The sequence below is a fragment of the Bos grunniens genome, chromosome 7, assembly GCF_055505025.1.
Source record: "Bos grunniens cultivar Pamir isolate PY7600 chromosome 7, Bosgru_T2T1.0, whole genome shotgun sequence".
NCBI lineage: Eukaryota > Metazoa > Chordata > Mammalia > Artiodactyla > Bovidae > Bos > Bos grunniens.
Genome location: NC_141171.1, coordinates 43,705,238 through 43,838,961, shown reverse-complemented (window position 1 = coordinate 43,838,961; position 133,724 = coordinate 43,705,238). Strand labels below are relative to the sequence as shown.

Sequence of the window (133,724 nt, the reverse complement as noted above, 5' to 3'; positions counted from 1 at the left end):
GCACCTGGCCCCTTGCCATACCAGAAGGTAGGCGCAAAGATGGTGGGGAGAGTGGGGAAGGACCTAGGACCCTAGAGAGACCCGTGCACATCCCTGGAATGAATGATTCCTTCCATGATGAGACACTAAATAAGCACCTACTGTGTGCATCATGACAGTAAACAACCAATAATAATAATTTTTACATTTTCCTTCTCCATACCAGGCTCTGTGCCTCCCATTTTTCTCACCTAATCTGACGGAGCCCTTAAAACTTTCCTATTAGGTGGGCTGTATTATGACTTCATTTTTCAGAGATGAGAAGGGAAATTCAGAGAGGTTGAGTTACTATCTGAAATCACACAGCCAGTCGGGACAGAGCTGGGGTTCAACCCCTGGCTTGCTGGCACCCCCACTGCCGTGCACCCTCTGCCCCCCTAGACCCCGCTCCCTCTGGAACCTCTTGCTCCTGCTGTGGACCTTCCTGAATTGTGGTTTGGGGGGCAACGCTCAGGTAAAAGGGGACATAGGCCCGGGGGCAGCAGGGATGGGGACCTGGCTGCGGCATGGGGTTAGCCAGCCTCCCCTCCAGGCTGACTGTGACTCTCTCTCCCCAAGTAGGGTCCGGGTGAGTGGACGCCATGGGGTTCCTGGAGTCGCTGTTCCAGCTCTTGCGGGCGAGGGCTCTCAGTGCGCAGCCGGAGATGTATCCGGTGAGGAGGCTGCCCAGTAGAATGGGAGGGGGTCCCTGCCCCTCCTCTCCTGCCAGCCCAGCCCAGCCCCTGGCCGCACCCTTGGCCTGCCCACACATGCTGTGACTTTTAATCCCACTGATCCAGCTGGAATGTGGGTGGGGTTGGCAAGGGTAGACTGATGGGCAGGCTGATTTTGGGGAAGGGGTTCCCAGAGGTGCTGACAACAGTCTGGCCCCCTTGCTCCTCATAGGTTTCCAAGGGAAGAGCTGTGCTGGGGGGACACCCATGAGTACCGCCTCTGCCAGCAGCCCGTATGTTCTACCCCACCCATCTCTTAAACTCAGTTCTCCCAGAAGCCCTCCTGCTTCCCTGCTCAAGCCCCCAAATATGCTTAGCACCATACCAGGTGCTCTTGGGGCTGTCCCAGCCTCTGCTGCACCCATCTCTGTCCCCAGGACTGTCCTCCAGGGGCCATGCCCTTTCGAGACCTCCAATGTGCCCTCTACAATGGCCACCCTGTCCTAGGCACCCAGAAGACCTACCAGTGGGTGCCCTTCTATGGTGGTGAGTAGCCCAGCCTCCTGTTAGTCCAGAGGGAACAACTCAAAACTGGCCAGGAAAAGTTGGCTTCTAAAAAGGAAGAGGAACTTGGAGGGTTGCAAGAAGGGGGCATTAGCACTGGGGCTTTGAAGGATATGTAGGAGTTGGTGAAGTGAAGCAGAGAAAGCATGTGGAGTTGTGAAGCAGGGGCAGGAGGAGGAAGAGTCTATCCTGCATAGGGTTGAACACCAAGCTGAGGATTTACTGGGAGTTGTATCCAGAGGCCAAGAGTTCTCAAACTTATACCAGTAGCAGGAAATGTTGTTGAGCTGAAAATAGCGAGTTATATAACTGTGTGCCCAGGGCAGCGTGCCTCCAGATTTAAGGGAAACAGGCAGCTTCAGACGCCACGGTGGGGGTAGACACAGATAAGAAAATCCTGGAATGGAGAAAGTTCCAACCGTCAACTCATGTTTTTTTTTTTTTTTTTCCTTCACCCTAAGAATTGGAGGAAATTTGCCATGATCTCACTCCCACAGAGGCCCGCCAGGGCCAGCTTAGGCTCTATTCCAGCAGGGTCTGCCAGCCAGCCTCAGGAAGTTGGGAGATGGAGGGAGTTTGAGCGGGGGTGGGGTGAGGGAGCAGGAATCAGGGCTGTGAGCCTGTGGGTGTGATCAGACTATCCATTGTGCCCCGCTGCCAGGCAGAGGGGGAAACAGAGTCCCAAGGAGGGACAGCAACATATTCAGGATATGCAGGGCTCAGCACTTAACAAATACTTTTTATTGAGCACCTGCCGGGTGTAGGGTCCAACTGCTGAGTAAGTTCTGCCCACCACTCTACCCAGAGCCTAGAACATTGTCTGGGAAATGTGCTTGATGACTGTTTGTGGAATGAACATATGAAAGAATGAGTGAAGAATAGGTAATGACGTTAATATTGTGTGTGCATGCTCAGTCGTGTCCAACTCTTTGCAACTCCATGGACTGTAGCCCGCCAGGCTCCTCTGTCCATGGAATTTTCCAGGCAAGAATACTGGAGTGGGTTGCCATTTCCTTCTCCGGATGACGTTAATAATGGGTCCCTAGTATTAAGACTTAACATGAATGAATGAATGAACGAACGAATGAATACATTCTGGCCCAGTATACGAGTCTGGGACAATCCCAGGGAACGGGAAGCAGAAATGCCTAAGGTCCAGTCCATGCTCTGCCTCAGCCTCCATGTGTGGCTTTGGCTGAATCTCTGAGCCTCATATGCCCAAGGGAATGGCTGCCTGGGGAAGACTGGCAAGGAGGGAGCTGGAATTCAAATATAAATCCCCCCACATTCCACCGACTTCTCCCATCCCCAGCACCCAACCACTGCGACCTCAACTGCCTAGCGGTGGGGCACGACTTCTATCACAGCTTCGGTCGCGTACTGGACGGTACCCCCTGCAGTCCGGGCGCCCAAGATCTCTGTGTGGCTGGCCGCTGCCTTGTGAGGATTCCAGGCCCCGCCCCGCCCCCTAAACTCCACCCCGCCTCTTCCCTCCATACCTCGCCCCCAAACCCCATTTATTTAGTTCCTGGTCCTGCTCTCTTCCCTAGGCCGCGCCCCTTATCAAGTCCACTCCCTCCCCTGTCCCATCTATCACTAGACTCCATCCCCAGCCTCCTCCCACGAGGACCTGCCCCCAAGGTTGCATCCTTTTAGGTCTTGATTCGGCCCTCTTCCAGGGTCCCGCCCCTTCGTTGGCCTAGGCGGGCGGGGACCGTCTGACGGCGCGCGTGTCCACCCCACCCCTTTAGAGTGCCGGCTGTGACGGTTTGCTGGGCTCCGACGCCCGCGAAGACCGCTGCGGCCGCTGCGGCGGCGCCAACGACTCGTGCCTCTTCGTGCAGCGCGTGTTCCGCGACGCCGGTGACCGTCTGCCCCGTCCTCGAGTTCTCCCAGAGCCCTTTAAGATGTCCGCGCTGATTGGACAGTCTCCGGGCCAGCCCCCCCCCCCGTCATTCTGATTGGTCTTTGCCAGATTATCCCGCCCTTCCCTGAACAGACGTGGGTTTAACTCTTTTGCTGCCTCACTTAAAAGGTGGTAATAATCGTTAACTCCAATCCATCGATCAGTACTGGTCTTCGGAGGACCAGAGCCTTGGCTAATCTCCTTACCGCAGCATCTCACTTAATCCTCAAACCAGCCTTCAAATACACCCTAGCTGCTCCCCAACACCTTCCTTCCCTCCCGCCCAGGTGCCTTCGCTGGGTACTGGAACGTGACCCTGATCCCCGAGGGCGCCAGACACATCCGCGCCGCCCACCGGAGCCGGAACCACCTGGGTATCGCAGGGTCCGAGGGAGGAGGCGCCCCGCTGGCCGCCTGAATCCCCCGGGGAGGGAGATGGCAGGGTCGGGGAGATGGGCAAGGCCATTTCCAGGGAGCCCGGGCTGACCCTTCCCTTGCAGCGCTGATGGGGGGCGACGGGCGCTACGTGCTCAACGGGAACTGGGCGGTCAGCCCGGCCGGGACCTACGAGGCAGCGGGCACCCGCGTGGTCTACACCCGCGCCACAGGGCCGGAGGAGACGCTGCGCGCCGCCGGTCCCACCTCCCAAGATCTGCTCTTGCAGGTGGGGGCGGGCCTGAGAGGGTAGCTGGGCGTTGGGGTGGGGTCAAAGAATCTGGGAGGGGAGCAGGGGTCAGAGGGGGAAGGCTGGGGACTACCGGTCAGAGGGAGGAGGCAGGGTAGAGTGTGCGTGGCGGGGAGTGGCCGGCCACTCCCCGGTCCGAGGCAGTGCCCTAGTGTGTAACACTCTCCCCGCCCCGCCTCCGCCCCAGGTCCTCCTGCAGGAGCCCAACCCAGGCATTGAATTCGAGTTCTGGCTCCCTCGGGAGCGCTATGGCCCCTTCCAGGCGCAGGCTCAGGTCTTGGGCTGGTCCCCGCGGCAGCCTCAGCCTCGAGAGGTAGAACCTCAGCCCCTTGAGTCCCCCACTGTCATCCCTCCACGGACCCCGATACCCACTCCAGGTGAGCTGGGGACAGCCTGGGTGGGGGGCCAGCAGGGGCAAGGCCCGCACCCCTGACCGCACTGCCCCTGCAGAGCCCTGTCCACCCTGCCCTGACACCCGCGGTCGTGCCCACCGTTTACTCCACTATTGCGGCAGTGACTTCGGTGAGAGGTCCCTGACCCCATCCCTCACCTGGCCCCCAATTGACCTGAACTTGACCCCTGTCTTGCTGACCTGTAACTCTGGTCCAACTTTACCCTTCACTCCTTGACCTGACTACAACTTGACCCGTTGTGACCCTAATTTTGACTCCCTGATCTGATCCTTTGCCCTAATCTGACTCCTGACCCCTCATTGATCCCTAAGCTGATCTTGACCCCAGGCCACAGCTGACCACAGTCCCCAAGAGCCTCCATTGCCCCACCTGACCCCCAGTTCTGTCGTCTTGCAATGGGTGCATGGTTGGGACCCAGACCCTGTCCAGCAGGGCTCAGCATGGTCCCACCCACAGTGTTCCGGGCCCGTGTGCTGGGCCGCGTCCGCCAGGCTCAGGAGACTCGCTATGAGGTGCGTGTGCAGCTCATCTACAAGAATCGCTCTCCACTGCGGGCCCTGGAGTACGTGTGGGCGCCAAGCCGCTGCCCTTGCCCCCCGCTGGCCCTCCATCGGGACTACCTGCTGGCTGCGCGGCGCCTCATCAGCCCTGATGGCACCCAGGACCGGCTGCTGCTCCCCCATGCTGGCTACGCTCGGCTCTGGAGCCCTGCCGAGGACAGCCGAGTGCGCCTGGCTGCCCGGCACTGCCCTCTCTGAGCCCCCGGACTAGACCTTGGCCACACGTGGGTGACTAGTCTTAAAGTCAGCATATGTCTCCTCTTGCCATAGTTTCCAGGGAGCTAGGCACTGTTTGTCTTCCACCTGCAGCTCTATGACTCTCCCATCATCACACTCAGACACCTCTACATTCAGAGCCGCTCTCACCAGCAGGCCCACACGGGTGGGGACTCACTGAACAGACTTTTAATTCTGGTTTCCTCTCTCACCTTGGCTGCCAGGAAACCCATAGCTGTTCTACACTCAGAGACTTTGTGTCTGCTTTCATTCCCCTTGCTTCACACTCATGTGCTCAGAGACATTGTCACACACAAGCCTGGTCCCAGGAAAACATGCCTAAAGAGATGTTGTAATGGTTTTCCCTCTTGTCCTGCCTACCAGAAAGTTCATCACTGTTTAACCCCCGACACTCTCTCCTTTCACACTGCTACTTACACATGTACTCTCACATTTTCAGAGACACTATCACAAACAGGCATGACCCCCAGAAAACATGCCTACCCAGGCACTGTAACATACCAATGTCCCCTTTTGCCCTTGCCACCAGGAAGTTCACAGATAATCTTAACAGCTTCAGCAATTTGAGGGTGGGGTGGGCTTTCCTCCAGGCAACCCTGCTGTTCATCCCTTTTTTATTACTATTTAATTTTTACAAGAGCTGTTTAAAAAAAACCAAAAAACAAAAAACAAGCCCAATTACACACACTTGGCCGCAGACACTTTGGAATGCGCTGGTAATGAGATCCACAGTCATGCTCCCTGCTCACCCCCACACCCCCCCCACCAACCCCCGTGTGCACATGTGATCATGTGCCCTTTGTCCTTCCTCCTGGTCCAGCCTCCAACTCTCTCCAGCATGACTGATCCTGGGAGCATTGTGATGACAGGAAATAGATGATATGGGAAGGTGGGGGTTTCTTAGGTCCCAACCCCATCCCCATGCCCCTTGGGGCCACGCATTCATCTCAGGCCATTTCGAGGGGGGGACCCCTCCAGCAGAGTAGGCAGGTCAGTGCCCCACCTTCAGCCTGTGCCCTGTCCTGGTGTTCTGGATGTGGTCTCCTCATAGCTTCTAGAGCCAGGAGGGTAGGCCTAGGTCATGTGGATTGGAAGTGTCTGCGGGGTACCAGCAAACCTCTCCTTCTGCCTCTCCACCCTGAGTGGGGTGGCTCATGCCATCATTTGAGACAACCTGCTCATCTGTACTGTCTGTGGTTGTTTTCCTCTGGGCCGCAGGATGGTGGGAGTGTGCAAGGGGTGCAGGACATGCAGGTCTCAGTGGACTCAACCCTTGACCTTGTGGGTGACTCCGGTCAAGCCCTGCAGCTCTCTGGGCCTCAGTTTCCCCATCTGTGAGTACTCTTTCAGCCCCACTCAGCCCTGACCATGGGAAGCACACCCTTCGGGACTCCTGCCCTACCCCTTCGGTTCACTCGTGCGTTCCTCCAAAGACTATTTATTGAGCGCCTACTGTACGCCTGGGACCAGCAGCGCCTGGGGCAGCCCAGGCCTGGCCCAGTCTTCTGCAAAAAGTGATGAAGCCGGAGGATCTCAGGACCGCCCCCTCCCGCGAGGCCGAGCTGGTCGCAGCTCTGGAGGGAGGCGTGTGGCCCGCGCGCCCCCTGGTGGCAGGACGGGGAAGAAGGGATTCCGCGCTCCGGGTGTTACCTGCAGTCCCCAAGGGACCCCGAAAGGCCCAGATGGGCCCCTCTGCCTCACTACAGTGCGGGGATGGATCGGGGAAGTTGAGTCTCCGGCTTCCTCCGCCCCGGAGCTTTGTGGAGTAGCGCTGCCATCTACTCACCAGCTATCTGGACCGGTTGGCCAGGGCAAGGCGCCTGCCCCGGGGTGGATTGGGGGTGGGGGGAGAAAGACGCCAGTGCGGGGTTCACTATCAGACAGCATGGCCTGTGACCCCACCAGCCGCGACTTCCAGCAGCCGCTCCTTCAGGCGGCAACATTGTTTCCGGAAACGACCATGTAACCAGGGATCGATGGAGCCATTTAAAGACAGAACACATTGCAATTTTAGATACTCGAATTCAGCAACGTAGTTGAGGTCCAAACTAGCATTAGCACTTGCCCAGCAAAAGTTCCACACCGCTTTGACACTTTCTTTTTAAACATGAATAAAAAGGCCAGGTGGTTACATGCAACAAAGGAAATGAGTGACTCAGGATCTGTTTCTTTGTGTATTTACCATCCTCGGGTTTATTAATGACTGTCCACTTGGGTTAGCCACTGGATCGCTGCCCGGAGGGACCGCAGGTGATTACAGACGGAAACTCCCTCTCCAGGGAGGCATGCACAACTGAGTCCACTCAAGCCTCCCGCCCTGGGAATTCTTCAAATGGACTTCCTGCAGGAGGCAATGTTTATTAAAGGATGAAAACTGGAGAAGGAAATGACAACCCACTCCAGTATTCTTGCCTGGGAAATCCCAGGGACAGAGGAGCTGGGCGGGCTACAGTGCAAGGGGTCACAGTCAGACACGACTTAATGACTAAACAATAACAACTCCTTGGTCTTTGGTTCTGTGTAACTTAAAGCTAAGTTCTTGGGACTTCAACTTCCTAGAAATATTTTGAGGTTAATATTGGAGCCAGCTGGACTTCATCTAGCAGATTTGAGATAAATAAGGAGCTATGACAGGGCTTCCCAGGTGGTGCTAATGGTAAAGAATCTGCCTGCAAATGCAGGAGACTTAAGAGATGCAGGTTCTATCCCTGGGTTGGGAAGACCCGCTGGAGAAGGAAATGGCACCGCACCCCAGTATTCTTGCCTGAAAAATTCCATGAGCAGAGGAGCCTGGTGGGTTACAGTTCAGAGGGCCACAAAGAGTTGGACACGACTGAGCACACAAAGAATGGAAACAGGAAGTTTGGAACTTGCGTTCCTGTTAAAACTGTAGTAATCACAACAGCTAATTCATCCTCCCCACAAAAGATTGTATTCAGCAGTCTTGCAGCATGCCAGCTGTGGGGAGCCGGGTGAGATGCTTTTCTTACTGTTTTGAATTCTCTGCAGAGATCACCCCTCTGTTGGCTGAGCTTCTCTCTCACTGACCCTGTACCATCTGGCTGGCCCACAGGAGAACACATATCCAGTTGAGGGGCTGCCCCAAACCCCCGAACTGTCTCACACCCAGAGGGTTAGTCGAGGGCATGGGGGTTAGGATGGTATGACCACCTGGGTAAACAGTTTGGCTGTTTCTGCTATAGTTGAAGTAATGCTCGTGTACAAAGTTGAATTATCATGTTCGTGTCCTACCCTCTAGCATCTGTGAACAGGACCTTTGGGGAAAGGGTCTTTGCAATGTAATTGAGGGTCTCAAAGGAGTACCTGGGTGAAGCCTAAATCCAATGACCAAGCACCTTGAGGAGGCCCAGAAAGAGAAGATACGCATGTGAAGACAGTGGCAGAGATCCGAGGGAGGTGGCCACAAGCCCAGGGATGCCTGGGGACTCCCAGAAGCTGGAAGAGGGAGGAAGGATCCTCTGCTGGGGCATCCAGAGGGAGCACAGGCCAGTGACACCTTGATCTTGGACTTCCAGCCTCCAGATGGTGAAAGGGAGAATTCTGGTTGTCCCAAGCTGCCTCACTTGTGGTAATTGGTGGCAGCAGCCCCTGAGACTCAGAAGTTCACCCCACACCCTGCAGTCTCTGACAGATAAGAGAGTCGCTAGCTCCACTCACCAAAGGCTGCTTCTAGAATGTTCTGAGCAGCTGTCGTCGCAATAGCCCGGACTGGAAACAACTCTAATGCCCATCAGCAGGGGACCAGATCATTCTCTGGCCTTCCTGCAAAATGACATGCTCTCCTCTCCAATGACAAAGAATGACACCCAAGTCACTTCCGCAGCAGCGGGGTGAGTCCGAGTCAGACAGGAGGGGACAGAAGATATCATGGACATGATGCAAGTGACCTTCAATGACAGAGGGGACCAAGGCAGGGTGGGGGCTCCCTGGGTGGGAAGTGACTGGGTGGGGCTGGTCCTGTTGTGTTATTTGCCCCCAAGTTGCTGGTTACACTTTTCCGTACATTTAAATTAAAAACAAGTCTGAAGAGCTAAATAAATATCAGTGCTTCCACCTGGGAGACAGGTGTGTGTATCCGCTCACCTGTACTCCCAGATGAGCTAATGGGTGGTGGCGGAGGCAAGGCCCAGAGACAAACTTCAAGGGGCACGGGGGGCAGGGCAAGGCCAGGTGCAGACTGAGCCAAGGCCCTGTCTCCTGCCCCAGACCCAGGCCACACCACCAACATCAAACACCTGGGCCAGTGATAAGCAGATGATAAGATCCGCAACCCTAGAGCCAACATGGACTTCTCAGTAGGGTGGGGGATTCATTAATAATTAGCCTTCATCCCTTCCTCCCAACAAATCCAACACCCTCTAGTAAAAGCCAAAGTCCTCACCCACACCTTCCAGGGACCTGCATGGCCCCCCTGCCAGACCCACTTCCTGTCTTGCCCTGGCACTTGCGGTTCCAGGCACATGGGTCTCTCTGCTCTCCCTCTAACCTGCCAGGCATGGTCCTACCTCAGGGCCTTTGCACACCCCCCGTGCCTGGCCCAGTCCCGCCACCCTGTTCATAAAACTTATGCCCTCACTTTCTTCATGTCTCTACTCAAAAGTCACTTCCAGGGACTTCTCTGATGGTCCAGTGGTGAAGACTCTGCGCTTCCACTGCAGGGGGCACAGGTTCAATCCCTGGTCAGGGAACTAAGCTCCCACATGCTGCATTGCATGGCCATACACACACACACACACACACACACAAAATCACTGCCATAGAGAGGCATTTTTCCAACGCTTCCAGCTCCTGCCCTCAGCCCCCTAGCTCCTCACTGCATATTCTCCCATGACACTCTTCTCTTTCTGACCTGTTATGCATTTATCCTGTCAACTGTGACCTCCCCAAATTCTCAGGAGCAGGGGTTTTAGTTTCTCTGGGTCGTTAATCTATCCTAGGCTCCTGGAGCAAGGCCGGGCGTACAGTAGGTGTTCAGTGTTTGCTGACAGGTTGACTGAATGAAATGGACCTACCGCTCACTGGCGGCACTCATGCAGTACCTCCTCCTCCTGCCTTGCTGGAGTTCTCAAGGATGAGGACTCAGGGCTGCCCGGTTGGGGGCTGTGCAGAACTGCCTCATTTTCGTGAAAACTGCCTGTGGTGGAGAAGCTACCACCAGCTGGAGGCAGACTGGGCCGACAAGGGGGAAGAGGGAGGATGTGTCCCGGGATTGCAGGGAACTTCCTTGGCGGTGTATCAGTTAGAGAAAACCAGAACACCCTCCCTCTCCCAGCCATTCAAGTTCAGGTCCTTGGAAGCACAGCCTGAATCAGAAGGTGGGGGGTGGGGGAAGCTGAGCGATGTGGTGGTTTCAGGGGAGCCCCTGAAGCAGGTACCCCACCTTGAATCAACCCCACCAGGAGCCCAGGGGCCCATGTTTTGTGCCCCCACAGCTGTTGGTCACTGACTCCAGCCCACTCCCAAGAAGGGGGCTGTAACCTCGAGGGCATCTCCAGGGAGATACCTGCTGTCATCCAAAGACAAATCTACTGCCAAGGGGGCAGGTTTCATCCCTGGTCGGGGAACTGAGATCCCACAAGCCTTGCAGCATGGCCAAACAAATATCTCCAGACATGGCCCAATGGCCCCGGGACAGGAACATCCCCAGTTGGGAACCACTGAGCTGCTCCTGGAGCCACCGCCCTATTGGGGTCCCTGGTTTCTCCTCCTAAACCTCCTCTTGCACCAGAAGTGTGACCGACCAGAATCAGGGGTGCGCAGAGCTCTAGTGAGGGGCAGACTGTGATGGACACCATGGTCCTTCCAGCTGTGGCTGCAGCCGCCTTGTGGGAGATCACCAGGGAAGCCCCTTGCAATCCCGGGACACATCATCCCTCTCCCACCTTATAGGCCCAGTCTGTCCCCAGCTGGTTGTGGCTTGTCCATCACAGACAGTTTTCATGAAAAGGAGACAATATCTGCTCCAGGGGCTCCCCTGAGGCCACTGCCTCACTCAGCTCCCCTCACCTCCTACCTTCCGACTTAGGCTGTGCTTCCAGGAAATGTGAACTTTAACAAGTGGGAGAGGGAGGGTGTCCTGGCTTTCTCTCTTATTGGATTGGATTTGCTACTTTTTGCTCATATGTTTTTGCACCTATATCCACACGACAGGCAGGCACATCACCTTCCTTACCTGTCCTGTCTCTGCCTGTTTTTATGACCAGGGTGGTGCTGGCCTCACAGAGGAAACCAAAGGCAGGTTGTAGGAGGTCCTGTCCCTGCTTACCCAGCTCCTGCCCCCCAATTTCCTAGGAGGCCAGGCGGACATCCACGGCCAGGCTCCCGGCCTCTCTGGTGAAGGTCGCCTGGTGGCAGCTGGTCCCATCACTTCATGGCAAATAGAAGAGGAAAAAGTGGAATCACTGACAAATTTTATTTTCTTGGGCTCCAAAATCACTGCGGATGGTGGCTGCAGCCATGATATTAAAAGATGCTTGCTCCTTAGAAGGAAACCCACGATAAAACTAGACAGTATATTAAAAAGTAGACATCACTTTGCCAGCAAAGGTCTATACAGTCAAAGCTATGGTTTTCCCAGTAGTCATGTACGGATGTGAGAGTTGGACCATAAAGAAGGTTGAGCGCCAAAAAATGGATGCTTTCACAATTGTGGTGCTGCAGACTATTGAGTCCCTTGGACTGCAAGAAGATCCAACCAGTCATTTCTAAAGGAAATCAACCCGAATATTCATTGGAAAAACTGATGCTGAAGCTACAATACTTTGGCCGCCTGATGCAAAGAGCTGACTCACTGGAAAAGACCCTGATGCTGGGGAAGATTGAAGGCAGGAGGAGAAGGGGGCATCAGAGGAAGAGATGATTAGACAGCATCACTGACTCAATGGACGAGTTTGAGCAAACTCCAGGAGATGGTGAAGGACAGGGAAGCCTTATATGCTGCAGTCCATGGGGTCACAAAGAGTTGGACACAACTTAGTCACTGAACAGGGCTTCCCTGGTGGCTCAGATGGTAAAGAATCCAACTGCAGTGTGGGGAGACCTGGGTTCAGTCCCTGGATTGGGAAGATCCCCTGGAGAAGGGAATGGCTACCCACTTCAGTATACTGTCCTAGAGAATTCCATGGACAGAGGAGCCTGGCAGGCTACAGTCCATGGGGGTCACAAAGAGTTGGACATGACTAAGCCATTTTCACTTCACTAGCCACTGAACAACTGCACGCCTGGCCCTACTGCAGAGGTGCCTGCAAGGGGCGCTGGCTGGAGTGAATGGCCACTACTTCCCCAGTGACCAGCAGGGTGGTGGATCCTACCCAGCTCTCTTAGCTCCTGGGCAAGAAAAATCTCAGGTGTGCTTTCAACAGGGGACAGAGCGCCAGGTGCCAGCAGATGTGCTGGGTTTAGCCACCCCTGCCTTCTCAGCCTCTTTCTCCTCCTACTTTGATCTCTTTCTATAGGCTCCTCCTGGGTTCCCTCCCAAATAAAGAGCTTGAACTCAGATTCTTGTGAGGTGGGACTTTGCTTTTAGCTGGCTCCTCTGGAAGAGTTTTCAAAGAAGGGGGCTTCCTTGGCTTCCACTGCAGGGAGCATGGGTTCAATTCCTGGTTAGGGAACAAAGATCCCCCATGCTGCCTGATGTGGCCAAAAAAGAAGGGGATTGTGGTGAACAGGCCTGAGAGCTCCTGAAGAAGGGGAGAGAGAAAGCTTAAGGACATGGGCTCAGAGTCCATCTCGGCCACTTGGTGAGACCTCCATTCTGAGCCTTGGTCTTCTCATCTGTAAAGTGGGGCTGGCCCAGCACCCGCCCCCAGGAAGCCCCTCCCCAGAGCCAGAAGACAGACAGGGGAGATGAGGCTGGTCCAGAGAGCTTTACTGAGCCCTCCCTAGCAGGCCAGGTGCTTCATCCGCCAGCAGTGCTGCAGGCAGCGGAGCCTGTGTCTGTAGTCAGGCCAGCTGTAGGTGACCTCGGTGGTGCACTCTGAGCTGTACTCTGGGGAGGACTCAGGCTGGCAGGAAGCAGGGAGCTCTGGCACCGAGGTGCTGCTGGTGGCCTTTGTCGTGGGCCGTTTCTGGTGCCGTCTGCTGGACTTGGGGGCGGAGGCATCCAGCCCATTGGGCGTATTGTTGGGGGGCTGCGTGGGGGTGGTGGTGCCACTGGGAGACTGCCCGAGGGCGGGGCCCTGGCTGGAGGTGGTGCTGGGCCGATGTGTGGGGCCCGAGGGCCCCTGGGAAGGGCCTGAGGAAGTGGTAGAGGGCCGGGCACGCTGCTGCCCGGGGGCCTGGGGCTGGCTGGAAGAGTTGGCTCGAGATCGGAGCCCACCCCGGGGCTTGCCAGGCAGCTGCGTGCTGGCAGCCGTGGTGGCAGCCACGGCCTGAGGCTGGGCTTGGCCCAGGCTGGTAGAACTCCTGAGGACGGACTTGGCAGGGATCGAGGGGCTGGTGGTGGGCTCTGCTGGTGAGTCAGTGGAGGACTGCGCAGACGACTTGTGCTGTGGCACATCCTCTGTCTCACGGTCCGGTGTGTCTGCGTTCGGGCTGGCTGGGGGCTTTACTTGGCCTTCTGAAGCTGGTTCACGCTTACTTTCCCTGCTGTGGAGAGAGCACGCCAGGGGTAAGTGAGGTGGGTCTGCCTATGCTGAGAGCCCAAGGGCCCGGAGGCCATGCTCAGTCAGTAATACCTGAGCTCAGGCCACTGACGACCAGCATGCGGCCCACCTGAGGGACCGGCAGCCAGCCCTGGCTGGGATAGAGGCAGATGCAGGCACTCACACACATGCATGTGCACTCACACACGTCTAGGACGCCCCCCTTCCAGGGGTGGGTGCTTACATACAGTCGACTCCGAGGGCAGTGAGGGGCCCACTGCTGTGGCTGCCGGGGTGATGAGAGCCCGGCTGCGGGCCAAGGCCTGCAGGACTGGTTCCCGAGAGCATGGGAGAGAGAGGCGGACAGTGAGATGGGGAGGAGGAGTGCTCGTCAGAGGCAGCAGGGATGCCAGATGGAGGCCAGTCAGAGTCAGGAGGACAGGAGGCAGGAGTGAAGTTGAGTGGGGCGGGGGAAGCCAGGAGACTGAGATCAGACATATGGACACCACTCGCCCTGCATGCACGCACCGTCCTTCGTCATTCCGGCTGCCACGTCCAGGGCCCGCCCGCTGATGTCGCTCACGATGCTGTCCACGGCCTCGTGATGCTTTAGAAACAGAGGACGTATGATGCGATGGTACAGCATATGAGCTCCGTTCCAGGGGCCGGGAGCCATGCAGAACAACAGGAAGGCGCACTATAGGCAGAGGTCAGGAGTCACACTGGGCCTCCTCCATCAGACACCCTTAGGGATGGGCCTGGCCTCCCCCATCAGACACTCTTAGTGATGGACCTGGCTTCCCCCATCAGACACCCCTTTGGGTACCCGCTCCCAAGATAGAGTGGTGTTTCCCGGGTGGTACCAACCTTGCCCGCGTAGTAGAAAGGGAACCAGGACAGGAGTAGATCGCTGAAGAATTCGGCTAGCCCGAACAGGCCGTACACCACCCAGTATGTGAGCCACACAGTGTCGTCCTCTTTGCTTGGGCTCTCGATAGCTTTGATCCTGGGAGAGGCATGGCAGGGTCAGAGGCTGCCCAGAGAGTGCCTCGGCGCGCCACACCCCGCCCCCAGCCCTGCCCCAGCAGGCACTCACGAAGCATATGCGGGGTATGCAAAGCCGATGAGACTGCACAGCAGAGGAGCCCCGTACCCGAACAGAAGATACAGGCTTAGCAGAGTGGCGGCTCCTGCAGACAGAAGGCGGTAGGCGTGGGCTTCGCCTGCTGAGCCTTGACCCCAGCGTCCCCTGGGCCTGGCCCATGCACCCTGCACCATCTCTCCTCCTAGAAGCCTCACAGCCCCTGTAGCACCTGGGTACCCCCATCATGGCTCTGAACCCTGACTCTTGTGTCTGTAATACCCTAATATGTCCATCTCCCCCACAGGACTGCCAGCTCGCCAAGGGCAGGTGGGCACCTCAGGATTGGTCTGTACCAAGTACCTGCCCAGTGTTTATTGAATGAATATGGGATCTCTGCAATTGTAACTATCTCACTCCAGGCCCTATAGGAGTGGCTGAGCCGAAGGGGCTAGAATTTGAATAGAAGTCATGGGAGAAGACAGATTCTTTATCCTGAGTCACCAAGGAATTCTATGGATAGAGGAGCCTGGTGGGTTACAGTCCAGGGGGTTGCAGAGTTAGACAGGACTAAGCGACTAACACTTTCTACTCTCAGTGGGAGAAGAGGCTTCCCAGGTGGCGCAGGTGATAAAGAACCCACCTGACAATGCATATGTAAGAGACATGGGTTTGATCCTTGGGTCAATAGGAACCCACTCCAGTATTCTTGCTTGGGAAATCCCATGGACAGAGCAGCATGGTGGGCTACAGTCCATGGGGTCACAAAGACTGAGACACGACTAAGCAATTAAACAAAAATAACAATGGGAGAAGAACCTGAAAATGAGGCCATTTTGTTGTTAATACTTGATTCCTGGAGAGCGGAGAAAGGCAACAGAGTTTGTAACTTTGATCTTAGTCAAGGGTCTCTTCCCCTTGCTACTGCTGACTCCTGGGGGATCTTGGGCACTGTGGGGCTGGGAGAAGCATCCTTGCCCCCGCTGCTTGATGGTAGGAGCACCCCGAGTCGTGACCACCCGATGTCCCCAGATACTGTCCAGTGTCCCTGGGGGGCAACAGGACCCCCCCCCCCCATGAGAGCCTTTGTCTTCGTGGCAGGATGCAAAGCATCATTCAGAGTCCCTCAGATGGAGAACTCTCACCCACTATGAGACCCCTAGTGAGTGTCTCTTGCTTGGAGCCTCAGTTTCCCCATCTGTCAATGGGGCAGTAGTGGCCCAGTTTCTGAGGGTTGGTGTGGGGGTAACTAAATAAGATAGAAGAGGGGACCCCTCCCTACACAGTGAGCCCCTATGGTGGTCCAAACACACTCCGAGCAATGAGGGTTCAGAGGACATAGCGGGGCGGGGGGTGGGAACCACAAGTGTTAGCCACTCTGAAATCAGAATGGTTGCTGTTGCATTTATTAAGCTCTTGTATGCAGGGCTCTACCCTCCCCCTGTTCTATCTCATTCAACAGCCAGGATGAAACAGAAGCTGGCGGGCGGAGGGTGGGGCGGTGGGGGTGAGGCTCACACTAGGTCACTTGGGGAGCCTCTGATTTCTGGGAGCACTTACAACCCCTCCCCCACCTCCAGGCTGTTATCTGCAGAGAGAAACAGAGGCCACCAGTGGACCAGAGGGCAGAGTTCCCTTCCCCCTCCCCCCCCCACCTGTGTTAGCCTTTATCCCTGGGGTCTGGCGTCAGGAGAGGAATGGAGGAATCCCTGGCTGGCCCGAGGCAGCCTGCTCACTGCTTCCTCTGGGTTTCCTCCTCTGGTAGCTGGGAGGGGAGGAGGGTTTAGACAATCTCAGGCAAGTGGGGCCTGAGGGTTTCTACATCTGGGAAAGGGGGTTGGGGAGTGGCACTCCTTCCCTGGAGATTGCTAGTTGGGGAGCAGTAGCTCTCCCAGGGCCCCCCTTCCCTCAATCCGGATTTCTGCAGCCTCAGCAACAGGAAGATGACCTGGGGCATGGGCGGGGGTGATCCCCGAGATCAGCAGCAGATGGAGTGGGGGGGTGCTCCAGACAGGGCAGATTGCAGGGGCAGCCTCCCATGCAGCCCCTACTGCTCTGGGCCGTTTTTCTGCCCTGTGACCCCCAGACTCCTCAGCAGGCCTCTCCCAACGGGCCCCTCCCCAGTGCTCTATGACCTAAATTCCCCACCCACTGGTGACAGGGATGTGGAAAGCCAGGCAGGGGATAAAGGGCTTGCTCCCAGGGGAGGTCCCTGGCTGACCGGACACGGGTTGGGCACCAGCAACCTGGAGGGACAGGTTTGGATTCTTCCTTGGGCTGCCTGGCATTACAATCCCCCAGCTGATGCGGAAACAGGAGGAAAGCAGACTCTCGGGATCTGTACACAGGTTCTTAAAACACATTGGCACGTCCTCACCCAGAGCCGCACCCCAGTGTCCGAACTAACTGTCCCGAGACTCATTCTAGGCGGGCTTCTTGGAAGAGGTGGCAGAAGGGGGTTGGGTCAGAAGCACCAAAAAATAGGGGCGGTACTTAAAGGGACTGGACAGTTTCAGAGAATGGCAGAGGCCACCCAAGGTCACTGAGGAGGAAAGGCAGGGGAGGGACTGGAATGGAAGTGACAATCAGGGGTGACTGGACCCTCTCCATGGGCCCCAGCCAACGTTTCTGCAAGCCCACCGCAGCAGTCAAACAATCCAGCTCAGGGTAGGGCAGAGTGAGAGGGCAGGCCAAGGGGTAGAGCTTGGGGTGGGGTGATTCTAGCAGGAAAACCTCGGGAGGGGAGGTGGGAGTGACGCTTCCCCTCCTGGTCTGGAGCATCCCCTGGGAAAACGGGAAGATCTCTACACTTGCTTCCAGGCTACAGTCCATCTGGGAAGAGGGTGGCGAGACTGGCAGGGCATTGCTACCTACCTGCCCTCTCCTCCCCCGGGACCAGAAGAACAACCGGAAGAACCGGACTTCTGCCTGGAGGGCACCCAGGGCCAGGAGGGAGGAGGGGGCAAAGGACGGCTGCAGGGCCAAGAGGGGGTTGGTCCTCGACTGAGGTCGCACGGCGGGGTCGAGAAGAGACTGCGGCCAGAACCAAGGTCCTGGTCCACGACCCCTCCCCAGGATCTCGGTCTCCTCGCTGGTCTGTGGGAGCGCCCCGCCGCCTGAGTTGGAACCCGCAGCAGGGGCGGCAGGAAGGGAGAGGTCCGAGGCCCCGATAGCCCAGGGCTTCACTGTGCCTGTCGGCAAAATGGGCGGCACTCCCAAGCGCTGCCCTCGACGGCTCACCCGTGGCCAAGTACCGCTTGTCGACACCTGTCTTGGCTTCGAGTGCCCCTAGCGCTTCGGTGGCCAAATTCCTCTGTTCCAGAAAGCGCTCGAAGCGCTGGCGCAGGCCGTCCATGGCACTTGGGCGCCCGGGACTGGCAGCTTGAACTCGACCGTCTCCCCGCGCACCGGCTAGACTGCTTGCGCGCCGCCTTCCTTCGGCGCGAACCGCACCGCTCAACTCCCGGACGGGTCTCCGCCCCCGGGCTGGTTTCCGCCTCCTGCCCTCCGCTCTGGCCAATGGGAGGGCAGGGCGGACAAAGGAGGTGGGGCCTGCCCCGTCTCCTCCGCCGCATTGCCCTCTGGAGGGCCGCGGCAGCCGCAGCCGCGACTTTGGAGGAAGGGGGCGGGGCACGGTGACTGAGGACACCGATTGGCTGAGCGGGAGGGGGACGTAGCTGATTGGAGGGGCGGGGTCATGGCCGGGGGATTATTGGCTGAGCGGTTGTGGGTGGAGCTGGGGCGGAGAGAAGAGTGCTGGGGAGGCGGAGCTGGTGGGCGGGGCTGGAGAAAGTTCAGAGCTGACTGGAGAAACAAGAAGATATTTATTAGGGAAAACAGAGGGGAAGTGGGGCCGAACATAAAGGAGGAGGGACAGAATCGGAAAAGCGGTGCTTCAGTTCAGTTCAGTCGCTCAGTCGTGTCCGACTCTGCGACCCCATGGACTGCAGCACGCCAGGCCTCCTTGTCCATCACCAACTCCCGGAGCTTACTCAAACTCATGTCCATCGAGTCGGTGATGCCATCCAACCATCTCATCCTCTGTCATGCCCTTCTCCTGCCTTCAATCTTTTCCAGCATCAGGGTCTTTTCCAATAAGCCAGTTCTTTGCATCAGGTGGCCAAAGTATTGGAGTTTCAGCTTCAACATCAGTCCTTTCAATGAATACTCAGGTCTGATTTCCTTTAGGATTGACTGGTTTGATCTCCTTGAAGTCTAAGGGAGTCTTCTCCAACACCACAGTTCAAAAGCATCAATTCTTTGGCGCTCAGCTTTCTTTATAGTCCAACTCTCACATCCACACATGACTACTGGAAAAACCATAGCTTTGACTAGATGGACCTTTGTCAGCAAAGTAATGTCTCTTTTTTAATATGCTGTCTAGGTTGGTCATAGCTTTTCTTCCAAGGAGGAAGCGTCTTTTAATTTCATGATTGCAGTCACCATCTGCACTGATTTTGGAGCCCAAGAACACGGGGCTAAATATAGGAGGCGGGGTTTATTCAAAAGCGCAATTCTGGTTGGATTAGGAAGGAGGCAAGGCTTATTCTAGGGGTAGGGGTGTATATGAAGTGGGCGGGGCCAATATGGGGCGGGGTCAATTATAGCAACAGTGAACTCGCTCCTCTAGGTCAGAAGAATTGCGGGTCTTTGTACAAATGGGGAGACTGAAGCTCCAGAGGGTTTGAGTCTACAGAAGACCGGTCTGAGCATGTGTTTCCCCCACACTTCTATTAGAGCTTTGCGCCCTTCCAGTGGGGGAGCCGCAAGGCTCCCTGGGAGTTGAAGCTTTTCAGGGGTTGCTATGGCGCCGGGGGCTGGGCGGGCGCTTGGGCCGTCTTGGCGGTTTGGCCAGGAGGAGGGGCTTTCTGAGGCCCCGCCCCGGCCCCGCCCCCGCCGCCATGCGGCCCGCCCGTACTGCGCTCTGTCTGCGCCTGACCTTGGCCCTGGGCCTGGCGCTCGTTGGCCCCATGGCTGTGGGGTGGGCCTCGGCCCGGGTCCCCATCTATGTCAGCAGCTGGGCAGTGCGGGTGTCCCAGGGTTACCAGGAGGTCGATCGCCTGGCGCGCAAATTCGGCTTCGTCAACTTTGGGCAGGTGGGCGGGACCCAGATTGACGGGAGGAGGCGGGAAGATGTAAGAAGGGGACCCAGATCTCTGCAGATGGGAGGGGGGCCCCTTGTTCCCCATATATCAAGGACCCCCAGCTCACCCCTGCCTTGTCTAACTTCAGATTCTGGGGCCCCCAGAGGCCACCTGGTTGGGGGAAGATGTAAGAAGGGGACTGGCCCCGGCCTGAGAAGAGCTCCATCAGGGGAACCAGGTCTCAGCCATGCTCCCCTTCATTCCCAGATTTTCCCTGACGGGCAGTATTTCCATCTGCGGCACCGGGGCGTGGTCCAGCAGTCCCTGACCCCGCACTGGGGCCACCGCCTGCGCCTAAAGAAAGACCCTAAGGTGAGCCTGGCCTTCCCTCAAAGTTTTCTGCCACCTCCTATTATCCTTGTAATTGTAATGAGTGGCTGTGTGACCTTGGGCAAGTCACCAGCTCTCTCTGAGTCTTGGTATCGATTTGGCTCCCTAGTCTACAGTGGGGAGCCAGATGGGGAAGATCTGTGGAGAGCAACAGATAACGTGTGAGTGCAGCACTCATCCCAGGGCCTGGTGCCCTGTCAGCATTTCTTGTCACCCCCCTTCTCTCCTGCATCTCACCCAGAAAGATCAAGGTCCCCAGGTATAAAGAGGCCGGCCTAGGGGACTGATTCACAAGAGTCAGCCTGAAACCCGCCAGGAGCACTGGTACCAAGAGAAGAGGCTGGTTGGAGATGTGGTCTTGATAGAGGCCAGGTCTGGCTGATGGGTTGGGTGTGGGGGGCAGAGAAAAATTCAGGGGCAGCTTCCATGTCTGGAGCTAAGCAAATGGGCAGAAGATGGACCTGATTGCTGAGATAGAGGTGGGAGGGGGAACATGAGCCAGTTTGGGCAGAGGTTGGGAGTAGAACAAGGAAAAGGGGGAAAGGGTAAAGGTCTGAAGAAGAGTGGCCCGAGGCAGGCAGAAGGGCATGTGCAAAGGCCCTGGGTGCAGCAGCCACTGTGGTTGCAGCAGAGGAAGGCTGGTGGGGGCCAGACAGGCAGGGGGCCTCTTGGGCTTCAGAGAGGGTGGGGCAGGAGGGCTCATAGACAGTGATGCTGCAGAATGCCTAGAATGAGTTGCAGAGAGGTGGCGGGGATGGGGCAGCTAGATGACCAGGCAGGAGGTGGGTATGGCCATACAGGTGTGTCCTGCACCTGGAAGAGTGTGGTCGAGAGAAGTGGACGCTGCAAGGGGAGATGGACGTGTCTTGGGGAGAGGGATTCTAGAATGTGGACAGAGGCAGAGTGAGCCACAGTGGCCCTGGGCAGCAGCTACCACATGTGTGGGGGTCCCTTGGGGATGGGTGCTCTGAGGATTTCAGCGTCCTCCCAAGGCAGAGCCTCAGGCACATGGGAACCTCCTAGAGCAGCCCCAGCAAATACAGGGTCCCTGGCTCCATCCTGTATCACATGGGTCCCTGGACAAGTAGGTGACAGCCCAGATACACAGCCTCCTAACCCTCAGCCCCCACACACGTCTGTCCCCCCACCCCGGCAGACCCAGTAAGAGGCCCGCCCAGACCCTGGAATCAGATTTTGGCCTCTTGGCCAAGAATCTGCAGAAGCGCTAAGAGGCAGGGCCCTCTAAAGCATCCTGGTGTGAGGACAGGAAGGTGGGAGTTGGGCAGGCTGCTCGCAGGTCCAGCCCCTCTCACAGTGTGGTCTCCTCTGCCCCCCACCCACCACCAGGTGCAGTGGTTCCAACAGCAGACAGTGCAGAGGCGGGTGAAGCGCTCCCTGGTGGTGCCCACAGACCCCTGGTTCTCCAAGCAGTGGTACATGGTGAGCTGGCTGGGCCGGGCAGCGGGGCCTGGCCATCTCAGAGCCCTCCTGACCCTGGCCCCCGCCTTGCACAGAACAATGAGATGCAGTCAGACCTGAACATCCTGCAGGTCTGGAGCCAGGGGCTGTCGGGCCAGGGTGTCGTGGTCTCTGTCCTGGATGACGGCATCGAGAAAGACCACCCAGACCTCTGGGCCAACTACGTGAGCCTGCAGGGATGGGGTGGGGGCTGCCTCAGGTCTTCCAGCTGGTGGCAGCCCCCTCATGTCTCCACCTACCTCCCCCAGGATCCCCTGGCCAGCTATGACTTCAATGACTACGACCCAGACCCCCAGCCTCGATACACACCCAGTGATGAGAACCGGTAAGCCTGGCATCCCCAGGGGTGTGGGGGCAGCCCCTGGTTCCCTACGAGGAGCCAGGAGGATGTGATGGGCTCCTGTCTCTGCCCTGGTGCCAGGCACGGGACCCGCTGTGCCGGGGAAGTGGCGGCAATGGCAAACAACAGGTTCTGTGGTGCGGGCGTCGCCTACAACACCCGCATTGGAGGTACTCAGACTAGGGGTGGGGAGCCTCCCAGCCTCACGCCCTTGCTGCTGAACGGTGGTGCCAGGGTGCCAGGCCCAGGGTGGAGGAGAACTGAGCACCCCCCATCGTTGACGCCTTCACCCCCAGGCGGGGAGAGCACGGGGCACAGGCAGGGTGTCCAGCGAGGCTGCAGCTGCTGCCCATGCAGGTGTGCGCATGCTGGATGGCACCATCACCGACGTGATTGAGGCCCAGTCGCTGAGCCTGCAGCCACAGCACATCCACATCTACAGCGCCAGCTGGGGCCCCGAGGATGATGGCCGCACGGTGGACGGCCCAGGCATCCTCACCCGAGAAGCCTTCAGGCGTGGAGTGACCAAGGTGAGTGGGTACAAGTCATGGCGGGTCTGGGGCCTACATGTGAGGCTCCCGCCCCACCCCAACTCCCACTTCTGTGCTGGTCCCTCCTGCAGGGCCGAGGCGGGCTGGGCACCCTTTTCATCTGGGCATCAGGCAATGGCGGCCTGCACTATGACAACTGTAACTGCGACGGCTACACCAACAGCATCCACACGCTCTCAGTGGGCAGCACCACCCAGCAGGGCCATGTGCCCTGGTACAGTGAGGCCTGCGCCTCCACACTCACCACCACCTACAGCAGCGGTGTAGCCACGGACCCCCAGATCGTGAGTGCTCCCCCGCCCCCTGCACCCTCCCACGGCCAGACTCCCAAGGCCTCCTGCCTCTGCCTGCCCCACCCAGCCGCCTGTCTCTCACCTTCCCTCCTGTCCCCCAACTGGCCTCCTCCCAGGGCTGCCCCGTTGGCACTTGACACAGAGTGGGGTCCCAGACCATGGGTTGGCACCCCTTCAGGCACCCTCCTGTCTACTCAGTGCCCCAGCCCTGCTGTTGTGCTCTGTGGTGCCTCTTTCTTGAAGCCCTTGGGGCTTTTGAAGCAGGGTGGGGTTTCTACGGGCACTGGTCCCAAACCCTTGTCTGTGACCCCCAGGTCACCACAGACCTGCACCACCAGTGCACGGACAAGCACACGGGGACCTCGGCCTCTGCCCCGCTGGCTGCGGGCATGATCGCTCTGGCTCTGGAGGCCAAGTAGGTGACGGTGGGGTCCCACCAGCCACCTGCGCCCCACAGCGTGGCCCTGGCTCACCCACCCTCGCCCACTCGCAGCCCGCTCTTGACATGGAGGGACATGCAGCATTTGGTGGTCCGGGCGTCCAGGCCCGCGCAGCTGCAGGCGGAGGACTGGAGGACAAACGGCGCTGGGCGCCGAGGTGCGGCAGGGCCGGGCGGGGGGCGGGGCCGCCGCAAGCACAGGGCCGTGACCGCCGGCCCCTCCCCCTGCAGTGAGCCACCACTATGGCTACGGGCTGCTGGACGCTGCGCTGCTGGTGGGCCTGGCTCGCTCCTGGCTGCCCACGCAGCCCCAGAAGAAATGTGTCATTCATATCGTGCACACCCGCACGTGAGCGCGCCCCTCTGCCCGCAGGACGCCTGCATCCAACTCAGCCCTTATGCCCACCTCCCCACAGCTCTTCTCCCTCCTGCCATCTTGCCTATCCCTCCCTCCCCCTACCTGCCACCTCCCCCAGCCCTCCTCCACCTGCTTCTGTACCTGCCTTCTCCCTCCACCTCCCATTGCTACCTGGGGAGTGGACACAGGGAGGCTTGCCCTGAGGTCTCAGTTTACCCATCTGAACAAGGAAAAGGTAGGCTTCAGGATCTGAGCCCAAACTCTGCCTGGCCCCCCACCAGCAGGCCAGCAGGAGAGGCCCTGGCCCCCATCCCCATCCTGCCGGTCATGCACGTGAGGAAGAATGTGTCGGCCTGCGCCGGCCACGCCAACTCCATCCGTTCGCTGGAGCACGTGCAGGTGCAGCTGTCCCTGTCCTACAGCCGCCGTGGGGACCTGGAGATCTCCCTCACCAGCCCCATGGGCACCCGCTCCACCCTCGTGGCCATCAGGTGCAGGGGCAGAGGCCAGCCCTAGGTGCAAACTCTCCCTCCTTCCTGGGTGCCCCTATGGGGAGGAGCCTGAGCACCCCCAGGTCAGGCAGGCTGGACCCCAGCCCTGTCCACATTGGCCATGCTGGTCAGGACTCTGGTTATGAACCCCTCTCACCTGTCTGTCTCAGACCCTTTGACGTCAGCAGCCAAGGCTACAACAACTGGATCTTCATGTCCACCCACTTCTGGGACGAAGACCCTCGGGGCTTGTGGATCCTGGGCCTGGAGAACAAGGGCTACTATTTCAACACAGGTGAGGTCCGGCCGGGTGCTGGCTGGGGCTCCACCCCTACCCACCTTGCAGACTGGAGCCCAGGGCCTCTTTAGCTGCCCCCCCCCCCACCTTACAGGGCTCCCACTGGTCTCCTGGGAGAGACTGAGCAGGCAGAACTGGCACTCAGTAGGTGCTCACTTACCAGCATACACCAGGTGTCTGGTTCCCAGCCCACAGAGGGTATTGGGCAACTCTGCACTGTCTGTGTCCAGGATGGGATGTGGGTGGCAGGGCGGGGGGCCCGGAATGGCATGACCAGGCTGCTGACAGCCTCTCCCGCTCCGCCCCGTACCCACCACGACCCCTGCCCAGGGACGCTGTACCGCTACACGCTGCTGCTCTACGGGACGGCTGAGGACATGACAGCGCGGCCCTCGGGCCCCCAGGTGACCAGCAACGCGTGTGTGCAGAGGGACACAGAGGGGCTGTGCCAGGGTGAGTGCCCGGCGTGGCATGGCCCATTTGCAGGGAGGTGGCAGCAGGGGCAGTGTGCGTGTGCGGCCTGGGGTGGAGGGGCGGGCAGGCCGGGGTGGCAGGTCTCAGCCTCACAGCCCCATGGACGTGTCTGTCCCTCATGCAGAGTGCCACAGCCCCGCCTACATCCTGGGCCACCTTTGCCTCGCCTACTGCCCGCCAAGGTACTTCAACCACACCCAGCAGGCGGTGACCGCTGGACCCGGGCACTCAGCTGTGCCTGCCATGCGGGTCTGCTCCAGCTGCCACTCATCCTGTTACACCTGCCGAGGCAGCTCCCCGCTGGACTGCACTGCCTGCCCTCCACAGTCCATGCTGGACGAGCAGCAGGGCTCCTGCTCGGGCCTCCACCCCGCTGAGGGCCATTCCCACTCCACGGCGACTGCCTGTCCCTACCCCCATGGCCCAGCCCAGGCCGTGGTACTGTCCCTGCTGGCCATGGCATTTGGGACACCCCCTCCTCTGCCATGTTCTCCTCACGGGCTGCCTGCTGCCATGGATGGGACCCCCTAGGACAGGGGGCCACTCCAGTTGCCACTCCAGAGCCCACAGCAGGCTGGAACCCAGAGCCAGCTGACAAGGACAGCCAGCATGCACCTTGCTCAAGCCCTGGTGGGCACCCCCATCCTCCTGTCCAGACTGGCGCCCCATAGGAACCTGCCCCGGGAAGGTCCTGGCAGCCTCGGAGGCACAGGCCAGGGGTGGCCACGTGGGATCCTGCACCCCGGACTTGGCAAGTCAAGGTCAAAGAGAGAGAGAGAAGTCTCATTGCATAGTTTGGGTGGTGTGGGTTGGGGGGGCGGGAACCAGGCGGGGGGCCGATACCCCGATATCCCTTCCCTGTCCCAGAGTGGAGGGAGGGAGAGGTGGAGCAGACGACACGGTCCAGAGTCTCCTCTCGGGCACCTCATCCTCTGACTGTGCAGAATTTGCAAATAAAGGTTGAATAGAAGGTGGAAGTCTGTGGGGTCCTTAGAGCACCACTCTCTTCCCCACGGTGCGATTGCTGTTGGGGGTGGGGGTGTCCCATGCATACCATGTCTATCCCTGGAGAAAGGGTCGGGGTCAGTGGAGTCCAGAGCCCATGTCCTGGGGGGTGGGGGCTGGTGGGCTCCTGAATGACAGCTGTGGCAAAGCCTCTGAGTGCCCTGAAGTGTCCTGGCCTGCTCTTACTGCTCTCCCATCCTTTTTTAATTTAATTTTGGCTGCACTGGGTCTTCATTGCTCCACACAGGCATTCTCTAGTTGCAGTGCGTGGGCTTCTCGTTGTGGTGGCTTCTCTTGCTGTGGAGCACAGGCTTTAGGTGCTCAGGCTTCAGTAGTTGTGGCACATGGGGTTAGTTGCTCCATGGCATGTGTGATCTTCCCGGACCAGGGATTGAACCTGTGTCCCCTGCACTGCAAAGCGGACTCTTAACCACTGGACCACCAGGGAAGTCCCACCTTTGCCACCCTTATGCATGAGTTTCTCTTTAAGGCCGAGAACTAACAAGTGTTATCCACAAATGACAATTGCAGATCTACCCACATGGCCTGTCTACTGGCTTCCAATAATTGCACTTTTCTCTGTTTTTCTGAGGTCCTTGGGAGGCTGAGGGAATCATGAACTGGAGATACAATGCTCTCACTCCCCCAGGCTTCCACTTCCCCATCTGGAAAGTGGGTTCTCCACTTCTCTGGAACTGAAGGAGGATCCCAAAGTGCAGGGAGGGTGGGGCTGGGGTAGGGAGGGCATGGATGGAGCTATTGAGAGTCCTTCCTCTGTCCTCACACACATCTATGGGGTGGGGACACATTCCTCATTGCTTCTGATTTTCAGAGCTGGGAGGCAGTTTCTACAAGGAAGTGGAGGCTGTCCTGGTTGGTTGTGCCTTGACCACAGGCTTCACTTGAACTCCATGGAGTCAGTCCTGGTTTGTTGCAGGAGCCCCAGAGATACTCCTCCCCAGGGACCCTGGGCACCTGCTGAGCCACTAGGCTCAGGTTGGGCAGCCTCAAGCTGGAAAGTAATGGGAATGAGGTCAAGGGCTGAAGCTGGACCCACTGGAAGCAAGAGCAGCAGCCAGCTGCCCTCCGAGTGCAGTCCCAGCCACGCCCCTAGAGTCCCACCCAGTTCAGCCCCTGCTTCCAGAGTTAGCTCCAGGCTGTGAATCCAGAGCCATTCTGGCCTCCCTCTCAGAGCCTCAGTGACCACACTTGTGCAACAGCATTAAACCTGGCACCTACCTCACCAAATACTCTCCAGGATCCAAAGAAGTAGTTTTCTGGCCTGACACATGGTAAGTGCCCAAATCATGCCAGTTTGGGGCAGCCACTTTGGGAAATAGTTCCACAGACAAACATGGAGTTACTGAAGAATTCAGCGATTCCACTCCTAGGCACATGCCCAAGAAAACTAAAGACACATTCACACAAACAACTATGCTAGGAAGTTCACAGCAGTATGATTCACAGCAGTCAAAATGCGGAAGCAGCCTGAATGTCCACTAACGTGGGTGAATGAATAAATGCAGGGTGGTCTCTCCACACCCGGGAGCGTCACACAGCCATGAAAAGGAGAGGAGCACTGACACTCCCAACAACTGCAGATGAACTTCAAGAACACAATGCTCAGTGAGAGAAGCAGCACATAAAAGAACACAGGGTGTGTGATCCTGCTGATGTGAACCGTCCACTGTCTATATATTCCCAAAACAATGACTTGTACACTTTAAACAGACTTTATGGTATTGTAGGCTTCCCTGGTGGCTCAGATGGTAAAGAATCTGGTCACAATGAGGGAGACCCGGGTTCAATCCCTGGGTCCAGAAGATCCCCTTGAATAGGAAATGGCAACCCACTCCAGTATCCTTGCCTGGAGAATTCCGTGGACAGAGGAGCCTGGTAGGCTACAGTCCATGGGACCGCAGAGTCTGATAGACTGAGTGACTAATACTACTACTTGTGGTATGTAAATTGCTTTTTTTTTTTTTTTGACTGTGCCAGGGCAGCTTGTGGGATGTAGGATCTTAGTTCCCCACCTTGGACTGAATCCAAACCCTCGGTAGTGAGAACAAGGAATCCTAACCACTGGTAGGTGGTGGTGGTGGTTTAGCCGTTAAGTCTTCTCCAACTCTTTGAGACCCCAAGGACAGTAGCCCACCAAACTCCTCTGTCCATGGGATTTCCCAGGCAAGAATACTGGAGTTCCTTGCTATTTCCTTCTCCAGGGGATCTTCCTGACCCAAGGATCGAACCTGAGTCTCTTGCACTTCTGGTGGTCTCCTGCATTGCTGGCAGATTCTTTACCACTGAGCCACCAGGGAAGCCCTAACTTACTTTCTATAAAGTTGCTTAAACAGAGAAAAACCTCCCTGGTCTGAGCAGGTCTTCCCACCCTACTTAAGAGGGGTGAAGCCAAAGATCAGTCCCCTCCTAAGGGGAGGGGGTTTTAGAGACTGGAGAGGCAACCATGAGGTGGATTTGGGAGAGCCCAGATGCGAATGCTACACCCCTGGTTACCTCAGTGGGACTGGCACAACTGGCATTTACTGAGTGCTCCCTGTGTGCCCGTCACCTGGTGTGTTCCCATGACAGCCACGTGGGTTGGAGGTCATGTCCCCATTTTGCAGAAAACTTGGCCTCAAATGCCTTGTTCAGTCCAGTTCAGTCGCTCAGTCCTGTCCAAGTCTTTGTGACCCCATGGACTACAGCACACCAGGCTTCCCTGTCCATCACCGACTTCTGGCACTTGCTCAAATTCATGTCCATCAAGTCAGTGATGCCATCCTATCATCTCATCTTCTGTCATCCCCTTCTCCTACTTTCAATCTTTTTCAGCATCAGGGGCTTTTCCAGTGAGTCAGTTTGTTGCATCAGGTGGCCAAAGTATTGGAGTTTCAGCTTCAGCATCTGCCCTTCCAATGAATATTAAGGACTGATTTCCTTTAGGATTGACTGGTTTGACCTCCTTGAAGTCCAAGGGACTCTCAGGAGTCTTCTCCAACACCACAGTTCAAAAACATCAATTCTTTGGTGCTCAGCTTTCTTTATAGTCCAACTCTCACATCCACACATGACTACTGGAAAAACCATAGCTTTGACTAGATGGACCTTTGTCAGCAAAGTAATGTCTCTGCTTTTTAATATGCTGTCTACGTTGGTCATAGTTTTACTTCGAAGGAGCAAGTGTCTTTTAATTTCATGGCTGCAGTCACCATCTGCAGTGATTTTGGAGCCCCCAAAATAAAGTCTCTCACTGTTTACATTGTTTCCTCCATCTATTTGCCATGAATTGATGGGACCAGATGTCATGATCTTCATTTTCTGAATGTTGAGTTTTAAGCCAACTTTTTCACTCTTCTCTTTCACTTTCATCAAGAGGCTCTTTTGTTCTTTGCTTTCTGCCATAAAGGTGGTTTCATCTGTGTATCTGAGGTTATTGATATTTCTCCTGGCAATCTTGATCCCAGCTTGTGCTTCATCCAGCTTGGCATTTAGTATGATGTACTCTGCTGCATATAGGTTAAATAAGCAGTGTGACAATATACAGCCTTGACGTACTCCTTTCCCAATTTGGAACCAGCCTGTTGTTCCATGACTGATTCTAACTGTTACTTCTTGACCTGCATACAGATTTCTCATGAGGTAGGTAAGGTGGTCTGGTATTTCCATCTCTGTAAGAATGTTCCACAGTTTGTTGTAATCCACACAAAGGCTTTGGCGTAGTCAATAAAGCAGAAGTAGATGTTTTTCTGGAAGTCACTTGCTTTTTTGATGATCCAACGGACGTTGGCAATTTGATCTCTAGTTCCTCTGCCTTTTCTATATCCAGCTTGAACATCTGGAAGTTCACGGTTTATGTACTGTTAACCTGTACTGTTGAAGACTGGCTTGGAGGATGCTTTGTTAGGCAGTGAGAGAAGCCAGCATTGGACCAGATGCCCACCCTTTGTGCTTCTAGGCCCTGCGCGAAGAGGCTGATGTCGCTTCCTTCCTCATTATTTAACTTATATGCAGAGTACATCATGAGAAATGCTGGGCTGGAAGAAGCACAAGCTGGAATCAAGACTGCCAGGAGAAATATCAATAACCTCAAACATGCAGATGACACCACCCTTATGGCAGAAAGTGAAGAGGAACTCAAAAGCCTCTTGATGAAAGTGAAAGAGGAGAGTGAAAAAGTTGGCTTAAAGCTCAACATTCAGAAAACTAAGATCATGGCATCTGGTCCCGTCACTTCATGAGAAATACATGGGGAAACAGTGGAAACTGTCAGATTTTATTTTGGGGGGCTCCAAAATCACTGCAGATGGTGACTGCAGCCATGAAATTAAAAGATGCTTACTCTTTGGAAGGAAAGTTATGACCAACCTAGATAGCATATTCAAAAGCAGAGAAATTACTTTGCCAACAAAGGTCCATCTAGTCAAGGCTATGGTTTTTCCAGTGGTCATGTATGGATGTGAGTTGGACTGTGAAGAAAGCTGAGCACTGAAGAATTGATGCTTTTGAACTGTGGTGTTGGAGAAGACTCTTGAGAGTCACTTGGAGTGCAAGGAGATCCGACCAGTCCATTCTAAAGGAAATCGGTCCTGAATATTCATTGGAAGGGCAGATGCTGAAGCTGAAACTCCAATATTTTGGCCACCTCATTAGAAGAGTTGACTCATTGGAAAAGACTCTGATGCTGGGAGGGATTGGGGGCAGGAGGAGAAGGGGACGACAGAGGATGAGATGGCTGAATGGCATCACCGACTCGATGGACATGAGTTTGGGTGAACTCCGGGAGTTGGTGGACAGGGAGGCCTGGCGTGCTGCAATTCATGGGGTCGCAAAGAGTCGGACACGACTGAGCGACTGAACTGAACTGAACCCCACTTCAACTAGCTCAGTCTTGTCCAACTCTTTACGACCTAATGGACTATACAGTCCATGGAATTCTTAATACTGGAGTATTAAGATCCCTTCGCCAGGGGATCTTCCCAACCCAGGGATCAAACCCAGGTTTCCTGCATTGCAGGTGGATTCTTTACCAGCTGAGCCACAAGGGAAGCCCAAGAATACTGGAGTGGGTAGCCTATCCCTTCTCCAGGGGATCTTCCCGACCCAGGAATAGAACTGGGGTCTTCAGCATTACAGCTGGATTCTTTACCAACTGAGCTATCAGAGAAGCCCCACACATTCTGGTCCAGTGGTACCGAAACTCTCTCGGGCGTGGCCCCTTTAAAGGGGGGTTGGCTTCGCGGCGGGCGGGAACCCGAGAAGGCCGGAAGTGCGCATCACGTGCCTATAGGGCGGGCCCGCAGGCGGACCGGAAGCGGAAGTGGCCTCTCGGCAGCTGTGGCGGCCGAGTACCCGCGGCCAGGTGGATCTTCTGCTGGAAACTTATCTTGAGTGGAGCCGGACACTGAAGGCCCAGACCGCGTGCTGTTCCGCCTTGGGAGGATCGAGGCAGGGCCGGCTTCCCCGGGAGCGGGGCTCCGGAGCGTGTGTGGGAGTTTGCCGGGCGGCAGGAACTGCGCGGTCAACGCTCTTTTCTGCAGCCTGCAGGAATGGGCTCCAAGGCCAAGAAGCGCGTGGTGCTGCCCACCCGCCCGGCGCCCCCCACGGTAGAGCAGATCCTGGAGGACGTGCGGGGGGCGCCCGCCGAGGACCCCGTCTTCACTGCACTGGCCCGGGAAGGTAGGGGAAGCCCAGGTCGTGCAGGGGAGGGGCGCTCCGGAGACCCCAGCGAGAAGGGAAGCACCTGGCTGCTTTTGAGACGAACTGGCAGAGTTAAATGGTCAGGACAGAGACTGTCTGGCCCTACAGTACCCAAAATACTTAGGTCTGGCCTTTTGCAGAGAAAGAGTGTCCACCCTTTGCTCAGAAGATAAACGGAGAACATTGACTGCAGGGTCCGACATACAGTTGTAGTCTGAATATTGTGTTCTCTATGAGTTTCGTTTATTCGTTCAACTTTATTGAGAACCTCTTATGGGCCAGGTTCTATTCTAATCACTGAGGTGGTGAGGTAGATCTGAACGTTGAAAGTCCCTGAGACTTCCCTGTCCGTCCAATGCTTAGGACTCTGCGATTCCACTTCAGGGGGCATGGGTTCAATCCCCGGTCGGGGAACTAAGATCTACATACCACGTGGCACAGCCAAGAAAAGGGGGGAAAAAAAAAGATGAAAGTGCCTGTCCTCAGGCCATTCTAATGGGTAGAAAGGATCAGTATAAGGCTTGTGGGATGTCAGAAGGTGAGAAACACGTTGGGACTTTTTTGGGGGGTTCGTCTTTGTGTCTTTTTGTTTTTTTTTTTAAATTAAAGTATAGTTGGTTTACAGTGTTAATTTCTGTTTTATAGCAGAGTTACTCAGTTACACATACTCATTCTTTTCCATTATAGTTTATCACAGGATATTGAAAATCCTGTGCTATACAGCAGGACCTTGTTGTTTATCCATCCTGTATATAATAGTTTGCATATGGTTATCCAAAACTCCCAGTCATTCTTTCCACCATCCCGCTTCCCCTTTGTGTTTGTTGTTCAGCCGCTCAGTCGTGTCTTTGTGACCTCATGGACTGCAGAATGCCAAGCTTCCCTGTCCTTCACCATCTCCTGTCCTTCACCATCTCCCGGAGTTTGCTTAAACTCATGTCCATTGAGTTTCTAATGCCATCCAACCATCTGATCCTCTGTTGCCCCTTTCTCCTCTTGCCCAAAATCTTGCCCAGCATCAGAGTCTTTTCCAGTGAGTCAGCTCTTTGCCTCAGGTGACCAAAGTGTTGGAGGTTCAGCATCAGTCCTTCCAGTGTATATTCAGGGTTGATTTCCTTGCTGTCCCTCCCCCTTGGCAACCACAAGTCTTTTCTCTATGTCCGACCCTGTTTCTGTTTCATAGATAAGTTCATTTGCATTATATTTTAGATTCCACAGATAAGTGATATCATACAGTATTTGTCTTTTTCTGACTTCATTTAGTATGGTAATCTCTAGTTGCATCCATGTTGCTGCAAGTGACAATATTTTTGTGCTTTTTCACTGCTGAGTAGTAATCCATTGTGTATATATACACCATATCCTTTTCTTTTCTTACCGTACCTTTTTTATTCCTCTTTATCCATTTATCTGTCGATGGACATTTAGCTTGCTTCCATATCTTGGCTGTTGTAACTAGTGCTGCCTTGAACATTGGGGTGCATGTGTTTTTTTGAATTATGGTTTCATCTGGATATATTTGCACAGGAGTGAGATTGCTGAATCATATGGTACCTCTGTTTTTAGTTTTTTGAAGAACTTCTGTGCTGTTTTCACAGTGGCTGCAATAGCTTATATTCCCACCAACAGTGTAGGAGTGTTCACTGTTCTCTACACTCTCTCCAGCATTTGTTATTTGTAGAGTTTTTTTTTTGTTTTAATATTTATTTATTTGGCTGTGCCAGGTCTTTGTTGTGTCATGCAAACTCTTAATTGCAGCATGTGGGATCTAGTTCCCTGACCAGGGTTTGAACCTTGGCCTCCTGCATTAGGAGCATGGCGTTTTAGCCAGTGGACTACCAGGGAAGTCCTTATTTGTACGGTTTTTAATGATGGCCATACTGACCTGTAGGAGGTGGTACCTCACTGTAGTTTTGATTTGCTTTTCTCTGATAATTAGCAATGCTGAGCATTTTTTCATGTGATTCTTGACCATCTGTATGTCTTCTCTGGAGAAATGTCTATGTAGATCTTTGGCCCATTTTTCAACCGGGTTTTGTTTGTTGATATTGTGTTGTATGAGCTGTTTGCATATTTTGGAAATCAAGCCCTGGTCAGTCACATCATTTGCAGTTATTTTCTCCCAGTCTATAGGCTGTTGGTTTCCTTTGCTGGGCAAAAGCTTGTGAGTTTGATTAGGTCCTATTTGTTTATTTTTGCTTCTATTTCTGTTGCCTTGGGAGACTGACCTAAGAAAGCATAGGTAAGATCCCATGTCCCAGGATGTTACACCTATGGTCTCCTCTAGTTTTATGGTGTCATGTCTTATATTTAAGCCTTTAAGCCATTCTGGGTTTATTTTTGTGTAGGGTATGAGAGAGTGTTCTAATTTCATTGACTTACATGTGGCTGTGGGACAATTTGTTTTTAAATTAAGTAACAGTAAAAATTCTGTTCTTTGCTGCACATGGCCACATTTTACAGGCTCAGGAGACCCTTGTTGCTGCTGCGCTGAGGGGCTCAGCTGGGGACGTTTCTGTTGCCTAGAACGTTGTGTTGGATGGGGCCGCCTGAGGAACCACAGCACCTATTTATCCATAGCCTGCAGCTGGGTCTTTGGCGGCTGCTTGAGCCCCAGCTTAAGGGTCACAGGCCTAGGTCCCCAGCACTTGCAGGTTGGGGCCATGAGGCATGGCCAGTCCTGGGGCCATTCAGGGAGCAGGGAGCTGCCCCTGCCGGCCTGTGTCTGCCTCTGTGTGCACCTGCACTGTCTGGCCTTTCCCACCTTGGTGTCAGGCAGGTGATAAAGTGATCTGTAATCAAATGCAGAGCTTCTGGCCAGTTTGTGGACAAGGGGACCAGGCAGAGCAAGGAGGACCTTGATGTGTGTCCATGTGACCCTGGAGCCTGTGCCTTTTCCGCCCTGACTCCCCTCTTCTCCTGTACCCTTTAGGAAGTGTGGTCACTGGGAAGTGTGCATCCTGGCCTCTTCCCACCCCACTGAGTGCTCAGAGTGCTGGTGAGAGCCATTCTGCTCCGTGATCAGGGTCAGAGTTCTTTCCAGGAGCCAGGGCCCACCCTTTGGAGGGACTGTGGTTCAGTGGAGTCCAGCCTTTCCTGTGACCTGTCCCCTCCAGTCCATTGTTTTCTCTGGAGGGTAAACTGAGTCCTCTGGTTAACGGGCAGTGATGCTGCCGTGTCCTATCCATAGACCCCCTGGGCCCCTCTGGGAGAACCGAGGACGCCGAAGCCCAGCGAGAGCAGCTCTACTTCCAGAGCCGGATCTATGTGGCTATGAACCAGCGGCTGCAGCAGGCGGGTGCCCAGTTGGAGCAGAAGCGTGCAGACCTGCAGCAGGCGGGCGAGGAACTGGAGCGGGACATCAGCCAGGTGGGCCACGTGGCTCTGCCCAGCACGGCAGCCGCCTCCTTGGGATAACCTGGCCCACTGGAACCTCGGGTCCTCCACTCAGCATCTGGCCTGGCACACCTCACCTGACATCTGGCCCCTGGGTCCCAGAAGCAGATTTCTGGCTCTCTGTTCTGCGGCCTAGGCAAGCCCTGGCACCCAGAGACTCCAGGGCGCACAGCTTGTCCAGTCAATGTGGGGCCTCACTGTGCATAGACCCCTCCCTGAGGATGGGATCTGGGTTGTGCACAGGCCCCTTGCCCTGAGGAGCACAGACTGGACTTCCTTCGAGGCTCGGGGGCCCAGGGCCGTCAATCCGTCCTCCCCTCCCTTCCTCTGGCAACCCTGTTTCACTGACCAATCAGACTGAGCTGGTGGGACCCACCCTTCTGGTTCTGCCATCTCCATGTGAATTGGTGGGGGCCCAGAGGTTCCAGAAGAGTGTGTGTGTTCAGTGTCCTCCCCAGCCCATGGTGGCTCTGGTTGTGTGAGGAGCAGTGGCCCTCAGGGTGAGTGCCACCTCTCTGGGCCCCTGGCACCCCATCTTGGGCCTGGGCGCTCCCCCAGGGCAGGCTCTCGTCTGTCTGTCACCTGTGGGATGCAGTCACATGGGGGTACCGTGAGAGGAGTGGCAGGCAGTCCCTGCCCCAGCTCTCACCCAGTGTCCTCCCTCCTTCCACCTTCACCTGCAGACAGGTGGGTAGTGGGCCAGGTGAGGACCGTGAAAAGGGCTCTCACCCTAAAAAACCAGTCCCGTGAAGACCAGAGCAGCAGAGGTGATGAGGCCACTGAGTACCTTCGACGACAGTCCCCCCATGGGCCCCTCCTTTTCAGGGTCCCAAAAGTTCAGGGCAGCGCTGGGACCCCGCACAGCAGACAAAGGAGACCTCACATATCCCAGGAGAAAAAGGTGTCTGCTTCACGCCTAGAGACCCTAAAACTGGAAACTTGGGGGCCCAGGTGTTGAGAAAGTGTGGATGCGGCGCCAGAAGAAGCAGTGGACACTGAGCAGCCTCCTCATCCAAGGGAGGGCACTCTTGCACACAACAAACCCTGTGTCAACCTCGAGTACACTTGGTTTTGGGGAGCGAGGCTATGCAGGCAGCACATGGACTCGGATGGAAGGTCTGCAAAGCCCCCTCCTGACCCCCACCCTGCCTCACCCCTCTGGAGACTAAGGTGCAGCCAGTTGGAGCGCGATTCAACAGCTGTTTATTAAAGGTGCAGTGAGACGCCTGGCTCTGCGGCCTCCTTCCGCCAGGTGATGGCTTTACAGGTGGGGGCTTTACAGGTGGGGGCTGTACGTATTTACAGGTGTCCTGTGGCACCTGGGATGGAGACGGCGGGGAGGGAACAAGCCAAGACAACCAGGCTCAGGCTGCGGCAGCGTGGTGAGGTAGTGCCCCAAAGTCAGCACCCAGCTCGCAGTGTCCATCTGCTCCGGGCCGAGGTCTGGCCTGGGTGCCCTGTGTCTCTCGGGTCAGGGCTTCACAGGAGTGTTTGCGGTCCTTGGACTTTGTTCCTCCAAGCTCCGGCCTCAGGCTGATTGTCCAGCGGTGGCCAGCACTGCCTCCTCCAGGAAGCCACTCTAATCAGGACCTCGGGCTCCCACCAGCCCAGCGGCTGCGTGGACCGCTGCTGTGATAGATGGAGGTGGCAGGGTGGGCGCTGGATAGGATGGGATGGCTCGGGCCCTGCCCCTGCCTGTGGAGAGAATGGCAAGGGGCAGCCAACCGGGAGGGTCCTCTGCCCCGTCATGGCAGCCGACCTGCTGAACCCAGAGGTAGCTCCCCACGGCCCACGTGGGGACGCAGGCACACAGCTGCCAGAGCACAGCCTGGGACTCAGTACGGGGGCTTCCACTCCAGGCCCCCACAGCTTGGCAAGCTGGCAGCATTTCTCCATTTCCAGGGGTGGCTCGCCTGTGATGATGGGGTGCAACATTCTGCAGCCCCCACATTTGAGAAGGAGCTCAGAAGGCCACTCCCCCCTTCTGGCTGCTGATAGGATGGGAGCAGCCGTTTGCAGAGGTGTCTTATCCGCCCTGGAGAGGGGCCTTAGGGTCAGCAGTAGCTGTTCTAGCGCTTGCTCAGTCCCCACCGCTTTCCCAGGCTCGCTCTCCCCAGGAGGAGTACGTGGTGCAGCCTTTCCTGCGTCCTTCTTCCGAACCCTGGCCTGCGGGACGCGATGTCGCAGCGTGTGTATCTTAAGGAGCGGCAGCACAGCGTCCGAGGGGGGCAGAGGCAGGGCTCCTTCAGCACGTCCTCTCCACCTGGCTCTGCTCCCCTCCTCCCAGAGAAGAGACAGGAACCGGCACACTGTTCCCGGCCCCCGGAGCAGCTCGGCAGGGCGGTGTGACTGCAGATCCTTAGGGCGGCTGAGAGCAGCTGCTGGCTCTCGCGCAGAGCCGGGCTCCTCAGGGAAGTGGGATCGGCTGTTCGGGCAGGTGTGCTGGCCCCCGGGAGGAGGCCACGCCCCACGGAGCCCGCAGATCCAAAGAACAGGAGACTCGGTGAAAAGGCAAAGACCTGGGACCAGGCAGGCGCCCGCGGGGACCACTTCCCGCAGAGCGCAATCCAGGTCCCGTAGTCCAGGCCTGGCTACCGGGCGGTGGCTAGGCCCCGGCCTCCCCTCCGTTTCTCGCTCTCCTCAGCCACGGCGCTCCCGGCACGCCTGCCTCTCCTGGTTCCTTACGAAGGCTGCGGGGACGCCCTGTGTACCCAGCTCCCCCGACCAGTTTTGGGGTGCTCCAGGCTCCCTGCGCGTGTCTGTCTGGGGTTGGGGCGGCCTTTCTGTCGGGCGCAGCACGCCCCTCTCGCACGCCCCCAGCTGAGGCCGAGACGGCAAACAAACCAGCTAAGCGGTAGTTAACCAATTACCCGGCCCTGCCCGTAATTACAGGCTTTCTCTTGCGCATGCGCAGCCGCCGCCCTCGGCTGGCAGGCTCCTGCTGCCGCCACCCTCCCAGCCCCTTCCCCACCTCGGCGGGCACTGTCATTCCCGCCCCCTCCTCCCCATGCGTTCCCCAGAGGAGAGGGGAGCAAGTGTGGTGCTAAAGCAGGGCCCGGCAGGGCGAGGAACCCAGAAGGGCACCGCTGAGGACGGCCCTAGCCAGGAGGATGGTCTCCGCGCGGGCGCCAGGGCTTCGTGGGCGCCCCCTTGCGGTGACGCGCGCTCCAGCTCGTAGCTCACTTTCCTCCCGAAGCCGCCTCGGCTCAAAAGCAAGCGTCTACGCGGGAGTGCGAGGCCCGTGTGGGCAGGGGTGAGGCTCGGAGGGCGGGGCCCTGGGTTTGGGGGTGGCAGGCGGGTCCTGGGACCACCCTAGGGGCAGCCAGACGGTCCTGGGCCAGGAGAAGATGTTCTGGAAGTCCAGTCCCGGCCACTATTCCAGGAGGCTGGTGGGGACCGGGGTGGGGGCCTTCTCCACGGTGGAGTCAGCGGTGGCCGCCACCATGGGGCTGGGCACGTAGTTGAAAGGGGGGACACGGGCGGAGCGGCTGGGGGAGCCGTGCCGGCTGGCGGGGACGAAGGGGATGGGTGCTGGCGCCTTGGAGGGCGGCCCGTCCACGTCGCTGCCAAGAAGGGAGGTGGGGCCGCCGGCCGTGGCCTGGGGGGGCGCCCTGCTCTCCATGCTCGGGGACGTGCTGGAGTTGGTCTTCGCAGCCGCGAAGTCTTCAGTCTGGACCACGGCGTCGCTGGTCTTGCGCTGTGGTGGGCCGGCTGGGCCGTCCTCCGGCGGGGAGCCCAGCAGTGGCAGGGCGCGGGCGGGCAGCGTGCTCCGCAGGATGTGCGGGACGTCCTCGTCCCGGATGCGGCGCCACGTGGTGCCCGGCGCGGCCACCCTGGGCAGCGGCCCGGCCTCCCCTGCGCTGCTGCGGCGGGTGGCATCCGCCGCAGGTTCGGGGATGGTGGCTTCCGGTCTGCGGGCCACGCTGATGTGAGGCAGGGAGGCGTAGCGCTTGACCGTCTCGGGCCCGGCGGCCGGCGTGCGGACGGGCAGGCGGGACGGGCTCTCGGAGCTGGTGCGCCGAGGTTGCCGCTCGCTGGGGCGGGGCCGGGCCGTGTGGGCCCGCTGCGGGGCCGGGGCCTGCCGGGAGCCTGCCCGCAGCTCATCACAGCGCGAGGAGCAGAGGAAGACAGCGGGTAGTGCTGGCCGGCCGCGGCAGGGCGAGGCAGCCTGGGTGGTCGGGTTGGTGGCTTCGGGTGCGGACAGTTCCGAGCGTCGGCGCCGCATCAGGCCCGGCGACTCCTTGATAAAGGTCAGCTGCCGCCGGAAACTCGAGCGGTCGGAGGATTCGCTGCCGCTGGAGCGGGCGGAGGCCACGCGCACCAGGCCCAGGCGGCCCCCTCGGGCTGCAGAGCCGCCTTCTGCGCCCACCCGGCCCCTGGGGCCTGGCTCCGGGGCTGCCCTAGCCAAGGGCGGCGGCCCCCGCCTGGCAGGCCTCTGCATGAAGGGGATCCTCACGGGTGACTTCTGCGTCTTGTGCTGCTTGGCCAGCAGGGCCCTTGCTGGAGTCTTGGGCACTGGGGAGGCCCTGGGGCCGGGCAGGGGCCCTGCAGGCTGGGCAGCAGGGGGTGACCTCCTGGGCAGAGGCTGGGAGGCCGGTGAGGTCTGAGAGGAACTTGACGATGGGGTCTTGGCAAGGCGGGCTGGTGGTGTGGCACTTCTCTGCGGGGGGCTGAGTGTTGCCAGCTCTGAGATCTTGCCAGGCCGGTGCAGGCTCCTAGACCGCTGCTGCCCTGGGTTGGGGGCTTTGGTGGGGGCTGCCGGCTGCACGGGGCTGGGCGCTCCCATCTTTCTTGCCACAATGCGGGAACCAGGGGCACCTCTGGGCTGTGCCCGGGTGGCCGGGGTGGGCATGTAGATCACTGTATGTCCCCGGAGCACCGCCGGCACCCCATTTGGGGCCTTCTGAGTGCCACGCGGCTTCTCCGGCCCGCTGCTGCGCTGGGTGAGGGCCCCTTCTGGTTTCTCTGGCCGCAGGGCACCACCCGCTTGGCGCTCTGCCCTTGGCCGACACCCCTTCCTATGCACAGTGGGCTGCAGGGTGGAACCCACAGACTGCCCTGTTGCAAAGGACAGAACAGAATCAGACTCTGAGGAGGCCTCACGTGCAGCCGCCGCTGCGGCCTGGTGCAGCCATGTGGCAACAGAGTTGGCACCCTCCTGGATGGCACGCCACTCGATGCTGTCCAGGTCTGAGGCATGGTCTGAGCTGGCCGCCTCCTCACCGCGCTCCCGGGGCCCTTCTGCTGCACGCTCCTTTGGCTGGGCCTCTCGGGGTGGGCGGCGCCTTGGGCCGGACACCTGGGGCTGGCGCCTGGGCAAGGCTGAGCCTATGCAACGCCGGAGCAGCTCTGCCTCAGCCCGAGGGCTGGGGCAGCCATCCTTCCTGCCCCCAGGGACCAGGTCCTTGGTGAGCCCTGGCTTGTGGACCCGGGGCCGACTGGCCATGCACTCGGAGGGCTCAGGTTCGCTGAGGGAGCTGGCGGAGGAGCTCAGGGAGTAGCACGGTGGTGTCTCATCTGCAATGAGACTGGGCTGGGCCCGGGCAGGCGGTGCCGCCTTGGGTGCAGCCTTGGGCACAGCCTGCACCTCCTTCCTGGCACCAGTCGGGCGCTCCCTCTTGACCGCCCGGGGGATCGCAGATGCCCGCCGTGGGGGTGCTGCTGCCACTGCTGTGGCCGGCTCCTCATCCGAGTCATTGCCATAGAAACAATACACAGCCTCCTCGGTGGGCGTTGTGAGGCAGAGAGACTGCAGAGCCCCATCCCCATGCTCCTGGCCTGGGCGGGAGCTGTCAGTGTCCCTGCAGGTGCTCGGGGGCTGCCGGAGGGGCAGCTCCAGCCCTACCCTGCCACTGCCAGCCCCCCGGGGCTGCTCTGTGCTCCGGCCCATGCCCCCCACCCTGTGCCGCTGCCCAGCAGACTGCCTAGTGGAGGCAGCACGACCCACGGGCTTCTTCCCATCCAAACGCCCACCATCCTTGGGGGGTCCCTGCAGGGTCTCGTCGCTGAGGGAAGCGGTGCTGGAGAAGTTGACTGGAGTGCCCTCAGCCGAGTCAGTGCAGGAGTCGTCCTCACGGGCTGGGGCAGGCACCAGCATGTAGACTGGCACGGGCAGCGTGCGGCAGCCAGGCACCAGTGCTGAGGCCACCTTTCGGAGCCGGGCAGGCACAGCCCCACCCAGGCACTCACGCAGCAGCTCCAGCTCCTGGTCGGTGGACGCCGGCCCTTCCAGACAGCCACTGGCCTCATCCCGTCGGCGGTGCCCTGGGCCTCCGCCTCCCCCACTGCCGCGCTCTGGGCAGGCAGGGGGTAGCAGCCGCAGCTCCACGTCTTTCTGCACGTAGAGCTCATGCAGGGCCAGTGCGCTGAGGCTGGAGGCACACGAGAAGTTCTCGTCGGGCTTCTCCACAGTGAAACGCACGCTGCCTGCGTCCAGCTCGGAGGGCAGCCGGCAGCGCTCCCGGCAGTCGGCGATGTCCAGGAAGCGCTTCACGTAACTCTCCCACTGCAGGCTGAACTGGGTGGCTTCCCGCTCGCCCGGTGGTGCTGGGGCCAGCGGTGGTGTCTTGCTGCGGCTCGGAGGCATGGTTTGCCCGGGGCTATCAGGCAGCTCACTGGGGCTGACCGTGCCACTGCCCAGCCCGCTGCATGGGTCACTGGGGATGGAGCTGGCAATGGATGGGCTCTCGAAGCTGCCCAGTGAACTGACTGAGCTGCAGCGGCTCAGCACCAGCGGTGTCTCCTGCACGCAGTTCTCAGAGGAGCTGGACGGCGTGGCATCCTCCACCCCCAGGCCCCGACCCCTCTGGGGCGCTGGGATGGCCATGGGCAGGGAGGCGGCCCCTGGGCCCCGCCAGGCCCCATCCAGCTCTGTTTCACCAGGGCCAGACTCCTCCAGCCCCTCCAGGGATGAGTCGCTCTCATCTAGGTCCCCAGCCTCACTGGGCCCCGGGCGGCCAGCTGAGGACAGTGAGGACAGCGAGCTGCAGCGGGACAGGCAGAGGGGTGCCTTCTCAACTACTAGCTTCTCAGGCACACTGCTCAGGCCTTCTGTGGACAGCCAGGCCTGTTTCCGGGCCCCAGGGGCCAGGGACCCCGCACCCGCCCTGGTGGTGCCCTCCAGCAGCGGCACGTGCTGGTAGGTGGGCGACAATTTGATGGTACGCACGTGGGCATCTGTGGCCTTGGCATCCCGGGCCTCAGGCTCAGCCTGGCCTCCAGGCAGGTTGAGGTCAAGCCGGCTGGGCCGCGCCTGACCACGTGGGGGCCCCTCTCGGTGCTCGGCCAGAGCAGCCAGCGAGCAGGGCCGAGAGTGTTCGCGAGGACAGTGCCCATCACTGGTGCTACCGCTGTTGAGACTGTCATTGGAAAGGCTGGCGTGGGCTGCCTTGAGCCGCAGCAGTGGGTGAGCCCGGCTGCTGCCTGCTTCCCGCCGCCCCCCCTCAGGCCCCCTGCAAGGTGAGCAGGATTGGGCACGGCCTTCTCGTGGGGCCTCCTGGCCAGGGTCCCCGGAGCTGAGGCTGAAGCTGTCGTCAGATGAGGTGTGCAGGGCCGAGATGTCCTCTACCAGCCTGTCGATGCGTGCCACCGCCAGCGCCAGCTTGGCCTTGGCCCTAGCTGCCACGGCTGCCTCTCCACCGGCCTCCTTCTCCACCTCCAGGCCTCCTCGGCGGGTGGGCGGGGCTCGGGCCAGCGCCTGGCCTTGCAGGAAGGGGCTGCCCAGGAAGAGGGAGAGCACTGCGGGGCTGGTGGGCTCTGCGGCAGTGGCGGCAGCAGCCAGGGAGGGCGCATCGTCGTCGTCAAAACAGCCCGAGTCAGAGGCGTAGTCCTGGGCCAGGCCGTCCAGGTGGCGCAGGGGCGGGAGGGGCTTCTTGCAGGCGGTCTCGGCCTCCGGCAGGCCCTGCTTCTCCAGGTGATCAAGTGCCTGAGCCAGGTGCCGTGTGTCCAGCTCGGCCTCCAGCGCCCGCTGCTTGCGCACGTACAGGCTGGGCGCGCAGGAGCCCGGGGAGACCGCGGTGGCCGCTGGCTGGTACTTGGCAGGCCGGTGAGCCAGCAGGTTGCGCAGCGCGGCGGCGCTGCCCATGGCGATCATTTTGTGCTTGGAGTGCACCAGGTTCCGCAGCATGCCCACGGCGCCCAGGTCCCACAGCAGCTCCTGGTCGCGGGGGCTGCGGGCCGACAGGTTCCAGAGCGTGCCGCACGCGTTGCTCACTATGGTCAGGCTGTGCGACGTCAGGTGCTGCAGCAGCGTCTGCAGGCAATTGTGGTCTCGCAGCACCTGCCTGCGGGAGGCGGGGCGGAGCGCATCAGGCCCCGCCCAACCTGGACACCGCCCACCACCCTCCGCTGCCGGATGGGGAAAATCCAAACAGAAGATGCCCAGGTAACTTTGAATTTCAAAAACAGGGCTAAATTCGTAGCGTAAGTGTATCCCAAACATTGGATGGGATGTACTTGTGCCAAAGCTTTTACTAGTATCAAACTATTAAACAGTACATAGAAAAGAAATGCAAAAAAAGCAAAATGGCTGTCTGGGGAGGCCTTACAAATAGCTGTGAAAAGAAGAGAAGCGAAAAGCAAAGGAGAAAAGGAAAAATATAAACATCTGAATTCAGAGTTCCAAAGAATAGCAAGAAGAGATAAGAAAGCCTTCTTCAGCGATCAATGCAAAGAAATAGAGGAAAACAACAGAATGGGAAAGACTAGGGATCTCTTCAAGAAAATCAGAGATACCAAAGGAACATTTCATGCAAAGATGAGCTCGATAAAGAACAGAAATGGTATGGACCTAACAGAAGCAGAAGATATTAAGAAGAGACGGCAAGAATACACAGAAGAACTGTACAAAAAAGATCTTCACGACCCAGATAATCACGATGGTGTGATCACTGACCTAGAGCCAGACATCCTGGAATGTGAAGTCAAGTGGGCCTTAGAAAGCATCACTACGAACAAAGCTAGTGGAGGTGATGGAATTCCAGTTGAGCTATTCCAAATCCTGAAAGATGATGCTGTGAAAGTGCTGCACTCAATATGCCAGCAAATTTGGAAAACTCAGCAGTGGCCACAGGACTGGAAAAGGTCAGTTTTCATTCCAATCCCAAAGAAAGGCAATGCCAAAGAATGCTCAAACTACTGCACAATTGCACTCATCTCACACACTAGTAAAGTAATGCTCAAAATTCTCCAAGCCAGGCCTCAGCAATATGTGAACGGTGAACTTCCTGATGTTCAAGCTGGTTTTAGAAAAGGCAGAGGAACCAGAGATCAAATTGCCAACATCCGCTGGATCATGGAAAAAGCAAGAGAGTTGCAGAAAAACATCTATTTCTGCTTTATTGACTATGCCAAAGCCTTTGACTGTGTGGATCACAATAAACTGTGGAAAATTCTGAAAGAGATGGGAATACCAGACCACCTGATCTGCCTCTTGAGAAATTTGTATGCATGTCAAGAAGCAACAGTTAGAACTGGACATGGAACAACAGTCTGGTTCCAAATATGAAAAGGAGTACGTCAAGGCTGTATATTGTCACCCTGTTTATTTAACTTATATGCAGAGTACATCATGAGAAACGCTGGACTGGAAGAAACACAAGCTGGAGTCAAGATTGCCGGGAGAAATACCAATAACCTCAGATATGCAGATGACACCATCCTTGTGGCAGAAAGTGAAGAGGAACTAAAAAGCCTCTTGATGAAAGTGAAAGAGGAGAGTGAAAAAGTTGGCTTAAAGCTCAACATTCAGAAAACAAAGATCATGGCATCCGGTCCCATCATTTCATGGGAAATAGATGGGGAAACAGTGTCAGACTTTATTTTTTGGGCTCCAAAATCACTACAGATGGTGACTGCAGCCATGAAATTAAAAGACGCTTACTCCTTGGAAGAAAAGTTATGACCAACCTTGACAGCATATTCAAAAGCAGAGACATTACTTTGCCAACAAAGGTCTGTCTAGTCAAGGCTATGGTTTTTCCAGTGGTCATGTATGGATGTGAGAGTTGGACTGTGAAGAAGGCTGAGCGCCAAAGAATTGATGCTTTTAAACTGTGGTGTTAGAGAAGACTCTTGAGAGTCCCTTGGACTGCAAGGAGATCCAACAGTTCATTCTGAAGGAGATCAGCCCTGGGATTTCTTTGGAAGGAATGATGCTAAAGCTGAAACTCCAGTACTTTGGCCACCTCATGCGAAGAGTTGACTCATTGGAAAAGACTGTGATGCTGGGAGGGATTGGGAGCAGGAGGAGAAGGGGATGACAGAGGATGAGATGGCTGGATGGTATTACTGACTCGATGGACCTGAGTCTGAGTGAACTCTGGGAGTTGGTGATGGACAGGGAGGCCTGGCGTGCTGCAATTCACGGGGTCACAAAGAGTCCGACAAGACTCAGCGACTGATCTGATCTGATTAAACTACTATTAATTCATTAATAATACTCATTTAAAATGAAATTTAGTTAACTCATTTTATTAAAATTTTTATTCTATAATGGAGTATAATTGACTTACAATGTTGTTAGTTTTAGACGTACAGCAAAGTGGTTCTGTTATACCTTTGTACATTCTTTCTTGGATTCTTTTCGCATCTACTAGATTGAGTAGAATTCACTGTGCTATACAGTAGGTCCTTGTTATTTTACATATAGTAGTGTGTAGTATATTTCATTATATACCTATGCTAGAGGTTTTTGTTTCTATTTATTATAGCATTAGTAGTAGATGAAATGTTTTATTTTGCTTGATAAGACTTTTTTTTCTGTCCACTCCATGACTTGTAAGATCTTATTTCCCCCACCAGGGATGACTGAACCTGGGCCCTTGGTAATGAAAGCACGCCAGGGAATTCTCTACTGGGGTAAGATCGTTAGCACAAGTATATCCCATGTAATTGGAGATGTGAATGGCAACCCACTCCAGTATTCTTGCCTGGAAAACTCCATGGACAGAGGAGCCTGGAGGTCTATACTCCATGGGGTTGCAAAGAGTCAGACACAGCTGAGCGACTAACACACTTACTTATCCCATGTAATATTTGGGATATACTGAAAATAGTATTGGGGGCTTCCCAGGTGGCGCTAGTGGTAAGGAATCCACCTGCCAATATGGGAGAGGTGGATTCAACCTCTGGATTGGGAGCCTGGACAAAGAAATGGCAATGCTCTCCAGTATTCTTGCCTGGGAAATCCCATGGACTGTAACCCACCAGGCTCCTCTGTCCATGGGGTCCTAGAGGGTGAGACACAACTAAGTGACTAAGCACACACACACACACACACACAGATAGTATTAAAAGGAAACAAATCTAAGTGTTGTTTCTTAATGTTTTAACTAATAAAATCTTCAGCACAGGTATATCCCATGCAATATTTGGGATATACTGAGACATATACTTTTTAAAAGTTATGTACTTTCATACATCAGAAGCATTACTTATTAGTAATATTAATAAGTGATATTAATAAATAATAAGTTTTTATTGCTGTTTAGAAAATGATGCATTTTTATTTTAATAAATTCATTTAAAATTCAGTATAAGTATCCAATATGTTACATAGTAGGAAATAAATATGTTAATGAAGAATAGGTATTGTTTTACTTAATATTAATGAATATTTTAATAAAGAGCAAGTATTTATTATTAATGTTATTTAGAAAATTATGTATATTTTTACTGAGTTAATTTAAAATTTAGTACAACTATATCACATGCAGAGTTTGGGATATACTTTTAAAAGTTATCTCTGTTCACATATTGAAGTATTGCTTATTGTTAATGTTACCTAGTAAGTTACTTATTACATAGTGAATAACATTTTAATAAATAACAAGTATTATTATTATTACTTGAATATTATGTTTATTTCTACAAAACTAGTTTAAAATGGAGTACAAGTATATCCCATGCAGTATTGGGGATGTATTTATACTAAAAATAGCACCTGGGGGTCATCTAGATGACTCATTGGCAGGAGAAGGCAAGGCTCCCCCAGGAGTTTACTGCAGAGGGGGAGCTGCCAGCCCCACCCCCGTACCCCCACTCCCTCCCCCACCTCTTTACCCCCAGCCCTGCTCCAGTGCCCCTTACACCTCCTTCCTCCACCCCACAGCACCCCCTCTCCTTCCCCCCGCCACTTCTTTCCCCAAGCCCCGCCCCAGTGCCCCCCACACCTCATTCCTCTGACCCCAGCATTCCCTACTCCCTTGCCCCCCATCCCCTTCCCCTGCCCCCAGCTGACCTGTAGTCCTCGCGGGTGGCGATGAGGCTGGACACATTGCGCAGGATGCCACCACCGCTCTCAATGATGGCTAGCGAGTTGCTCTGGCACTTGTAAGTCAGTGTGCTTACCAGGAAGCCCAGGGCACCATCCACCTGGCAGATGGCTGCCTTGTTCTCCGTGCTGTGCGCCGAGAGGTTCCACAGGGCGCTAAGCACGCTCTTCAGGGTGGACTCCTGGGTGCGGGGCAGGAGTGGCAGGGGGTCAACAATGTGGGGGGGATGACACATCCTACTCACCAGGCCCTCTCCCCGGAGGCACCCACATAAGGTACCCAGATGCATTTTCAAATTTAACTAACAAGTAATGGAATCAGCCATGACAGGTTCTCTGAGCGGCAATGTTGGAAGCCCCAGGTGTGGGCCCATTACCAAGCAGTGGGTTGTCTGACTTGGTTTCCCCCTAGGTGGAGGGGCCTCCTGACCGCCCTGGCTGCCCCGCCCCTCAGCCACCCACCCGATGCCCACCTTGGTGGCTCGCAGGACGCACTGCATCAGGGCAGTCATGCTGCCCACCTCCCTCAGCACCTTCTTGCTGTTGATGTCGGCCCTCCAGGACAGGTTGCGCAGGATGCTAGACACGACCTGGGGGCGGGGCAGGGCAGGCAGGGTGGGCCTGGGCCAGGCTCCCACCCTTAAGGCCTGAAGCAGCTGGCACACGGCAAAGCCCAGGGGATGCCCTCCACCTCCCCCCGCCCCCCAGTGTTCCCACAGCCTCCTGATACCTGGTGCAGCTCCTCACTCTCAGATGCCAGCTGGGCCACAATGGCCTCCATGCAGCCCCGGCGGGCGCACAGTGCAGCCTGTGGGGGGCACAGGGAAGTCATGCCATATAGGGAGGACAGGTGGGGCGAGTGTTAAGCAAGCACTTGCAATGTGCTGGAGCTTGAACCCCACCCCCATCTTCACCACCATGGAGGGAGGGGAGCAGTCATTTCATTGCTCAGATGAGCCTGAGGCTCAGGCAGATGCAAACACTGGCCTCCCCCCAGCCCTCCATCCACAGCCCAGAGGCCCCCCAGTCCACAGGGCAGAATGGCCAAGAGGACGCTGGTCGAGGGAGAAGCTGGGCCACAGTCTCCCCGCCTGTCCCACAGCTCAGCGCTGCTCCGGGCCGGGTGAGGCCGACCCACCCACCCAGGCACCTTGTTGGCAACGTCCCCGAAGGTGAGGTTGGTGAGGGTCATGCCAGCGTATCGGCGCAGGGCCAGGTTGAGAGGGTCCCGGGTCATCTTGTGCATCTCATGGTCAACCTGCAGTAACTCCGCCACTGCCTGCAGCCCACCTGTAGGGGGACCCGGGAGCGCAAGGGTGGTCAGATGCCCCCAGCCATCCCGCCTCACAGGTCATTCGACTATACACCCTCCCTTCTGTCCCACCCCCAATCTGCTCTCCTTAAACCTACTTTTGAAGCCCGACTCTGAGGACACCTCCTCCAGATAGCTGGCTGGCAGGCTGGGCCTTCCCCCAGTGCCCTGTGCCTCCACGCCTGCTTCCTTTCCACCCTCAGTTTCCAGTCACACTTGGTCCAACTGCAGAGCCTTTGCATGCACTATTCCCTCTGCCCAGGTGCTCTTCCCCACTGTCCACCCAGTTTCCTGGGTCCCCTTCTGTTCAAGAGTCACTTCCTCAGGGAAGGCCCCCAAATTCCCAAACAAGAAGCCTCAAAACCATTAGACGGAGAACCACTGAGGGCAGGGCGGAAGGCTGTGCCCCGCCACGTCCCCAGGACGGACCAGATGGCATATGCTCAGGAGCCATTGCTGATGGCCCACACACACAATCTTCTGTTCACTAGGACACAGGGTTCTCACGAATGTGGAGGGTGATGGTCAAAAGGTGCAGGAACCCAGACACACACGGCCCTTCCCCTCGCTCAGCAACGGGATCCTTCTCAGGGCTGTGAAGCGTTTTTGCTCATGAGCACACCAGTGGGGGCCACCCTGGGGAGGGGCTTGGCAACACAAACCCACAAGCTTCCAAAGTGACCCTTTGTATGTGTGTACACAGCAGAATGAGTCACGATACCCAGAAGATGGACAAAACCCAAGTGCCCATCACCAGATGATGGATAAACACAATATGGTCCCTCCACACCCGGGAGCATCACTCAGCCCTGAAAAGGAGAGAAGCCCTGACACTCACTACCACGTGGATGGACCCTGAGAACATGATGCTGAGTGAGAGAAGTGGACACAGAAGGACACACAGGATGTGATTCCACTTATGGGAAACATCTAGAACAGGCCAATCCACACACACACAGGGTGGGCTCTTGGTTGCCAGGGGCTAGCGCTGGGGGAGAGGGAGTGAGAGGTTAATGGGGACGGAGTTTCAGTTTGAGAAAATATGATTTAAAATGGTTAGAATGGTGGGAGGTGGGAGGGAGGTTCAAGAGGGAGGGGACATACATATATATACACACACACACCTATGACTGATTCATACATGGCAGTATATGGCAGAAACCAACAATACTGTAAAACAATTATCCTTCCATAAAAATAATTGTTTAAAAAATGGTTAAAACAGTAAATTTTATGTTATATATAATTTACTACAATTTGAAAAAAATGTTGAGATACATAATTCAAAGTTAAGGAGGGTATCCAAAGCCTTTTTGCTTCTTAAAAATCCACTCCCAGGAACTCATATATACATATAGTGGAATATTACTCAGCCACAAAAAAGAACAAAATATTGCCATTTGCAGCAACATGAATGCAACTGGAGATTTTCTGTGAAAGACAACAACAAAAGCCATATGATGTTACTTATGTGGAATCTAAAATATGACACAAATGAACCTCTCCCCCAAACAGACTCACAGACACAGAGAATAGACTTGTGGTTGCTGACAGGGAAGGACGGAGTGGGGGGCTGGGGTTAGCAGATGTACGCTATTATGTGCAGGATGGATGCACAACGAGGTCCTACTCTATGGCACAGAGAACTATATTCAATACCCTGTGATAAGCCATAATGGAAAAGAATAAAAATATATATATATATAGCTGAATCAATTTACACCTGAAACCAACACATTATAAATCAACTATACTCCTATAACAAATATTTACCATACTATAAATTAAAACGGAGAAATCTTATAACCCCAGAAAGCACAGCCCAGGGGTCCTCAGAGTTGTTACGTGCCTGTTAAATTGCACTGAACACGCCATGCCCACAAGAGGGGAAAAGGCAAATCATATCTTAACTTCATCAACACAGGTGACCTTTCAGGCCTCCTGGAGGGCCTCCACAGACCCCCTCCCCCAGGGGTCTGTGGAACAGCCAAGAGAGGAAAGCCTCAAGAGCTATGCGCTCTTGTAAAGTGGCCACTGCTCCAGATGCCCCCCGCCCTGCCCTAGAAAGGCTGCGCCCAGCTGCTCCCCCACCCCTCACCCCACGATGTCGGACCATGTGAGACCTTAGGGAACTTCTGAGTGCTCCGACCACCTGCCAGGTGAGAAGTATGTGCCTTATTTTGTATTAATTAGAGTAAAACAGAGCAGATGAATGTCATTTGCACCCTTGGTATTTCTGTTTCCAACATTTCAACTGACCTTCGTTAGGAAAAAGATGTAATATTCCCAAACCTAAAATTTCACAGGGTCGCCCTGCCCTGACTACTGGTAGGTTCAATTCACCTCAGCTCCTGACTTTCCCTGCCCTGCCCCCATTGTCTGAGTCCCAGAACCACTAGGGCCCAGAGCCTGCCCTGCACTGGAGGAGGCCTGGAGACCTTGGACCAGATCAGAGGCGGGGGTTGATGAGGGACACTCACCCAGCTCATTCATAGCTCGGCGGTATTCCTCGTCAAAGGACAGCTTCATCACGGCGCAGGTGGCCTGACAGATCTGTGGCTCTATGGGCACCGGCGCTGTGGGCACGAGGACCATGGTCAGAGCCCTCCCACTCCCGGAGATGTGACCTGGTGGGTCCCCGCCCCTCCCTGTGGTCTGCACTCTGCAGGCCTGCCAAAACCACAGAGTTTTTGAAAGTGCTGTGCGCTGGGCTTGTGGGAGTCACTCCTGGAGCAGAGGGGCCTCCTTTACAGAACCTCTAAAGTGAACAAGGAGCGACCTGCCTCACTCAGCCTGGTGCTCAGCATCGGATATTAACTTTGCAATCAGCCACAAAAGCTGCTGCTGCTGCTGCTGCTGCTAAGTTGCTTCAGTCGTGTCCGACTCTATGCGACCCCATAGACGGTAGCCCACCAGGCTCCCCTGTCCCTGGGATTCTCCAGGCAAGACACTGGAGTGGGTTGCCATTTCCTTCTCCAATGCATGAAAGTGAAAAGTGAAAGTGAAGTCGCTCAGTCGTGTCCGACTCTTAGCGCTGACCCCATGGACAGCAGCCCGCCAGGCTCCTCCATCCATGGGATTTTCCAGGCAAGACTACTGGAGTGGGGTGCCATTGCCTTCTCCGCCACCAAAGCTAGGAATCTCAAACTCCGCACTCACGTTTGGAGGGTTGCCTACAATCCATGGTTTCTTGAACATCTATCCCGCGGCCTGGGTTGTTCCTGGTTGTCCCTTCGCCAGTCTATCTTCCCAGGTTCCCATGAGACCTCAGCCAGCGCCAGGCACAAAGCAGGTGCCCAGGAGAAGCCAGAGGCCCCTGACACCCCAGGGTGCTGCCCTGCCCCTCGGGGAGCCCAGGATGCACACTCACCAGCACCAGTGCCGCTGCCCTCAGGCCCGCCATCCCGGGCCTGCAGCCAGTCCCAACAGGTCTCGCAGTAGGCGCGGATCTGCTCCAGCACGTGTAACACGCGCATCTCCTTGCGTGCTAGCCCCTGGTCGGGCTGAGAGAAGACGATATTGTGCAGCGCTGCATTGGCACGCATGCGCGCGTCCTTGGCTCCCGGAGCCCCGGGGGTCCCGTTGCGACCCCCGGCCCCGGCCTCAGTGCCGTGCAGGATCTGCAGCAGCAGCGGCAGACAGCCTGAGCGGCGCATGGCCACGCAGCTTTCGGGTGAGCTGGACATGGCGAGCAGCGTCCGCGCCGTGTCCTCCTGGTCCCGCGTTGCCAGCATGGACAGGAGCCAGAAGACCACCTCCACCTGCGAGAGGCAGGAGATGTCAGGGTGGGGAGGCTGCACTCCCCAGCCAGGGACAGTCCCCCAGCTTCTGGGGACTCCCCTTAAACAAGGGAGTCCCATCATGTTAGCCCTCGCTCACCCTAATACCCTCACCCTGCATCCTCCCAGAGAACAGCACACACATACATGCTACTGCAGAGACGCCCCCAGTCCGTGAGGGCCAAAGGCCCACCCCACCGGTATCACGGGGACTCTTAAGTCTAGCATGCCCTCCAAATTTACAGGACAGGTAGCCACACCTATGCCAGGCTCCAGATTACAACCCAGCCTCACCAAGCACTCCAACTCAGGGCGATCCTCCCACACCTGGATAAGCTTTATAGCCGCCTGGAGAGGAAGGGCCTTCAAATGCAGTAGGGGTGCAGGACCCACTTCACTATGTATCCCAACCAAGCCACCGCCATCCCTCCACCTCGCCTGTGAGCATCCCCCGACCTGGACTCCCCTCACCTTACTGTTGCCTGGCTGAGGGGCACCATCCTCAGGGTGCGTGGGGACCTCATTCTCAGCGTCCTCGTCCATGGGCATCGACTTCACTGCCAGCAAGGCCTGTGGGAGAGCGCCAGGCCTGTAGTTTCCGCCCAGGGGCACCATACAAAGCTCTCAGGCTGCCATGACAACGTAGTGGGGGCAGGGTCTTGGGGGTCCCCTTAATGCCTTGGCTGTCATCATCCACTAGGGCCCTAGCTCCGGCCCCTGGTACCTGGGGCTCGGTCTGCTGCACTCGGTCCTGCGCGGACAGCAGTTCCTTGTCGATCTGCTCCAGACGGGAAGCACGGATCTGAGTGGGAGAAAATGCATGCTGTGGAAATCCTGACTCGTCCCGACTCCGCCCACGTCCCAATATGGCCCCACCCTCAGCTCAAATCGGCCCCACCCACTGTCATAGCCTCACCCTGGGCTCTGACCCTGGGCTTCTTCCTTAATGTGGCCCTCCCACTCTAAACCCCACCCAGTTACTTGTCTCCACTCACTTCCTGGCCCCACCCTTAACCCCCGGACTCTGGACCCGCTCAAAACTTAGACCCCTGGCTGCCCACCAGACACACTCAACTTTCTGACTTGGTCCCGCCATTTGACTGGCAACGCCCAAGTCTTGTTCAGACTCAGTTCCTCGCACTGTCGGCCCCGTCCCCATCGCCCGGGGACTCTGCCCTCTGTGCTGGGTCCGGCCTAAGCCCCCTCTGGCTCTGTTCACAACCCGCTCTAGCTGTGGCTCTGCCACCTGCGACAGGCCCCACCCACAGGAGCCTCTGCTCTCTGATTCGCCCTCAGGCATATAACCCCGCCCTCTAACCCAGACTCCTCCCACAAGATCTGCGCTCTAATTCTCCCACTGCCCCGCCCGCGCAGTACCTGCGCCCGCTGCACCATCTCGTCCGAGGTGCCGAAGCGCTCCTCCATCAGCGAGCGGATGTGTTGGGCCTCGAATTCCAGCTGCTGCCGGATCAGATCCATCTGCATTGAGAACTGCTGGGAGGAGCGGACGGGCCCCGGTGAGGGGGCTCCCGGGAGAGGGAGAGGCCTCCACCTCCGCTCTATGCCTCCCGCCATAGGCGGGGCCCTGTCGACCCCGGGGCAACCCAGGGAGCTCACCGTCTCCACGTGCGGGAGTTCATCCAAGCGCTTAGATAGCCCCTGCAACTGCGAGTAATACCAGAGCTTCTCCTTTTCCTCCTTCTCAATCTCATTCAACAGGAAACACCTGGGGAAGGGCAGGTTGGTGGGCGCGGGCTCTCAGGGCGGGAGCCGAGGCTTATGTGCTGTCTACCCTGATATTAATGATCACTTCTTGGGTGTCATGTTAAAAAAGTCAGTGTGGCAAAATCTCAGCGTCCATAGCACTCCCGGGACTGGGGTGGGGATGGGGTGCAGAAATTAATTGAAAGTTAAAAAGGCAACTCATTTGTAGACTGTAATCCTCGGAGAAAGGCTCTGAGGAGGTTAACACCTCTCCAATACTGGATAATTACCTTCTAGCCTACACAGGGTAAACTTGAGGCTCAGACTTCTTCATGACTTGTGCGGAGACACTGTTATTCCCATTCTACAGGGCAGAAGTCTGAGGCTAGCAGGGGCTAGGGTTCCTGCCTGAGGTCAGACAGCAAAGCATAGAGTTAACTCCAGCTTGCTCCAGAGCTGTTCTACCTGACCCTACACGACCCAGCTGAGCTAGGCACCCAGACCCTGCCTCCTCCTGGCCTCAGGCCCAGGTTTCTTGGGCAGCAGCCCTTTCTCCATAAAGATTGCCTTGAGTCCCCCTGGCTCCAGGCCTGACTCTGAGCCCTGGCACCGGACACAGCCCTATCCCTGGCAATGCCTGTGTGTCCGGGACCCCTGGGGACGTCTCCCAGGAGTCTTCCCCTCAGCAGGAACACCCCCCTCCTCTTTGTCCTCCGGTTGAGGTCAGTTGGGCCAGGGAAGGGGGCTGAGGTACCAGCCCCCCTGGGGACAGTGGGTGGGGTGGGGTGGGGTGGGGGCAGGGCAGGAGGGCTCACAAGGTGGGTGGAGATCCCCCCCATCTCACCGTTCCCGGTCCAGTTCCTCTAGGAGCCGAATGGTGGCCCGGCTCAGCTCCCCAAAATTCTCCTTGGAGGGCCCAGAGCTGTGCACCGGGCTTCCCTCAGGGGTCCGGGTAGTGGGTTCAGGGGCCAGAGCTGGGGGCTGGAACTTGAGGTTATACAGGCTGGTGATGTCCATCTGCAGGGCTTGGTGGGCATGGAGAGAGAGGTGAAAATAAGTACCTCTCCCTTCCTCCCCTCCCTGCAGTATTCAGAGGAAGTCCCAGGTCAGTGCCTCACCTTTCAGCTGTTCCAGCACCTCAGTCTGCCCGGAGGACACCAACACACGGGCCTCCTGCTCTAGCTTGCCCTGTAAGTGCTGCAGGACCGCCTGAAAATGGAGGCAGGAAAGACAGTGGTCGGTGAGGCCTGGGAGCTCCGGGTCTGGCCATCTGTTAGATGCCCTCGTCCTGCCCACCCATGCCTTGTTTGTCCCTGCGCCGAAGGCTGAGGCCTCGCCTCGCCTCGCCTCGCCTCACACCTTCATTCCCGACGTCTCTGTCTCCAGCTTGGACAGGTGGCTTGAATTATCCCGAAGCTCCTGCCGCAGGTGACTGTTCTCGGCCTTCAAGGCCTCCACCTGCCGCACCAGCTGCTCATAGGCTGCCACTGAGCTCGTCATCTTCAGCGCCTGTAGTGCCTGGGGCCACGGGAGAGAGGGATCATCTAAGGGTCTGGGGAGGGTGCAGCCTCTGACCTAGGTTCTGGCCCTCCCACCCAGCCCTGGGTGGGTCTCAGGCAGGGTGGCTGGATGTTGCAGGCAGGATGGTGCTGGTCCAGGGAGTCTGGGGGACAGACGACCTGGCAGATGGAGTGACAGACACAAGCAGGCCGGGACAACAGGAGACAGAGGGACAGAGCCATTGAACAGGTTTTCAGACAGACAGCCAAAGTGACCAATAGACAAGACACACAGACAGATGCTGGCCCTCACTGTGGGGGCTTCTGGACACACAAACGGACAGCCAGCTAGATAGACAGATAGCCTGACAATTTAATTTTATTATTATTATTAATTTTTGGCCACATCCATGACACGTGGGACCTTAGTTTCTCAACTGGGGATTGAACCCACACCCCCTGCATTCAAGGCCATATGTCTCAACCCCTGGACCACCGAGGTAGTCCCCAATCTGACAATTTAAACTTGCAGGTGGGCTTTCCAGCCCAGTGCCACCAGGCTCACAGACACACAGACAGAGACAGACAGACAGACAGATGATAAACCAAGACCTTCTCCTGAATGAGCACAACTGCCCAGAGGCTGGGTGGACAGACTGCCAGCTGGTCCAGATGATGGACAATAAGAATGCCATGAAGGTTCTAAGAAAGTGGTGGACAAGCTGATGGTGGAGCCCTGGCAACTGTACAGTTAGAGAGACCCAGAACCATGGGGGTCACCTAGGGGTCTGGAACTTGGACACCTGCAGCCCCCACACCCATTCAAGCAGCAGTTGGATCCAGAGTACCTCCCTGCTGGGCCCGGTGCCCCTCCGGTCAGCCCTCTGCTAGCCCCTCTGGCCCCCGGGGCCTCCTGCCCCATCCCCAGCACATGGCCACCAGTGCTTGCTTCTTTGTGTGTCTGGCTGTCCTTCCTCACTCGGCCCAACCTCCTCCGTCTGTCCAGCTGGCCAGTGCCTCCTCCCTCGGCTTGGCCCTCCTGACGGTGCAATCCTACCACCAGCCCCCTTCCCTCTTTGTTCCCTTCCCATCAGCCCATGCCCCCTCCCTCCGCCTTTGTCTGAGGCACACCAATGGCAGCCCATCTCCTCTGCCACCTCCTCCCTAGGAGCTCCTTCCCCAAGTCAATCAGTCAGCCACCCCTGCCCACGGCAGGGGGGGCCGCGCACCTGCCCCCTCCCCTCCCCCTCCCCCACCTGGCCGCACCCATTCATTCGCTTTTTCACTCATTCTCCTCTCTCTCCCTCACCAAGGAGACCCCCTCACCCTAGGGATCCCAAGGGCACAGCTGAGCCTGGAGTAGCGGTGCAGGGGCTTGGCCCCAGGCATGACATGGAGTCAGTCCTTTCTAATCATTCAGAGGATCTACTGCATGCCTGGCCCTGTCATCTGACACCTTGTCACAGTCCTGAGCCTAGAGTCTCAGTGACCATCCTTAGACTGTTCCCAGAGAGAGAAGCTGAGCCAAGGGGGATGTACCAGGCATGCATGGAACTCAGACACTGCCCTGCAAGTGCTCACAAGTCCAGGCAGTGCTGGAGGTATACCAGCCCCGCCCTCTTTGCAGGCCTCAGTTTGCACATCTGACAAATGGGGAGAACTCGATCTGCCAGGCCTGTCTTGTGGGAGATTAGAGGGCCAGGTGGGATGGCTGTCATGGAGCAAACCACAAGTGACAGGCAGACAGGACAGTCCTACAGGAGACAGCATGCCAGGTGGGGGAGACTGGTGCCCGAAGACCACAGCCTCCCCTTCCACCGAAGTACTGATCCTGCCTATGACTCAGCCAGGGGTCCCAGCTGGGCATCAGGATGGACTGGAGTTGCAGTGAGACCCCTGGGGTCCAGCGGGGGCCCTGTGTCCTGGCAGAGACCACCACACGTGCCCACCCAGGTGGGAGCAGTAGTCCCAGGCATAATCCTCCCATTCCCCAAACCCAGGCCCTGCCTGCAGCCCCCTCCCCAGGCTGCCCTCATGAGCTCTTCTGGAATGGCCCAGTGGAACTTCAGACCTTTCACCCCCCTCACACTCAGTAGTTACTGCTGTGTCCCCATCAGACTGAACTTGGCAGCTGGGCCACCCCCCGGGCTCCCCCCTCTCATCCCAACCTGGGTCTCTAACCCCACACTCCCATCACCCACCTCAAGCTCTGCCCTGGAGGGACCCTCTCAGGGCAGCCTCACCAGCCCCTTCCTAGCCTCCCATGATCCACTTTTCACACAGTCAGAGGGAACTTGGAAAATCACAAGCTGGACTCCATTTCTCCCCTGCGCCAATGCCTCCAGGGCTCCCCGGGGCCTTCAGCATAAGCTGTGACTCCTTCACAGAGGCCCCACGTCACTGCCACTGGCAGCTCTTTCTCCCCCCACCCCAGGCCTTGACACATGCAGTTCTCCTGCCCAGACTACCTCTCCTGACTCCTGCCATCCCTCACAGTGCAGCCTCCTCCTGGAAGCCCTCCTGCCTGCCCTTCATCCCAGGCTGCCTCGAGGAACTGCATCAGACATCTCCATCACCAATAAGAAAGGACCTACAGCTGGGGGGTTGTCTGAATGAGCAGCAAGGGGCCGCATTTCCTCTGATTCAGCTGACACCCAGAGGGACGCAGCAGCATCCCCCTAGGCACACTGGCCAGCCCGCAGGCTCTGGGAGGCCTGGGTGTTGAAACCTGTGGGTGGGTGTTTGCATGGGACCAGCTGCAGCGACGCAGACGCCCAGCTCCCTGGGACACAGTTTCTCCTCCGGCTCCACCCTGAAGAAATGGAGTCTCCACATTGTGTATTTACAGGCAAGGCAGAGAGAAAAGGATGGAGACTCCTGGCGAGGCGAAGGCTGCCCTCCCTGCCCTCCACCCAAGGAAGGCGTCCGCTTACTCTATTTCATTGGGGTTGGGCTGGCTGCGGTGCAGTGCTGTGAGCTTGGGTCTTCCTCCCTCCGCGCAGCTACGCCAGCCCCTCCCAAGCTCCCAGTCTTCCAGGGCTGGGGCGGCCGCGGGGCCCAGGCTCCAGGGCTCCGGGATTTCGGCGGGTCTGGCAGGGGGCTCCAGGGCGGACAAAGCCCGGTCTGGGCCTCGACAGGCGGCGCCGCCGCTCAGGGCGCTGGGCGAGACCACCGCGAGCGGGGGAGGATGCGGGATGGATGCAGGCGCGGCGGCCAATGACGGCTCGGGAAGATGGCTGGTGCCATGGCAACAGCCAATGGCGGCCCGGGGCGGGGACCGCCTCTGGCTGCCGGGCGTCGGGCCTTCGCTAGGGTTCAGGGGGTGTGTGTATGTGTGTGGGTGAACCCCTCTAAGGAAAGGGAACGCCCCAATGACCATGACCTCTTGTCCTCCACTCCATTTCGGGGCGAAATGGCCTCTTAGAACCTGCTCTTAGAAGTGGCTGAATCTGAAGAATCTGAGAGTAAAGCATCCAGTCCTGGGTGTTACATCAGAATCTCAGGGTGGAGGGAGGGCAGCCCAGGGACGGTGGGGCAGGAAGCCCTTCCCCACGGATCAAGCCTGGCCTTGTTCCGATGGGTCAGGGCAGGCCAGGGCTGGGACACAGCTGGAGGGCCTCGAGGGTCCTGACTAGCATAGGGAGGTGAGCTGGGGGATGGGCAGGCATGCACCTGGGACCCTGCATTTCTCCCCGCTTCCTTGGCAGAGTGTGTCAGCGCCTCCGTGACTCCATATCCCTCCCCACATTCCTCTATCCCTGGCTTTCTCTGAATCTCTCTGACTCTGTCCCAGGTGGAATCCACAATTCAGCCTTGCATAAGGGAAGCCGGAGGAGGGGTAGGTCTGGGGTCCCCAAAGTACCCATCCCCAGCTGTATCAGATCCTCAATGAGTCCCTGGGGGCCACTTGAGGGTTTGACACCCAGAAGCCGAATCTGTAGCTGCGGCTCAGGCTGCCTGGTGCCCAAAGCTATGAAGGAAGCACTAGGGCCACAAGACACAGCTTCAGGACCTGCCTCCGTCTTCTCCTGGCTGGGGGACCAGAGCAAACAATCATTCACCTGGAGACCCTCCCATTTCTCTCTGTAAAATGGGAAGGTGGCTGCAGCCCTTGCAAGGGCTGGTGCGAGGAAGGCCGGGACAGGAGGGGCAGCCAAGGACAAAAGGACCACGTTGTTTCCTGTTGGGTGAGTTGCAGGAGGCCCCGTGTGCCCCATCCTGGGATGACAGTGCTGAGGGCCCTGAGAGGACACAGACCTTGACTGTCCCAGAGCCTCTAGAGCTGGACATTGCTGTCCCCAGCCTACAGGGCTCAGAAGGGGGTGCAGCGGGCAGAAGAAGTCCTTCCAGAGGCTGGGAAGGCTGCACTGAGAAGAGGACATGGGTGCTGGGCCCCTTCAGAATGAATCAGAATTGGGCATGGGATCAAGGAAGGGAAAAGCCTTCCAGGCTGAGGAAACAGCAGGTCTGATGCCTGGAACCAGGGAAGATCAGAGCCCACTCGAGGCATACAGGCTTCTGGTGGGGCCACAGAGGACAGAGGGTGGTGGGGCTGGACCAGGAAAATGATGAGGCCTTTAGAGCAAGGGCAGTCCCCATAGAGGAGTCCTGGGGCTGAGTGGGGGTGGGGAGAGAACAGAGCCCAGGGCCTCGGCTTCAGCTCCACCTTGACTCCCCTGTACAACCTTGGGCACGTCTCTCTCTGGCCTCAGTTTCTCACTTTGTTCACTGGGAGGTGGGTTGGAGAATCACTGCCCCCACTCCCATGGGATGAAGTCTTAGCTCCCCCACCCAGTTTCAAATAGCACTGTCCTTAACCAGAACATTAGAGCTGGCAGGGACTTGGAGGGTCCAGTGACTAGTTCTATCTTCATACACGGGGCAAACTGAGGCTCAGGGCAGGGAGCAGGTTGCCTAAATTCATGCAGGAGTCCCAGTAGATCCTCCCTGGGCATTTCTCACCACTCTGGGTGTGTCTTTGACCTGGAAGGCTAGAGCACATGAGGGCTAGATTATTGTTGTTCAGTTACTAAGTCATGTCTGCCTCTTTGCGACCCCATGGACTGCAGCACACCAGACTTCCCTGTCCTTCATTGTCTCCTGGAGTTTGTTCAAACTCATGTCCATTGACTCAGTGATGCCCTCCAGCCATCTCATCCTCTGCCTCCCCCTTTTCATTTTGCCATCAAACTTCCAAAGCATCAGGGTCTTTGCCAGTGAGTCAGCTCTTTGCATCAGGTGGCCGACGTATTGAGGGCTGAGACCCCAAGGCAAAATGCCCTTGTCCCCAAGCCTCTGGAACATCATGTCTCTGACATCGCCCAAGACTTGACCCTGTAAATCTCTGAGGCACAGCCAGAATGTGGCATCACTGGAAATTCTATAACCACAAGAGCCTTCGTAACCCTCAGAGGCTCCCAGAACCCCAGGCTCAGTCTTGGGAGGTGCTGAGAAGCAGTGCCCAGGTCTGAGGGGGGTCCCCTCCCAGTCTCCATCCCTGCTATCATCTGCACCTCCTAGTGCACAGGGCTGTCTTCTCCCCACCCCCACCCCAGCACTTGGTCCGTTCACTCTTGGGCCTTCTGAGCCTGACCTCGAGCATCTCTGCCCCCTTGATTCTCTGCCCTCCCCTACTGAGCCTCAGCTGTGTCAGGGGCTGGAGACGGAACCAGAAGTGGCCCCTGACTCGGAGCTGGATCATGGGGGCATGGGAACAGGAAGACACCAGATGGTCATGAGACCACAGAGATGGGCTCAGGCTGGGTGACTGAACAGGGCCCTGACAGGTGAGGAGAAAATGCCACTGGAGGTGGGAGAGGGGTGGAGCCGGCCGGGCCAGGCCGCGTCCCCGAATCCCAGTCGCCTGACCGCGGTTCTGGGCCTCAGTTTCCCGGGAGTGGAGGGGCCGGGCGAGCGACCCGTCAGCACCATGGATAGCTCCCGCCGGCCTCCTGGCTGTGTCACATGCGGGCGTATCCGCTCCGGGCTCAGGCTCCAGCCCAGCTCTAGGCATGACCTTGGGGGCTCCCCGCTGCATCCCCCAGCCTCAGTTTCCTCCTAAGGAGGGAATGATGGCTCCAGGATTCGGATGTCAGAGGTAGCAAAGCGCTCGGGCCCGGTGGGATGGACGTTAGTATTAACATCAGCGTGGGTGATGTTAGTCATACGCTTGGCGTCCAGAGGGGGAAACTGAGGCCTGGAAAGGCACGGGGCGTGGCATGTCCCTCTACCCGCCTGTGCTTGACGAGCTTCGGCACAGCTCGCCCCCGCCGCAGCCTCCCTCTCCCTCCAGTCTCCTGGTCCGCTCGATGAGGAGGGGTCTGGAGGGAGTCTTTCTTAGAGGCTTTAGGCTGGGCACGAGTGACCGCGCTTGCGCAAACCCGGGAGTCGGGGGAGGTTGACTGCGGCGCGGGGGAGGGGCTTCTAGCCCTGCGAACGACCTGAGGCGGTTTCCCTGGCAACGGTCTCCACAGCGATCGCGCAAGACCCCAGACCCGCGGAGATTCACTGCGCGTGCCCCGGTGCCTCCTGATGCCACGACCACAGTCCTCGCGGTCCTCACTGCATTCCCGGCTGCGGCTCTACGCGCCCCAGCGGCGCCAACGGCCAGACCCCACCCGTTAGACCTGGATCCCCGCGGCCTACCTGGTCCCCAAAGAAGACCGAGTGCAGCAGGCTCAGCAGCCCCAGGAGCCCCATGGAGCTGTGGCCACCTCCACCAGCCCGCGCCCCACCCCTCGACTGCTGGGGGTGGGGTGGGAGGAGCGGACCAGGGCGTCTGCGCCTGCGCGGAGCAAGGGGCGGAGCGGGGTCACACATCCAGGCAGGCGGGGGTCTCTAAAGCCGAGGGGGCTAAAGAGGGGAGGCCTGGAGGACTCGCGCAGGCGGCGGGGGTCTCGAGGGCTGAGGACTTGGGAGGGGTGGTGTGAGATCCGGAGGGAGGGAGGTGGGGGCGGGGACCAGCGTGAGCGGAGGAGGGGGGAGGGGCGGGGGTCCAACGGGGTTGGGGAACCCTAGAGGTCGGGAGGGGCTCCGGGGGGGCGAGTGGGAGGAGGAGCTCTCGCGGGAGCTGCGGAGGAAGTCCGGCGTTGGGAAGTGGGCCGGGGGTAGGAGTGGTCTCACGGATGGAGATCTCGTACCGGGCCGCGCGTTCCGTTCATTAGTCATTCAACAAACATTGGCTGCGAGCTCTGAGTTGGACGCTGGGCACGGGCCGGGGCGGGGTGGGGAACTGGTGTGACGACACCACTAGTAAACAAGGTTTCAGTAATTTACCAAATACTTATTAAGCACCTACTGTGTGCTAGGCCCTGTGCATGAAACAAAACAGTGAAAACCCGTCTGTGGGAAGCTGACATTGGGTGGAGAGGGGCCGACAGTCAACAAGAGAACATGTTCGTAGAGGAGGGTGCCGAGGAGGAAACAGCCCGGGAGCTGAGGGGCTGCTAGAAAGTGCACTTGAGTGGAGACCCGAAGGGTAAGCATCCGGGCAGGTGGAACAGCCAAAACAAAGAGGGAGCTGGAGCTGAGGGGGTTGAGGGGGAGGGGCGAGTGAGGCCGCGCAAGCCCCCAGGGCAATGGTCAGAGCAGGAACGCGCCCCTGCCCGCGGCTCATAGGCGCCCTCTGGTGTCTTCAGGGAAAACGGCCGTGAGTGGCGCTGGGAGACGGAGGACTGCGGGGGGTACCAGATAAGTGGAAGCTGGGGAAGGATGGTGGAGAAGGGAGGATGGTGAGGGTGGTGGAGGGGACGTTATCGCGAGCTCTGTTAAGTTTTGGGAAGTAGAGAACAATCGGTCCTAGTGTACTCCTGGAAGTAGAGTAAGGGGCGCTGCTGTGGCCAGGATGCTGAGGGCTGGCCTCATTAAGCAGGTGCTGGGAATCTGCAGGAAGGGCGTCGGGCGGAGAGCGGAGCCCGGGGGAAGGCTGGGAGAGGGGAGCTAGTCAGGAGAGGATGAGGAGCAGCGGGGAGGAGGGACTTCATGGACCACGGAGGACCCTAGGCATTCTTCTGGAACCTGGGGAGGTTCCAGGAGGATGATACGCATTTAGGTTGACGGCCAGGGTAGTAGCAGTGGGGCGCTGGGGAAGCAGTTCTGAAGGCAGCTGACTCTGACCGACAGGGAGCCGAGGGTCGAGCAACGGAACCGCCTTTGAGATGGTGCAGATGGCCCGCAGGGTTGGGGTACAGAACCAATAGGATATGTTCAGGAGACGGGACAAACCACGAGCGTGGCGTGGCCTGAGCCAGCGGACCGGAGAGAGGCCATCCGAGTCTACAAGGACTCCTGCCCCGCCCCTTGGACCTCCAAAAGTTCTCCCGGAGTAGGGCGCCACCTGGCTGCTGCTGCGCGCACCATTAGCTGCGTAGGAAAAGGTGTTCCCCTTGCGGTATTAATCTGCATTGTCCCCTAATCACACGTGTAGTTATTTACAAAGCCAGATGGCAATGCTTGCCCACCCCGACACCACACCCATCACCACTTCTACCAGGGCCTCTTCACCCAGCAGGGTGGAGGGCCTCACAGTCTTGGTACCCGCATTTTGCACCTGCAGGGGCCTGGAGGCTCCAAAACTGTACTTGTACAAGTTCAGGGTCAAAAAACTCCTTTCCAAAAAGGGGCAAATTTGCTCTAAGGTACCCCTCTATATGGGGCTTCCCTGTAGCTCAGTCGGTAAAAAATCTGCCTGTAGTGCAGGAGACCCAGGTTCAATCCCAGGGTTGGGAGGAGCCCCTGGAGAAGGAAATGGCAATCCACTCTAGTATCCTTGCCTGGAAAATCTCATGGACAGAGGAGCCTGGTGGGCTGCAGTCCATGGGGTCCCAAAAAGTTGGGCACAACTAAGTGACTTAGTTACCCCTCTATATACACTTTGAATTCAATGTGAAAAACATGCTTACTTCAGCACATGTGTTTTTCTGAATTACGGAAACCCCCAAAATAGACAATCGAGGGTATAGCAAACGCTCACCCACTCCTGCCCTCCCTCTTGAGTTGTGGGGCCAGGCAGGCAGTTCCTGGTCTGAAGTGAACTTGGCCCATATAGCCCAATAAGCAGACAGTTAACAATCTCACCTGACACCCAAGCCTCACATGATGGGCACAAGTTTCTAGTTGGTCCCTTTGAAGCCTGACTGGGTGCAGGGGGCCATCCAGAGTGTTCTACCCCATGAACCAGTGGGCAGCCTCACTGCTCCTCACTACAACCACCCAGGTGTCTGTTCCCCTCACCCTTCCCTCCAGCCAACTTTAGGTCAGGCCCACTGGTCCCCACTCAGCCAGCAGGAGCTTGGGTGGGATGGGGGCATGGACTGGACGTCCAGCAGCATTTTGACATTGCTTACTTCTATCAGCCTTGTTCCTTCCAGGTTGCCCCTTTCCCTAGCAGGTTATAGGAGCACCCTGTGAATCAGGGACACTACTAGACAAACTGCAGACAGCCTAGTCTCAGTGCTGTCACACTGTCTCCGGCCTTCTCCGTGATAGGTTATAAACAGTGACCCGTGCTTTCTGTTCAACTAAACTCCAGATCAAGATATCAACAGTATGGGGACTTCTGTGGCAGTCATGTGGTTGAGTCCACATTCCCACTGCAAGGAGAGCAGGTTAGATCCCTGGTTGGGGAACTAGGCTCGCACAATGCTGTGCCAACCCCACCCCCAGACATTAACGGTAAGAACAAATTATGTTAAAACAGAGATCAATGAGCTCAGAGCAGTGGCCACTGTGGGGAGAGGAAGGCACCTGTGTGCTCTATCTCCACACCCAGACTCCGGCCATCGCTCACATACCAAACCCAAGCACACCTGGATGTCTCAAGGCCACCTCAGTATCTGCAAGACACACCCCTGTGTTCACCTTCCACCAGCTCTGGCTCCAGCCTGGGAATCCTGTCCACGTTCTCCCCCATCCTGCCAGTTACAGACCCCTTAGGGCCTTACTGCTCCCTGGACAGTTACCCACCCTGTCTATTCACCGATGTACCTGCCATCTTTGCCATCGTGAAGGAAGTTAACACCTGACAGGAACACTTTAGGGAACATGGTAGATGGGGGTGATCCCACCCACACAACACCCCAGGAAGCTCAATGCAAGGGTTGGGCCCTGGAGTTACTTCGGAAGATCTTTAGAAGCTGATCAGGAGCACAAGGGAAGCCAAGAAGAGGGACAGACATGGGCAGCATGGTTGATTGCCCAGGGCACTGAAGAACCGTGGGCAAGGTGTGAGAAGCTGGAGCAGGGGGGAGGGAGGTCAGGTTACTGTTCGCAGGTGGGCCCACTGAGGCAACTCGGGAAGAGGGGCTCCAGAAGGGGAAATGCTGCTTTCAGTCCAGGAGTGGCTGAGGCATAGGGAAGGCAGAACAGGTCCCTGGACATCCCAGGACTTGTCACAGAACCCAGTATGCTTGATCTCTAGCCTCAACCTACCTGAGACCGGATGTGTCTACAGTAGGAAAGCCCAGGTCACATTCTGCCTGGCTCTGGCCCGTTTTTCACCTTAGCCTCCAGATTTTATGATCATGCCCAGCCCCATTCCTGGGAGCCTTGATGGGTCACAGCACCCACGGGAAGTAAAAACAGGTCGCACTCAGGACTAGAGAAATCTCTGCTTTTATTGGCCAGCAGGTTACTTGAGGGGGATGAAGCGGGAGGAATGGGTGGCCCCGATACCGGGCCGGCCATGCTTCACGGGCTTGTAAGTGATGGAGAACTCGCCTAGGTAGTGGCCGATCATCTCAGGCTGCAGAGGAAGGGTGGGGGATAGTCAGCGGAGGCACGGTGGCAGGGCCCCACCCCCGGGTCCAGCTCATCCCACACGCACCTTGATTTCCACCTGGTTGAAGGTCTTGCCGTTGTAGACGCCAACCATGCTGCCCACCATCTCGGGTAGAATGATCATGTCGCGCAGGTGCGTCTTCACCACCTCGGGCTTCTCCATGGGCGGCGCATCTTTCTTGGCCTTGCGCAGCCGCTTCAGCAGCGAGTGCTGCTTCCTCCGCAGGCCGCGGTTCAGCCGCCGTCGCTGGCGCGCGCTGTATAGCTGCATCAGTTGCTCACTGCGGGCGAGGGCACAGAGTGGGCGGTCTGAGCCCCAGCCCAGCCCCACAGCCCACCAGGAACACTCCTGCTTCACGAGGAGCTCCGAGCTCCTCATGAGAGCAACGTTCCCCGCCCGGCCAGGGCCCACAGTACCCGCTCCGAACGTTCGAGCGGGAGCTCTCCAGTTCGAGAATCCCCGCTCCGCTATCTACAAACGAGGAAGCCGAGCCGGGAAAACAGGTGACTCGGGGAGTTGCAAACTCGCGGACACCCTGCTCTGCTCTGCTAGCCTCAAGAAACGAGCAGTGGGGCCACCCTGAGAAGCCCCCGGCCGATGAGGACCCTATGTTGTGCCCCCTAGGAAGCCGGCCCCTCCGCCCCAGACCGCGCATACCTCTAAGAGAAAGGGCGTCCCTGGCGTCACGAGCCTCCCTTCCCATCCGGGGCCCGGGCTTCGCACCCACCCTACCCAGATGTTTCCAGCTCCGGCCAAACCTTAGAGCAAGGGTCGCCAAACTCCTGCCCACGTGCCAAATCCCAGTCGCGGCTGCCCTATCTTGTAAGGCTCGCGGTCTAGAGCGACCTTTACGTGTCCGAGTGGACGCCAAAACGTCCAAGAGAGACTCGTGGAAAGCCAGTTCAATCCTCAAGGACTCATTTTTATCCGACCGCAGCCCCGCCCTCTAGCCTACACACGGTCTACGGCCGCAGGTCAGGCTGCAGCTCTCAGTCCACCCTGGGGACCCCTCCAGCCGCCGAACCCCTGCCCTGCCGCCACTTACTAGGACATGTCCAGTAGCTGGTCGAGGTCTACGCCGCGGTAGGTGAACTTGCGGAAGGTCCGCTTCTTCTTCTGTTCCACTTCCGCCTGCGCGGGCCGGGCCGGGGGTGAGCGGGTCCCCGAGATCCACCCTCAGTCCCCACGGCGAGGTCAATGGGCCCGCGGCTCCCGCCGAAAACCGCGCGGCGCTGCCGGTATGGGAGCCCGTGGGCACGCACCACCTCGCACCCGGTCCAGGGCGGCCCGCGCGGCTACGGGGGCTCGGCTGGGACAAGCGGGCAGACACAGGCCTTCCCTGCCCCGAGTCATCCTGACAACCAGCAAGCCCGCCCCACACCCCCATATCCGGCAGTTCCAGAGGCCTGCAGGAGAGGGCCGCAGCCTCGCGGCTTGACCTCGGCCTCCGCTGTGGGCCAGAGCTCGGATGGTACCGGATGAACCCGGAACATACAAGGAGAACGTAACACTCACCATCTTGCCGATTCTTCAGAAAGGCTTTTTCGTTCTGCGCCAGCGCAGTTATCGCGGGGTCTCAATGCCCCGCCCCCGGCCTGCGCGCGCAGGCGCTTCCGCTTCCGCTTTCCCAACAGGACGCGCGCCGTCTGCTGTCCGGAGGTCAGAACTCCGTCTCCGAAGAATAAAAGAGCCCCGCAGCCATGACAAACCTGGACCTCGAATTAAAAAGCAGAGACAAAGATGTGTATAATCACAGCTATGGTTTTTCCAGAGTCATGTACGGATGTGCGAGTTGGACCATAAAGAAGGCTTACCGCCAGAGAATTGATGCTTTCGAATTGTGGTGCTAAAGAACACTCTTGAGAGTCCCTTGAACAGCAAGGAGATCAAACCAGTCAATCCTAAAGAAATCAACCCTGAATTGGAAGGACTGATGCTGAAGCTGAAACTCCAGTACTTTGGCTATCTGATGCGAAGAGCCCACTTCTTGGAAAAGCATCAGAATCCTGGGAAAGATTGCGGGCAGGAGAAGCGGGCAACAGAGGAGGAGATGATTGGATAGTACCATCAACTCGATGGACACGAATTTGAACAAACTCAGAAGACAGTGAAGGACAGGGAAGCCAGGCGTGCTGCAGTCTATGGGTTTGCAGAGTCGGACACGATTGAGTGACTGAACAACAGCTGCCCTCCACTGCTGGAACCCCCAGGCTGGAGCTGGCTGCCTAGTATATGGGAGCCCCTTCTTCAACTTGGGCACGTGACTCATCACTGCCCATTTTGAAAACTCACATTGTTGCTGCATAACCTCTATAATAAAACCCATGTTAAAAAGTGTTTACGGAGTGCCTGTTGGCAGGAGGCGCTGTCTGGGGTTCTGGCTGGCTCCATAGGGAGCACAGTCGAGGCATACCTGTAAGGGACAAGGTCATACAGATATCTGACCCAAGAGGGTGGGACACTGGCTTTGCACAGACGGTTAGAAATGGCATCCCTGATAAGGGCCTGCAAGCCTTTAACAGACAGAATTATATAAAGTAACAACTGTAACACTGCAGTGTTAGGTTTGCAACACATAGAGGGGTAATATAACAATACCAAGAACAGGACAAGAGACAAGAACTATATAGGGGTTCAGTTCAGTCGCTCAGTTGTGTCCGACTCTGTGACCCCATGAACCACAACACGCCAGGCGTACTTTGTCAATATTCAGTGGAACAGTGTCCATCCGAAGGTGATTCTGGTACACTAAGATGTATGTGGTTCCATGATGTCAGCAATTCCACTCCTGGGTGCACACCCCAAGGAACTGAAAGCAGGGACTCAAGCAGATTTGCACATGCCTGTTCACAGCAGCATGATTGACAAGAGGTGGAAACAACTGGTGCCCATCCATGAATGATGGATAAACAATGTGGTTCGTTCACAGTGAAATATTATCCAGCCTTGAAAAGGAAGGATATTTTGACACCTGCTACAATGTGGATGGACCTGGAAGACATCAGTGTGAGAACCCAAACACTGGACAAATACTGCACTACTTCACTCAGAAGAGGTCCCTAGAGGACTCAAACCCATAGACAGAAAGTAGATCGTGGGGGGCTGGGGCTGGAGGAGGGTGAGTGAGATTTCAGTTTGGGAAGATGAGGAAGTTCTAGAGATTATGGTGGGGATTGCTGCACAACGTGACTGGGTGCTTAATGCCACCGAGCTGTGTGTACTTAGAAATGGTTAAAAACGACCAATCTTAAATTTTGTCACAATAAAAAGCAACCAAACAGGTGCATATGGTACTCTAAAAACCTCAAAAACTACAATGAAAAAAAAAATCATTGAAAGAATTAAAATATTACACTAGAAAATATTCGTTTAATGCAAAAGAAAGCAGTAGTCTGAGGACTAAAAGAGATGTGACATGTAGAAGGGACAGGACGAGGGGCATTTTGGTCTAGGGGAGAAGGTGCCTTTCTCCCCGGCTCTCTGAGCTGGTCTGTTGGTTGGGGCAGGGCTTTCTGGCTATTTGAGTTCATTACATTATCTCCAGTCCAGCACACTGGAGCCATCCATACATTTTCAAATCACTTTCCCCCTAAAATCTTGCTTGTGATTTTTCCAGTGAAGTGACAGCCCCATCCTTTCACATGGCAGGGGGAACTCTGCAGGTGGGAGCTCGTCCCACCCCACCTCCCTGCCCCCAGGTTCCTGGCCCACCACCACGACCTTCAGCTCCATAAGGCTGTACCCAACCAGCCCTGAACTGGGAGTCCCACCAGCCCTGCCCACAGCCAATGCCTGGAAAGGTGAGCAGCCTGCCCGAAGCCACAGTCCAGGTGTCACCTCTGCAGGGGTGGAAGGGGCCTGGCAAGCCCCACCCAGATCTGTCTAAACTCCTCTTCCTCGGCACCCAGCAAGTGGCCAATGGACCCCAGTGCCCAAGGCCCCTCACAGGGGGTCTGCAGTTCTGAGCAGGCCCCCAACCCCAGGCTCCAGACCCCAAGACCCCCATACTTGCTGAGGAGGGCCCAGCTTCCTGCACGGGAAGGGGCTACTCCCAGCAGAGGGAAAGACGGACACAACGTGGGTTTCTAGTCCAAACGCACTTTCTTTATTCAAACTGGTCAGCGCGGATGCCCTGAAGCCCCGAGCACGGGAGATAGGCCAGCCTGGCCCCCTGGTTCTGGATGGCGGGTGGACACAGGCAGGCGCGGCCCCACAACGCTCCTGCAGATATGGCCAGGCACGCCAGTCGACAAAAGCAGAGAAGAAAACAAAAAACAAAACACACTCAGTAGATTTCTTCTTTATGCTCCCAGAGTTTCTGGACCAACAAGTCCCAACCCTCAAAGCCAGGAGCAAGGGACTAAAAACGCCCCTCACCTCCACCAGTGCCGACGGAAACCCTGTTTTAAATTAAAAAATAAGCAAGTATACATCGTAGAAAATTTCTCTTAAAAATCTCACAATTTGTAAATGTATATTTTTTTCTTTAACATAAAAGTTTACAATATACGGTAAAATAAAGGCTCAGGAAAATAATTTCAAAAAAAAAAAAAAAAGGAAGAAAAAGAAACCTGAAGTTTTGAATTAAAGCTGAAGAATTTTTTTTAAACCCTGTTGTTGAACCAGTGACTTTTTTTTTATTGTGCTGATGGGTTAGAGAAAGAAATATATTTAAAAACCTCAGTCCAGGTACCCACAGCCACCGCCAAAAGCCTCCCCCCCTCCCCCCACGGTCGAGTCGGTATTTCCACCAAGTTTGTGATTGTCACGAGTTCACAAGTTTGAATCCTGGTCTCAGCCGCCTGCCATCCGCAAGGAGGGGCTGCAGCTAGCGTCGATAGGGATGGAATCCTTGTACGTTGTGGTTCTGACCGCGTCCAAAGCCACTTCCGCCAGCGGGGGGACCCCCCGAGCCAGGCACTGAGGGGCCCCCGTAGGAGGGAGGCTGCTGGCTGGGGTCTGAGAAGCCCTGTCCGAAGCTGGCCAAGTCCTGTCCGTAACCTGCAGGGAAGAGCCCAGTGAGCTGGGGTGGGGCCTGGACCCAGTGGATGGAGGGACCCCCCCGGAGCCCTGCTGGGACCCAGGCAGCCATCTTCACAGAAAGGAGAGCAGCTCCGAGACCCCTTCCCCCACTTACTGCCCTGCCTCGGGGCTGGGGGCCTGCGGCGCACCCTCGCGGCTGGCGAGGCCTTCGAGCTTGGAAACACAAGACACCTGGCCAGACCTGGGGGACCACAGGCTCCTACAAGGTTTGTTCTCCAGTGGAACTCAGGGTGGACGTGGCAGATTCCAGGATTTGAAGAAACATTACAGATCAGGCTGAGCTGCAAAGCTTGGACCCCAACAGTGCTGCCCCTCCTTAGAGCAGGGCCAACCCGCCCCATGAGGCCCCCTGGGTCAGTGGTGCCGACCGTGGGGGCAGAGCTCCAGGGCCAGTGGGGTGGTGGCCAGTTGAGATCCTCACCCTGGCAAGGGCCCGTCCCCGAGGGCACCGCTGAGTCCACCCCCGCCCAGAACAGCAGAGGAGGTGCCGTCCGTGGCCCGGGCGCAGACAGGGGGGACCATGGAGGAGGAGGCACCACCTACCTAGGCCACATCACTGCTCAGCCTGACCAAAAGAGTGTAAACAAAGTGTGGGCCGAAGCCTGGCGGCTCTGGAGAAGAGGTGCCCAGGCCTGGCGAGAGATGAGACCAGGGTAACTGCCCCGGGCGGCCTTGGCAGAGGAGGGGGGGTGGGGGGGCACATGCTTGCTCAGTCGCTCGTACATCCCCTCTAGGGGTCAGCAACACTGCACCCACCACCATGATGTCCTGCTCTGGGCGAGGCAAGAACCCACATGACCACAGCCGGGCAAGGCCCCGAGGGCACAAGAACCTGAGATATGGGGGTGCTGGGGGGGCATCTGTTCAGCACAAGAGAGCCCCATGCCACCCTGCCCCCACTCGAGCTGCTCTCACGGGCGCAGACCCTGGTCTCCAGCACCTACTTGGTGAGCACCCCTTGGTGAAGCTGGATGCCGACTGATGCCGCATGGCCCCCAAGCCCACCCTATGTATGGCAGATTCAGACACACACGGCGCAGGCCCGCTGGGGCCCCCACACCCACAGGCTCCAGACACAGGTGCCGAGCTGTGAATGCTCCTCCACACCAGCACCCTGGCCAAGATCCCACCTCAGGCCTGCTCTAGTCTGGGCCCTGCAAGCAATCCCACAGTCCTGTGGCACCCAACCCCCAGGCAGACGGGGAGCAAGGCACTCACCATACTGGCTGTACGGGAAGTCGGGCTGGGCGGTCGGTGGTTTGCTCATGTCTGGGGCAGCCTGAGATGGAGGTGGTGGGAAGGCCAGAGGTGCGGCCCCGGGAGTGGCCGGTGGTGGGGGAACCCCTGGAGGGGCAAACTGATCTGGTGGGGGAGGTGGAGGTCCGTAGCCAAAACCTGTGGACAGACAGGAGACAGACAGACGTGGTGCTCATGCTCGTCTGCCACCAGGACCACATGCATCCACCCCAGCTGACCAGCCTGCAGCCCAGGGAACAACCCTGCTGGGCAGACAGCGACCAGCCAGTGGCCTGGCAGAGTGAGGTGGGGCTGCGTTCCAAGCCCAGGGTCCCAGGAGGATAGGAAGTGCAGGCATCTATGAAGAAAGACCTGCTCTTTCCTATTAGAAATGAAAGTGATCTAGGCCTGGGCCGGGAGTGGCAGCCTGACTTGGTTGTCAGGTGGCCTGCATGCCATGGCAGGGCTACAAAACTGCAGTGTCCTGGGACCCTGGTCACAGATGGCCACTCAGCACGCAGCGCAGGGTCGGAGAGGGATGGAAGGGGGAGGAGGACTCCTGCCGGCTGAATGACATGCCCCAGCACCCCCACCTGCCGGCCCAATGGGGTCAATGGGGGCACTCCTCTTTTGGTGGACACAGGCTGCTGGGGACAGAGAATCCAGCCGAGTGGACAAGGTGAGTCCAGCCCTCACCTGAGGTGTGGGGAGTCGGCTCTCTGTGCTGACATGCCCCAGGCCCACCCCCAGGGGCCCAAGGCACTTACTGAACTGTGGGGGCGCGCCGTAGCCCTGGGGGAAGCCCTGGGGAGGCGGGAAGCCTCCAGGAGGGGTAGACACAATGTAGGAGGTGAAGGGTGGGGGCGGCGGGGGGGCTCCTCTTCCTGCGGGGGGCGGTCCATAGCCACCTGGAACATAGCATACAGGTGAGGTGAAGAAGCCCCCTTTCCCGCCTGCCCTGCCCCACCCCGCTCAGATCCTGCTTTTCTATGTTTTTTTCCAACAGGGACTTACCGATCGCCTGTCCTGCCGGCACCCACATTCCTGCAGGGAGACAGGGAGGAGTGGGGCGTGCCACATCAGCACCAGGTATGGATTGGGGGACCCTGCCCCCCCAGGGGACCCAATTTCCTGACACATCTCAGGTGCAGGGCAAAGACGTCAGAGCAGCTCCAGGGACACCCAACAGGGAGGCTGTCAGCCAGGAGAGCGGGGACCCAGGGTGTCCTCCGGCCAAGTGCTGGTTCTTTCCCTGCGATGGGCGTGAGAGCATCCGGTCTCACTGGCCAGTTTCCTATAGCTGTGGCTCATTTTGCAATAAAAAACACTTTTAAAGCCAGCTCTGAAGAGACCAGGTGAAACTTGGAGCCAGGTAGAAACAGCTCTACAGCTCAGGGTACTGGTATCCTTCCTTGGACACCCTTCTCTAGGTCTCTAAAGGGCATGGAGGCTCCTGGCCATCCCAAGTGGTCTGTAAAAGGTCCACCCATGCTACATGGCAAGCGCAAAGCCAGGGGAGCTGGAACAGACCCAAAGGGCCCACAAGGCAGGGCTCATATTTCCTCCTTGCTCCTGAGGAGCATCCAAGTGAAGCTCTGAAGACAGCCTGACCTGCCCACATCCACTCCAGCCTCAGTGCTCGCCCTGGGGGCAAAGCTGGCTGCTGGGCATGACCCCTGACCTCCCCTGAAGGTACCGCCCCAGCACCCCTGGTGCCTGGGGGTAGCTGAGGGAACAAACCCACTTGGCCCCGGGTGACGACGCTCCACAGTTCTGGCTCCCGTATCCCACCTGGCCCACCCTGGTGCCAGAGCTGCAGGAAGCTCCTGGGGCTGGTGGGCAGGCAAACACCCTTACCTTGTGGGCCATATCCCTGCTGCCACGTAGGCGGGGGCTGGCCTGCCCAGCCATTGGCGGCGTTGGGCACAACCCGACTGCCCCACTGGCTGGCACCTGGCTGTCCCGGCGCTTGGCTCTTGCTGTCCCGAGGTTCGGCCCGTTTAACTTCCACCTGGACAAACCAAACTCTGATTTAGGGAGACGCCAAGGGTCTCAAGCCCCCTTCCCTTCAGACACACCCTCAGGTAACTTACGACTACACTTAGCATCTTATTATGACTTAAAACTAAATACTTAACTATAAACCTTATTTAGACTAGTAACTTTTTTCTTAAAAATTTTAATTTTTTTGTCTAAAAAAATGTTTCTCAGGTACAACAGATCCAACTATAAAACATGTGAGGTCCCACCCACTGCAGACTGGGCTGAGGACCAAGAGTCTGCAGAGTTCTGTGTATGACAAGGGGTCTTTGGGTCAAGTTAAGGGACAGTGTAGACCCAGGGACACAGAGGCCAGGCTCCTCCCCACAAGCGCAGCCCTCCTCCTGGCCGCTCCGGCGGTCAGGCCCTCTCCAGAGCCCCCACCTGCCTGCGCTTCCAGCTCATACCTGAGAAACACAGTTGGTTTACTTAGGTTTTGTATTTAAAATGTCTAATGGAAGATAAAAGACTTACCTTCCCCAGGCTAACGCTTAAAGAATCTCAATTAACTCAAAATAATGTCAGAGGGGATGGATGTGATAAGAGAATCTTACATTACATCTAACAAAAAAGTAAACAAACATGCAATAAAATGGACATTTGAATCAGTAAGCAATCTTCATACTGTGTTAGGTCAGCAGCCCAGGAGCCTTCCCTTTTGGAGGTGCCAGGAGCCACTGCATGCGGAGGGCGGGCGGAGGACCAGGTGCCCGCCCCACCAGGCTGCATGCCCCCCTCACACAGCCTTTTCAGTCTGGGCCGACTGAAAGCAGACCCCCAACTCCAGGGCTGCATCAGCACTCAAGAATCCCAAGTTGCTCTTGTTTGTAGGATAAATTTTAATGAGAAAGAGACAATGAATTCACCGGAGTTGTCCTTGGGGTCTCGGAGCCTGGCAAACATTGTGTACTCAGAACCCCGTCAACTTGGCCTAAACCCCTTTCTGTGAGAGGACAAGGAGGGCACAAAGGCACAAAGACCCCACCTTCCGATGCCCCAAGGACGCTCCACAGAGGGGAACAAAACCCCTGCTAGCTCCGGGCAGTGTGGCAGCAGGATGTTTCAAAGAACTCAAATTAATGAGTCTTCACACACTTTCCTTAAGGGAATATGGTTCCTGCTTACAAAGCAAAGCAGCCCTTGTGATTAAAAAAAAAAAAAAAATCTGCTCTTCCTGGCCTGTACTCAGGTTTTAATTACAAAGTGGGCCCCTGCCCTTTGAGACAGGACTGAGGCTGGACTCTGCCCCTGGGAGCAGACCCCGCCCTGAGAAGGCCCTCACTGCTCCCCAGCTGTAGCCATCACAGGACCTTGAGCAGGGTACACAGGCACCGCAGAACCTGTGTTCATGATGGCACACACCCCGGAGACCTGCATGCCAACCCTAAACTAGCCATTGATGAGCACCTAGAACAGCCTGTGTCTCCTGCACAGCAGGCTCAGGTGGAGCTGACCCAGCTGCCCATCTGTGATGTGAGGGACAGAGGGGCCACCCTGGGCCACGTTCCCTCTGTGTCTCAGCTGATGGGGTGGCCAGGGCTCTGGCAGGGGGGACTGGGCTTGCCTCTGGGACGAGGAGCCGGGGGCCTGGGAGACGGGGCGAGGAGGGGTCAGGCCACTTTCTGAGTTTCCCTCCGAGGCAGCAACACAGTATGAAGATGAAACAACCAGAGGTCACTTGACTGCATGGAGTTAAGAACTACCAGGAGCATGTGGTCGGACCGAGTTCACAGTAAGTGACCCAATTTGGAAACCAATCCTTCAGGATGTTTACGTTGCCGTCAGTTTTACACGGAACCAGTTCTCAAAGGTTCACGGCCTGGCACGTTCCAGGCCGGCATGGGACAGTCAGGGAGGGGACACACATCTGAAGGAGAGGTCACTGAAACCAAGCCTGAGGCAACCCACGACTTCACTGGACGCAGCCCGCCCACCCCCCGGCCATCCCCAGGGGCTCTAGAGCCAGGGGCTCCTGAATCAGGTCCGACCCACAGGAGGGGTCCTAGGACCACTTGCCCGGCCCTTTTCCTGCCAAGGGATCTCCTCTCCAGTGAAATCCCTAGGTTGCCTAAGACTTGGTTTGGTCTTAAGGTAAAATAAAACTACAACTACACACTTTTTTGCCCATGATGTCGTGAAAATGCATGTTGACAGCCTGGTCCACTGATTGTTCGTCCTCGAAAGTAATAAATCCAAAACCTAGCCAACGACGAAGAGTGAATCAAGGTAGCAGGGTGTTGTGACACAAAACAGGATGATGAACAGTATTAGGGACGGGCCGAGGGATCGACCAAGGGTTTCAGCGAAGCCGGTGTGTGAGGCTGCGGGGCAGGAGCTGATCTCAGCCCAGACGCTGTGGCCAGTTATAAATCAAAGACGACCTTGGGACCCCTGGGCGCGTCTTAGCCGCCGTCTGGACAGTGGGGTGGTGAGGGCCCAGCGGGCAGGCAGCCCCAAATGTGTCATGGGTGCACTTGTGCTTTTCTGAAACCCAGGGTCCTCCCCCTCGGCTGGCAATCGCTCGGCAGCTAGTGCTGACAGCAGCCGTACACTGCTCTAGCGTTAACGGAGGCACGTCTCTACCACAGTGAGAGCCTCGCCAAGCTTGCCCAACACTGTTGGGTAAGCCCGAGGAGTCCTGCCCAAGTACCATACGTATGCACACAGTGTCTATATCTGTACGTATCTATGGACTAAATACACAGAGATACAGGCCACAAGGGGTTCCAGCAGCTCAAACACTGCTGTCAGCAGCAAGAGCAAGAGGCACCATGTCATCAAAAGGACAATTTTAACGGGAAAGACAATTTAGTGTTTCCCAAACACAAGAGAGTGCAGTATAAACGAAGTTTGCTGGTCTGGTGGGCGGGCCACCCGGCTAGCCTGCGTGTCCAGCCCTCGGGCTGCTGTTCGTCCCCGGGGGCCCATCTGCACTGAGCACTAAGACCACTCATGGCAGCAACTGCCAGAAAACCCCGCGGAACAAAGGACAGGCCAGGGAAGGGCCGAGGAGGGTCAGAAGAGGGGTGCAGAGGAGGGACAAGGGTGCAGGGGAGGGGCAGGGCACAGAGCTTCCAGGGATGTGGATACAGGGTGGGGCAGCCCTGGGATCCCGGCCTCTCAGGCTGAACAAAAGAGGGATGTGGGGCCATGGTCGCAGGGACCGTGGGGAAAGACTCCTGGCAGAACCGAGGTGGGAAGAGGACAAAGACGGGAAAAGAAAGCAGCTTAGCTCAGAAGTGTGGGCGCCAGCCTCGTGGGGTGGGCCAGCTCTCTAGCACATACGTGTGTCCAAGCATGACACACGCACATAGCCTGAGCCCACACACCACATGAGAAGAAACAAGAAACAGACCAGAGAAGACAGGCCAGGCAATGGGGATGTGGGGGGTGGAGGGGCAGTGTGAGGGAGCAGAGGCAGAGCCAGGTGCATGGGGACCAAGCCCTGGGAGGGGCACGGATGCTCAGATGGACTGTGGGACAGGCAGGGAGAAGAAACAGGGGCTGCATGGAAGGCTCAGGAAGAGAAATTGGGGACAAGCTATCTGGGGCACCTGCTGACCAACTGCTGCTCCTGCTGTGGTGCCCACCCTCCGCCCACCTAGCACTGGGGGACCCACGGGGACTCGCCAAGGCCCACGGCTGAGGATGGCAGGACCCACACGGAACGCGGATCCGCAGGTCAAGCCTGGAGTGCCCTCCTGCCAACCCCTCCTGCCCAGACCCGGCCCAGGCAGCCCGGCACGCCCCAGGGCCCAGGCCAAGGACGGCAGGCAGCCCTGCAGGGACAGCAGGCAGCCCTGCAGGGGATCTAAGAGCAGCCTCAGGACCCCATGTCCCAAGATGCCCCAAGATCGGAGGCAAGTGGTGGAGCACAACATGGGTGATGAGCGGCATGTGAGAAAGTGAACGTTTTCTCCAAGTGCAGGAGGGTCTGAAGCCACAGGGCTCGCGGTCCTTAGAGTGCAAGAGGCGGTGAGTCGTGGGGAGGGAGCCCCGGGGCGGGCCCTCTAGGGATGCGTCTGTCTGTCAAGAGGCGACATCACCGCTGAGGAAGCGGAACAGAAACACACTGAAACTTCGTTTACACCCCACTGGAGCAAAGCCCGCTCCCTCCTCTGACTGCGGGACTGGCCTGTACCTGTGTGATATAATTTAGCACCTGGAGAAGAGAAATCTAAAGAGATATCGTTAATCACAAATAATTCACAGAGAGAAAAGGAGAAACAACTTACTTAACATTACTGTACTTTTCTATGAAAACACTTAAGTGCATCACTAAGCAAGTACGTCTATGTAAAGTTAAGACTAAGACTTAACAGCTTAATCAACATGAGGTGAAAGTACGTTACTTAACCATGGAGGGAGAGGAGGGTGAGGTTCAAATGGCAAACTATTCTCCAGCATGGCGGGCGCATGCTGCGGGCGCGCGGCTGGTGCAGTGCCTCCAGGGGCTGGGCAGGGGCCGCGGGCTGGACGCACTCGGCTCACGAGGCCGGTCCAAAAGCGGTTCAGGAACCAAAACACAGAGGCAGGGACAAATAGCAGCAGCCAAAAAAAAAAAAAAAAAGGAAAAAAAAAAAAAACGGCTCGCAAATTGGGTGCCCAGTGTCCCAGCCTTGCAAACCAATGTGGCCGTGCAGGTGTGGGCAGCTGGGGCAGCTTCGCGCCTCACAGACTTCAGTCCCACAGACTTCAGGAAAAAGAACAGGAAAACAAGAAAAAAGCATGGGACACACCAAAGAAACTCCATGTTCAAGCCGAGCTGGGGGAGACCTAGCCTGACAACATGAAATGAAACCCCCGCCTTCACTGAGTGAACTTCAAACAGAAGATGGTCATAATTGAGGAAGTTCACCATTTAACAAAACCACTCATCTTTCAGGACACGCTTAAAAACAGAAACCATGCTGAAATTCATGTCAAGTTGGAAAAACTTCCAAAGAATGAGCTTAAAAACAAAACAAAAATGAAAGAACCCCAAGACTGTACCGCCTGACCTTTGGAAGCAGACAGGCCGGGGCTGCGTGGGAAGGACTACGCTAGTCTCGAGTCACCCTGTGCTGAGGCCAGGCTCGCTACAACCACCACCTAAGTGTGAAATAGTTTGCCATCTGAGGGGGAAGGACAAGGACAAACTCGATCTCTTTTACCTCGAGGCCTCTGCTTTTCCGCATCGTAGATCATGACCACTTCTGTGACCTGTAACAGAGACAGGGGTCTCAGGGCCCAGGTCGGCAGGCAGCACGTCTGCCCACAGCCAGGAGGTCCCGAGGCAAAAGGCCCGCTTCCTGGGGTGTGAGACCCTCAGGGCTGTGAGCAGGCTGAGGGGTGCTCATAGGGGGGGCAGGACCAGTGGTGGGTCACCAGGGGCCCAGGGCTCCATGTGCCAGGACCTCCCACTCAGGGTCGGTGCCCCTGGCCTGGCTGGGCCCGCATCCTCCCCACTTGTGCACTGCAGCACAAGTTCCTTGCCAGGCCCTGGGTACGCATAGGCACCCCCTAGACAAGCACACTGCAGCCAGAGAACACGTGCTTGGTGGAAGCTGGAGGTGACCTCGTGCTTTTGCTTAGGACAAGGGATAGCCTCCTTCCCCGACCCCCAATACCAAGGCCCTGCCTGCCTCCTGTCTGCCTTATTAGAATTCAGTTCCTGTATAAGCCCCCATGAAGTTCTGAAAGATTTTAGGCTCTTCTGGAAAACAATCCCTTCACACCCTGTCCTAGGGTGTGTGTGTGGGGGGGGCAGGGAATGGGACCCAGCCATGTCCAGCACTTCTCCAGACGTGATCAAGTGCTCTTGACTGCAGGGTTACAACCAGCCGAGGGCCTCCCAGGAGGGAAGCTGGCCCCGTCTGCAGCAAGCACTCCCCTGCGGGTGACTGGCCATCTGGGGTGCTTTGCGCTGTCTTGCCTCCCCAGGACACAGGGCTCTGCCACTCCCGCCCCAATCACGGCTGTGGGCAGGGCAAGGACTCACCACTCCAAATTTCTTGAAGTATTCCCTGAGCTCTGTCTCACCACAATTGTGAGGAATTCCTCCGACAAATATCTTATTTGATTTACTGTTATCGCTCCTGGGTCCTTTCTGCTATTTCAACAAAGAGAAAATGGTTAGTCCATGTAGGGAACCCTCCAAACACACCCTGCTATTCAGGGCACAGTCCCTGAAGGCAGACCAGACACTGTAGGGGACCAGGCTGTCCAGGAGTGCCTCACAGGCCAACAGGGGCCAGGGGCCCAAGTGCCCCAAACAGCGTGTCTCCGGCTCAGAGAAGGAGCAGCAGGGCCTGCACCAACCCCACTGGTGACCAAAGGGTGGTGGGAAGTTCCTAAGACCGAGGACAGTCGCCACCTTCTTCACCTTCAGGGCCAGATCCTGCCCTCTGCAGACAACCCCTGAAGCTGCCTCCCCTAGGCACCGCAGCCAGGAACTCAGACTACGTCGTTGGGGGTGCTGGTGGCAGAGACACGAGCAGAGGTGGGCACGGGCACACACACATGCATGCACGCGCACACACACACACGCGCGCGCACACACCGACCTCCACAGCCACAGGCTCTGCATCTGGGATTCGACCAACCATGGATCAAAAACACTTGGAGAAAAAGAAGTCCAAAGTTTCAAAAGCAAACCTTGAATTTGCCACATGCCAGCCAACTATTTACACTGTATCAGGCAACCGCAGTCAATTAGAATTGATTTAAGATGCACAGAGGATGTGCGCCGTCACAGCCATTTTATAGAAGGGACCTGAGCGCCCACGGATTTTGGTCCCCTCGGGCGTCCTGGACGCAGTGCCCACAAAACACACAGAGGCACGGCTGTGCAGACTACGGAAGGACCTGGGCAGTGTTTCTACCCACGTGTTTGCTGCACCACTGTTTCTGTGTTTGATGTTTCCTAGCAGACTCAGAAACATACACACCTGGTCTGAGGCCCTGTCTACCATCACAGCTGGGAATCCTGCCAGAAATGAAGGTTCCCAGGTCCCAGCCCTCAACAGCACCAGTCCACCATGTCTGGTAGGGCTCTCCTTGAGAACAGAACACTCTGGTGATAGCTGGCCAGGCCCTGGGGGCACAGGAGGCTCACAGGGTCCCCGAGGTGCGAAAATAGACAGGCCTCAGCCCTGGAGGGGAACAGCCAGCAGAGTGCTGAGTGGGGCAGTGGGAGCGGTCAGTGTGGATGAACACGAGGTTCCTGACAACAAACAGCCAAGAGCCATCATTTCTAAGGTAGACTAATAAGATACTTCTTGGCTACAAGATGAAAAGCTCCCAGCACTGAATCAATCCAAGTGCTCAGGAGCTTGGCTGCTCAGCGCCACACGGGAAGGCCTGCTGTCACTCAGTCTGATTGAGCAAGGGCCCCAGGGAAGCAAGCAGGAGGAAACCCCCGCCCCTTACCCAGCCTTCCTTCGGCCGTGTCCTCTCCGGCTGCATCCCCCGAGGCGTGCATGGCTTTGGGTCAATCTGTCGGAAGTTTCAAAGGACCAGCTGTGAACAGGAGGCTTGTCTCCCAACAAGAGAAGGTGTCGGCAGTAGGGTCAGGGGTACAGGCCCATCAGGTCGCCGGGGCCACATCCTGGCCCAGCGTCCGGTCTAAGCTCAGAGCTGTAACTTTTTTTTTCCGGAGTTATAACTCTTGTAACCCAACCCAGGGGAAAGCCATCCTCGGCACCCACACAGCGCTGGGGCGCAGGGGCACCAAGCAGGAAGGCGGCAGGTGCCTCCTCAGAGTCGGGCACTCACGTTTCGGCCATCGAGGGTATGTGGTCTGCTGGCCAGCACCGTGCCCACGCAGTTTGGATCTTTGAATTTGACAAAGCCAAAGCCTCGAGACTGGTTGGTCGTCTTGTCTTTCATGATCACGCAGTCCACGACCTCTCCATACTGGGAAAAGTAGCTGCGCAGCGTCTCTGCTCAGAAATCAGGACACACACAGCCAGGCGTCAGGCAGGTCACAGGCTACTAGCCTGGCAGCCTGACCTGGAGAGTGTGCAGCCAGTAACCTTTACGCCAGCTGACCTGCTGATATGGGGACAGCGGATAGGGAGAGGGGGAAGGACAGGTGCCAGGGAAGGGAATATGCACCACGTCTCCCTGGGAAGGAGAATGAGCTGCCAAAGGAGGGACACCTGCAAGGCCTGAGGCTGAACACAGCAACCACCACAAACGCCTAACTCTGCTGGCTCCGTCTCCACCCTCCCTGACCAGAAGCATCAGCACAAGATCAAGTTCCAAAGCGCTGCCCCAGTCTACTCCCAATCAAGTGCCCCCTGCCCCCCGCCGCAATCCAGACAGTAAGTCAAGAATTGAAAAGCTAATTCTCACAACTTGAAGACAAGATCACATGCCCACAGCCCATCTGCCCTTACCTTGGGTGGTGCTCCAGTCAAGACCGCCCACGAAGAGCTTCCTGCAATTCAACAAGAAAACATTCAGGGTCAGGAGGGTTCTGCCCAGGATGTTCCTAGCAGCCCAGTGGTTAGGACTCCACACTCTCACTGCCAAGGCCTGGGTTCAACCCCTGATCAGGGCACCAAGATCCCACAAGCTGCACGGCACGGCCAATGACCACAGAGGGATCTGCCTGCGGTGCTGCCCATCAGGCTCACCCTGGGGTGGTCACCTGGGGGCACGGCCATGGTACGGCATGAAAAATGCCACCGGGATCTGCCCAAATGGCAGGAGTATGAGTCACAATGTCCAGAGCCGCACACAATGTTGACCTCAACCACAGTAAGACAGACTGCCACCCCCAAACCTGCCAGTGCGGGAGTGGGATCACGGAGCCCCTTCCCAACTGCTCTGCAAACACCAAAGACTTCAACATCTGAGACCAGACATGGCAAACTCAAGGGGCAGCAGTGGTGGGGCTTTAGGACAAAGCAGGGGTACCCAGCACATGGGCATGAGTAAGCACCACCAATCGCTGGGGAGGCCCCTGGAGCTTGGACTCAGTTGAATGGCTTAGGTTATACTTTTGAGCTAGAGCCCTACTATGTGAGAGGAAAAGTACTGGTGGCCTCCCTGGGGCCACCGTTTCCAGAGCCTCCGTGCCTGCCATGCTTGGGCTGGCTGAAAGGAGAGATGCCCCATGCTGTGGACTTCAACTGGGGCAGGTGTGACCAGAAGGCAAGGCAGGGCACTCTCCACCCCGCGTGCTGCCCCAGAAAAAGGAGTGAAACTGGCACTCTCAGAGTGGCACCTGGGCGCTATCCGGTCCACAGCCAATCCCCCCTTGCACAGCCTGGACACAAAATAGCCCCCTGAAGCTGGCTGCACTGAGGCCCCAGAACCGGCAGCCGGGGCACGGGGACAGACCCATCAAGGCAGTGGCCTCAGCTGTACTCAGGGGTCCCTCCCACTGCGGCTTTCTCCCTGGGGTCGAGAGGCTCAGGGTAGAAGAAACAATTTTCCCACCCCACTCGGGGTGGTAGCCCCTCACCCCCATACACATTCAGGGCACGTTCCTGGATGGAGGCCAGGAGGCTCACACCCAGCCTCCTGACCATTCCGTCCGTCCCCTACACACCCCTGGGAGGGCAGGCAGGCTCCTCCTGCTCCCTAAGACCCTGGGGAGCATAATCCCATCTGTGCCCCGCTCCCCCAGCGCCTGACACCAAGGCGGGCAAATGACAGAAGGACTTGATCTGCCCCAGGCCAGTGTGGACCGCCTCTTTGCTCAGGCCTTTGGCATAGGCACAAATGGGTTTGCTATGGAAAAGCAGCTTGGAGAGGAAAAAAATCTTGAGCATTCTCAGAACACCCAGGACAAACCCCAACTGAGAGGAATACCTGCCTGCTTAGCCTGCATCTGACCAAGATGGGAAGGCCTAAGTGGTGTCCCTTCGAGCCACCCAACCCCCCCGCTGCTGCAGAGGGTGGAACTGGTCTGACCAGTCCACGCTCCAGCCCATGTTTAAATTTCAAAATCAGACATTAGTGGAAAAAGACGAGAAAGGCCGTCCTCTGTGCAGCTGACAACATCCACCAGAACTCGCACTCCGAGTTGGCCAGGGAGCCAACATGGACATGGGGCTTTCTGATGCTATCACCTCGCTGTGTTTGGAAAACAGGACACGGTGGCGCGTCCGCAAAGGCACGTTGGCCCGTGCGAGGAGGGCAGGGAACTGCACTCCTGCTCCTGTCACTGCTCTACGGGCCCCAAGTTACAGATACTAGGAGGTAAAAACTGAGGAAGCGCCAGGGCCTGGTTGGCACAGGGCACAATGTTGGGGATGAACTGCAGAGCCCCAGGCCCAGCATTGTGTTGGGGCTTCATCTATATTGTCTCCTCTTGCTCCCCGTCTGCAGACAGGAGGTCCTGGGAGATCTCACTGACCCGTGGTGGTCTCAGGGGCCCTGGACAGGATGAGCCGGACACACCTGCATGGGAACTGGCCTGTGCCCACCCTCCAGCCCAGACTTGCTTAGCACCAGGTGACCTGAGGCCTTGTTGAGCATTTATACGCAACTCAGCAGGTGAAAGGATCAGCTAACCCTGAGTGGCTCCCTCTCCAACCCTGCCCTACTCTGAACAGTGTCATTCATCCCTCAGCTGCAGCTGAAGTTGGGGGCCCCCACAGACCCTGCACCCCACTCCTCTACCCCTGGGACCAGAGTCAGGTGGTCTGTGATAAGCGCAGGCTCCTGGGCCTGTACCCCAACAGTAGAGGGGTGACTGGGTGGCAGGCTCTGGGCAGCATGCCCCGTCTTCCGCCTGCTGACCTGAAATCTAGTCCTGGATGGCTCCTGAGGGCAACCATGTGCCACTTATGCCCGAAAGTCAGCCTTCGGGGGCTTCCTCAACCGGGTTGCCTACAGCAGGCGCCACCCAGTGGACAGCAGGCACCACCAGACGGAGGGCAGGGGGCTGAGGCCGGGTCCATTAGGTGAACTGGCAGGCCCTCTCTTCCTCTACAGCCTGTGTTCACGCCTTCCTGCAGCCAGGGAGCCATCCCACTTTGAGCCCTCTGTGACAGATTGAATGCCTGAAAACAACAGGTGAGGCGGGGGTCTCTTCCCAGTCTGGGCTTTCCTTCACCTGCGGATGAGATCACCTCTCATGGACTATGGGGGCTGCACACACGAGACCCTAGCCTGGCCTTCACTGAGTGCCCCGAGACAGGACCAGTGTGTTCTCGCCGGCCAGAGTGCTGGCCCCCGCCAACAGTGACCTCTCACCAAAACCTGGCCACAGCACCACTCCCCAAGAGGAAGCACTGCAGGAGCATCAGGGGTGCAAGCGGCAGCAGGCCAGCTCACCAGGAGTGCCGGCTCCCCACTCTAGCTCAGCCATGCCAGGAATGACCTTGACCAGGTCCCCTGACCCTCTTAAGCCTCAGTCTGCTCCACTAAGGAGGCTCTGCCCAATGTCTGGAACCAGATAGGGGTCAAGTGGAATAGCCCCCAACCCTCATGGCCAACCGTGCAGGTGTCCAAGCAGCCCCGAACCCGTGTCCTAGTCCCCGGGAGCAGGCAGCCTGGACACACTGGGAACCAGGCCTCAAAAAGCACTCTGTTTCAAACAGGAGACCTCGACAGGACAGTCCTGCCCCCAGGGTCATCAAGCCAGGGATGTTGTTCCACCTCACAGGTCCAGAACACGAGACACCTCCTTCCCACCACCGGACGACCCCCGCCACGGGTTCTCCCTCCCTTAGGCCTTGGCAAGCCGGCCTGGGATGCTCCAGGTCCACACCCTGTGACCCAGCCAGAGCTCCACACCAACCACTCCACAGAGAGCTGGCCCACGGAACTGTCGGCTTACCTTCGGACCCCTCGGAGCTAAGTCACCTGAGCCCCACATGGCCTCCACCCCCACCCACCTCCAGCTTTTGACTACCCACCCCCCAACCTGCCCAGGTCTCTCTCCCAGAGACCCACACCCAGTGCTGCTCCCCTCACAGGTCCCTCTAGAACCCTCTCTTCGGACACATCAGGGTCCTTCCTCACCAGCCCGTGGGCCGCCAGCAGAACCGCGTCTGCCAGATGAAAGCCCCACTCACTCCTCTTTGTCTCCACAACCCGTCAGCTCCAGGAACCTCAGTCAGAAGACCCTCCTTCAACTTGACTCTCCAAGGCCATGGCAGAGACCAGGCTACTACACCAACGGCTCCCTGCGAGGCCACATGTAACAGTGGCTGCTCCCCCTGGCTCTCTGCCCTGAGACCCGCCCTGGTTCCACTCTGGCCACCGGGCCATTATGACAACCAGGATGCTGAAAGCCCAGCCCATCACATCCAGATGCAGGGAAGGCCTGCCTTCAGGGACTTCAGTGCAGAAGAACAGTTCCCCAGTGGGGTGGCATCCAAGCATCACACACTTCCTGAGGATGTGGATCCCCATCCAGGAGGGGAGCCGCCCCATGGCCTGTCAACCTCCCTCCAAGAGCCACTCAAAGAGGCTGACTGGACACCACAGTGAAGGCAGTCAAGAGAGGACAGTGGGTGCCACCAGTGACCAGTCAGACCATCATATCCCAGCAACACAGGCAATTGCTTCCTCTGAGCAACATGTGGCAACCACCCTGAGTGGGCAACTGCGGTCCCCCCCACAAACAAGAGGGCCCGTGGTCAGGGAGCCGGCGGTGTCACAAGTACTGCACCGGAACAGCCACCAGAACAAGGAAGTTAAGGTGGACCTGCACTCCCCATAGCCGCCAGAAACAAGGCTCCCGCAGGAAACAGAAACTGAGCAATGCTGTGGGGCAAAGCGATGACCAGTTCCTGGGACACCCAAGATCTACAGCTTTAGAAGTCAGGTGGCCTGGCTGGATTTGCTGGGGTGCCAGGGCAGGGAACACAGCCAGGCAGGTCCCTGATCCCATCCTGCTACCAACTCTGAGGCCTCTCCAGGTTGCCCGTGGGTCTGGGGTGGGTCTACGGTACAGAGGGTGGGACCTTCCAGAACCAGTGGGGATCCTGGCTCCGCCCTCACCCAGGGGCTGGTACAAGCTGGAGAGGGGAACTGCCAGGGAGCCCAGCCTGACTATCTCCTCAAGAACAAGAGGCAGGCCTCCTAGATCTGGAGGCTCCCTCCCCTCCAGGCCTAAGGAAGTCAGAAAAAGATCCCTTTGGCTGAGGGAGACTGCTGGCCCCCCTCAAGTCTGGCCCTTTGGGGCTACAACTTTCATTCTGCCCACAGGCTAGTTTCCCATCGGAAGTGCTGCAACTTTTCATTTACCCTACACACAGCTCAGACTGCCAGGGCCTGCCTGCACTTCTCTCCCAGACCAGGCTAGAAGCTAAGTGCCTTCTTTCTGGTGCTCTAAGAGCCGTGGGGACTCTGGATCTGGGACCCCACAAACACATTTTCTGTCTTCTGGTGTAACCTGCTGCCAGAGCCTGGCCAGCCACCCAGCGGCAAACAATGCCTTACTCACCAAATCAAACGTTTTGTAAACACGGCATCTGTTCAAAGCGAAGGGCACTCAGAAATGTACACAAGGCCACGGAAACCCAGCCCAGGCTGTTTTGCCATCTTTGCAAAAAGGATTTAACTATAAAATTATGCTGATGCTGTAGGAGCCATTCTGCAAAGAAAACTAGACCAAACCCCTAGACTAGGGCAGAAATGGATTTTCTGGTTCCTCTGGGAGCGCTTCCCTGTTCTCCCGCTCGTTTAGCATTAGGCAAGGCTATAATTAAAAGGGAAAACTTAGCTATAACAAACCTCCTCTCGCTAATAGCTACACCAAGAAGAAAAAAAACCTCAGAAGCACCACCGTCAGTCCACCGCCCAAGTTTCCAGGTCTCTATCTTTCAAACACACCCATGGGGCTTAGATGGGGGCTGAGCAGGAAGGGGCTCGAGCAACATGAAAACAACAGTTGCAGACACCCATCAGGTGGCGCGGAGGCGCCGAGATGGTGGTCACTTCAGGGTGCGCGGCAAGCAGACCGGGGACCGGCCCCCATGACCTTGGCCCTCGGGCCCTCGGTTTGCAAACCTTCTCTTGGTAGTGGAGTGGATGGTGGAGGGGCCGCCGCTGTGAGTCCTGGGTGGGAAAAGCTGGGCGGCGGCAGCACTGGAACCCCCCGCGACCGGGCCGCCACGTGCGCTGAGCCGCCAAGTTCGCGCACGGGCAGGGGGCGCCCTGGACCCCCCAGGTTCCTGTTCGAGGTCCCCGAGGAAAAACACGGGCGCGGGGACGCTTCTGAACCCCGCCAGTGGGAAATACACGCGCGGGGGCAGACAGGATGCCCCGAACCCCCTAGGTTTCCGACCGAGGGGCCCCGACGGTAAATTCTGGCCAGGCGGCGGGGTCTCCCTCAAGCATGAAACAGAGGGGACCCCCAAGAACCCCCAGGTCAGGTTCTGGGTTCCTGGTCAGGAAGCGGCAGGGCGCCTGGACCTCCAAGACTCCTCAGATTCTCTCCGGTTGAACCTCGGGGTCTCCGACCACGAGGCGACGGGGAGACCAGACCCACAGGACTCCCTGGATCCCCGGTTCCCGCTCGGGGTCCCAGGCCATGAGGCAGCAGGGCGCCCGGCACCCCAGGGGACCCCGGCCCGTCGCGCCCCCGGACCCCCGGCCGCCGGCTCGGCGCGGCCCCGCGGCGTGACCTTGACGGGCCGGGCCGGTCTGGGCGGGGGCCGGCCGAGGCGGCGGCGCGGGCCGGCGCGTCCTCACCCGATCTCGTCGGCGCCCGAGTTGTTCATGGCGGCGGCGGCGGCGCTCGGAGTCCGGGCCCCCTGGCTCGCTCCCGCCTCCGGAAGGTCACTGGCCCCGGCGCCCTCCCCACAGCCGCGGCCCGGATCTGCGCAACGGCGGCGGCCGCGCTGCCTCCTCCCCTCAGCGCCAACGGTCACCGCGCGCCCCCGCGCCCGCGCCGCCGCCCTGCGCACGCCCGAGCGCGCTCCCGCACGGGGCCTCCGGGGGCGGGGCCAGGGGTGCACCCGTGTGCGTGCGTGCGTGCGGCGGGACCCGCGCCGCCGCCGTTCGGCCGCCGCACTTCGGCCTTCTTCCTCAGCGGCTGCGAGCGTCGCCGCGGGGCACACTGGGAAGTGGAGTCCCGCGCCCCGGCTCCGATCCCGCCCCGCGGAGGGGGCGCGCGGGCCAAGCCGCGTGCGTGCGCGTGCTGAGAGCGTGTGTGCATGCGCAGCGGCGCGGGGCGCGCGCGCGACGGGGCGCTCCAGACTAGGCACTGCGGGGCGCAGGCGCGGCTGCGGCTTCCTTGTTCAGTCTTGAGTGGGGGCCGGCGGACGCGGGTGGAGTTAGCTCCGGTGGAGGCCACGCTCTCACGCCGCCGGACCGCAGGAAGCAGGGGCCCTACGTTCAGCTCCCGCGCCTCAGCTGCTCCAGCTGCCCCAGAAGAAGATACCGACGGTCAGAGAGGCTGAATCACCGGCCCAAGGTCACTCACTCAGGGGAAAAACTGGAATCAAACCCAATAGTTGGCTGTAGATCCAAAGATTATGAAAACACATTGAGCCCCTGCCATGTGCCAAGGATGGTCCTGCCCTCGTTTGTCGACAGGTGTGGGTTTCATCCAGGGTGATTCAGCCTCCTCTGGGGACACTGAGCTATGTCTGGAGATAACAGTTTTGGTTACCACTGGCTGTGGGGGCTACTGGCACCTAGTGGGTGGAGGCTTGGGATGCTGCTAAATACCCTACAATGGGCAGGAGAGTTCCCCAACAAAGAATAATCTGCCCACCGCGTCAACAAGGGAGGTGGAGCAATCCACTGACCATGATATAATAAAAACTGACCTGTATGCTGTTGTCAGATGGTGGTTCCTGCTGCCTAGTGACTTTTCACTCACTTTCTCAGCCTCTTGGTAGCCTAACAATATAACTGATTCACCATAAAATCAAATGAACTGTGAGGAATGAAGGAACAGGTGTCAGGCCAACTGCTGGTACTGCTAAGTCACTTCAGTCGTGTCCAACTCTGTGCGACCCCATAGACGGCAGCCCACAAGGCTCCCCCGTCCCTGGGTTTCTCCAGGCAAGAACACTGGAGTGGGTTGCCATTTCCTTCTCCAATGCATGAAAGTGAAAAGTTAAAGTCAAGTCGATCAGTTGTATCCGACTCTTAGCGACCCCATAGACTGCAGCCTACCAGGCTTCTCCGTCCATAGGATTTTCCAGGCAAAAGTACTGGAGTGGGGTGCCATTGCCTTCTCCGTCAGGCCAACAGTATAACATAAAACATTTATAATACACCTCACTTAGGTCACTTTACAGTTTGCTAAGCTCGTTGGCATCATCGATTCCACTGGAGGAGGGTAACTTATCAGTCCCCATTTGCAGGTAAGAAACAGAGGCTCAGCAGAGGGGAAAGCAGTGAGCTCAGGTAGCATCAGGGAGGTGTTCTGTCTTTCCCCTGGGACTTTGCAGAGTTTTTCAGCTCAGAAGAAACCTATAATGCTTAGCAGGAGTGGGAGGAGCATGGCCCAAGTGGGAAAACAGATAGACATGCCCTAATACACACACCCCACTATTAGAAGATCAGAAAATTTGAAACAACCCATGTGTCCGTCCAGGCTTCCCTGGTGGCTCAGCTGGTAAAGAATCCGCCTGCAATGTGGGAGACCTGGGTTCAATCCCTGGGTTTGGAAGATCCCCTGGCGAAGGGAAAGACTACCCACTCCAGTATTCTGGCCTGAAGAATTTCATGGACTGTATAGTCCATGGGGTTGCAAAGAGTTGGACACAACTAAGCAACTTTCACTTCACTTCACTTGTCCGTCCATTGTTGACTGGATACATAAACCACAAGGGCGTGAATGAAATGCACAGGATGTGGTCAAATGAAGGAAGGCAGACATAAATCATTTAAAATAATGTACTTTTAGGGACTTCCCTGACAGCCCAATGGTTAAGAGGCCACCCCTCCATTGCAGGGGGCAGGGGTTCAATCCCTAGTTGGGGAACTAAGATCCCCAGTGCAGCAAAATAAATAAACAAATAAAAATAAAAACACAGACACTTACCCAAGATAAAACAAGCAGCCATGTACCTGTCACTGAAACCAACACATTTTAGCATTTTTGTAACTTTTGCTTCAGATCTTTTTAAAGAGATGAACTTGACAGCTTGCTTTTCCCTCCTCCCCATTCATTTCCTTCTCCCCACCCCAGGGTGAACAGTGAATCAAAAACAGGTATGTCCACACTTTGCTGAATGTAACTCCTAACATGGGTTGGTTCAGGCATACCCAAAACACAGAATACAGTTTTGCCCTTTTCTCAATTGCAGTAAAATATACAAGTTACCATTGTAACCATGTATCAGTACAGAGCTCAGTGGCATTAAACACATTCACACTGTCATGCAGCCCCCACCCCCACCCCCTATCATCTCCCAACTTTCTCATCTTCCCAAACTGAAACTCTGTCCCCATGAAACACTGACTCCCCATCCCCTCCCCCAGTCCCTGGCCCCATCATCTACTTCCTGTCTCTGGATCTGACACTTCTAGGGACCTCCTGTGAGTGAAATCAAACAGTGTGTGTCCTTCTGTGTCTGGCTTGTCTCACTGAGCATCATGTCCTCAAGGTCCATCCATGTGGTAGTGAGTGTCAGTGCTTCACCCCTTTTCATGGCTGAGCGATAGTCCCCCGTGTGTGGAAGGACCACATACTGTTTATTCATCACCCATTGACAGACACTTGGGTAATTTCTACCCTTTGGTTATTGTGCATAATACTGCTATGAACATGGGTGTACAAATGCCTTTTGTGTGTCCTAAGTTGCTCAGTTGTGTCCGACTCTGTGCAAGACCCCATGGACTGTAGCCCACTAGACTCCTCTGTCCATGAGATTCTCCAGGCAAGAATACTGGAGTGGGTTGCCATGTCCTCCTTTAGGGAATCTACCCAACTCAGGGATCAAACCCAAGTCTCTTATGTCTCCTGCATTGGCAAGTGGGTTCTTTACCACTAGTGCCACGTGGGAAGCCCATTGGACCCTTTTAATTTAAAAACTATACGTAACATTGTGTACAGAGAAAATATATGGCATGGACATTGCCTGGTAGAGGAGAGACCTGGACAGGGGGCAGGGGTCATGGGGATTTTGTTTTGTCATAGCTGCCAGGTGACATGCACTTATTATTTATTTCTTGTCCATCCCTCAATATGCTTTGAGCTCTGGGTGGGGCCAGGGCAGGACCCCTGGGGTGAGGAACTTGATATGTGCTGAATAACTGGATGACTTTCATTTTCCAGGAAGGAGCTTCGGGCTGCTCTGGAAGGGGGCTTGGGAAGCTTTCTCTTCAGGGCCACACAGTAAATGTTTTTGGCTCTGAAGCTCCGTGGCAATGACTCTGTGCTGCTATAATCGGAAAGCATCAGAGTTCATATGGAAACAAATAGCTGTGACTATCAACTTTATTTACAGACACACCAATGTGACTGTCATATAATTTCCGTGTGTCTCAAAATACTTTTGATTTTCGTTCAACCATTTAAAGATGTAAAAAAAACATTTTTAGCTCACATACATCCTTTTGTGCTTAGTCACTCAGTTGTGTTCGACTCTTTTCGATCCCATAGACTGTACCCCACCAGGCTCCTCTGTCCATGGGAATTCCCAGGCAAGAATACTGGAGTGGGTTGCCATTCCCTTCTCTAGAGTATCTTACCCATCAGGGATTGAACCTGCATCTCCTGTGTCTCCTGCACTGGCAGGCAGATTCTTTATCTATCGAGCCTCTAACAAAACCACAGAAAGGGGATGTGACCCACAGGCCAGAGTTTGCCAACTCTATAAGTTGGAATGTTTTGATCAACGGTGTCACCTTTCTAATCAGAAAATAAATATTTTCTTTCTTTTAAAACATCTTTGAAGACTGCATTCTGGAGTCAGGTACACCCCTGTTCCCATCCTCTCTGCCACTGATTCACTGTGTCCGAGAAGGTCACCACCTTCTTTCTCTGAGTCCAAGTCTGCGAAATGCAGATAACAGGGCATGCATGCTAGGCTCTCTTGAGAAAAGTGGACACAAGGAACCACCATGTGTCATTTATTTGAAGACATCAGCGGGGAAAGAGTGGTCACTCCACTGAGAGAAGAGGACACCAGCCGCCAAGGCTGGAACAGAGAGCCCTGTGCTGACTTACCAGCCAGGTTGTGCCATGCTCTCAGCCACTCTTGGGGATGGAGTCCCGGCTGTTTGCCGGCAACCACTGGTAGGTGGCAGCTTGACCAGACAGACATGGGAGGTTCCATATCTCCTGGCAGCAAAGCTGCAGGTGACAGTACCATTTCACTCCCTTCCTCTGCCACCATGACTTCCTCTTAGGGTCTGTAGTGGGCAGCAGCTTCTGAGAATGACCCCTACTTCATGGGCTCCTGGGGTCCCTACCCTTGTGCACCTGGCTTCTAACCAATAGGACATGGCCAGGGTGTGGGGATGTCCTTTTGTGACCAGACTGTAAACAGTTTTGACTTCCGTCTTGCTAGAAGCCAAGGTGAAAATTCAGGAAGACCCACGCGGCCAGGAACTGAATGCAGCCAACTGCCAGTGAGCAACCCTGGAAGAGGACACATCCCCAGCTGGGTTTCAGATGAGTCTCCCAGCCCTGGGCAGCCTCTCAATTACAGCCATGCCACAGGCTGTGAAGCAGAGGACCTGCTGAGCTGCATCTGAATCTGACCCACAGAAAGATGCTAAACTGGGTTGCTTTAAGCAGCTACATTTGGGGCAATCTGTTATATAGCGATAGCAAAGAGGGCTTCTCTGGAAGCTCAGTGGTAAAGAACACACCTGCCAATGCAGGAGATGTGGGTTCGATTCCTGGGTCTGGATGATCCCTTGGAGATGGAAATGGAAACCCACTCCAGTGTTCTTGCCTGGAAAATTCCATGGACAGAGGAGCCTGGCGGACTACAGTCCATGGGGTCAGAGAATCAGACATGACTTTGACTGAACAACAACAACAATAGCTAATGAATACAGCCTGCCTTCCCTTGTTTCTGGCTGGGCATTCTGGGGCATCGCTTGAATTGGGTGACATTAATGCCTCCTGTGTACAAGGGTGGCTTAAGGATACTGGGGTGCATGCCTGCAAAGCCCCCACCACAGTGCCCAGCACAGCCATAACCAGACAATATGAACTCACATGAGACAAAAAGCAGTGTGAGCTGAGCCCTAGTGCCTGGTGCCTGATGCCTGGGACATCTATTTACCGTGCCTCTTCCTGAGAGTCTCTTCCATCCAGACCACATGAGAACCGAAGTAACCCAAGATTTAATCAAGCACTTTCTGTGTACCAGGTGGGTCAGACAGACAATACCACCTTAAAGAAATACCTTCAGTGAGTAAAATACCAAAGAGAGGTACCAGAGATAAAACAGCTTCAAATGGGCTGTACTCAGCCTGGAAGGGGGTTGCCTCCCAGGGGAGGTGTGGCTGTAGCCATGAAGCAGAAAGAGAAGGCAACCAGGCCAGGAGAGAGGAGAAGCTGTCCAGGCAGAGGAAAGAGTGTGTGCAAAGGACTGGGGGCAGGAGGGACACAGGAGCTCTGCAGGGGGTGGGCAGGGACTGTGGGGAGGAGTCTGGAGCCAGGTCAGGGCTGTTAACAGCCATCCAGAGGTGGACACAGAAGGGCATGGCTTGTTGTTGTTCATTTGCTGTCATGTCTGACTCTCTGTGACCCCATGGATTGCATCATGCCAGGCTCCCTGTCCTCATTTCCCACAGTTTGCTCAGATTCATGTCCATTGAGTCGATGATGTTATCTAACAGTCTCATTCTCTGTCGCTCTCTTCTCTTGCCTTCAATCTTTCCCAGCATCAGGATTTTTTTCCAATGAGTCAGCTCTTTGGTGGCCAAAGTATGGGAGCTTCAGCATTAGCCCTTCCAATGAATATTCAGGATTGATTTCCTTTAGGATTAACTGGTTTGATCTTATTGCAATTCAAAGGACTCTCAAGAGACTTCTCTAGCACTATAGTTCAAAAGCATCAGTTCTTCCGCACTCAGCCTTCTTTATGGTTCAACTCACAACTGTACTTGACTACTGGGAAAACCATAGCTTTGGCTGTATGGATCTTTGTTCAGACCTCAGCCTCTCTGGGCCTCAGTTTTCCCACATGTTCACTGGGATGTGCAAAAGGTTTGGCAGGGATGGAGTGTTCCAGACTCACACCCGGGGGCCCCTGTGTGCAGACAGACAGGAAAAGGAACAGCCTGGAGGACATCCCAGCTCCACTTGGGGCCGGGTCCCAGCATGGCAGACAGAGGACACAGCTGACTCCCAGGCTGCCCTGGGGCGAGACAGCAGGGGTGGGCTGTCCTGCCCACTGTCCTGGGGAGGAGGATCTGGCAACTCCTGACTGCTGGGGTGGGTGTTTCAGGCCCAGCACTGGAGGCCTCTGTGCCCTGAGCTGCTCATCAGGCCTCTGGGGTCTCAGGTGGCGTGGGGGAGTCATCTGAGCTCAGGAAGGGTGGTCAGGGTTTGTTCTGGGTCCCCGCACCCTTGCACTCACAGCCATGAGGTTGCCAGCTTTGCCTGTGGAGCATTAGTTTCCCCACCTGTAAAGTGAGGAGGGATAAGGGAACTCCCTGGTGGTCCTGTGGTTGGGACTTGGTGGCACTTTCACTGCGCATCCCAGTTTTAATCCTTGGTCAGGGAAATAAGATCCCATAAGACATGTGGCACGCCCAAAACTAAAAATTTAATAAATAAGATAAAAATGATGAGGATAAAATAAGCCGCTGCAACACTTCTGAAGGATGAGTAATTGTAAATACTAAAGCACGTCCAACCCTGTCTGGAAAATCCTTAGACCTTCACACTCCAGCAAGGAGGGGTATGTTGATGCGGTCGGTGGTGACAGATGAGGAAACTGAGGCAGGAAAGCGACAAGGTGAGGACCCCGAGGGCTCCAATGCCTGGGCTTCGGGAGGAGGGACCGTCGCGGGGATCCGGGACCCACCGAGGGCCGCCTTTTCCACTACGGCAGCTAGAGGCCGCTCGTGCCTCCGCGCAAAGAGCTCGCGCCCGGTGCCCTGGGCCGTCCGTCCCGCCCACCATCCGCCCCGCCCCACCCCGCCCCCTGCCCAGAAGGCCCTGCAGGGACGGGGCCCTGCCACTCCGGAGCTTGCAGGGTGCGCGGTCTATCCCTCAGCATGAGCGCACCCGCCGCGACCCCAATCTTCGCGCCCGGCGAGAACTGCAGCCCCGCATGGCGGGCTGCGCCCGCGGCCTACGACGCGTCGGACACGCACCTGCAGATCCTGGGCAAGCCGGTGATGGAGCGCTGGGAGACCCCCTACATGCACGCGCTGGCGGCCGCCGCCGCCTCCAGAGGTAGCCCGGCCCGGCGAGCGGGGCCGACCGAGGCCAACCCGCTCTCCGGCGACGCGGCGGAGTCTCTGTGCGCCTTCTTTCCTCGCCCGGAATGTAGGGCCGCTCGCAAGGGCCGCGGTGTTGTCCTGGGGGCGCTCCGGGCGCCTTGAGTACCAGGAACGCCCTCTCCAGGAGCCCTGACGCCCCGACTCGGGGATAGGGGTGAATCGGGGGATGGGTCCTCAGACGCGGAACTCAGCGCCCCTCCCCCCCAACCCCGCGCGAGGCCGAGGACGGGGAATAGCAGCCTGGCGAGGTGCTGCCCAAGCCCACGTGGGGACTTTTGCCTAGGAGTCGCGGGAGGCCCGCCTCAGCTAAGAATAGCTCCGGGAAAGCTAAGGCCAGGAGACAGCTGTTGGAGGTGGCCCTGCACCAGGTGTCAGAGCCCGTGGGGTGCTGAGAGATCCCCACGACCCCAGAGGCTGTGCGTGCCACCTCTGGGCCTCTGTGTCCCCATCTACCAAATGTGCACAGCCAGCGTCCCTGCCTGGTTAGGGTATTTCTCTCTGCTTCCGTCTTTGACCCAAAGGGGATCAATCCCCACCCCCGTCTCTTCCAGGCCTGGGCCTCGAATCCTGGTTCTTCCTTGTCCTTTGTTGACTTCACTGTTGCGGGGCTGGGGACTGCCCAAATCCTCAGATAAGCACCCTCAGAGTAAACAGCCTGGGCCAGGGCTCAAGGTCCAGGGTCTGCCCTGCTCCCTGGCCTGGCCAGCCCAGTAGTCGTTGTCCATGGCCTCCCTGGCAGGCCACCCTCCCTGGCTACTGGCCCGGGCCCACGCTGTTCCCTCTCAGAGCTGCTGTGTTCTGTCCCACCTCTGCTATGCTGTGCCGCCAGGTCCTTGTGGCAAATGTTTATCCCCGCCAAAGCCGTGCCCCCTCCTCCAGGTAGCCTCACCAGCCCCACCCTGCGGGTAACACCTGGGCTCTCTGTCTGCCTAGGGGGCCGGGTGCTAGAAGTGGGCTTCGGCATGGCCATCGCAGCCACAAAGGTGCAGGAGGCTCCCATCGAGGAGCACTGGATTATTGAGTGCAACGAGGGCGTCTTCCAGCGGCTCCAGGATTGGGCCCTGCAGCAGCCACACAAGGTGCCTTTCTCTGCCCTTGGCCCCGGTCTTCAGGGTGAAGGCCCTGCCCCCTCCCTCGTAACAGATGGAGTTCTGGGCCCCCTCTGACCTAGCCTTCTTTTTCTCCTCTGCCCCAAGGTGGTTCCCTTGAAAGGCCTGTGGGAGGAGGTGGCACCCACCCTGCCAGACAGTCACTTTGATGGTGAGGGGCTCTGGGAGCTGGGGGGTGTTGCTCTGCAGGGCCTGCCAGCCCCTCTGCCTGCTTTTGAAGCCTTGATGTTTCACTGGGGCATAGAGCCAAGAGGCAGGCACGGACGGATGCACGTCCAGGAGCCTGCATGCAGGTGCGCATATACCTCAAGGACGGAAGAGACATGATGCGTATAAGTGGCCATGGCACTTGGGGCCTCCCCAAGGCTCCCACTGGCAGCCCTGCCTGGTGAGGCTGCCTCCCCAACCATGTGACTTCCATCCTCCCACACAGGGATCCTGTACGATACATACCCGCTGTCGGAGGAGACCTGGCACACTCACCAGTTCAACTTCATTCGGGTAGGGCCACTGATGGTGGAATGTGGGCTACCAGCCACAGGATGGAGGGCAAGCCCTGTGGGGGGCACCTGCTGTCCATGCAGGGGTCACCTCTCCTTCCACTATTCCCCTGACCTGCCAGGAGGTGGGAGGTCCGCTGGGAACACCTCTGCCCACCCTCACATCCCTTCCTGACCACTGTTCACCCCCACCCCCACCCCCAGGACCATGCCTTCCGCCTGCTGAAGCCAGGGGGTGTCCTCACCTACTGTAACCTCACCTCCTGGGGAGAGCTAATGAAGACCAAGTATTCAGACATCACCACCATGTTTGAGGTGCCCCACCCCCCTCCCGGGAAGTGACTCTGGGTGGGGAGGCAGCTGTGATCTGGGGAGGGTCCCTGGCTTCCGCCAGCCCTACGGGCTGATCTCCTCGGTGGACTCAGTGCCCACCTGTACATCAGGAGAGGTCAGTCTCTCCATGCTGACATCTGGTGGCTCCCCGAGGCCCTGGGGATACAGGGATGCAGCCCAGAGTTCCCGCACCCCTCCCTCTGCCCTCTTGCACCCAGGCTTCTCTTTATTGATCTGGCCACCTTTGTCTCAGGCCTTTGCCCACTTGGTTTCCTCTATCTGCAAGGACGTACTAGGCGATACCCCCTAACAGCCTGGAAGTGGTGTTTGAACACCTGGAGACACCCACACCCAGGCCTCAGACCCCGCCTAGCCCCCAGGGTACCTGGCAGAGAGGCGGCTGCAGAGCGTCACCCCTGCTCGCCACTCCCCATGACGTGGCGCCTCCCTCTGGCCAGGAGACCCAGGTGCCGGCCCTGCTGGAGGCGGGCTTCCGGCGGGATAACATCCGCACACAGGTCATGGAGCTGGTCCCACCAGCCAACTGCCGCTACTACGCCTTCCCGCGGATGATCACACCCCTGGTCACCAAGCACTGAGCCCAAGGGCCAGCTGCCCACGCCACCTGGAGGCCCTGGGTTTCGGGAACCCCTACCCCTACTCAGTGCCTTTGTGACCGGAATTGAGGGCTCCAACCCTCAGCCCTGGTCCAGACCCACGCCAGCCTCCCTACCCCTCTCTGCCAGAGGACCTAGGGATGAAATAAACGCTAATGCTGGTCCGGCCCATCAGCAGTGGGACACAAGTGTGTGTTTGCTTTTACTTTTCCTGCCTCTCCAAAGAATGGTAAAAGGAAAAAATCTGCTACAAGGGCTTTTTGGAGCCGGTGGTCATTCCCCACTATTTTCCGATCTCCCATCCCGCCCTCAGCAGACATTGACAATCAATCACCGATGGCCCCTCCCGCCCGCCCGCTGGTGGGCACCTAGGGTCCTCAGAAGAGGCAAAACTAGGTCAGGGCCACACAGGGTGGCAGCCCCAAGATCCAGCCCCTCTGCTCCCACCCAGTCAGGTTGCACCCCAACTCTACCGTCATCCTGTTTCCTCTCACTCAACGCCCTCCCAGGGCCTCAACTTGCCCCACACGAGAGCAAGGCTCCCCTCTCCGCCCCGCCCTCCCCAGCCCAGGCCCACAGAGCACGCTGGGCGGGAACGCAAGGAGGGTTGATCGGGTTTATTGACCGCCTCTTGGAGGGACGATGCTCAGGGCGGCCGGGCGCCAGCACTACCTGCGGTACCAGATCCGCAACCTCTTTTCCCGTTTGATCTTCTTCTGCAGCTGCAGAATGCCATACAGCAGGGCCTCGGCAGTAGGCGGGCAGCCTAGAGAGGAGCGGTGCAAGCGGTGCCTCAAGCTCCTGACCCCTCCACCCAACGCCAGTTGGGATGGGCTTGAGGGTGGGCAGGTGGGCGGGGCCACCCTCGGGGTCCGCCAGCCAGACGGAATGAACCCAGGACTGGACCTCCAGGCCAAGACGTGGGTGGGGGAAGGCCGGGAGGGCTCCGCCCAGGTGAGCTCTCCTGTCCACGTCCTTTACCCCCACGTGACCTGGCTCGGGACCCAGGAGACAAGTATGGGCAGCCTGCTGACACCCAGGCCACACTGCCCTGCCCCCCAGGACCCTTGCAAAGAGGTGGGGGCAGACTGGAGCAAGCTGAATCCGGGTGAAGTCAAAGACACACAGCTGAGGAGACCTTCCAGGGATAACGAGGGCAAAGGCTGAGGTGTCACTCTTCTGGGACCCTGGGTCTGCTCATGCTTCACAGGGTGAGCCCTCTCAGTGGGGGAAGAGGGGGTTCTGTGCGCCCAGAGGGGCTCACCTGGGACGTAGATGTCCACTGGAACGATGCGGTCGCAGCCCCGCACCACTGAGTAGGAGTAGTGGTAGTAGCCACCTCCGTTGGCACAGCTGGGGGTGGGGAGCGGGGCTGTGAGGGCCTTTCCCACCACCGTGGCCACCTCTCTCCCCTCTCCCAACCCCAACCCACACCTCTTCCATAGATATGATGGGTACACAATACTGTAAATGTGCCAAACCCCACTTTGAAAGGGTGAACTTTATAGTATGTGAATTCCACCTCCACCAAGAAATTAGATGACTACACAGCCTTTAACGGCGTGGAGAAATAGGAGCTGGCCAGATGGGGAGAAGGCTGCAGCCCCCCCAGAGCAGGACGTCCCTCCCATGGTCCTACCGCAGACACAGACAGGAACTGGACAGGCTGCTGGGGTGGGGGCGCGACTGTCACGGGCAGAAGGGGACATTCTGGATGACCCCAGTGAGAAGGCAGCACAGAAAGGAGACAGGAGAGAGGCCAGTGTGTCACTGGCGCGTCTGCCATCCGACCCTGCCCCACTGGGCACTCACCTCCCCATGGATACGACATAGCGGGGCTCCGGCATCTGGTCGTAGACCTGGAAGAGACAGGGGTCTGTGTGCAGCTCAAGGCTGGGGGGTGGGGGACAGGGAGTAAGGGTGAGCCTTGGGGCTGGGCCCACCTTGCGGAGCGCAGGGGCCATCTTGTTGGTGAGCGTCCCAGCCACAATCATCACGTCGGACTGGCGCGGGCTGGCACGGAAGACCACGCCAAAGCGGTCCATGTCATAGCGGGGTGCCGCCATGTGCATCATCTCCACGGCACAGCAGGCCAGGCCAAAGGTCATGGGCCACAGCGAGCTCTGCAGGGCAGGGTAGGTGGCCAGTGAGCAGACTGAGGGGCCCCCTGTGTTTAAAGAAACTGGGCAATTTCACAAAGGAAAATCCAGATGCCTAGCCTTTCTTCAAAGATGACCCCTTAGCCCACAGTGACTACATGACCTCCAGACCCCCAAGACATTCTGGATGCTGGTCACCAGCCTGAGCATGCTGCCCCAGTCCAGGACTGCCCGCCAGGAGGGCAAAGTGAGTTTGGCCAGTGGGTCCATGCTTCCCAGCAGCCACGTTACCAAAAAGAAAAACAGAAAAGCCCTAAAACCAACTGCAAATAGTTTTAATGATACAGTGCACACAACCCCTGCTGCTGCTGCTAAGTCGCTTCAGTCATGTCTGACTCTGTGCGACCCCATAGACAGCAGCCCACCAGGCTCCACTGTCCCTGGGATTCTCCAGGCAAGAACACTGGAGTGGGTTGCCATTTCCCTCTCCAATGCATGAAACTGAAAAGTGAAAAGTGAAGTCGCTCAGTCGTGTCCGACTCTTAGCGACCCCATGGACTGCAGCCTACCAGGCTCCTCCGTCCATGGGATTTTCCAGGCAAGAGTACTGGAGTCTCCCCTAAATCTGGCCTCCAACATGGCACATGCTGCTCTGGGTGCCCAGTGATCACTCCTGGCACAGATTTAGAGCCTGCAACTAAGCCCCTGCAGGGCCTTGTTCCCAACAGTGCCTGAACTCAAAGGGCCAACTCCTCCAGGAAGCCCTCCTGGACGCACCCTGACTTCCCTCCGACTTGTAGTGTCTGATTCTCACCACCCCCTGCCCCCCACCACCCCAGATGTTCTCTCTGCTTGTCTGTGTCCATCTGGGGATCTGGCCAAGGTCCCTGCTGCCCTGCAGATGTGCTAATTCAGGTGACAGGGCTTGGGCCATCCAGAGGGCAAGGGCAGCCCAACATGGCAGGGTACCCGAGCAGTGCCCACAGTGGCCGACTCCACAGTGCCTGGCCACAATGACATGGCCACCCTGGAGCTGCAGGTCTGGACGGGTGTTCACTGCATGGACACTGTACAGCACCATCAATGGGGGCCTGTTCCCCAGGGGGGCGCCCTAGGGGCACTGAAAGGAGCCCCTGTCCTAGGACAGAGGACATGTGTCTTAAGGAGACACAGATGAGCACGAGGATACCCAGACTGTCCCAAGGCCAACATGGGGGGTGAGTGGAAGTTAGGATACCTCCTGGGAAGGAGCTACTGTTTTCATGCCCATTTCCAGTTAAAAACATGGGCTTTACATTAAAAGAGAAAAGAGGAACAGAAGACAGAAGGACAGGAAGGAGGTGGGTCATTCTCTCTGGGAGGTGGCAGGAGGAAGGGCAGAGATCCTGAGAATCAGAGCCTCAGGTCTCCACACAGAGGAGCCTGGCCCACTCTGTGGCCACTTGGCAGCAGGGCCCTGAGGGACAGAGACAGGGAGGGGCTCACCCGGCGCGCCCAGTTGATGAGGTCGTCCAGCTTGGCCACCACATACTCGCCCCGGCTGCTGGGAAGTGCGGCAGGTTTGGGGACCATAGCTCTGGCCTGGGATACGGCGGGCTGAGTGCTGGGCATGGACACATGGCATGGGGAGGCGTCAGCCAGGCAGGCGTCCCCTCTGCCCCCACCTGCTGCCCAGGCCTGGGGCAGGACATGCCTTGCTACAGTCCCAGTGAGACCTTGTCCTCTCAGGGACTTGGTCTCCTTATCTGGAAAATGGGTTTGGCTGACACACTCTTGTCAGGAAGCTCCTGGTCTGGACATGTGCAGCCATCAGCCTGGATGTGCAGGAGGGGGCTGGGCAGGACTCTGAGGGCAAGGATCCCTGGTATTGCCCCACTGGGTGGTGGGAGGGCCCCAGGGTTGCCATGGGCCACTGCTGTGCCAGTGGGGGAGGGGGGTAGTGGCTGGGGGGATAGCTCCCAGAAAGGCTGGCCTTACCTGCTCAGGCTGTCAGCGGCCATGCTAGAATGGACCCCTCGCACCTGCAGAGCGGCACCCACGCCAGAGCTGTCAGGAGATGGATCACACATGACAGGGAGCCCGGGGTGCCTGCTGACAGGGTCACCCCGGGACCAGCGTGGGGGGACTGACCAGGAGCCAAATATAGCCCTCCACCTGTTTTTTGTAAATTGAGTTTTACTGACACACAGCCATTCACTTTCTTGGTGGCTGTGGTGGTTTTTAAAGAGCCGAAAATGTCCACTATCTGGCCCTTTCCGGAAACAAATCTGCTGATCCCTGGTCTAGAGAGTGCCTGCTCTGCATCTGAAATTTTCCTTGTTTTCCCATTTTCCCTTTGCTTTGCATTATTTATTTTATTCCTAGGGGAAAAGCCTATCAAAATAAAATCAGCCCAAATCCACGCCGTTCTCAGAGCCCCCAACTCCCCTCCATTAAGAAGACCCTCCCTGGGGTTTGGGGGAGAATGGATACATGTATATATATGACTGAGTCTCTTCACTGGAACTATCACAACATTGTTAATCAGCTGCAACCCAAAACAAAATGTTTTTGGTATTAAAAAAAAAAAAGAAGACCCTCCCCTGAGATCTGCTGTGTCCCTGAAAGCTTGGGGCTGGGGCTGGATTTCTGGGCTTTGTCTGCACCAAGGGCCTAGCAGCCACCTGCATTCCCGTCCCAAGGAGGTTTGCACAGGGCTGCTGCCTCAGCAAATGCACCAGAAGCCTTCCAGTGCCAGGTAATGGCTGAGTTGAGGGCACGAGGGCAGGGAGACATGGGTCTGCAGGCCAGGCGACCCCCAACCTGGCGCTGCTGGAGGGCCCTCCCAAGTCTGAGGCACCCTAATGGCTCCGTCTAAGCCCCTCCCGGCCAGGGCCTCACTGCTGTGGGTAGAGGGTCAGGATCAGAGCCCGAGGCAGGCACTCACCGCACAGCAAGGATCGGGTGGAGCAGGCGGAGAGCTGCAGAGAGAACCACAGGGTGGAGGCAGTGAGCTGAGGCAGCATCAGAGGCCACACTGGCTGGGAGTGTCCAGCCAGGCATTTGCCTGCCAGGACCTAGCACCCCCTCTCTCTCACCCTCAGTCTATCTAGATTCCATTTAACAAGTGTTTGGTACAGAGCGATCTTTCAGGGGACTTCCCTGGTGGTCGAGGGGTCAGGACTCCGTGCTTCCACTGCAAGGAGCCCGGGTATGATCCCTGGTCAGGGAACTAAGAGTCTGCAAGCTGTGAGGTATAGCCCCCCCCCCAAAAAAGCCATCTTTCAGAATACGAAGCAGACACCAGACAGTGTCCAGTGTCATTCCTCTGTTTCCAATGACACAGTCCACACTGGAGGCCAGTGATCCTTTGCTCAGGCACATCAGTGTCCCACCTACCTCAGGGCCTTGCACTTGCCATGCTCTCTGCCTGGAGCACTTGGCCCTTCTTGTGGGTTTCAGCTCAACTGCCTGGGTCTACACTAGCTTCCTAGGCCCTCCTGATCCTGCCACATCTGCATGTTCTTGTATGGTGCCTGCCTGCCTCAGATGCGATGGCCTCCCTGGCTTCCCTTAGTGTCTGTCATGGCCTTGACTCAGACTGACAGGTGTGTGTCAAATTAACATATCCATAAACTTCAGCGAGGCTCCAGGCCCTGGGCTGGGAGTTCCGGCGTCCCAGAGGCTGGGCAACTCCAGACTCCTGTGTAAGCTGCCTCTGTCTCAGCCTCAGCCCCCCAACCTGACCTTAGTTAGGGTTTGGGGTAAGCTCACAGCACAGTAAATGCCCTTCACCTCCAAGGTGAGGGAATTCCAACCTCTGGTCCAGACTTAGCAAGAGGCTGCTGGTAAGGATTCAGAAGGCCGGCGAACTTGCACGGAAAGGAAAAACACCCGTTTTATGGTCACCCACGTCTTACTAAAAATTTGGCCTTTCCTTAGTATAGCCCAAACTGCAGCAGTACTAGCAGGATGCAGGCATTTCACCAACAGAAATGACAGTGGTTTCTTAACTACGCCACAGGGACTGCTGCCAACCCTGTGTAAAGGAAGGTGCCCACTCCATTCCTTCAAGGACACAGCAGTTGGCAGACCCGCCACTAGACCCTGACATTCCAGGCATGACTAATGAAGCACCCGGACTGCGAACAGATCCCTGGTTCCCAGACACTATCTTGACAGCTGTCAGTATACCCACTTTTCTTTACAATCCTGGGAATCCATCCTAGGCGCTTAATCGCTAATCGGAGGAGGAAAGGGCCCTGGAGCAGCCAGGGTTAGGACGCCTGCTCAGCGGGTGACCGACCCCTTCCCAGGGTGGCAGGCTGCCCTGGGTCGCGTTCCAGCCCTGCCAGGCCGCGTGACCTCCAGGGGGTCCCAGCCTCTCTCTGGGCCTCACTTTTCTCCCTGTCAGGGCCGTACCCACCAGCGTCGCCTCTTCCCGGGAATTTCAGGGGCAGGATCCCGGGCCAAATGTGGGCCCCTTCTGCCCCCGCCTGGAATTCCTCCCAAAGATGGCAGCCTGCATCACCCTCGGCCTCCGCTTGCCCGAGCGGCTGAGGGTAAAGGCTCCCGGAGCGACCTAAACCCCGACCCCGCCGCCCCGGCCCGCTCACCCGCCAGCGCCGCCATCTTGGCCTCGGCCTTCAGACAACCTCTACGGTCCGTCCTCTGTAGCGCTCCGGATGCCCCGGGCCGTCGCCCAAAGCGGCTCGGCTGGTGAGGAAAAACCGGAACTCGAGTGGGGACGTTCCGCCTCTGTGGACGCCCCACCGCCGCGCGACTCCGACACCCCACGCGGAAATAGAACACAGAGGCGTGGGCGGAGAGCCTTGGCAAAAGGAAGAGGGTAGCCCACTCTCTTCTTACCCGGGTAAGCAAAAAGTGTAAGGCCCGTCCCTGGGTGGGCTCGAACCACCAACCTTTCGGTTAACAGCCGAACGCGCTAACCGATTGCGCCACAGAGACGGCGTTGCGGCTGAGTTGCAGGCGCGACCCTACGAGGCATGCGCGGCCCGCATGGGCGGCCCGAGCTACGTCTGCGTGCGAGCCGCACAGAGCGGGGCGGAGTCAGGACGCGAGGACGGCCCCTGCTATCTAGCCGAAATAGCTCAGTTGGGAGAGCGTTAGACTGAAGATCTAAAGGTCCCTGGTTCGATCCCGGGTTTCGGCAAAAGTTTTGGCGCTGCTAGCATCATCCTTCTCTTTGACTCAGAGCTGATGTGTGGATGTTGACATTGGCTTATGCCAACGCGGGAGGGCTTGAATGGAAAAAGGCCTCAAACCCGCCCCGCCAATCCCCAAAACTGTGAATCCAGCCCCAAAGCACCGCCCTCTCCTACCTCGATTTCCAATGTATTTTAAGTAGGTAGGATTAGAACGAATGCTAATTGTAAAAAGAAACACTGCTAAACACCAAAAGCGGCAAAAGGGAGTTTGCAAAAACATCTTTGTCTCCGATGTGTGTGTGTGTGTGTGTGTGTGTGTGTGTGTGTGTGTGTGTGTTTAAAGTTAAGTATTTATATTTGGCTTCATTGAGTCTGCTGCTGCACAGGCTTTTCTCTGTTTTCGCAGAGCGGGACAGTAGTTGTGTCGCAGGGGCTTCGTTGCTCCAACGCATGTGGGATCTTCCTGACTAGGGATCCAACCCGTGACTCCTGCATTAGCAGGCAGACTCTATTTGTGGACTGCCAGGAAAGTCCCTCCTATGTGGTTTAATTGTGACAATCCTGTGGGGCACCTGTTCTACCCATTTTACGTATAGGGAAACTGATTCTTAAACGGGGGAACTCAGGTGAGCAGCAGGGCTCCTCCTGGCGGGCGAGGACCAGCCCAGGGGTGTCGGGGAGCCTGGCGATAGAGGTCCGGGCAGGGGCAGGTGGGATCTGGCCGCCCTCACCATCCATCTCCAGCACATGCAGGAGTAAAGAGCAAGTGGGGCCGAGGGGAACCCTACAAGTCCTCAGTTCCCAAGACTGGCCAGGCTGTGGAGCTGGATTTTTGTTTTAAAATTTTAAATAAACCCAAATAAGTTAATTAATTTAAAAAATGAAGACCCAGCACAGCCAAAAACAAATAAGTAAAAAAAAAAAAAAAAAAATTTACGGTGGTGGTGGGGGGCGGGAGGCTTCTCTGGTGGCTCATTGGTAAAGAATCTGTCAATGCAGTTGTTACGGGTTCAGTCCCTGGTCCATGCAGATCCCACATGCCCTGGAGCAACTAAGCCCTTGTGCTACAGCTATTGAGCCTGTGTTCTAGCACCCGAGAGCCACAACTACTGACATAGGGGGCCCTAAAGCCTGTGCTCAGCAGCAAGAGAAGTCACTGCAGTGATAAGACCACACATTGCGATTAGAGTAGTCCCTGCTTCCGAAACTAGAAAAAAGCACACACAGCAAAGAAGACCCAGCACAGCCATAAATAAACTGTTGATTCAGAGAAAAGTTGTGAACATAGTACAGAGCTTGCTATGCTCAACACCCAGTGTCCCCTATTGCTAACATCTTACACTCACGTTCACGATTCAGGAACCAATGTGGATACATCGCCACCATGATCACGTCACAGCTTTAAAGAGCTCGTTTTCTCCTCACGTCCTAGTCCTGTGAGCCAGGCACCTGGGAGCCGAGCCCCTAGCCCCACCCAAGCCTTCAGATGGTGCAGCCCCAGATGGAGATCTGAGACCACAGAGTGGCGCACAGGAGAATGTAGTTTCTGGACAGCAGGGGCCGGTTTCACTGCTGATGCAGGGCTGGACAACTCAGGCACTGGATGGGGAGGGAAGAGCCTGATCAGGAGCTTGGGGTGTCCTGGGAGAACCTTCAAACAGGCAACCCACCAGAAGCAGGTCTGATGGGGCAGGGAGTAAACAAGAGGGCAGGCAGGGAGGGAGGATGAAGAAGACAGGGAGGGGGGGTGGGGGTGGGGAGCAGGGCTAGAGGAGGAGCAGGGAGGAAGGCAGAGGGGCCAGAGGCAGAGGGAAGCTGCAGGGCGGGGAAGGAACGGGAGCAGGGGCTGGGGGAGGGGGTGCCCTGACAGGAAAGCCTGGAGGGAGAAGCCCCGCCTCAGAGTTGAGAGGCCATGACCACACTGCCCAGACATGCATAGCTGATTTGAGATTCTCAGCATGCTCGCGTGTGCCAGGCATTCCTCGTTTTAATCAATTTCCCGAATGATGATGGGCTTAAAGAAGTGCCCAAGTAAACGCAGGGAACTCCTCCCCAGGAAGCAGTTTTGTTGAAATGTGCTCCTCCTTCCATTGGGGGTCTGATCACCCCCTCACGCCATCTGGGCTGGAGCCAGACAGGTGAAGCAAATGCAGCAAGAGCGTACTGATGAGCTCTGGGGTCTGGGTGGAAGGAGGGTCAGGGAGGGCAGACTGGGAGTGTGACCACGTGGGAGATGACCAGACCTGGGGGCAGCAAGGTGGCCGTGCAGAGGCGCAGGCAGCTTTTTCTAGCTGGCTGGAGCCCAGGACGGCTGAGGGGGGACCGCAGGTGACGGGGTGCAGGGAATCTGGGGCTTTGGAGGACAGGGATGCAGGAGGCCACAGGCCAGCTGGTGGGGGCCCCTGCCTGCACTCCTGTGCTGGGTGCTGTGCTGGGTATGTCTTCTTGATGCTTCAGAAGCAATCCGTGTGCTGACTTCCCCAGGGAGCTGGGGCCAGCTGGCAGGCCCTTCTGAACATCCCTCACCTGGTGAGCCAGTTGGGTCAGCTGGCTCCAGCTTCCTTACCGCTGCCCGATACCACCTGGGGGCATCAGCAGGTCCCACCTACCACCGCCTGCCCTGGTGGAGGGACAAAGCTTGAAGACAGACATGCTCAGAATCCACAGAACACAAGACACAGTGAGAGCTGAGACACCGGGTGGGGGGGGGCGGCGGAAGCCCCCAACACATCTGCTCAGCAGGGCACAGTGCATCTATAGACACCTGCTCTACTCGGCCTGGTGTGGGAACCCCCTCCCCAGCAGGGTTAAGGGCCTCCAGAAGCAGTTGTTGGGGACAATGTGGCTGCCTGAGTGCCTGTACATGGTGGGCTGCAGGCGGATCCCAGAAAAGAATAAGCAGGGCTGCAAAACGGCCTTTAATTCCAGTCTCAACAGTTCAGTTCCACAAGCAGACCTCAGAACAGATATATAAAAATACCCAACGGTAATGGAATAGTTCATGTGGTCCCCTGCCCCCAAGAGCGTACTGCTCTCCACCCGGACCTGTTTGAAGAAGGCTCATTGTCAAAGCACCTTCTAGAAGCGGTGAGTCCTTCCAAGTCAGCCCAGCCAGGACACCCCTGGGGTCTCCTTGGAGGGTGGCTCAGCCGGACCTCGGGCCAGCGGCTGCACCTCTGCTCAGGGTCATGCAAAACCAGCAGAGAGGTCACATGCCGGTGCCTGGTGCCTGCAGTGATGGCTATACCTCCTTCCTCCTGGACCACTCCACTCTGGTCAGGGCCCACTCCTTCACCCCTCCAACTCCCTAACCCCCACAAGAACCTCTCCCCACTGGCCAGGCTCAGACTTTGTGGTGCAGCCATCACAGTGGGGACCTGGCTGTCTCCTTCCACAAGCAGCTCCACGTCAGCTTAGAATACATAATCTGTGGTGTATAGAATTTCTGTGACCGCACAGAGGACCCAGCCTTCAGGCAACTGTCTCCGAAGTGGGGGCCCCTAGCTTGGGACCCTCGGGCGGCAGGGGACCTATCCATGCTCTGGCTTTAAGACAAAGGGCTGGTTTCCGCAGGTGCCAGGCCACAACCCCACAGCCCAGGCCACATGCACAGTGACCCTGGCCAGGCTGGATGGGAGCAATGACCACTAGGGATTGTCACACCGGCCCAGGAGTGGGCTGGGTGGAGAAACCCACAGAGAGACCGAGGAGGATGTGGCTGGAGAGGTTCAAGGTCTGCCTCTCCCCTGCCCGAGTGCCAGCAGAGGCAAGAGTGCGGAGGGCAGCTGGTCTCTGGGCTGCCTCTCATAAACACCGGGTTTTCTCAAAAACACAGAACAGAGGCACAGCAAACTCAGGAGCCAGTGTGAGAGGAACCGCACAGAAGAGAGAAACAAATGGAAAAACACACTGTGCCGGGAGCAGCACACTTGTATGTCTTTAAAACTCCTGTTGAATGTCAGATACAATGCTTTTTAACATAAAAAACAAATGTGCACCTTCTATGAACCTACACAGTACAGTCACAGGTAATGATGTGAAATTTAAAAAAAAATAAAATAAAAAATAAAGTGTTTCTTTTCTTTAAAAGCCTGTTCTGTTGGGAAGTATACCTTCCACAAGAGCCAGGAAAACAGAACCCACAGACAGAAGGAGGCAAACGGCCTGCCCGGCCCCCAGAGCGCAGGCATGGAGCACTGCCACCGCCTGCTTCAGCATCGCCGATTCCGTTCTTCTAGGAGCTGGTTATCAAATATTTCTTTTTCCCTGCAAAAACAAAAGGAGATCACCTCATTTTACTCAGTAATTTTGTTTTAATAAACGTCAACAATCTTCCAAGGCAACAGAAATAAAAGCAGAAATAAACAAATGGGACCTAATCAAACTTACAGGCTTTTGCAAGGCAAAGGAAACCATCAGCTTACAGACTTGGAGAAAATATTTGCACGTGATGTGACTGCCAAGGGCTTAATCTTCAAAATATACGAACAGATAGTACCACTCCATAACCAAAAAACATACAAACAACCCATACCACTCCAAAACCAGAAGACAAATGATGCAATTGAAAAATGGAGAGGACTTATATAGACATTTCTCCAAAGAAGACAGATGGCCAAAAGGCAGATGAAAAGATGCTCAACATCACTCATTATAGAGAAATGCAAATCAAAACTACAATAAGGTCTCACTTCACACTGGTCAGAATGGCCACTGTTAAAAAGTCTACAAATAACAGATGCTGGAGACAGTGTGGAGAAAAGGGAACCTTCCACTGTTTGTGGGAATGTAAATTGGTACAGCCACTGTGGAGAACAGGATGGAGGCTCCCCTCAAAATTATTAAAAATAGAGTTGCCGTATGATCCAGCAGTCCCACTCTTGGACAAATATCCAGATAAAACTGTAGTTCAAAAGATAATGCACCCCAATGTTCATAGCAGCACTACTGACAGCAGCTAACGCATGAAAGCAACTTAAATGTCCATCAACAGATGACTGGATAAAGATGTATACACATACACGATGGACTACTACTCAGCCATGAAAAAGAATAAAATAATGTCATTTGTAGCAACATGGATGCAACTAGAGATTATTATACTAAGTGAAATATTTGTAGTTTTTTTTCTGCCACACAGCATGCTGTGCCAGATCTTAGTTGCCAGCTACAGATGGAACCTGATCCCAGTAGAGAGAATGTGGTGTCCCAACCACCCAGGAAATTTCCATGCTAAATGAAGTAAATCAGATGGAGAAAGACAAATACTGTGTGATATCACTTTATATGTGGAATCTAAAATATGACACAAAAGAACTTCTTTACAAAACACAGACTTCACAGACATAACTTATTGTCATCACAGGGGAAGGGTTAGGGGAAGGATCAATCAGGAGTTTAACAGATGCAGACTGCTATGTATAAAATAAATGTCAAAGATTAACTATAAAGCACAGGGAACTACACTCAATATCTTCTAACAAACTGTAGTGAAGAGAACCTGAAAAAAAAAAAAGATATATACACAAACAAACATACATATATACTGAATTACTGTTTCCCTGAAAATAATGTAACGTTATAAATCAACTACATGTCTATTAAAAACGAACAACCTCCGTCATCCCTTAAACAAGAAGTGAGTGTTCAGTGGGGACACGGTTTCATAGTGTCCTGGAGATGGCGCGGATGCTACACGACAATATGAATGAGCTTAATACCACTACGATGTATGTTTAAAAGTAGGGAACGTGGTGAATATTATGTATATTTCACCACAATGGAAAAAAAATAAACTACAAAGAAAGAAGATGAAGTATCAAGTCGGCCTTAAGTGACTATCTATTATCAGGTAGGTGAGTGGCCGCTCCTCTCAGGCTAGACAAGAAACGTGACCCTGAAGGGGATGCCCTTGAGGGAAATGGGACACGGCAGCCTAAGGACCCCACAAGGAGACCTGACCTTGTCTCTGTGTGAAGGTTCAATGACCTGTGTATAAGAACTAAATGCAACTATGGTGTGAGAAGATGGGGGAGGTGGGTACATTGGGATGGACCCGCTGGACAACTAAAACCCAGCCCAATGGAACCCTGGCCGCCCAGGCTCAGCCGCTTGGACTGTGTCCCCAAGGCAGCAGACAGTGACTTGTGCAGCACACAGCACCCCCCACCCCGCCGCCTGAGACAGGACACCCTCTGACTGGCGCCTGAGCTTGAGGGAGGCACTGGATGGTGAGGGGCCACTTGGACCTCGGTCTCCGAGAGCACCTGCTCTCTATGCGGTTACATGGATGGCCAGCTGACCACTGAGACCAGGGACAGACTCCATTGTGAGCGCCTGCTCGGCCCTGGCCCAAGACCCTAGTTGAGTCTTCAGCCTGTCAGGGCCACGCGGCCGGCCTGCTCCCAGCCAGCCTGGCAGCAGGCCCAGAGCCGGAATTAGGGGCTGGGAGGCCAGCCTGGGGCGGTTCACCATGGATGTAGAGGAACATCTTGATCACTGCATTCTTCCTGCCAGCCAGGGACAGCAGGCGGCAGCTGCCGCTTAATCTCAAGGTTTCCTCAAACAGCCATGGCAGTGAGGTGACAGGGGAGGACAAGGGGGAGGTGGACGTCAGCCCTGAGGATCAGTTCAGATGAGGTGGGCGCAGCTCTGCCCACTCAGACCAGCGGCCCAAAGGCCCAGCCACCGGCATGCAGAGACAGAGCCCTCGGGACACAGTGTGTGGCCCACCTACCGGGAGCTCAGCGCCGGTCCTCGGATGTACTTCTCCTCGGCCGTCTTGTAGTCCACTGCATCTACTGCTGAGATTGCGCAGATGATGGCCTGCAAAGAGGCAGCACGGGTCAGGCTTGGGCCGTGTGTGGCCACTCACACCAGGCTTGGAGAAGACCACAAAGGTGGACAGTCCAGTCGCCAGGGCCCTCCCAGCACCGGACTCACACATGCACACCATCTGCGAAATCTCTGCTCCCAGTGAAATCGTCAAGATGAGAGTTCATGGCACTCAAAGCAGAGAAAGGCAGGACCCAGGATGTCCCTGGCGCCAAGTGGCTAGGACTTGGTGCTCTCACTGCCAAGGCCAGGTTCAATCCCTGGTCAGGAACTAAGATTCCATAAGCAAGATAAGCAGCACCCTCCCCCACCTCCAAAAAAGGCAGGCCGCCAAACAAAAAGCAGCTGTAAAAATCTGAGTGAACCAAAACAAACAAAAAACACAAAGTGGTAAACTGAATACACATTAGACGTCTGGTATCACAGGATCACTGTTAGTTACTCCAGATGAAAGTGTATTGCAGTCACTTCAAAATTCTTACAAAGTCCTTCTCGTTCCAACCAGGGATCCCTCACCTGGGCACGGCTGACATGGGGCCGTCCTGGGCTGTAGAGGGTAGAGCAGCGTCCTGTTCTATGCCAGAAGCATCCGACTTGTGACAACCTCAGAAACCCTCAGTGTCCCCAGGGGGCAGGGTCACCCTTCCTACACTCACATTACAGTGTGTCCAGAAGAAGGGGCTGGAGGAGCATATGGAGCAAGGCCACTGCTGCAGATGGGAATGGACACATGAGGGTTCACAGAGTTGCTTTATTTTTTAACGTACTTGAAATTCTCTGCGGTTACAAAGCTCAGTGTTCCTGAGCCTTCTGGCAGTCCCACACGTTCTGTTCCCATCCGCAGTGCCCTCTCTGAACTGAGGCTCAGGTGGCACCAGGTTCAGGGAAGAGGATGGAAAACGACACCTGGCCCCTCCACCTCGCTGCACGCCCTGGGAGACCTTCCCCCCACACACACACCCTGCACGTGGAGGACCCACTGACCACTCACCTCAGGCAGTAACACGTCCAGGATGAAACGGATGCCGTCTCCGTGCCCACGTGCCAGCAGCTGGCAGCCCGCCTGCTTGTACACACCCTGCAGGTACTTGACCACCAGGTCCAGCTGCTCCTCGTCCTCCAGGTAGGTCTCCACACAGGTCATGTACTGGCCAGAGCTCAAGAAGGTCTTCAGCCACCGGGATGGCTTTCTGTTCCTCAGGATGGCCCGCAGGTGGCTCTCGGCGCCCCGTGCCTTCACAATGTACTCTACCAGCTTCTGGTTGGCCCGATCCCGGGCGGCCCGCGAGCGGTCGGGCAGCACCTTCCTGTAGGCTGGCCTCCTGCCCTGTGGGCTCCCAGCCACAGGCTCCTCGGGATCTCCCCCACTCAGCTGGGGGAACCTCGTCCCCTGGACGTCCTGCTGGATGGACTTGCGGACAGGGGAGCCTGTGAAGGAAGCAGAAAACTTCCCCTAACTGGGCGCCCTCAGCAACCATGTGGGAAGGGGCCAGGACACCCCATCTGGGCAGGAACCCCCACAGGACCCTCACCGCCCTTCCCAGCTCTGCCCCCTACTGCCCACCCCACAGAACCAGCATCAGCTCATCTGCACTGCTCCATAAGGACCAGTGCCACTGAAAATGCCCAGGAAGAGGCAGAGGGGAGGAGCCACCCAGATGCCCCAGCTCTGCACACTTGGCGAGTGGCTACAAGTACAGACGGTAGGTGGGGGCCCCTCAGCAGGGGATCCGTGGGGCCTGGAGACCCGGGGGCGGCTGCACGGTCAGCCTCAGGCTCGAGACGCGCTGCCCACTGCACAGCCCATCCAGATATCAGACAGAGAAACTGCCGCTTCTCGATGGCTAGGAAGCAAATCCTGCTTTGAAGGAGTTGGTGACTTACTTATGTCAGCCGCATAGTATTCCAGGAAAGAGCCGGCGAAGGAGCCACAGCCTGCAGGGCAGGAGGGGTGCTGGTTACACAGGACTGACGGTACCAAGCTGCCTGCCGGGTGTACACCTCGACTGCGATCAGGAACTGGCAGAGCACCCTACCCCGCCCCGGGCAGTGAGCCCCTGTGGATGGAAACCACCTGCATGCAAAGGAAACTGTCCTGTTTGGAGGCAGGATGGAGAGGAGAAGCCCACCTGAGGGCCAGGCTGTGCTCACCCTGGGGACATGAAGGGAAGCCCACATCACTGCCCCAGCCCCACGCACCGAGCCGGACCCTGTAGTCAGTGATGAGGGAGACACACCAGCCGATGGCCTGGGCGAAGTCCTCCTTTGCCTCGTCCTGCAATGAGACCCGGACGGCGGTTGTCAGCAGGAGGCCGCAGGCAGCGCCTCCCTCGTCCTGTGTCCTCAGTCCCTCGGCCAGGAAGGAACCTGAGCAGGGCTCCCGAGGCACGTCTGAGGCCGAGGCTGCTCAGAAAATGGTCACTCATGGGCCGAGCCCTCAGGGCCAAGAGAGAAGCACAGACCTGAGAACAGGAACGGAGAGACCCCACCCCACTGCAGCCGATGGGCCAGCAGAAGGAGAGGACATAGGGTGTGTGAGACTAAGCCCACAGGAGAAGCCTCTGCGCCTGCGACTCCAAACAAACACTCCTCCCAGAGTGTTGGTGGGAGGAGGGTGCTGCCCCCAGGGTGGGACACCCCTGAGCTGGGAGGACCAGCGAGACCAGCCCAAGACCCACAGGTGTCTGATGGGAGCAGGCAGGAAACTTAGGGTGAGGAGAGTGCTCGGGCCGTGGCCAGGCTCGCTGACAGGCACTTGGGACAACTGGGGTCTGGCCCCAGGACAGACAGCCACTCCCACAGCCCATTTCCAGGAAATAGGAGAATAGCGAGGGATGCCCAGACATCAGGTCATTTATGGACGACATGCCATCTCTGCAAACCTAGGCATCCCCCTGGTATTTAATGCACATGATCTCAACCTCAATTCCTGCTCTCCTCCTGCCCCCCACCATCATTCCTGAAAGCCCAAGGATGCGCTCCACATAGGTGCCGGCCTTCCAAACAGCCCCCACATACCCTAGGCCCTAGCTCACTGTCCACGTCCAAGACGCTGCTTCCCAAGCAGGGAAGCCTCATCCCACACAGAGCCTGAACCCTCTGACTGGGCCAAGCAGACGCTGGCATCAAGGTGGAGCTGACACAAAGCACTATCTCAAATTAGACACAGTGCTCTGCCTGCACCAGTTCCCAGGGCGCAGACAGGCGGGTCACAGGGCCATGAGGTGGCCTCCCTGAGGAGCGCAGTCCACAGAATCACAACCCCATCTGGGGGCAGCTCAGGGCCCTTGGCCTCAGCCTGAGCCCTACCACCTCCCCTCCAGGGGGCACCCTGTCCACTACCAAACAGCCACCCTGCACAGGGTCAGGGGGAATGGTGGGCAGCCTCCCTGGAGACTGAGACTCTAGGGTGATGACCTCCAGCAGAGGAGGCGGGGCCGAGTGCCACTCCTGCGATGGCCAGTGTCTGAAAGTACACATCGGGGCGGGGGACAGGGTTACCAACCACCAAGCCAGCAGCTCAGAGCAGCATAAGGAATCACCCACTCACCAAAAGCGCCTGCTTCTCTTTGCAGTCAAAGTGCTTCAGTCGTCGGAGCAACACTGAGATACTAGGAGCAGAAAGCAGAGATTAATGGGACTGGTGCCATCTCATGACCCAAAAGCAGCCCTCCTCTGGGAGAGCCCCACTCATGGGGGAGGAGGCCCCAGGGAGCCAGGTGTACCTCCAGGGGTCCCTAGGCACCCCCTCCTTGGCAGTGGGGTGTTTCTAAGACTGGCTCTGGGCAGACGGTGCTTCTGTCCCACGATAAAGGTCTGTGGGGATTACCAAATGGTCACCTGGCAGGGGGTTGCTCACAGGCCTTCAGGGAGCGAACTGTGCTGTGGTTTGTGGGGGCCCATGGCCATCCAGCAGGGCTGATTCTGGAAGCCGACAAGCAGTCTGGAAAACCCAACTGTCTGGCCAGGTGTCTCAATACAGCCTTTGTGGGGGTGCTCCATCAGGGGTCAACCTCAGGGCCCCCCCACCTAGAGCACTGGGCAGAGCAGATAACGGTGCTTTACCCTCTCCCTCTGGGGTTCATGTTCCCTTCAATGAAGAGCACGCTCGCCTTCTTATCTCTCCGCCTGACGCTCTTGACCTGTAGGCAGACCCAAGAACACAAGGTGTCCAGCACCCAGGACCCAGGAGGCTGTGTTTGTGTTTTCAACACTTTCGTGGTGTCACCTTGTCAAGTGTGTGACAAGAAAGGTGGCTGGCCCGGGGTGACCAGGGCACAGCTGACACGAGGAAATGCTCAGCAAGCACTACCCGGCTCCCAGCACTGTTACAGCTGAGCAGAAGTGGGTGGGGTGGGTTCTGGTCAGTTTTATAAAAGAGGAACCAGCCGCTGTGAGCGCCCTTCCTCCCGCTGAGTCTTTTCAGGCTCAGGGCACGTTCCTCCTCATTCTGGGGGACAAGTAAAGCGAGCTTGGGGAGGTCCACAGCCAGGGGGTGGCTGGCCTGACTACCCCATTTCCTGTACTCACTGGGAATTTACAGTGCTGGCCCCAGTTAACCAAAAGCTCCCCTGGGAACTGGTAAACAGGGAGGGGCACGGAGAAGGCTGCCAACCACAGGGGGACATGGTGCCTCCGGCAAGCAAGCGCTAGAGGAAGGGAAGGAGCCCCGACGGTCAGGTCCCAACTGCCGAGGAGCTGCAGGGGAGCCAGGTTCACCTGCATGGCCAAGCTTTTTCCACAGACACCACGCAGGTTTAATCCTGTCCTTCCCAAGACTGCCAGTCACGTGCCTGGAGGCCATGCTGACTGCGTGAGCCGAGACTCACTACAGCAAAGAAAGCTGCTCCACAGGGCAGAGACCTTCCAATTCACTGCCTCTTCCCCAAATTAAAGACCTATAGCTAGAACCCTGAGAATCCTGTCCCTGCTGGAAGAGGACACAGGATAAATTCAGGCGAAAATAGAAGGGGCAAAGGCAGGTGGGTGGTGCCCTGGCTCAAAAATTCTCCACCTGACCCACTGTGTGCACCCTTCAGGCACTTGGAGGAGGTACGACCATGTTTAAGGGTGTCCACCCCACTGAGGGTACAGCCAAAACCTCAAACACCTGCGATTACATACGTGGTAGACCTACACCCTAACCTACAAACCAAAAAACTCAAATGTACAAAATTTAAAATGAGCAAATACTGGGCATTTTTTCAGAGTTGGCCTTTCTAAAGCTGCTTGGTGAAAACCTAACCTACGAGGTTCATTCTCAGCAGTGCCGGGAGGCTGAGACCCCTTGCTTAGGTGAACTTGTCTCTACATTGTTGCTCACGGACCCACCGTTTCACCAGCAACAACAGTGAAAACCCTGTCCGGGCCCAGTGTCTAGAATGGGGCACCCTGGGCTGCACACTAGGGAACCAACTGACCGAGCGGGAAGCAGAGAGGTGTTCTTACCACGGCCGGCCAGAAGGGGTATTTTTGGTATTTATGCCAGACTAGCATCCCTACTTCAAATGAACGTGGTTCTAGAATTTAAAGGAAAGAAAAAAGCAAAAAAGAGACATGTTAGATCCATATTGAGCACCAGACAAAGCTGCTTGAGAAAACACAACCACAGAGATGCTGCTCAAGCCCAGTGTTAACGTGGTGCCTGGGACAGACCCAAGAGTTGGGAAGGCAGGGTGCACTCCTGACCCTGGAACCTAGGTGCTGGCCACCAGCAGCTGGGGTGCGCATGGATTTCCTGGTGGGGACCACGCGTGTACCAGCAGGGGCGCAGTGCCACCTCTGCCACTTTTCTGAGTCTCAGATTACTCCAGGGCAAAGCACTTTTTAAACGTAGCACATAAACAGAAAGGAGACCGTGGCACACAGTGAGGACCCCACACGGGGAATAAATTTCTGAGAAGCTCATCTGAGAAACTGGGGGCTTTAAAAAGTGGGGGGGGGGAGAAGAACTATTTAAATAATCATAAGGTAACTACAAATGATTTCTGAATAAAATTTAACTATATTCTCAACCAAAAAAAAAAACAAAACCCAGAACAAGTAAATAACTCAACGTTAAAAAACCAGGTAACAAAAGCAAGCAGGGAACAGAGGCTGCTCGAAGACCCCAGAGTGAGGCTCATGGCCGAGCTGCAGCATATGACAATAGGAAGAGCTTTGAGGGACAGGGGGCCGTGATGGAGGAAGGGGAGACACCTGGGGCACAAGTGGAGAGCTGGTCACCCTCGGGAGGAGCACAGGGCCACCCAGGACAACAGTCACAGGTGCAGTCAAGCCAAACACCAGCAACCAAAACCCATGGAAGACAAAAGCAGGAGAAAGGAGCTAACTCTAGGGCCTCCGGGGGCTGAGTGACCCCTCCAGGTGGACAGAAACGCCCTCTGCAGGAAGGTACGGGGCCCCTTTTTGTGCCTGCGGGAACTGATACCAGTGATGCCCCAGGAGCCCACACTGCAGGCCCCCAGGCTGGATGCATCCAGACCCCCAACAGCGGGGTAGGGCTTGGTGAGTGACCCACACCCCCACCGTCCCTCCCAGTAAAGGATGACCAGCCACCATAAGAACAATCGGAAGAGCCCATGGGAAATACCCAAGAAAGCGGATCAGCCTTCCAGCCAGGCAGGAAGGGCCCCCAGACCACCCCGTGCAGCTCTAGCCACAGTCTCTGAATGCACAAATATCTCAGGCTAAAAAGATTAAAAACAAAACAAAACTAGACTACGTTAAGATGAATGGTTAATGGGTGAGTGGAAAACTGAAGCCAGTCCTCAACTGTTTAGTTCAAGGCAACTAACTTTCCCAAGGCTGGCTTGGATGCTTGGGCCTGTGTCCGATCCCTGCCCGGGAGGACAGGGCAGTTGACCTGTGCACTGCTCAGCGCCGGGGCGGGGGGCCTGCGTACACCTGGGAGGGGCGCCCACCCTGCTGTGGGGACACTGTTTGGGAGGGCTGAGAGGCAGCGCCAGGCCACACCCAACGGTGGTGACAGAGCCCACCTGTTCACTTGGCCGCCCTCCGCCATTCCCTCCAAATGGCGTCCTGGGAGCCTCCCCCACCCCCCCGCATGTGTTTGTCCTTGAGAGAGGGGAGCCAGGGCTCCCTCTCTGTGAGGTCTGGGTTCAGGACAAAAGCCAAACAGCGAAGACACCTTCCCCAGGACAGGGGATGTCAGGGACCTTACCCCAGGAAGGTGCCAGTCACTCACCGTGATATAGCAGGATTCTCGGGGGCTCCTCGTCATCCTCGTCCTCCTCCAGGAGAGAGTTCACAGCGCTCGGCTCCATAAACTCTTCAGACAATGGTCGGGCTGCCAACAAGGATAGATCAGACCTTACTAGTCACAGTCCTGGGGACTTACCCAGGGAGCACCACCCCCTGATCCCTGAACATCAGCTCAGAGAGCAAAGCCACCACAACGTGGACTTGCCCTCAGCCTCACTCGGTGAAAGCATGTTCAACAGAGGAGACAGGGCAGGAGTGGCCGCAAGTGCGAGGAGGGCAGATGAATGAACCAGGGGCCTGTCCCTCCTAGGGTACACTCGGCCACATGGGGAGGATGCGGCTCTGGGGCTGGCCCCCTTCAAAGTAGTAGTCCCTGCTTCACTGCCACTGCTGGGGAGGGGGCCCCTTGAAAGGGGAAGAAGAAAGGCAGACACCCGGAGCGAGTGTGGGCAGGCAGAGCGCGGTACCTAGCCATGCAGAAATGAAGATCTCCAAATTAGCATTTCAAAACTAAGTGGGATGCTACAGCATCCCAACAGAGAAAACCATAGCGCATGGCTGCAGCCACACAAAAACTCATGCACGCGGGAATCCTGAAAAAGTCAGGGGCCTTTTAAGTGAGTTAATCACTTCTGAGATTCCTGCCAGTTTAACAGGAGTGCATTAGGGCTTCTGCAATGGGAGGAGAAAGGAGTTAATCCTCTGGGAGCAGACACGGCGGTAACGCGGCCACCGTGTGCCCCTCCAGTCCCTCCGCCGCCAAATAAAAATAAAAACACAAGTATGGGAGGCAGTTGAAGTGCTTAGAGCATGGTGGAGAGATAGAGAGGCCCCAGGAAACTTCTACTCAGGATCTGTTCTGGTAATGATCTCATTAAGATCTGGGGCCTGGCTCTGGATCGGCCATGGGAGAACCCACTGCCAACCTCTCCCAACTCACCCTCTTGGGGCCTTTACCTTCCTCCAGTGGCCGGGTGTCTGCTGCCTCCTCTGCAGGGCCGAGCTGAGCAGGGCTGTGGGGACTCATGTGAGCCCTCGGCCTCTGGCCACTGTCCAGGCCCAGGTGCTCTGCGGGACAGCCATCCAGGGGACTCAGGTCCCTGCCTCCGGGAGGCGAGCACAGGGCTGCCGGGCCGGCCCCTGTCTCACCATCTTCCTGGCCGGCTCCCTCTGAGGATGGAGCCACTCTCTGACCCGAGTGGGGTCCCTGTGCCGGGTTCCTCCCTTGTTTACCGAGAGGTGTCATCCAGTCTACCTGCTGTTTTCTGGATGCCTCCCTGTCCTGAGCGCCACCGCTGGCTGAACACATAGCCGGGGCATCCAGGCCTCCGCTTCTCTTGAGCCCCTCCTTGTGGTCCACTCCGTACTCCAGATCCTCCTCACCAGCTGGCAGGCCGGACAGCCTCTGGGACATGCGTTCCCTCCTTGTTGGCCCCGGACTGCCCGCCGTGTCTTCAAGGAATGATGGGGAAAGGCTAGGTTTGGGGGGCCAGGAGGCTGGTTCCATGGGCTTCACTCTTGGAGGCCGAGGGGTCGTTCCTTCCCTGAAAGAGCTCCCTTGTCTTTCGTTCAAGACATCCAGAGCCACGCGGAGTGACCGCCGGTAGGTCAGCTCCTCCAGGGGCGCAGCAGGAGTCCCGTCCTGCGAGGCTGTGGGACAGAGGAAGAGGAACAAAACCTGGTGCTGAGTGGGCCCCAGGCTCCAGCACCCAGAAACACCGTGCCAGCTCTGGTGTGTCGCCAAAGCTGGTCCTTACACCTGAAGAGGGGGTGATGCTTCTCACCGGCATATTCCCCAGAACCATGGACTTGGGCATCAAACCACAGCTGTTCGTTCAGGGCTGCAAGGCTTCCTTTCCCCAGAAAGCACGCTGACTGAGCCTGCCCTGCCTGGGCTGGTATACTCCTCTAGATTTCAAAACAATACTGCCCACAAAATGTATTCAGATATTTCTCAAATCGTCTCTCAGCCTTACAATTTCAATTCAATCAGGGTCAATAAATAAAGGACACTGCTGGCAGGGTATTTTCGGGTAGGGGCGGCGGGGGTGGGGGTGGGTAAGAACAGCTGCCTAAAAAGCTCTTTGTGGGCCAGCAAATTGTCCACACTTCCCTGCAAGGGCGTTTCAAAGCCAGTGGACGGCATCGCAGGTGCAAAGATTCCGGCCTGACCTCCCCACCACCACAGTTTATTCATTCATTCCCATGCGCGGCTCTGGCACCCTTTATTTGAACAAGATGACGGACGCAATATCAGAACTCAGCAGGCATAAATAACACCTCCTTCGGCACAGGACTCTGCCCTGTTTAATATTAAAGGTGCCCATAAACACCAGCCCCCCAACACGATCTGCACGAACAATCAGGGCAGCCGAGAGGTGGTGGTGGATGCTGCCTGAGCTGGGCACCCGGATCTGAGCCAAAGCCATTCCCTGAAAATGCAGGAAAACAGACCCTATTTCCCAGTCGCCGCTGGGAGATCCTGGGCAATCTTTTCACAAGACAGAAAATTCTCTGCATGTGGAATAAGCTCTTAGGTAGGCACCCAGTGGGTCTGGGAGTGGGCAGTGCACCAGGGGTTAAGCTCAGCCAGACTCCAGCCAGGTCTGTCTCACCTATGACACTGACCCTTGAGGGGATGGGAGTCAGGGCTCCACTACCAGCCTGCCTCGCCCTGCCCTTGCCCTTGGCCTCCACAGCCCTGCAGACACCAATGGCCAAAAGGCTGATGGCAGTGACACCGTTTTTTTCTCCCCTAGGCTTGGGCGATAAAATGTAAATATACACCCAACTGCTTCTTAAACCTTGGACGGAGGCCAGACCAGCAACAGAATCGTTTTACAGTCTTACTACAGATAAGTGGAAAAAAAAAACCCCACACAGAAAGAGAAGCCTCTTGCCCTTTCTTGGGGGAGGCGCACCCCTTCTGAGTGCACTGCAGGCTGTGGACGGAGCCAGTGGGCCCTGATGCTGCTGTCACTGGCCATCCGGGGGCGGGGGCGTGGGCCAAGGACAGGACGGGCTCAAGAAGCAGATTCTAGAAGGTTAGAGACAGCAGCTCCTCTAGTTCAGGGAAATCACGTTTCCTTGAAGGAAGGGGAGAGACAGGGAACGGGGTCACTCTGCATCCAGAAGGCCAAGTCTGTTTTCTCCCAGAACACCCTGTGCTCTTGCCAGACCTCACTGGGACGGAAAAACATGCTCTCACCTAATGAGGAGGCGATGTCTTCGATGTGCGCCTTTCTCAGGACCTTGGCTTCCGCGCTCTTCACCTTAATCCTGCGGGGACAGGGACGCCCGTTATGCGCCACCAGCAATGCCACCGAAACCTTCGCAAACATATTTTGCTTTAGATGACAAAAGAATCAGATTCGTTTTCTTCTTTCGCACCCTTCCACTCAAACCAGGAGTCACTGCCAACCAGGAATTCAAGCGCCTGAGGTTAGAGGCAGCGAGGACCCTTGTGAATGTGGCTTTTTTTTTTTTTCCTTTCCCCTTTTAAGACAGAAAAAGGCTGGTTGGATTTAAGAGTAAAAATGAATTCAAATTGTGACTTTTATGAGGTACATCCCACTTTCAACTGCACAAATAACTCCTTTGTTAGATTTCCAGAGTGGATGATAATGTCACTAAAAGCTGTTTACAGCCCAGCAGGTGTGTTTTAGTTTAAAAGGATGCGCTTCCCTTTTAAACTCGAGTATTCAATTACTTTCCCAGCCTCAGGGAAAGTGTGAGCTGCGGACTAAGCAGGCTTAGGATCGGCTCTAAAGAAAGAAGGGTCGAAGGATGGGGACCCGGAGATGCAGGAGCAGGGGCTGACCCTGTTTCATTTTCTACTTAGAATCAGGAATTCGCCCATCAGAAATGCGCAACCTGGGCCATTTTAATCGTCCCCAGTCATCTGTGTCCTTCCACCATGGGATGTAACATGGTACCCTGCGCCCTCCATGCATCTGCCTTCTGAATGCTAAACAACAGTTTCTTATTACAAGCACAGGCTCAAACATCAAATATCCCAGAACGCAGGGGGCTGACACACGTTTCTGAAAGTCACACAGACCTATCTGTAGGAAAGAAACAGGCCTACCTGAACCCCAACGAGAGTCTACCAGCATATAATTTACACCCATCCCATTTTTGTACTGATCTCTCTGGATATCAATACCACATAGAGATTCTTCAATTTCCAAACATACATAAAATAAAATTGGTTGTTTTCCTCTTCGGGTTACTGTGACCACATTGATAAACAAAGAAGTGAGAAGACTTAAGAGCAGACTTCACTTTTTTTTGGCCGGGGGGTGGGGTATCACAAATCCCATGCAGGAGGACTACAAAAACACAACACTTAACTTTTTGTCTAAGGAGAGTATCTGAACGTTTAGAAAATATCCTTTTTTCCTCTTATTTTTGGCTGACTTTTCAGTTCCAGCCAGGACCTACATTAAAAAAAAAAACACAACCTTGTTACAAGCCAAAAAACACAGCTGACCCTGACAAGCAGTAGCGACATATAAACACAAATGCAGTGCATGATTCTTAAAGAATATAAGATAGGACTGCAGACACAGGGAAACTGAGGCACAAAGGGACAGCAGCAGACCGAGACCAAAAGCAGGGTCTTGCCTCAAGATTTGGCCCTCTTCCCACCACACTGCTGGAAAGCGTCCCCAAGACAGTCCTGTTATTTACTATCAGGGCTGCTTGCCAAAAATTTCCTTGAGTTACAGCCTTACATGCCTTTTTATAGCTGACACTGCTAAATTCTTTTTTTTTTTAAAGCGTGAGGGAAAAAAAAAAAAAAAGACACTTCCAGAAGTGTAACCTTGTAAGCACTCGACCAAAACCCCATTAGACCAGGAGCAAGGACCGGTGCCAACAGATCTGAGCACCAACTGTTCAAACTCAATTATTTTGCTGAAGCGACTCCTAGGTATCTCCTGATAAAGATTTTACTTGTCACCCGAAAGTCATTTCTAATTCCTGAAATTACAGAATAATGGCTGTCACCTTTGCGGGCCATAATCGCTTTTTCCATCTGCAAAGGACATACTTGGCATCCGTCATGATTTAGACTCATGTGGCAAGTGGTAATGATTTGGCACAAACAAAGTACTTGAAGGTCTGACGCGACGTGCCCTGCAACAAAATTTGCACGGTGGTTTATAACATCATTTGCTTCCCGCTTCGACGCAACCACAATTCTTAAGGGCGAAGGTGAGTCTGGCTGATCCTCAAGTAGATGGTTCAGTTCCATCATCCTGTACCGAGGGGCTCCATGCCAAAAAGAAATGACTGGCCTTGATGCCTGGGGAGGCGCCTGGATTATTTTAACAAATAAAATTCAGTCAAATTCCCTCCCAAAGGTTCCGCCTAGATTATTTTTAAAAGGCTCCTGAATAAATCGTCCCCGTGCTGAGGGCCTGCCTCTGACCTCGGCACGAGAGGCGTTTTAAATGGTCAAAGCTTACAACCCTCCCGTGTTTGGGGAGCTAACAATTGACCCCGGCGCAAAAAAATAAAATCGGAGAAAAACGACTGCTCTTAAAGGACGGGGACAGCTGCAGGCCATTCATTACATCAACCAGGAAGGCTGATCTGGCTGCTGACAGAAAAGAGGAGCTGGGGGGTAGGGGTGGGGGTTCGTTTGTGCAAAGTTGGGGGGTGGTTCACCACAGCAGGAGACTGGGCCCATTAGCAGGGGAGGGGGATTCAGGCAATAGAGGTGGGGATTCAGACAGCAAGGAGGCGATTCAGAGAGAGGAAGCCAGGTTCACGGAGCAGAAGTACGAGCGCAGACAGCAGAGGGTGGGTTCAGGGCAGGGAGGAGGGGGCTCAAGAAGCAAAGGAGAGGCTTCAAGGCGCAGAGGAAGGGGTTCAGGCAGAGGAGGAGTTCAGTGAGCAAAGGTTCAGAGAGCAGAGAGATTCAATGAAGAGAAATGGGAGATCCGCTGCACGGCGGATCACCGCCCCGGGGAGCCTCTTTCGGGGTTCGCCCCTCCCCCCAGGCCCAGCCCCGCCGCCACGGCCGGCCCGAGGGGCGCAGCCTGCCGGGCTCACCAGGCCCCTGGCCTCCCCAGTGCGGCGTCCCCGAGCCCGGTGCTGGGGGCAAGGAAGCCGCGGCGGCCTAACGGCGGTGGCACCCGTGCCGCCCCAGGCGCCGCCGCCCGCGCCCGCGCTCGCGCTCACCGCCTCCGCCGCCGCCACCGCCGCCGCTCCCGCGGGCAGGGGGCGGAGCCAGCCTGGCGTCGGCGCCAAGCCCCACCCCCGTCGTCGACCAATGGGACGCCCGCGTTCGCGTTGTGGCCCCACCCCTTCCGCCCCGCAAGGCGCAGAGTGACGGGCGGGCGCGCGCGCGAGGCTGACTGACGGGCGCGGGGCGCGATGGCTGGCGCTAGGTGGGCGGCGACGGCGGCGGCCTCCATCTTCCCGGCTCAGGCCCGGCCGTCTTCCGCCTGCGCCGGTCGGGTCCGCGTGGTCCTCGAGGCCCCTCCCGCCGAGGCCCTGGAGGAACCATTGAGAGCCTTACAGAACTTTCCAAGGCCGGAGGTGCCTGACGTGAGGCGCCACGGCGGTTCCGACCAGCATCCATCAGAGGAGGGGTCGTGCGTTTTCACAAATGACCCACTCGTGTGGGCGGTGACCCGGGAAGCAGCTACCACGCTGGGGCCTGCCTTCCCGCTGTGGAGTCGGTGTGAAGACACTGTGCTGTGAGATGTGCGATGTAGCGACCCCACAAACGGCCCCCGCCCCCACCTCAGCTCCGAGTGTGTCTGTCCCGTCAAAGGCAGAAGTTGGGATTCAGGGTGGCCCGTTCGGGAACCTGTGCTGCTCGGCCCGCCTCGTTCTGGGAAGTTTTGTGTCAAACGTGGCGGGTCCCTAGGGCCCAGCCCACGCAGGGACAGGTGACCGCTTGGCCCGTCCCGCGGGGATCAGAGTCTGGGTTAACGAGGTCGAGGTGACTAGTGGGGTTCCTTCATGGCCTCCTTACCTGAATTAATGGAAATATCGTGGGAGGGGGCAGGTGTCTCAGTTCTTTAGCCATTTGGATGTTCTGTTTCCGTCGTTTTAGAAAATACCAGATTGCGGACTTCTCAGGTTGTCCAGTGACTAAGACTGAGCTACCAATGCGGGGGGCCAGGGTTCCATCCTTGGTCAGGGAACTAGATTCCACATGCCACAGCTGAGAGTTCACAAAACTAAATGTCCCACATGCTGCAAGGAAGATCCCACGTGAAGGCAACTAAGACCCGGCCCAGCCAAATAAAGATGTTTTAGAAAAGAAAATACAGATTCCGTCCTGATACAGGCTCCCTTGCTAGGGTGTGTGTAAATACGTTTTCATCTTTGATTCGGTTCATGGTTCAGGAACAAACTTAGTATGTTTTTCTTCCCATCATCAAATTAACAAAGAGGAGAGAACTCAGGCCCTGCCCCAGCACCGGCTGTGAGATAGGCAGCGCTAATTCGGGGCTGTTTGGACCTGTGAATTGGTACCTTTCTGGAAAATGACTTGACGTTATCTGTCAGATTCCTCAGAAATGCTTCAGACCCTCCAACCCTGCAGTTTCCACTTCGAGGGACATCATAAGAATATAATCAGATGTGCTCAAAGATGTAGGTACAGCAGTGTTGTATGCAATGTTACTTGGAAAAAAATCAGGAGGCCCTGAAATGTCCAGCAATAGAGGTCTGGTTAGCAAAAACACAATGGAAGCTATTTTTTAAAATGTGTTCAGTCTCAAGAAATGTTTATGATACATTTCCAGTAGAAGGGAAAATTTTTAAATTAAAGCCAAACAGACTTCCAAGAAGGATGGATCTTGTTAAAGGATGTTCTCTCAGCAACTTTGCCAGTCATTTGTGCTGCTTTAGAAGGAGGCCCTTTGCTGCAACTGTGAGTCTCAGTGATTTGGGGCATGTATTTATTCTTGAAACGAAGATTTGAATGACTACTTGGTGACAGGAACTGGGCATATAGTGGTGAGGAAAACAGCACTTGGGGAGCTCAGCCTTATGGGGAAGACATTTAATAAAATCACAAGTAACATTGTAACACTTTTTGCTGCCACTACTATAAGTGCTTTATAATTAATGTTATTTAACACAAGAGCTCTAAAAGGATGGTGTAATAATAAGCCCCGTTGTTTCAATTATCACTGTACAACAAAACATCATGAAGCATACACAAAGATGTATACACTTAGCCAACAGAACCGATTTGTTTGTTCACAGGTGTGCAGTCTGGTCTGAGTTCACCTATGTGGTTGTTCTGTCGGTCTCACCAATGGCCACATCGGTGCTTGTGTTCAGCAGAGCCTGGGACGGTGGGGTTTGCCTCTCTCCAGGTGCTCACTCCTTCAGGGAAGCTGACTTCTGGCTTACACGACTGCTCAAGGTTCCCAGGACCACAACAGTGGACACTGCAGGTCCTTTTTAAGGCATAAATTCTGAACTGGCCTGGCTTTACTTCGACCACGTTCTCTTGGTGAAAGTGAACCTCGGGCCCAGCTCAGCTATAAGAGGAAAGGATTATAACAGCAGACGTGAATCATTGGGCATCACTGCACCCAGCCGTAGTATAGACAAGGAAACCAAGATAGAAAAAAGTTAAATCACCTGTCTAAGGCGGAGCTACAGTTAAAAACAGGAAGTCTTGCTGCAGAGTCCAGAGTGTTAACCACTGCACCATAAGATAAATACAGGTTGTAAAGAAGTTTGTTCAGGAAAAGTGCAGGGAACCCTGAGAATAACAAAGACAACTTTGTCTGGAGTGAGGGGGTGGGGGGTCAGGATAAAGGAAATAACATTTAACCCTGAAACCTGATGACTAAATGGGTTGGGAGCAAGTTTTCAGAGCTTCAGATCAGATCATTCGCTCAGTCGTGTCTGACTCTTAGCGACCCCATGAATCGCACACGCCAGGCCTCCCTGTCCATCACCAATTTTCAGTTTCAGAGCTTAGGAAACTGCAAAGGCTCTGGCGTAGCATCGGGCCTAACTGCACAGAAGAACTGAGTGAAGCCTGGTGAGGTCAGGACCAAGGTGTGACGGTAGAGTGACACGCAAGAGTCCCTTGGGGTTGGATGTGCTCTCGGAGGGTTTTGGGGGTTTTCCAACTTATTATTTTGAAATAATTATAAATTCATAGAAATTTGCAAAAACAGTATAGAAATTTGTAAAAACAGTGTACCTGTCACCCAGCTTCCTCCTAAGGTTACAGCTTATGTAACTATAGTGTAAAAACCAGGACAGTGACATGGGAACAGTCTGTGTAGATTCCTGTAACCACAAACCCAGTTACAGGACATTTCTGTACCCATAGAGAGCTTCCTCCAGCTACCCCGCCCACATAGACTGCCCCCCCACCCCATTGCCATGCCTCACCCCTGGGCTCTAGGACTCTTCTCTGTCTTTGTCATCCTGAGAATGCTCTATAGAGGCGACAGCACAGCCCGGAACCTTTGGAGCTGTTCTCCCCTCAGCACAGTACCCAGGAGATGCCTCTGAGCCCACCCGAGAATCAGGACTGCCTTCCTTTTTGTTACTGAGCAGTAATCCATACTGAACACATGCTGGGTGACCTCCCTATCTTAAGGTGGCTAACCTCATCCCACCTGCAGAGTCCCCTCTATCATCTCACATGATATATACGGAATTTCCAGAGAGGAAGGGGTGGACATCTTTGGGGCCCATCTGCCCACAGCAGGGGTCGAGGGGCAGTGGACGGCCTGAGTCACCTAGACCTTCGTTGTACCAACTCTGTCCCATATCCCACATAGGGTCCAAACAGACCCTCCCAGTAATGCCTAGGGAGCAGGTCGGTTGGGAGAGCTGTCTCTATTCTGGGAACCACCTTCCCAATTAAAAACAGGGGTCTTCCATTTGGGGGAGAAGGGATATTGGGAGGCAGCTGAGAAGTCACAGCAGAAGCTATCCATACCTCACCCCTCTGTAACCCAGAGCAATATTTTTGTTACTCAGCACCCTTACTTGTAGTGCATAAAATAGAGGGGAGGCTGGCTGTGACTCTGGGGGCCGAGGGAAAAAACCAAAGAGAAAGGCACCTGCACATCCTTAATCGCTCCTACCAAGACCACAGGTGCCAACAGCCAGCAGCCACACCTCTAGCTGTGGTGCCATTGGACTTCCCCCCACTCTCACTGTCAGTGTCTTTCTGTGGCAGGCAGAGTCCTAACCCAGTCCACAACAGCTCACACCCTTGAGTATGGGTAAAACCTGCCATATGATCCTTTGATACTCTGGCAAAGGCAAAAGGATTTTCCCAATGGAATGAAGGTCCCTAGTCAGTTGACCCGTAGTTAATTACAAGGGAGATTATCGTGGCTGGGCTTGGCCAGATAGAAGGAGCCATTTAGCAGAGGAAAAGACTAGGGTACCCTAGAGACTGCAAAGGCTCTCCTGTGGTTCACGGGGAGGAAAGATGCCCCGAGTGCCAGGAAAGAAGTTCAGTCAATGACCTGTGAACTTGGAAAAGGCTCCAGCCTTGGATGCAACACAGCCACTGTGACACCTGAATGACCATGGGGACCCTAGCAGAACACCCAGTCATGCATGCCCAGGCCCCTGACCCACAAAACTTTCAGAAGGTGGTGTTTTAAGCCACCATGTTTGGTGCCTGCTGCATGGTGTCTCTTGGTGTACTGAGGCAAAGCTCCGTCTTTGCCTCACCTGCCTTCCTGTTTCCATGCTCCCCAGGCCACATCCCCCTCCAATCCCAGCTTGAGTTTCAGGAAACCCTCCTGGGAGCCTATCCCGGGAAGCTGGGTTCTCCCTCTGAGACCACAGCCAGTCTGAACCTAAAGCTTGGTGCTCACTGGCACTGTTCCCATCTGTGTGGTCCTCTCTCCTCCATGCCCACATCCTGCCCACTTGATACAGACGTGGTCAGGGCACTTGCTTTGATGACATATGAGCAGAGCGCCATGGCAAGTATGCATGTCCCCATTTCCCCTTTCTGTCCACCCTGGGGACTGGCTCTACTGCTGATGCTGGCTGCCTCACTAGCTGGGCCTGCGATGGAGGAAGACAGTGACACGCAGAGGGACCCTGTCAGCTCTGGTGGATGAGCGCCCCTGGATGCAGACAATGGTATCCATGAGCTCACATTTGTGGAGATGTTGAGATTGAGGCGTGGGTTGGGCTGGTTCTCTCTGGGGACTTGGAGAAGCTGCTCCCTCCCAGCTACTGGGGCTCTGACTGTCCTTAACTTTGTAGACACACCACTCCCTTTCTGCCTCCATCTTCACATGGCCCTTTTCCCTGCTTGGTGTCCCTGTGTCTCCCCTTATAAGGACACCAGCTATTGGATTTAGGGCCCACCCTGATCTAGTACAGGTTCTTCTCAATAAATTAATGTCAGCAAAGGCTTGTTTCCAAACAAAATCACTTTCTGAGATTCTGGGTAGTAGTGAATTAGGGGGGAACGATGTTCAACCCATTCCCACTAGTGTCCATGAGAAATGGGCCTTAGTTGTTTATAGATGCCGAGCTTCGGGGTATTTGTCACTGCAGCACCACTGTGCGAAGCCTCGCTGGTCCACGCTGTAATGTAATTATTTGTTTATACACTCGTCTTCCCCAGACGCTGACCTCCCGCCGAAGAGAGACGGCATGTCGTTTGTTATTGTATCATAGAGGATGGTTAGGAAAGAAATTAATTTTACCAGCTGGCACCAGAACTCATTTTAGAGATGCAACTGGGCTTGTTTAGGAAAATACCTTAATTAGTACTCGGGGACGGAGAGCGAGGCCCTGAGGATGTGAGATGAAAGGGGACTCAGAGAGACCGCTCAACATCTCTGTGTGAGAAAATAGCTGTTATTTGAAAGGAGAGGAAGAGGAGCTGAGAGAGGTGGGGACCCACGGATATCAAGAGACAGATAGCCAGGAGATGGCAGAGCAGGTGTGGTCAGGGACCACCAACATCCCCTTTTCATGCCCTTCAGCACCTGGCAGGATCAGCCAGATCCTGGCAGAGCCAGACTGGCTCAGCTAAAGCAGAGAACTAGCCTTCATGACCCAGTCAGCCAGCTGGCTGGAGCCTGGCACCCAGGTGCCCTGGCCAGCACTCAGCAGGTATGTGGTATGACCATGTCTGACAAAGATGAGTATTAAGGTCGTTATTAGAAGATGCCTGAGATTCACGAAAGCCCAAGAAGAACCATGCTCCTGATTAAAACAACAAAACCCGAACGTGCCTACATCCCCATAGACTCCAGCTTGTCTCATGCTGATGTCAGCCAGATGTGGGTGAACTGAAGGAAGAGCCAGTGGGATTCCATCTTGTTCCTTTTGTCCCATTGCCTTTGGCCTGTGTTACTTCTGTATTGTTCTTCTTTTATTTAAAAAGTTGTTTATTTATTTGCTCGCCCTGATGCGAATCTTCTGGGATCCTTGTTCCCCGACCAGTGATCCAACCCCAGGCCCTTGACAGTGAAAACTCGGAGTCCTAACCACTGGACTGCCAGGAAATTCCCTGTATTGTTCTTTTTTTTTTTAATTTAATTTTATTTTTTAACTTTACAATATTGTATTGTTTTTGCCATATATCGAAATGAATCTGCCACAGGTATACATGTGTTCCCCATCCTGAACCCTCCTCCCTCCTCCCTCCCCATACCATCCCTCTGGGTCATCCCAGTGCACCAGCCCCAAGCATCCAGTATTGTGCATCGAACCTGGACTGGCGACTCATTTCATATATGATATTATACATGTTTCAATACCATTCTCCCAAATCATCCCACCCTCGCCCTCCCCCACAGAGTCCAAAAGACTGTTCTATACATCAGTGTCTCTTTTGCTATCTCGTATATAG

General features: G+C 56.4%; 10 protein-coding genes, 1 long non-coding RNA gene and 2 other non-coding genes across 128 annotated transcripts in view; 6 read left to right on the top strand and 7 right to left on the bottom strand.

Annotated features, from left to right (window-relative positions):
- ADAMTSL5 (ADAMTS like 5) overlaps positions 1 to 7,204 on the top strand; it is an 8,381-nt gene extending 1,177 nt beyond the window's left edge. Inside the window, exons 2-13 of one of the 33 annotated variants that reach the window (XM_086411438.1) lie at positions 1 to 27; positions 421 to 493; positions 601 to 692; positions 925 to 985; positions 1,130 to 1,238; positions 2,569 to 2,696; positions 3,008 to 3,119; positions 3,450 to 3,536; positions 3,663 to 3,826; positions 4,035 to 4,224; positions 4,298 to 4,369; positions 4,717 to 7,204. The exon at positions 1 to 27 is cut by the window's left edge and continues 294 nt beyond it. In XM_086411438.1, the coding sequence (XP_086267564.1) occupies positions 1 to 27; positions 421 to 493; positions 601 to 692; positions 925 to 985; positions 1,130 to 1,238; positions 2,569 to 2,696; positions 3,008 to 3,119; positions 3,450 to 3,536; positions 3,663 to 3,826; positions 4,035 to 4,224; positions 4,298 to 4,369; positions 4,717 to 5,018 (1,417 nt within the window). In that variant the 3' untranslated portion in view covers positions 5,019 to 7,204. Of the gene's footprint in view, positions 28 to 265; positions 494 to 597; positions 693 to 924; positions 986 to 1,129; positions 1,239 to 2,568; positions 2,697 to 3,007; positions 3,120 to 3,449; positions 3,537 to 3,662; positions 3,827 to 4,034; positions 4,225 to 4,297; positions 4,370 to 4,716 lie in introns of all 33 variants that reach the window. The other 32 variants (XM_086411445.1, XM_086411436.1, XM_086411435.1 and 29 more) reach the window with 32 other exon arrangements.
- Positions 7,205 to 12,924: 5,720 nt separating this feature from the next.
- REEP6 (receptor accessory protein 6) lies at positions 12,925 to 18,324 on the bottom strand. Of its 2 annotated transcripts, none has more exons than XM_086411432.1 (5): positions 17,616 to 18,324; positions 14,757 to 14,850; positions 14,528 to 14,666; positions 14,189 to 14,357; positions 12,925 to 13,664 (listed from the first exon to the last, which is right to left on the bottom strand). In XM_086411432.1, exons 1-5 carry the CDS (start codon positions 18,094 to 18,096, stop codon positions 13,624 to 13,626), a joined length of 924 nt encoding a protein of 307 aa, XP_086267558.1. In that variant the 5' UTR covers positions 18,097 to 18,324; the 3' UTR covers positions 12,925 to 13,623. The 2 variants fall into 2 exon arrangements, with proteins under 2 accessions (XP_086267558.1, XP_086267559.1); XM_086411433.1 differs by having other exon boundaries at positions 17,982 to 18,324.
- A 1,300-nt stretch (positions 18,325 to 19,624) lies between these two features.
- On the top strand, positions 19,625 to 25,912 carry PCSK4 (proprotein convertase subtilisin/kexin type 4). Of its 50 annotated transcripts, none has more exons than XR_015167355.1 (16): positions 19,625 to 19,837; positions 20,093 to 20,197; positions 21,563 to 21,655; positions 21,766 to 21,858; positions 21,943 to 22,019; positions 22,116 to 22,204; positions 22,392 to 22,564; positions 22,657 to 22,869; positions 23,193 to 23,293; positions 23,372 to 23,475; positions 23,549 to 23,666; positions 23,960 to 24,166; positions 24,337 to 24,461; positions 24,559 to 24,637; positions 24,795 to 24,917; positions 25,063 to 25,912. XR_015167355.1 is itself a non-coding variant. In XM_086411425.1 (16 exons), exons 1-15 carry the CDS (start codon positions 19,643 to 19,645, stop codon positions 24,835 to 24,837), a joined length of 1,815 nt encoding a protein of 604 aa, XP_086267551.1. In that variant the 5' UTR covers positions 19,625 to 19,642; the 3' UTR covers positions 24,838 to 24,868; positions 25,063 to 25,912. The 50 variants fall into 50 exon arrangements, 36 of the variants coding, with proteins under 36 accessions (XP_086267551.1, XP_086267542.1, XP_086267539.1 ...); XR_015167354.1 differs by having other exon boundaries at positions 21,730 to 21,858; XM_086411425.1 differs by having other exon boundaries at positions 24,795 to 24,868.
- Positions 25,913 to 31,250: 5,338 nt separating this feature from the next.
- Positions 31,251 to 36,259, top strand: C7H19orf25 (chromosome 7 C19orf25 homolog). 2 transcript variants are annotated; one of them, XM_086411392.1, is made up of 3 exons: positions 31,251 to 31,388; positions 31,481 to 31,619; positions 34,831 to 36,259. In XM_086411392.1, exons 2-3 carry the CDS (start codon positions 31,490 to 31,492, stop codon positions 35,055 to 35,057), a joined length of 357 nt encoding a protein of 118 aa, XP_086267518.1. In that variant the 5' UTR covers positions 31,251 to 31,388; positions 31,481 to 31,489; the 3' UTR covers positions 35,058 to 36,259. The 2 variants fall into 2 exon arrangements, with proteins under 2 accessions (XP_086267518.1, XP_086267517.1); XM_086411391.1 differs by having other exon boundaries at positions 31,251 to 31,619.
- Positions 36,223 to 62,446, bottom strand: APC2 (APC regulator of Wnt signaling pathway 2). 5 transcript variants are annotated; one of them, XM_086411386.1, is made up of 15 exons: positions 62,247 to 62,446; positions 55,462 to 55,620; positions 55,221 to 55,311; positions 54,947 to 55,127; positions 54,016 to 54,124; positions 53,776 to 53,892; positions 53,123 to 53,200; positions 52,870 to 52,968; positions 51,990 to 52,380; positions 51,100 to 51,195; positions 48,458 to 48,597; positions 48,038 to 48,115; positions 47,781 to 47,897; positions 47,275 to 47,489; positions 36,223 to 43,318 (listed from the first exon to the last, which is right to left on the bottom strand). In XM_086411386.1, exons 1-15 carry the CDS (start codon positions 62,418 to 62,420, stop codon positions 38,410 to 38,412), a joined length of 6,954 nt encoding a protein of 2,317 aa, XP_086267512.1. In that variant the 5' UTR covers positions 62,421 to 62,446; the 3' UTR covers positions 36,223 to 38,409. The 5 variants fall into 5 exon arrangements, with proteins under 5 accessions (XP_086267512.1, XP_086267513.1, XP_086267514.1 ...); XM_086411387.1 differs by having other exon boundaries at positions 53,776 to 53,889; XM_086411388.1 differs by lacking the exon at positions 62,247 to 62,446 and adding an exon at positions 58,535 to 59,687.
- On the top strand, positions 53,794 to 56,453 carry LOC147369330 (uncharacterized). Of its 2 annotated transcripts, none has more exons than XR_015167349.1 (3): positions 53,794 to 53,915; positions 55,189 to 55,292; positions 56,134 to 56,453. It is a non-coding gene; the product is annotated as an uncharacterized LOC147369330 (long non-coding RNA). The 2 variants fall into 2 exon arrangements; XR_015167348.1 differs by lacking the exon at positions 53,794 to 53,915 and adding an exon at positions 54,134 to 54,824.
- A 3,750-nt stretch (positions 62,447 to 66,196) lies between the features above and the next one.
- On the bottom strand, positions 66,197 to 67,959 carry RPS15 (ribosomal protein S15). The gene is made up of 4 exons (XM_086411385.1): positions 67,894 to 67,959; positions 67,424 to 67,509; positions 66,424 to 66,658; positions 66,197 to 66,342 (listed from the first exon to the last, which is right to left on the bottom strand). The coding sequence occupies exons 1-4, from the start codon at positions 67,894 to 67,896 to the stop codon at positions 66,229 to 66,231; spliced, it is 438 nt and encodes a 145-aa protein (XP_086267511.1). The 5' UTR covers positions 67,897 to 67,959; the 3' UTR covers positions 66,197 to 66,228.
- Positions 67,960 to 70,460: 2,501 nt separating this feature from the next.
- Positions 70,461 to 89,549, bottom strand: DAZAP1 (DAZ associated protein 1). 13 transcript variants are annotated; one of them, XM_086411376.1, is made up of 13 exons: positions 89,341 to 89,549; positions 83,079 to 83,119; positions 82,453 to 82,619; positions 82,108 to 82,173; positions 80,678 to 80,788; positions 79,851 to 79,899; positions 76,814 to 76,896; positions 74,515 to 74,668; positions 73,672 to 73,701; positions 73,425 to 73,565; positions 72,640 to 72,816; positions 71,965 to 72,053; positions 70,461 to 71,379 (listed from the first exon to the last, which is right to left on the bottom strand). In XM_086411376.1, exons 1-12 carry the CDS (start codon positions 89,367 to 89,369, stop codon positions 71,965 to 71,967), a joined length of 1,137 nt encoding a protein of 378 aa, XP_086267502.1. In that variant the 5' UTR covers positions 89,370 to 89,549; the 3' UTR covers positions 70,461 to 71,379. The 13 variants fall into 13 exon arrangements, 11 of the variants coding, with proteins under 11 accessions (XP_086267502.1, XP_086267503.1, XP_086267506.1 ...); XM_086411377.1 differs by having other exon boundaries at positions 80,678 to 80,785; XM_086411380.1 differs by having other exon boundaries at positions 80,678 to 80,785; positions 89,274 to 89,394.
- A 7,205-nt stretch (positions 89,550 to 96,754) lies between these two features.
- GAMT (guanidinoacetate N-methyltransferase) lies at positions 96,755 to 99,764 on the top strand. The gene is made up of 6 exons (XM_086411373.1): positions 96,755 to 96,973; positions 97,954 to 98,099; positions 98,217 to 98,280; positions 98,563 to 98,630; positions 98,834 to 98,944; positions 99,421 to 99,764. The coding sequence occupies exons 1-6, from the start codon at positions 96,793 to 96,795 to the stop codon at positions 99,559 to 99,561; spliced, it is 711 nt and encodes a 236-aa protein (XP_086267499.1). The 5' UTR covers positions 96,755 to 96,792; the 3' UTR covers positions 99,562 to 99,764.
- A 313-nt stretch (positions 99,765 to 100,077) lies between these two features.
- On the bottom strand, positions 100,078 to 106,309 carry NDUFS7 (NADH:ubiquinone oxidoreductase core subunit S7). Of its 4 annotated transcripts, none has more exons than XM_086411372.1 (8): positions 106,084 to 106,309; positions 104,605 to 104,638; positions 103,656 to 103,724; positions 103,164 to 103,281; positions 101,523 to 101,702; positions 101,392 to 101,438; positions 100,844 to 100,932; positions 100,182 to 100,345 (listed from the first exon to the last, which is right to left on the bottom strand). In XM_086411372.1, the coding sequence occupies exons 3-8, from the start codon at positions 103,676 to 103,678 to the stop codon at positions 100,248 to 100,250; spliced, it is 555 nt and encodes a 184-aa protein (XP_086267498.1). In that variant the 5' UTR covers positions 103,679 to 103,724; positions 104,605 to 104,638; positions 106,084 to 106,309; the 3' UTR covers positions 100,182 to 100,247. The 4 variants fall into 4 exon arrangements, with proteins under 4 accessions (XP_086267497.1, XP_086267495.1, XP_086267498.1 ...); XM_086411370.1 differs by having other exon boundaries at positions 106,274 to 106,309; XM_086411371.1 differs by lacking the exon at positions 100,844 to 100,932 and having other exon boundaries at positions 100,078 to 100,345.
- Positions 106,310 to 106,551: 242 nt separating this feature from the next.
- On the bottom strand, positions 106,552 to 106,625 carry TRNAN-GUU (transfer RNA asparagine (anticodon GUU)). The gene has a single exon. It is a non-coding gene; the product is annotated as a tRNA-Asn (tRNA).
- Positions 106,626 to 106,757: 132 nt separating this feature from the next.
- TRNAF-GAA (transfer RNA phenylalanine (anticodon GAA)) lies at positions 106,758 to 106,830 on the top strand. Its single transcript has one exon. It is a non-coding gene; the product is annotated as a tRNA-Phe (tRNA).
- Positions 106,831 to 110,737: 3,907 nt separating this feature from the next.
- Positions 110,738 to 128,076, bottom strand: PWWP3A (PWWP domain containing 3A, DNA repair factor). Of its 13 annotated transcripts, XM_086411367.1 has the most exons (15): positions 126,944 to 127,093; positions 125,894 to 126,022; positions 125,237 to 125,322; positions 124,092 to 124,162; positions 121,841 to 122,533; positions 120,867 to 120,968; positions 119,108 to 119,178; positions 117,725 to 117,801; positions 117,500 to 117,583; positions 117,210 to 117,270; positions 115,859 to 115,934; positions 115,544 to 115,594; positions 114,651 to 115,087; positions 113,562 to 113,650; positions 110,738 to 111,091 (listed from the first exon to the last, which is right to left on the bottom strand). In XM_086411367.1, exons 2-15 carry the CDS (start codon positions 125,948 to 125,950, stop codon positions 111,037 to 111,039), a joined length of 2,010 nt encoding a protein of 669 aa, XP_086267493.1. In that variant the 5' UTR covers positions 125,951 to 126,022; positions 126,944 to 127,093; the 3' UTR covers positions 110,738 to 111,036. The 13 variants fall into 13 exon arrangements, with proteins under 13 accessions (XP_086267493.1, XP_086267482.1, XP_086267487.1 ...); XM_086411356.1 differs by lacking the exons at positions 117,500 to 117,583; positions 126,944 to 127,093 and adding an exon at positions 127,875 to 128,076; XM_086411361.1 differs by lacking the exon at positions 117,500 to 117,583 and having other exon boundaries at positions 124,092 to 124,212; positions 126,944 to 127,109.
- Between the last annotated feature and the right edge of the window lie 5,648 nt (positions 128,077 to 133,724).

Bases quoted from the DNA above. Each gene is read 5' to 3' on its own strand.
- REEP6 (XM_086411432.1), bottom strand. From the start codon at position 18,096: ATGGACGGCCTGCGCCAGCGCTTCGAGCGCTTTCTGGAACAGAGGAAT. The intron at 14,358-14,527 runs GTTGGTACCACC...CTCTGCCTATAG, and splicing joins CTTTCTACTACGCGGGCAAG to TGCGCCTTCCTGTTGTTCTG. The intron at 13,665-14,188 runs GTGCGTGCATGC...CTCTCTCCACAG, and splicing joins AGCCGGAATGACGAAGGACG to CAGGGAAAGTAAGCGTGAAC.
- PCSK4 (XM_086411393.1), top strand. From the start codon at position 19,643: ATGCGGCCCGCCCGTACTGCGCTCTGTCTGCGCCTGACCTTGGCCCTG. The intron at 21,656-21,729 runs GTGAGCTGGCTG...CGCCTTGCACAG, and splicing joins TCTCCAAGCAGTGGTACATG to AACAATGAGATGCAGTCAGA. The intron at 22,020-22,115 runs GTAAGCCTGGCA...CCCTGGTGCCAG, and splicing joins ACACCCAGTGATGAGAACCG to GCACGGGACCCGCTGTGCCG.
- C7H19orf25 (XM_086411392.1), top strand. From the start codon at position 31,490: ATGGGCTCCAAGGCCAAGAAGCGCGTGGTGCTGCCCACCCGCCCGGCG. The intron at 31,620-34,830 runs GTAGGGGAAGCC...TCCTATCCATAG, and splicing joins CACTGCACTGGCCCGGGAAG to ACCCCCTGGGCCCCTCTGGG.
- APC2 (XM_086411386.1), bottom strand. From the start codon at position 62,420: ATGTGTGACCCCGCTCCGCCCCTTGCTCCGCGCAGGCGCAGACGCCCT. The intron at 53,893-54,015 runs GTGAGCTCCCTG...CGCTCCTCCCAG, and splicing joins AACTCCCGCACGTGGAGACG to CAGTTCTCAATGCAGATGGA. The intron at 51,196-51,989 runs GTGAGTGTGCAT...TCGTGCCCACAG, and splicing joins GGGCAGCGGCACTGGTGCTG to CGCCGGTGCCCATAGAGCCA.
- RPS15 (XM_086411385.1), bottom strand. The intron at 66,659-67,423 runs GTAAGTGGCGGC...CCTCGCCCGCAG, and splicing joins CAGCTACTGGACATGTCCTA to TGAGCAACTGATGCAGCTAT. The intron at 66,343-66,423 runs GTGCGTGTGGGA...CTTCCTCTGCAG, and splicing joins TCAACCAGGTGGAAATCAAG to CCTGAGATGATCGGCCACTA.
- DAZAP1 (XM_086411374.1), bottom strand. From the start codon at position 89,369: ATGAACAACTCGGGCGCCGACGAGATCGG. The intron at 74,669-76,813 runs GTGTGTAGTTGT...TGGTTTGTCCAG, and splicing joins ACGACATCATGGGCAAAAAA to GTGGAAGTTAAACGGGCCGA. The intron at 73,566-73,671 runs GTAAGTCCCTGT...GCTATGTTCCAG, and splicing joins GCCGGCAGGACAGGCGATCG to GTGGCTATGGACCGCCCCCC.
- GAMT (XM_086411373.1), top strand. From the start codon at position 96,793: ATGAGCGCACCCGCCGCGACCCCAATCTTCGCGCCCGGCGAGAACTGC. The intron at 98,281-98,562 runs GTGAGGGGCTCT...CCTCCCACACAG, and splicing joins GCCAGACAGTCACTTTGATG to GGATCCTGTACGATACATAC. The intron at 98,945-99,420 runs GTGCCCCACCCC...CCCTCTGGCCAG, and splicing joins ACATCACCACCATGTTTGAG to GAGACCCAGGTGCCGGCCCT.
- NDUFS7 (XM_086411369.1), bottom strand. The intron at 103,725-104,604 runs GTGAGTGCCTGC...ATCTCCTGACAG, and splicing joins CACCCGATCCTTGCTGTGCG to CTCTGGCGTGGGTGCCGCTC. The intron at 101,439-101,522 runs GTGGGCCCAGCC...TGTCTCTTCCAG, and splicing joins TGGCCCCTGCGCTCCGCAAG to GTCTACGACCAGATGCCGGA.
- PWWP3A (XM_086411367.1), bottom strand. From the start codon at position 125,950: ATGACGGATGCCAAGTATGTCCTTTGCAGATGGAAAAAGCGATTATGG. The intron at 117,584-117,724 runs GTAAAGCACCGT...GTCGGCTTCCAG, and splicing joins ATGAACCCCAGAGGGAGAGG to AATCAGCCCTGCTGGATGGC. The intron at 115,595-115,858 runs GTGCGTGGGGCT...CCTGCCCTGCAG, and splicing joins TGACTACAGGGTCCGGCTCG to GCTGTGGCTCCTTCGCCGGC.